The sequence below is a fragment of the Candoia aspera genome, chromosome 3, assembly GCF_035149785.1.
Source record: "Candoia aspera isolate rCanAsp1 chromosome 3, rCanAsp1.hap2, whole genome shotgun sequence".
Lineage (NCBI taxonomy): Eukaryota > Metazoa > Chordata > Lepidosauria > Squamata > Boidae > Candoia > Candoia aspera.
In genome coordinates this window covers 59,619,158-59,722,635 of record NC_086155.1, presented here as the reverse complement: position 1 = coordinate 59,722,635, position 103,478 = coordinate 59,619,158, and the positions used below count along the sequence as shown (strand labels likewise).

At 41.9% G+C, this 103,478-nt stretch overlaps 3 protein-coding genes across 4 annotated transcripts; all 3 read right to left on the bottom strand.

The window, feature by feature from the left end:
• Positions 1-7,173: 7,173 nt before the first annotated feature.
• Positions 7,174-34,203, bottom strand: LOC134493388 (vitamin D3 hydroxylase-associated protein-like). Of its 2 annotated transcripts, none has more exons than XM_063297885.1 (15): positions 33,926-34,203; positions 30,715-30,828; positions 27,275-27,415; positions 26,671-26,804; positions 25,072-25,278; positions 23,858-23,898; positions 23,020-23,144; positions 21,493-21,618; positions 20,792-20,889; positions 20,296-20,395; positions 17,651-17,694; positions 15,094-15,133; positions 11,718-11,826; positions 9,472-9,617; positions 7,174-7,711 (listed from the first exon to the last, which is right to left on the bottom strand). In XM_063297885.1, the coding sequence occupies exons 1-15, from the start codon at positions 34,133-34,135 to the stop codon at positions 7,577-7,579; spliced, it is 1,770 nt and encodes a 589-aa protein (XP_063153955.1). In that variant the 5' UTR covers positions 34,136-34,203; the 3' UTR covers positions 7,174-7,576. The 2 variants fall into 2 exon arrangements, 1 of the variants encoding a protein (XP_063153955.1); XR_010067577.1 differs by lacking the exon at positions 7,174-7,711 and adding an exon at positions 11,272-11,391 and having other exon boundaries at positions 9,533-9,617; positions 11,639-11,826.
• A 7,098-nt stretch (positions 34,204-41,301) lies between these two features.
• LOC134493389 (vitamin D3 hydroxylase-associated protein-like) lies at positions 41,302-63,777 on the bottom strand. Its single transcript, XM_063297887.1, has 15 exons — positions 63,547-63,777; positions 61,693-61,806; positions 56,190-56,333; positions 54,995-55,128; positions 53,840-54,046; positions 53,281-53,321; positions 50,685-50,809; positions 48,240-48,365; positions 46,993-47,090; positions 45,212-45,311; positions 44,941-44,984; positions 43,132-43,171; positions 42,402-42,510; positions 41,621-41,766; positions 41,302-41,514 (listed from the first exon to the last, which is right to left on the bottom strand). The coding sequence occupies exons 1-15, from the start codon at positions 63,754-63,756 to the stop codon at positions 41,386-41,388; spliced, it is 1,767 nt and encodes a 588-aa protein (XP_063153957.1). The 5' UTR covers positions 63,757-63,777; the 3' UTR covers positions 41,302-41,385.
• A 4,587-nt stretch (positions 63,778-68,364) lies between these two features.
• LOC134494591 (fatty-acid amide hydrolase 1-like) lies at positions 68,365-101,543 on the bottom strand. The gene is made up of 15 exons (XM_063299844.1): positions 101,370-101,543; positions 99,082-99,195; positions 97,373-97,516; positions 87,025-87,158; positions 85,649-85,855; positions 85,092-85,132; positions 83,283-83,407; positions 81,191-81,316; positions 77,646-77,743; positions 74,822-74,921; positions 73,085-73,125; positions 71,507-71,546; positions 69,986-70,094; positions 68,794-68,939; positions 68,365-68,706 (listed from the first exon to the last, which is right to left on the bottom strand). The coding sequence occupies exons 1-15, from the start codon at positions 101,541-101,543 to the stop codon at positions 68,578-68,580; spliced, it is 1,728 nt and encodes a 575-aa protein (XP_063155914.1). The 3' UTR covers positions 68,365-68,577.
• Between the last annotated feature and the right edge of the window lie 1,935 nt (positions 101,544-103,478).

Sequence of the window (103,478 nt, the reverse complement as noted above, 5' to 3'; positions counted from 1 at the left end):
TTCTAGTAGTTTAGCCCCCCAAAACTTGTTATTTAAGGAAATTTCAGACTGCAGCCTAAGATGTTTTCTTCCAAGCCACCCCAAATTATTTCTCAAGCCAAAGCCCTGTCTGGATTGCAAAGGTTGGCAATGGGCCTGGGCTGGTGCTGTGTTGGGACTATGGCAACTGCGAGACCTCATGGATTTTCCCCTGCTTTTGCCCTTCCCATCTGCACAGGGAAGGCAAGCCTCAGTGGCTGGCTCCTGTGTGGCTGCTTTACAGTGCCCGCCTTTCCATTTTAGGGATTGTGCCCTCCTCAGAAGTCTCCATGCCTTTCCTTTGTTTTCCCAGGTTTTTGCACACATAGATGCCTTCTCACATCCCCCCCCCCACTTTCCCATATTATCTCCTTTGACATTAATGCAGCCCCTTTCTCTTCTTTTCAGTTCTTTAAAAGAGTATGGCAATACACACACATACATATTAACCACACTATTCCCATATTATGCAAAGCATAGAAAAGAGCAATAAAAAGTAATTAAAGGTATGAGATAAGGGAACAGCGAAATACAGTTTTTTTTTTAAATCCATTCAATCGTGTCTGATTCTCAGAGACTGCCTGGACAAGTCCCTGCAGTTTTCTTGGCAAGGGTTTCTTCTTCCCCCCCTGCCCCAAAGTGGCTTGCCATCACCTCCTTCCTAGGGCTGAGAGAAAGTAACTGGTCCAAGATCACCCAGCTGGCTTTGTGCCCAAGGCAGGACTAGAACTCACGGTCCCCCAGTTTCTAGCCTGATGCCTTAACTACTACACCAAACTGGCTCTAAATAAAGTTTACACTAATACAATTTACTATACGTCTCCATACCTTTCTATTCTTTCAAATCATCCTTGCAATCTGCATATTCATACACTGCTTCACACACTGTCTTTTGTTCTTTACACTTTTACATCTCTTGTTTTGAGGGTTTAATCAGTTTCATCTTTCTCTGTCTTCCCATTCCTTTCAGCCTTTTCATTCATCCTTAACAAATTTGCTTTGTCATTCATTCCTATAAGACCAAACCACCTCAAAGTAATTCTTCATACTAGTCACTTACTTTTGTATTCAATCCTTCATCCTTCATCCATTTGCTGCTATCACACATCCTTGACCTACGCCCTGCTCAACATTGAACCATATTTATTACTCAAATTTATTTATTTATTACTCAAATTTAGCCATCGCCCATCTCCCCCAGAAGAGGGACTCTGGGCGGTTTACAATAAAATCCCACACGAAACATAAACATTAAAATCACATAAAACAATTACGATAAAACACAATAAATAAATAAAATCCAAGAGAGATGTAAAATCCAGGCTGGTGGGAGGGACTCTAGGGTGCGAGCCACCCCCAAGAATGGTTATTCACTTTCCCGCCCCAGGCGAGATGGCAGAACCAGGTCTTCAGGGCCTTCCAGAAGGTCAGGAGTGAGGGGGCCTGCCTCACCTCCGGGGGCAAAATATTCCAGAGAGCAGGGGCCACCACAGAGGAGGTATCCCACCACTTCCTGGACCCCGCCAGATGAAATTCTCTTATGGACGGGGTCCGTAACATGCCCTCTCTGGATGATTGGGTGGGGCAGGCCGATGTAATGGGGATGAGACAGTCTCTCAGGTAACCTGGCCCCATGCCATGTAGGGCTTTAAAGGTAAGAACCAACACCTTGAATTGGACCCAGAAGCAAACTGGCACCCAGTGCAGCTCGCGCAGCAACGGTGTTATATGTGCCCACCTAGGGGCACCAAGAATAGCCCACGTGGCTGCATTTTGGACCAGCTGAAGCTTCTGGATACTCTTCAAGGGTAGCCCCATGTAGAGCGCATTGCAGTAGTCTATATGGGAGATAACCAGGACGTGAGTGACTGTTCGGAGGGCTTCACGATCCAGGAACGGGCGTAACTGGCGCACAACCCGAAGTAGCGCAAAGGCCCTCCTGCCACAACTGCCACCTGCTCTTTGAGCAGGAGTCATGAGTCCAGGAGAACCCCCATATTATGCACTGAGTCTGTCTGGGGCAGTGCCACCCCATCCAGAACAAAAGATGACAGTTTCCCAGAAGATGAAGCCCCATCAATCCACAGCCACTCCATCTTACCAGGGTTCAGTTGAAGCCTGTTGTTCCCCATCCAGACCCCCACAGCCCCCAGGCACCAAGAAAGGGCAGTCAGTGCATCACTTACCTCACCCGGGATAGAGATGTATAATTGGGTATCATCAGCATACTGATGATACCTCAACCCGTGGTGACGGATGATCTCACCCAGTGGTTTCATGTAGATGTTAAACATGAGAAGAGAGAGAACTGAACCCTGCGGCACCCTACAATGAGGGGTCAAGGCTCCTCTCCTATCACCACCGACTGGGACCAGCCCTGGAGGAAGGAGGTGAACCAGCACAGAACTACGCCGCCCACCTCCAACTCCCTGAGCCGTCCCAAAAGGATACCATGGTCGATGGTATTGAAAGCCACTGAGAGGTCAAAGAGAGCAAGGATGGATGCACTGCCTCCATCCCGCTCCCGCCAGAGATCATCCATAAGTGCGACCAATGCAGTTTCTGTCCCATATCCTGGCCTGAAACCTGACTGAAAGGGGTCCAGATAATCCGTTTCCTCCAGGACCCTCTGGAGTTGTAACGCCACCACCTTCTCAACCACCTTCCCTAAAAAGGGGAGGTGGGAGACTGGACAAAAATTGTCCGGCACAGTTGGGTCCAGCAATGGCTTCTTGAGGAGGGGGCACACCAGTGCCTCCTTAAAGGCGACTGGGAACACCCCCTCACTCAAGGATGTATTTACCATCACTTGGACGCAACCACACGTCACCTCCTGAGCTGCCTTCACCAGCCAGAAGGGGCATGGATCTAAATAACAGGTGGGGGCATTCACAATCCGGAGGATCCTGTCCAATTCCTCGAGTCCAACCAGATCAAACTACTCCCAGATAACAAGGCTAAAACATTCCCTCGGTATCTCCACAGACCCTGCTTCATGCATGGAGTCCAACTTAGACCGGATCCAAGTGATTTTATCCTGCAGATGCTCAGAAAACTCTTCTGCACAGCCCTGTAGGGGGGTCATTGGGCCCACCTTCCCCAAAAGGGTATGTGTGATCTTAAACAGGGCCATCGGACGGCAATCTGTGGATGCAATAAGAGCAGAGAAATACTGCCGTTTTGCCAGTCTTACCGCCACAAGGTAGGCCTTAATAGTGGCCCTAGCTTGTGTTCAGTCAGATTCAGTCTTTGTCTTCCTCCAGCAGCGCTCTAGGCTTCTCTTAAGCCTCTTCAAAACTCTCAGCTCCTCCATGAACCACGGGGAGTGTCGGGTTGGATGAGGCAAGAGAGGCTGCACAGGCACGATCCTGTCCAAGGCCCCAGCCACTTCCCTGTTCCAGGCAGCAGCCAGGGCCTCCGCTGGAATGTGCAGCAGATCCCTGGGCACCTCCCCCAGCTCCCTCTGAAACCTCACTGGGTCCATCAGTCGCCAGGGGCGGACCAATTGAATGGGTCCTGCCTCCCTGCAGAGGGGAGCGGCATAGGAGAATCTCAGGGCCACCAGGGTGTGATCTGACCATGACAATGGGGATAGATGCAGCTCTCCCCTCAGATCACGTTGCCACTGCTCCGACAAGAAAACCAAGTCCGGAGTGAGACCACTGTCTCAAGTCGGGTCCCGAATGATCTGGGACAGGCCCATGGCTGCCATGGTAGCCATGAACTCCCGAGCTGCCAGGGAAGGCAGATTGAAGTCCCCCAGAACCATAAGTTTGGGGAACTCCACCACCAAACCCGAGATGGCCTCCAGCAGCTCAGGCAGGGAGGTTGCTACGCAGCAGGGAGCCTGGTACAGTAGCAGTACTCCCAACTGTACTTGGGAACCCAACTTGAAGAACAGGGTCTCACACCCAGCAACTTGTGGGGCAGGGCCCCTGAAGGCCACAAGAGACTCTCGGATGACAACAGCCACCCCTCCTTCCCTACCCTGGTATCTCGGCTGGTGCCACACCCAAAACCCAGCTGGCCACATTTCCGAGAGGGATACCCCCCCTTCTGACCCCAGCCAGGTTTCAGTGATACACGCCAGGTCTGCCCCCTCCTCTGCGATCAAATTGCATATGAGGGGGGCTTTGCTGTTAACTGACCTGGCATTAAGCAGCAGCAGCTGGAGACCAGGGCCCTCAAGGATCTGCTGTCCAGGGCCCAGGTCTGAACTTGGAGGGCCGGAACATGCCACCGGTAACAAACACCGGGGGTGTCTTCCCCGAAGATGGCCCGCCCTCCAGTTCCCGTCATAGCATCCCCGACCTGTCACCACCTTGATGATATACCCTGCTCTATAGGCCCCAGAATTTCCAGGCCCAGTTGCCTCTACTCCCAGACCTCCAGAAACCCCGGGTGGAAATAAGGGTCTCCTCCTCCACTCACACATTCTTCAGAATCAATCAACAACTGGGCAATGGCCAGCCCCACAGCGCAACAGCTCACACTCTCGGCACTGCAGGAGTCTAGTCAGAGCTCCGCACACCTACTCTGTGCCCCCCTCAGCCTCTCTCACTGCTCGATGGGGAGCACCCACCCATTCCTGTCCCCCCGTCTCTCACACAGGGGGTAGACACTCTCTCACACTCTCATGCACAAACACACAACTCTGGACCCCTCCCCCCGAATCTCTCACCCTCGGAGGCGAGTACCACACCCACACAGGAGGGACCCTCTTAACTGCCTGCCGTCTCTGGGCAGGTTAGGGGATGACTCGCACCCACACCCTAGCCGCAGAGTCCACTGGGACCTCCCAACACCCACCGGGGCCCGCCAGGACCTCCCAACGTGGCCCCCTGCTCATCGCCAGTCCAGGTATTGACGTCCAGGCTGGGAAGACTGACGAATCTAAGCCCAGGCTATTTAATTTAAGCCCAGGCGATTCTTGTCCACCTCAGCCCCATCAGCAGCAAGGCGGGGGATTGGCCAAATGGACCAAAAGAGCCGAAAGCCCCCAAAATTCCGCAGCACTAAGAGGGAAGGAGCGGCAGCAGCAGCCTCTCCTCCCGGCCCCTTAATATAACCATATATTAAGCTTTCCATTTATTCTCATGTTCCAACACTTATGTGTTGTTCCATGTTTAGTTCCAACATTCTTATTGCATTCAGCAACCAATTTTCAACCCCATATTTGTGCAAAGCATTCATAACTCATGCCTATCCACTTTATCATTACCCAGGCCTTTGGAGAGGATGACTAACACCCCTTTCTTCCTTTCTGTTCCTCTCTGGGTTTGTTTTCTTTGCCATCATTGTTCTTTTGTCTTTTGCTGTTTTTGTGTTTTTTTCTATTGGTTTTTTTTGTTTTTTTAAAATGTTTTAACAATTGTAAACTTCCCAGAGTTGCTGGGAGTCAGAAAGTCTATAAATTTAATAAATTTATCATCATCATCATCATCATCTGCTTTCTCTAAGTTAACAAAATGTACATTAAACTTTCTCGTTCATACATTTCTCAGTGACTTGCTGAAGAACAAAAATCTGGTCTGCACACTCCCTGACCATCATAAAGCCAAACTGCACTTCCTAAACTTTCTTTATTGTCACTTCTGATCCTCTTTCAATCATGATTCTGCCAAGCATCTATCCAGCCACACTTAAACTAACCTTCCCCCACCCTATAATTTTTGCATTCAGTCTTGTTACAGACTGAATGCAAAAAGAACAATAATGGCATTCTTCCAATTATCAGACACAGATGTAGCCTTCATACACACATTAAACAAGTTGAACAGCCATCAAGGGTTAGGATTAGCAAACCACTTCTATATTTAAGCATATATGGAGTTATACCATCTACACTTGCAGCCTTACTTTTTTAAAAAACATTTTCACAGCATTTATTATTTGCTTTTCATAATATTTTTCTGAATGCTGATACTGATACTATTTGTTTCAGTTCTACTCTTTGACACACTATTTCCAAAATACTCCTTCCAGCATTCCCTTACTTCAGTTTCATCCCAAATCATTTCATCACTTTTAATTCCATTCATTTTTATGTAGGCTTTTTGTTCAGACTGCTTTACCCACTTCCAAAATAATATTTTATTTCCATCTCAATCTGAGAATCAATCTGCATTTTCTCTGCCTCTTTTAATTTTAACCCCTCTTAGTTCTCTTTGATATAGGGACGCGGTGGCGCTGCGGGTTAAACCACTGAGCTGCTGAGCTTGCTGATCGGAAGGTCAGCGGTTCAAATCCGCATGACGGGGTGAGTTCCCATTGCTAGTCCCAGCTCCTGCCAACCTAGCAGTTCAAAAACATGCCAATGTGAGTAGATTAATAGGTACCACTTCAGTGGGCAGATAATGGCGTTCCGTTTAGTCATGCCGGCCACATGACCACGGAAGCGTCTACGGACAAACACCGGCTCTTCGGCTTTGAAACGGAGATGAGCACCGCCCCCTAGAGTCGGACACGACTGGACTTAATGTCAAGGGAAACCTTTACCTTTGCCTTAGTTCTCTTTGACTTATATTCTTTACTATATTTTTCTATATACACATTGAATCTTTTATCCTCATTTTAATTACATTCTCATATTAATTTTTTTCCATCCTTCTACAGCCTCTTCTACTTCATCACTGCACCAAGTATCCTTTTCCAAACTTCCTTCAGCATAACTCCACAACTTTTGGGACATTCTGTAGAATAATTCTCTTCTCTCTGTTTCTGGCAGCTCCCACATCTTCTTTCCTTACGTCTACCTTCCATTCATTATTTTGGGAGATTAATCTATCTTGCAATGTACTTTCATACAGGACTAGTGCTTTCTTTTATTGCAATCATTTTCCTTTCACCCTGATTTTTTCACTTCTTCCATTTCCATTTTTTTCCTCCAAGATCCATTCTTGGCACCACCAGATAAAATCTCTGAAGTATACTGTATATTTTGATGTTTCAGCAATCATTATGTTTCTAGAAAAGGATGCTGAGCCTGTAAATGTCATCCTATTTTTAGGCAATATATGTGTTTCTCATGCTAGCTAATGTGAGGCATGACATTTCAGTTTTGCAAATCATTTTAGATTCAGTGGAACTGGGTAATATCTTTTACTCAGAACACTGGACTGATTTTAAATTTTAAATTTGCCCAGATTCATCTGCTGAGGTTTCCAGAAAAGGCTTTTATTGCACAATCTACTTATCTCATTCACAGAATTTTACAGTACAGAATTTCCAGATATCATCATTTTCCATTTGTAGCTCTCACAAATTTTCCCAATACTTCTTCTATTCATGAAGGAAGGAATGACAGAATAATTGCAAGGTATATTTAAACTGATAGCATTAGTTCAAAGTTGCCTGTCTGTTTTATTTAGCCCTAATTATAGAACACTACCAAAAGTTCTCTACTTTCCAAACCATATCTTGTCCTATTCTCTCCATATCTTGTGTTGTTGAACATTTGTGAAAATATAATTGAGTTACCCCAGCAATAAACCACATAAATCAATAATAAAGTTTATTTAGAAGGGTCAATGTTCCTTGCAGGCTTCTTTCTGAGAGCTCATATTTTTCTCCTTCCCCTTCTCTCGTGGGAAACTCTCTCCACTTCTTTCATGAACCGAAGACACAATTCTTCTTGCCACGGCAAGGCCACACACTGGACTGCTACAGGGAGCCCAACAGCATCTTCCACAGCCTACAGGAGAAATGCAAACAGTAAGACACTACTCAGCATATACAGGAGGCTTTTCAACTGCATGTCAATCCTTGAATTCAATATGACTTGAGGCTTACTGGAAAGTAAGCAGATCTAATCTAACTTCCCCTGTCTAATGGGAAATACAGATCCATCATCCATCCATAACCAGTTGGCATGTGAATACGTGTTTACGAGGGCTGTACTATTAGAGATTTTGAGGTGTACAACACAGGGCTGCTCATAAAATATAGATCTCAATGCTAAAAGTATTCTAATAATCCTGGGTGTTGCAGCAAGATCAAACTATATACACAGCTAAGTAGAAGCTCCTAGCCAATCTTGGCTGACCATGAAAAAACAAAGTGGAAAGTAAAAATAACAACAACAGCCTGGGAGGAGGAAATGGCAGACTGCTTATTGCTGCCAAAGATGGATGGATGGATGGATGGATCTTTATTGCAATAATCAACCAGAAAAATAGAAGACAAAAAATGCCAATATAGAAACAATTCTTCTTTTATTATAAAATAAAGTTGAGCAACTTTTAAATTATTATATCATTTGAAACTGATAATAAATAATTTACAAGTCTGCTAATCCAGGATAGACTTTTATAAAGGGTCAGGTAAAGATAATGAAAATATCTGTAATAATTGCAATATAATCATTATATGGACTGTGGTTTCCAGATACTGGCGCTATCCAGGCAGTAATGCTCTATATACAGAACTTTTATGCATTTTATAGCATTGCCGTGTGTAGGGCATCAAATCAGGCTCTGTTTAACAGTCTGCATTTTGGCATGGTTTTCTTATTTAAATATCCTGCTGGTTTCATGTAGGTTGAGTGCCCAGAAAATATGTACTGGGTACATGATTTCTACTTGTGGGTCCATATCATATATTCTTTCTCTAAGTGCTCTCCTGACCTATTTGTATCACATTTGCTCTAGAAGAGCTAGAGCAGGCCTGTACAACATGGAGCCTGCCAAGCAGCCTTGTGCAACCCACTAGCATTTTAAACAAAGTAGTAAATTCTCCACCACCTCCACATCGAAAGATGTACTGCCGAGCACTTCCAAGCCTCACTGTTGCCACTGCTCCACTTGCTGCCCAGCAGCTGATTGCATGCCAGGTATACCTTTGTGGCCCGTGATGACTGTTAATTTATCAATATGACTCTTTCCCCTCAACAAGTTGTGCAGGCCTGAGCTAGAGATATACCATAAAGGCATAACTTTCTCTCCAGTGAGCATTTCCCACAGCAAGAAATTCTCAAATGCGAATCCAGTCTGGCCATATGACTGCCAAGAAGAAACCATAGTCATGTCAGTGAAGTCACCAGAATTCCCAACTCTACTCAAAGCTGTATATTTGGCAGATTCACATTTTACAGCTCATACTTATAGCTTAAGTTCTCTTAAAGGAGGTAAGCCACACTTAACTCAGTAGGACCTATTTCAAGTAAATAGATTCACAATTAGACTAGAAAACTTACTCCTAAAGCACAGTTTTCTTTAGTAATAACAGGGATCCAATTCAACCCCAGCACAGCCCAAGTATGAAGCAACCTTGATTTTTCTCCAAAAGAGACTAGTCACCAAATTTCTTCAAAGAAGACTAGCCACCAAATGTCACTGATTTCAGAGAAGCAGCAAGGAAGGATCAACTCTGCTACAGTTTTGTACAATAAAGGGAAGATTCCAGTAATATCTTGGCTCCTATACTCAGCAATTGCATTTCTTGCTGTTGACTAACCTCCTTAATTCTCTTATCCCAAAGGTCTCCATAGTGCCCTTTGTAGTGCTTCAGCTCTTCTTCATCTGTTTGTGTAACCATAGTAACTGGCACAACTCCAGCAGGAAAATTCAAGACATTATATAGATGGGTATATGTAGTAGCCACTGAAAAATATACCATATACAAGTTATTTATTTCTTAACAGGATCAGACCATTGTTTTGTGACTGTAACAGAGTAATAGCATAACAGTACAATGTATATAGGAAGCCTGTGTAAGGCCTGAGATGTGCCTTGCAGACTTAAGCACACTTTGGGATTATGTGGAAAGGACCTTTGAGAAGGGGGCAGACAACCCAGTAGCCCAGATCTAAAGAACTATGGAGGGCAGCCACGAGTGACCAGAGTCGAAAATGTTCCCACCACAGTGCACACTAGCCATGTGGAACAAGGGCCTTGCTGAAGTATAATAAAGCACAGCAGATGGACCTTCTGCTGGTAGAAGGTAAAAAAGAGCACTTCTCATGCAGAGCAAGAAAAGATGGGTGGAGAACATCTTCAAACCAGGCTGGGGAAAAGGTTACTATCCTTGAGAAACAGGTTAAAGGCCATCAGCTCACAGGGGCAAGCAGGACATGAGGATGAGCCCCAGAAGTTAGTTTACTCAACTGATGTTCTTACCAAAAGACACCCCTATCAACCAAGGCCATATCTAAGAAGGTAACCTTTAGTGTGTGTGTGTGTGTATGTGTATGTATGTATGTATTTTGTGGTTTGCCTGACAACCTGAAGAACTGTTATGGTCAAAACATGCTGTCTTAGGGGGAAAAAAGCCCTTCCTGTTCTCTTCTGAGAACATGATTATTAAACTATTATGAAAGTGTGATGTCTGCTTGCAGGCAAGTTCTCCAGAGTGTTCATATAATTCAAGAACTGGAGAATTCATCAGGCAAAATATATTCCCTTGAAATATTTAAAGACAGGTTAGACCTAATTTGCATACCTTTGTTTTTTAATGTATTATTATTGTTGTTATGATTTATTATTGATTCATTTATTGTTTTATTGCATTACTGCCATTATTATCTAGAAAGCAGCTGTATTTCCCTTACAGTGTTACCTGCTAGATTCTGCCTCCTCACTTCTATTTTACTCCGATAACTCTAAGCTACATTTTGACTATATCCTTTGATCACCCAACTAATATTCTCTCCTGTGACAGGTTCCTTAATTCATTCTACATGCCTTCCTGCAAGGAAGATTTGAGGACACAGATTGAAACTAGACTAAATGAGCACCTAGTTCACCATATTAGAGCACTCTATAATTAGATAGATATAGTTTTCCACTGTTGGCCTCGCGGGGTAAACCAGATAGTAATCACAACCAGATGAGCTAATTCTACTTTACTGTAAAGCTACATTGACAGAATCTTGCAAGTATAAAAGTACACTTCTCCCCGCATCTCCTTTACAGTCTGAGAAACTAGGGAGAAACTTTTGCCCTGCCCACTATCCAGCTGCGGGCTATGCTGTCTCCTATCTGACCGTTCCCTTGGCAGTGACTCTTCATCCAGTCTCCCAAGGTCCACATACTAACCTTTTATGTTCCCCTACACCCATCTAATGCTCCTACCCCTTCTTTATATACTTTTATATATACTTTCGGTTTTAATATCTTCTAGTTTTTCATTTTTTTTACACTCTGATGTATCTTCTATGCTTTTTAATTGACTGTACCCCACCCTCCTTATGGTGGCCTATGACATAATAAAGATTTGATTTGATTTGATCTCATTCATTGGCATCTGGGGGCTCACCTGACAGTGCCCTCCTCCCAGTCCTGTCAGGAGCTGAAGTGATCAAAAGAATGATGGCAGAGCTTCAGAAAGAAGGAGCAGTGCACACAGTCTACCTTGCAAGACTGTTTTTTCACATCCCTGATGTCCTGACTAAGCAAAGACCATGCCGAGACGAGCAAGTCTCTAGTGTTTTATTAATGCTATAGTAGACAGAAAATCCTACCAAACTGAAGAAGCGTGGGAAAACCCAGACAGGTAAACCCCAAAACTCAAAGCGGGTCTGTTCTGGGTTTCTTTGAATGACAGCTCAAAGTCTCTAAGCTACGCATGAGTTTTCCCCCCTGGATAGGGGCCCCCTCCTGCTCACCACCTGTACTCATGACACCTGGCATCTAACCCATCTTAGAACAAGTAAAAGAACAAAGGTGCAGAGCGAAAGTTAAAATGGGAATATGATTTGATACCAAATAGCTTGCCAGCATATCCTAGATTAAAGGCTGGGCCCAAAGCAGGACAAAGCACAACATCCAGCTTCAACTTTCTCCATTCTGCAATGAATTCATCGCGGTAAGCCTGGGAAGAAAGAAAGTGCAATGGCTGGTGTATAACAGCGTAAAGCTATTAGCAGCACAAAGTGATCAACTTCAGCCTGTTTTATCCCATCTAGGACCCTACAGCTTCCTGACACTGGGTCAAGATTCCATGGCATTGCCAGCAAGGGTAGGGATATACCATTGGATATGATCAACATACTGCTGATACCATATCCCACCCTGATGGATGACCTCTCCCAGTAGCTTCTTGTAGATATTAAACAATAGGGGGAGCAACACATCACTAGGGCACAAATGAGTAGCTGCTGAACCAACCTCTTCTCCCCTCCTACGATAGACTGGAACTGCCCCCTCAGGAAGGAGCAGAACCACTGTAAGATAATGCTTCTAATCCCAACCTTCACAGGCAGTTCAGAAGGGTACCATGGTTGATTGTCTTGAAGTCTGTTGAGAGACTGAATATCCCCAGGAGTGCACTCCCCCCAGCCATTACAGGGCCATCTACCAGCACAACCAATGCAGTTTCCATCCCATGTCCAAGTCTGACTTCTAACAGAAAGGAATCCAGATAATCCACTTCCTTTAGGGCATTCTATGGGCAATTTCCTGTCATCTTCTCAACAACCTCCCCCCAAGGGGAAACTGAAGACAGGGCAATAATTGTTAAGGATGCCTGGATCCAAGTAGGGGAGTAAACCAGATCCTCCTTCACAACTGCAGGCAATTCTATAACTGGATTTGATGATTAGAAATAATACGGGACAATAGAAATAATGAAAGCTATGTTGTAAACTTAGAGTAAGGGTTTAATGTAAATGTATACTTATATCTGTTGCAAAGAAAGTTGGGAGTCATTCTTTTGCTATATTTCCTTTTCTTTCTTTCTTTCCTTTTTTTTCTTTTCCTGAACTTTTGACTTTGTTCTTTCTTTTTTTCCACGCTGTTCTTCTTCTTTACTTTCTATCTTAATCATTACTTTTTGTTTGCTTTTATCTTGAACATTTAATAAAGTTTAATTTAAAAAAAAAAAGATTGCAGGCAATACTCCCTCACACAGAGATAGAAAAACATTGGCATCCTGATAGGGTGCTTGCAAGTTAGAACAGAATGTTTTTTTAAAAAAAAATCTGAAGAAGTTTCTAGTTCTCAAAATTCAGGATAAAAATTTGACGAGGGCGAAAGAAAGCTTCAGGCTTAAGCATAGACCACAACTAGAAACTCCAAGTACAGAGAAACTGAAAAATCCTTGGCACTCTATCTCTTTAGTTTCTTCCTTCTTTACCCACCTCTGATTTATCCAGTCAATCCCTTTCATCCATTCAATCTGTGATAAAATATTTGCCCTCCACAGCAAATCAGGCCTTATATTCTAACCTCTCAAAAACGTAAATTAGAAACATATAGTCCCCTGAGGCTGTTTTCAGGGTCAGTTTAAGATCTCAGATGTGGACTCTGGTTTAACTAGCAAGGGAGAAAAGGCCCTAATTCCAATATAGGCACAAAGTTCATGGCGTAAATATTCTGTTTTCCAATCTGAGATAATAGCTGCTAGCAAATGCCATGAATGTTTAACTTATATTATTTATCCAACTACATGTTATCTGACACTCCCAGTATCTAAAGGCACTGCCAATAGCAATTTTAAAAGAGCTGGAGGTCATACCAAGCCCTGCTCTGAAGAAACAGGAAATCTCAGAAGCTCTGCTAGACCTACACTTTGTGCAGATTAATTCTGCAGTAATGTGCATGCTAAATGCACTGATCTCTCCCCCAATCTTCTCCCCCTTCCAATTGTGTGTAGCACATCTGTTGGCTAGGATTGTGAGCAGTGTGGCCCTGCCCATCGAAAAGAGCCAGAGTCGAGAAGCCAGGGAGATGAAACCCCCAACACTGGAAAAACAGGAACTTGAGATGGAAGTGCTAATAGGTTACTGTGGTGAAGGGCAGGCTATGTATTAATAAATAACAAAAATGGGTAATTAGCTGAATGGTTTGGGCAAACAAATTTTGAGATGCAATAATGCCATAGTAAATGACATGTTTACTTCTGCTTAATTAGTAACTTTGTATACGCTCAGGAAAAAACATAGAATAAGGAAAGCATGGGATTCTGCTGCAAGAAAGCCAATTATGGCTCTGTGGAGTGAATTATCCATGGAAGATGCCTGTATTACAACAAGGGTCAGTCAGTTGGTTGAGTTAGGACCTGTGATTATTGATATGATCGTAACATATAAAAGTTAAATTTCATTGGAACTATCCCTAATGAAGAGGCTATGAAATAGCTTTCCACCTGCAAAATATCAGACTTATTTCAACCAAGTTTATCTCAGAGTTAATCTGGGTACTTGTCCTTAGAGTTGAGATGAACCTGGTCAGGGAAAGAGGGCTCCCCACTACCACAGGAATGTAACTTGACATCCTCGTGTATTCAAATTTAAGCTTTCCACTATCTGGTGAATGATATCAAATAGCTTACTGATAAAGTGTTGATGTATTCTTTATGAAGGTTTTTTCTCCCCAGTTTGGCAGTTTTCCTGTTACAGATACCTGACATACATCATACTGATAAAAAGGTAGAAGTTAGTTAAGTTCTGAGCTTCAGCTGCTGGCATGAAGATTGTGCAACCATGTGGTACCATTGATGTCCCACAGGTTACATGTGGCTACTGCTAATTAAATTGGATCCTGCAATTCCTAGTACATAAGAAGAAATGCAAGACTTTCTTCAGTGCAAGTCTGTAACTTCTCCTTTTTGTTTATTGAGAGTAAAATCCACTTATGCACTAATTCCATTTTCTTTAGCCATGAACCTCAATGAGAAAACCTTTGCTCTGCAAACAAGCTCATGAGTGATTGGAAAAGAAGTTGAGAAATTTCATGGTGTTTCTCCATTTCACTATCCAATCCAATTAGGCCATCATTTCTGGCCACTTTAAAACTATCTGGTGGCATGTGTTACAGGCGACGACCATAGCCTGAGTTGCATACTGATGAGCCATAGAAAAGCCATTAAGACAGTTGCTACAACTACAACTCCAGAATCCATAATGTAAAGTAATTTGGCACACCAGGTGTAATCCTATGGGAAGATTGTGAGATGTAAGGAGCTTCACTGTCTGTTCTTTTCACTTCTCTCTGCTCAATATTGAAAAGTACAAAAATAGACCCAGGACTGTATAAACATTTGTTTTAAAAAAAACAGCACTTCTTTTTGTTCTAGTTAGGAAATAACTGGGAGGAGAACTAGAATCTTTGGCCAATTGGCACAAACAAACTGACTCACCATCCGGTCCACGTTGTTTTTCCAGAGTTTTTTCACTGACCTAGAATTTGCAGAATTCATGAAAATCAACATTAGCATACTAACAAAGAAAAATAAAAAAAATTGTTATGCTGTAGAATCATAGAACTGTGGTGCTGGAAGGGATCATAAAGATAATCTCATCCAACTCTTTGCAGTATGCAGAAAGAACAACTAAATCAGAGTTGTTCAACCGTGGCAACTTTAAGCAGGCTAGCCAAGGAATTCTGGGAGTTGAAGTCCACACATCTTGTTGCCAAGGTTGAGAAACACTGAACTAAACCATCCTGTCCAGCCTAGTCTTTAAAACACAGACTGTTATTATACAACTCTTTTGTTCAGGAAGCCTTTCCTTATTTTTAAATGAAATCTAGGTAGCTGCAACCTATACCCATCATTTCTGGCCCTCATCTCCTTGGCAGTCACTATTTTCCCTATGATACCCTTTCATGTACCTGAGCACCGATATCATGTCTCCCTCCAGTCTTCTCTTCTCCTGACTAAGTTTCTCCATTGTCCTTGTAGATTATGTCCTGAAGTCCCTGCATCATCTTTGTCATCCTCCTCTGAACCTGTTCTAACCTGTCAATATTTTTATGTCCACATTTTACATTACTGTACTCCTTCCCCAACTTGATATTTTGGAACAAGCTACCCCTGGAGGTAAGGCAGACACTCACTCTCCTGGCCTTCCGGAAGGGGGTTAAGACCTGGTTGTGCCACCTTGCTTGGAGTGGGAGGGGGGCTAGCCAATCTTGGGGGTGGTTGGCACTGTGAGGGGGCCAATAATTACATTCTTACTCACCATCTTGAATTTTATATTTTATATTTTTGCACTTATATATTTATATTTATTTATATGTATATTTATATTGTTTTATTTTAATAATATGTTATTCTCTATTTTTAACTGTTGTAAACCACCCAGAGTCGTCGTTACAAGATGGGAGGTAAAAAAAATACAACAAACAAACAAACAAACAAATAAATAAATAAACATTCTCTAGGTTGGTGTTTCTCAACCTTGGCAGCTGAAGATGTGTGGACTTCAACTCCCAGAATTCCCCAGCTGGCTGGGGAATTCTGGGAGTTGAAGTCCACACATCTTCAAGCTGCCAAAGTTGAGAACCACTGCTCTAGTTCCTGTCTAGAAACTCTGGGAGGACTTCCAGATGAAGACATAGACTTGATATTCATGCAAGGTGAGCACCTTGTTGATCCCATGATCTCATAACCAGGGTCTTGCAATTAAGAGCAATTTCAGTATATTCCTGTTCCAATGGCCCTGTATCTGTGAATAGGAAAATACTATTTCAAGACACCAACTGTTCAACATGTTGCTGCTTTGAGCTTGATGGGGTGATCTATACTCTCACTGGAGGGGATTTGAATGGCTTGCCCTGTCCCCAAGACCTTACCATAGCAGCTTGCTGCTACTATAGTTAAATAAAAAAAATCCAAATGCAGATCTGCATTAGAAGTCTGAAGGCAGTGGGAAAATGACAGATGTATGGGGAACTAGCATTTTCATTGTCTTATTGTGCAGAAGGGGAGAGATGTGTGTTTAGGGACAGCTATGAGAAGATGGGAAGTGGGACTCCATTACTGGCTCACAAATGAGCACTAATTGACTGACAGTTCTCTGTGATGTGCAGAATGTAAACATGTCCATTCCAACAGTGTCTCGTAATCTGAAGAAATCTGAAGAAAGTCAGGACAGCTCAGGACAATTTTAACTGGATTTGGAAGAGCTGGGAAAAGATTGATTGCCTGAAGGCTGCAGTCCCAACCCATTCGAAAGGCATTATAAAACATTAAGTAATAATAGTAAATAGTCATTCATAATAATGTTATTACAATCAGGATTTAACTCTATTTCACATCCTTGTTTGCTTCTCCACAATAAACATACAGATGAAATGTAAACTCCTTTAGGCAGCTGATACAAGTACCTGAACCCAGTTCCCTCAGTAACCTGGAATGTCTCTCTTTCCACAACATGTCAGTTAATCTATCTGTAAATCCAAACATCTTGATTGTTCCAGATCATTTAAATTAAAATATTCTCTTATGTCCAACTTCTGATACAAAATGCAGTTTCCTGCCCCACTGTTCATCCACACGGAAAACCAGGGACATAACCACTTGCACTTAGCTGGGGGAGTCATTGCTTTGCCCTTTTCCTTTGTTTGGGGAGACTGGATTGCTAGGCTGCCAAATGAAAAGGGCAAGGGCTGGCCAACCATAAGCCACCGAGATCTACATGGCTCAGGCTGTATGCAGGAAATGATGGTGAGGTAACTTACCATTTCCTCCCTTTTCTCCCAAGCCCCAGGCAGATGTGTTGTGCGTCTTTCCAAAAGATCCTGATTTTGAGATTACAATCTGGTAGGTTGGTATCATGTCATCCTGGAGGAAACCTATCTATGCAGCCACTAAGGGCTGACATCGACTTGATGGCACATGATTAATCAAAGGGCTGATGTTGCAGGGGGAACAAAACCCAGTTAAGGTTGTAAGCATCATAAAATTCTCTTACCCTACTCCAAGGAGGGCACGCAGGTGTCGGGAGATTCGTGGAAACTAAAATGAAACACTGCATTAGAAATCCCTATTTATCAAGAGAACATTATACAGCAGCTAAACTAAACAAAAATACTGGTGTTTGAAGTTTGCTGAGTGTTTAGCAATTCTCTGGTTGCTTATCCTAATCCAGTACCTTCCTGACCTATTCTCTGGTTGCTGGCTTGGAGAGCAGATGCCAGTCTATCTTAGCCAGCCACCTTTGCCCAAAAGATGGGACACACCCAGACAGCCACTGGCCTTAGAACTTCTATCCATCACTGTGTGTTGGTCTCCCATGGAGCCAATTAGCACTCCCTCTAACTGGCTAGAACAGTGTTTCTCAGCCTTGGCAGCTTGACGATTTGTGGTCTTCAACTCACAGAATTCCCCAGCCAGCAATGCTGGCTGGGGAATTCTGGGAGTTGAAGTCCACAAATCATCAAGCTGCCAAGGTTGAGAAACACTGGGCTAGAAGGTGGACACAAAATATGGTAGCAAGCAGATTGCCTGCCCCTGCTCTGATTCCTCCACTGCCATGTTCATATTTCATGTCAAGAAAAAGAAAAGGAACAGCTTTGGATCAGCTAAGGATGATGGAGGCAAGACACCACATCACTCAGGCTGGAGAAGAGTTAAAAATCCCAGGAATTAGAAGTTGAGATAAGGCAGAAGTTTCTGCCAGTAGATGGCCATCTGTTTCCAAGCTCCAGAGGAAATGCCGCCATTGACTGGTAAAATGCTGCACAATTTTGTTAGAAATTACTTACCCCTTTCATCTGATTTGCCCATACCTTGTGAAATTAGGCAGTCACTGAAAACAGCTGGGCTTAACCAAAAGCCAAAAGTGATCTGCTTTTAAGAAGAAAAGAGTACATTCTCCAAGCAAAATCAGTGGGCCTTTAAAAAGTGTTAATTATTGCTGGAGTGTATCTTTTTCACTGATTGTTGAAGATTTTTCTTATAGGGGAGTGTCAGGCTAAAACTAATACTTTCTATGACTGATGAATTGGATAGGGGAGGGGGAATTCAGGAAGAGTTAGGACTACAGAAAACTTTTTCCAGAACGAGATCAAGATTTGTAGGCATCCTATTTTCTCTGTGCTTCACTCTGCTTTCAACACCATCATTTCGCAGGGAATTGAATCATCAAAAAGCAACATATGAAAACCTGAGAGTAGCTGGGTCTTTATTCTTAGATTATGATTTTCCACCTTGGTTATTCCACTTTATGAAGAAGAAATAGCCAGAACTTGATTTCTGTTAACAAGATTGACTGAGGCAACCGAGCTCAAAATAGAAGTCATTTGAGATAGTGTATGAGGGAGACAATCAAATATACATGTTTATATTACAATTTAGCTTTGACTTTAAAAAGAAAAGAAACATTATTTTTTCTAAAGATCCAGCACTTCTTCCTGATTTAAATACAACAATAGCAATCAATGGAAATGAGGAGAAAAAAAAGCTTGTAAAAGCACTACAAGTGAAGGAAGCAATCACATTTTCAGATGTGTATCAAGGGCCCTATTTCCAAGGACTTGAGCAGCCTTGCAGAATTATTCCTGGCAAGCAAAAACATCTAAACCTTAGGTATTTTTGAAACACTGACCAGAATATTAAAACAATCCCCCACCCCTCCTTTTTTTTTTTTGCATCAGCACATACAGAGCCTCATCTAGTACTCTCATCTTCCCCAACTTTCCTACAGGAGAATTCTATTTATTTTACTCATGAATAAGCACCATGGTGTTCAAAAGAATAACTCTCAAGTTCGAAACATTCTCCAAGGGTTGATTCTTCCAGCTGAATTGGAACTGCAATTCCCAGTAAACTTGAGTTCTAATTGTAACCCATTAGGAAGATGAAGAAGGCTGTAGGTAGGTCTCATCTCTAGTGTCAGATATCTCACACCCTCTGCATTTGTCATCCATTTTGATTTAAGTCCAGTAATTACCTTATTCTAGCGAAGAAGATACTAATGTAAGATCCATTGGCTGTTCTATGGGTTTATCTTTCAACCTAGATAAGAGAACCTAGGCTTTGAAGCTACTTTCCCCAATCTTGCTAGAATTCTCTGGGAGTTGAAGTGCAATGCATCTGGAGGGCATCAGTTTGGGAAAAGCTGTTTCAATGTTTGCATTCAGCTCATAAAAGCTATTATTTCCCATCCTCATCTATCTGATAGCATTTGACATTTTCCTTGATCTTACAGGCTAGAAATCACAGCAGCTGATCTATCAATAGCAGCACCAGCAGGAACAATTGAAAAATGTTTCCTGGGACTAGCCTACAAACTTGGGGTGAGGGGTGGAATCCAGTTTTTACTGATCCATTTCAGTAGAAGCTGGCTGGCATTGCTGTAGTGTTTACCTTTAATCTAGATGAGATGATGATGACTCAAAGCAATGAAAAAAGAACTGAAATATAACTCAGGAGTTTTTAGACAAGGAAAAACCCCATTGAAAAGCTAACTCACATGGAAGGACCAGAAATAATCTTATAAACTCTTAATAAGTTATCGTAAACTCCACCTCCCCCATTTTTGGTTATGGATAAAATGAGACTCATACTGAAAATTATTATTGTATGTTTGTGCAGACAGAAAGAGGGAGAGCTCACCACAGGCATTAAAAGGAGAGCCAAGATTCTCTTCAGCAGATCTGGCATTCTATAACAACGAATCTGGTTTGTCCAAGTGGCATCCACAAATTCTCCATCACTACGAAGAGAAAGAAAGCAGATCATTCTACAGAGTATGAGCTGGTAATTGACCCTTTGGTACAGGAATCCAAATTGGAAGATGTGAAGTTGAGAAGAGTAGAACTATTCTTGAGTTCAGGGTCCCTCACAGGTAGATGAGATCCTAGTTTAGGAGAAGTTGTGCTGAGTGACCTTTGCTGCCACCTGTCACATGATTCTATGAAAAGGCAAATAGGAAAAGCAGAGAAACAAAAAATTCAGGCACTGTCTTTCCAGTGTTCAGGCTACCAAATATTCATGGCATTGGAAATCACGAGCTCTATTTACTCTATGCGTTGGCACTTACTTAGAAAAGAAACAATAATAAAAATACAGTCTGACTCTTTCTATGAAATTTTAGTCTTTAATTACTCACAATTTTTCCAGCAATGTGGAACTTCCGTCAGCATAGAGGCCTTTGGTAAAGAGCTCATCCACCAAAAAGTCCATGCGAGGTGGCATGAATGGTATCAGCTGACAAACAGAGGAAAGAAAAGCAAAATCTGTATTTCATGGTACGCAATAAACATATACAAAAAGTTACTCTGCCTTTGAGCAAACTGAACCTGTTTATGGCCTACAATTACTTCTTTCTCCAAATCTGCTAGAAGCCGTGTGTTCAACCAATGAATGAATGAAGTTAATTACAGATAGGAATATAGCACAGATGCTCAGCCCGAGGGCCACTTCCTAAGACTACCAGACCAGGGCTGCAAAAATTTGGATGATTAGGTGGTAGCAAAAAGTTAAAATTTTCTGTATCTCTCCACTGGCATTTAATAGTTATTTGGATTTTTGCAGCTCAAATATAGTGAGCCTCCAAAAGATGCTATCAAATTGTAATTTTTAATATGACTTAAGAGGAAAATGATTAAATACATGGGGAAAAATCATATTACTCATGTTTGCTTCTAAATGAATCTAAGTGCAAATGAAATGAAATCAAACGACACACTTGCTTTCCATCAGCTGCTTTTGGAATGCCACTCACAGCATGCCATTCAAATGCCAAGGTTGGCCCTTGCCACCACTGCCCCCCCTCCAACAAAAAATCCTTAACCCTGGCATAAAGCTTACTGTGTGCCCTGCCTCCTGTAGCAGTTTTCTGGTTTCGTGCACAGCTCGTTTCATGCTGGGAGATGGCTGGAAATAGCCATCTCCATCATAGAATCCAATCCTAAGGGGGCTGGTATTAGAGTAAATCTGAAAAGAGACAATCTTCATTTAGTCCAATCACTAGGTCAAGAAGAGGGCTATACATGCTTTTTAAGATATACACTGTTTCAAAAGTGCTAAATCCAGGTATATGAGGAGCCTGCATAAGATCCAACAAGCGTTCAGAAAGTGCCAAACAGGCATTACAAGTAGTCCTCGGGTTACAATGGCAATTGGGATTAGAATTTCTGTTGCTAAGCAATGCTGTCATGAAGCTTGACATTACATGACTGCATAGCATAATGACAGCAATCCCAGCAATCCCTGTTGCCGTTAAGCGAGGACCACACAGGTCATTAAGCAAAGACCTCATGTGACCTCGATGTGGGAAGAGGTGGGAATCTAGAAGCACTTGTTTACACTGATGAAACTGCTTCCCAGGCAAGGAGGCCAGTGGGCACTATGGAGTACAAACCCCCCATGCCACACAGGGGCTCCTTGGGAGAAAAAACAGTAGGAACGGGAGTGACTTGGTGGAGAGACTTGTGACCTCCTGCCAGCTTCCCCATTGACTTTGCTTGTGGGAAGCCAGCAGGGAAGATTGCAAATGGCGATCACATGACTGCAGGATGCTGCAACTGTCATAATTTCAAGCTGTTTGCCAAGCACCTGAATCACAGTCACATGACTGTAGGAACGCTGCAACAGCCACAACTTTGAGGACCAGTCATAACTTCAGACAGTCACTGAATGAGTGGTCACTAAGCAAAGACTACCTGTACGTAGGCAGAGGCCTACATAGACACCAAGTATCTGGTGTCTCCTGCAACCTGAGCCATGGAGGGGATGGGAGCAGCTGTCCCTGCAGTAGCCTGAAGTGGCCAATAGGGGTTAGTCAGATCCCATCCCCTGACCATGAGATTGATGAAGCACGCTAGATAGTGTTCATGGCAAAAGTAGTGGGGAAAAGAGAGAAAATTCTATTTTAAACTTGGAAAACTACAGACAACCCTAATCTGTCTCAGCTGTGGATTGTGAGAGAGGCAAAGGCATATCATATAACAGGGAATTTTTGTGCTGTGGTTAGGGGGATGTGAGGGTGAATCCTTAGCTTCCAGACCCACAGAACTTCAGCCACCTGCTGCCACCTGCTACTTCTGCAGGTACTTAGTATCAAAGTGAATTAAAAATGCACAGGAGAAGTTGTTAGTATGAGCACCTGTTATGCCTCCATGGGGAGGGTATTCTGTAAGTAGACCTTCACAACTGAAAAGCCTAACTTCTCCTGGTGGGAACACTTAGAGGAGGACCTTCAAAAATTATTGAAGTGCCTAGGCAGGTACACATGGGAGAGGAGTTCCTTGAAAAATCCTGGCCACAACCTATGAAGAACTATAATCAGAATCCCAGACACACAGCCTGATTCATCCCTATATGCAATTTGATTACCTTGTCATTAAAGGGAAGTGGGGGCACAGCTGGATCCAGACAAAACATCTCATCACACAGTAGGGCTTTCATGCACAAAACCAGGCTATCCACATCTCTTGCCATTGGGCCTGTCACAGAGATGACTGGAACAAAAGAGAAAGATCTCTGCTCTTGGTAAAGGAAGACAGAACATGGTTCTGCAATGAAGAAAAGCTAAACAGATTCCCTGAAACATTTGTTTTCTAACACAATAATTAGAGGATTCTGAACTTACACGATAGTTCATTTAGGTGGCTTGATTCATATGGCAGTTTTTGACAAGGAAAAAGTATTGTATTTATTTTTACTCCTTCAGTTTCCTTCTGGTGTCATCCCGTCCAGCTAGGCTTTAAAATTATAAGTTACTGTGTCCTTCTGAAATGTATTTATAAATGTAAATGCATTTATGACCCTGAGATCCCACTGTGCAACAAACAATCCCAATCCAGTAGGGAAGCTAGGAAAAAAAGGCATCTCAGAGTGGTGGAAGAGTGATGGGCTTGCAGTCTCAAACATCTCAAAGGCCACTGGATGAGGATTATGGTAATGCCACCTGACATCTCCCCTGCTCCACTACGACATGCTTTTAAAATATATCTGTTCACCATGAAACAAATTAGAAGTAGCAAAGAAGATTTTGACAGCTAGGCTCTTCATAAAAGGGCATAAAAGATTTTTGAGGAGAAGGAGGAAGAGAGTATCAGTGCAATTTTGGAAGGTTATTGACTAGCAGAAGACCTCCATATTCATCAGAGAGCTTTGGCTTTTTCCCCATGAGTTGAATAACAAATACTTTATCAGCCATAGACTTGCTCACCTGAGTTCATTCCAGCTACAGGAGTGGTAGCACCTTTGACACTGCACAACAGCAAATGAGAAAAGAAAATTAACGATGGGCAAAGCCAAATGAAAAAGAGACCCAGCCATGATATGCAGGGGTTATTGTTAAAGGATGCTAATGATATCTGCAACTATTGAAAAGACACTGAGAATGTTTTCAGGGTTAGGGTTAGGGTAATTGGTACGAGTGAAGGTGAAATATGCCAAGTGAAGAATGTACTCTTGTACATAATTTCTATGGTTACTTTTGTCTTTTCACACATAAATATAAATCTAGTTATTTGGTATACCTATTTTGAGAAAGGGGAGTATAAAACTGCAATATAACTCTAAGTGATTTCTATAAACTTCCTGGCCTGACTGTTCAACTTAGCAGTGGTGAATATCTCTTGAGGTTGAATCAGTTCTCCTGGTGATTTCTTGCTCCAGAGTAAGCAAGTCACTAAAATTATCTGGTTTGGAATATACATTTGTTGAGTTTGTAATACTCAGCTATACCCTAATTGATGTAACGTTGTCCCCCTGTAGTTTTAAAATGGCTCAGAACATAAAAAGAACATTTCTAGAGATTCACTCTATTGCTGTTCTGTGAGTGAGGCAGAGAGGTCATGGCTGGAATACGAATGAGCAGGATGTGTGCTTGGGTGGATGAGATGATGGGAAGTGAAAGAGTAAAAGAGAAAATAAGGGAATAATGAAAGGGAAAGAGCAGGACAGAAGATTGTGTTCTACTTTATTTTTACTTTATTTCGGCTTTAGCCTACTCATTGCTAGACTCATGGCCACTTCACCTAAAGAAACACGACCCTTGGCTTAAAAATGTACCCCACCCTTTCTTTTAGTAACTCTTAAGCCCCAGCAAATGCCTGACCTTCCTAACTAGTGAGGGTTATATTTATAATCCAGATTGCTAATTTTCTACTGGTTTCTGAAATGAAAGCCACAGTAGAAAACATGATATTTTGAATGCATAATATTTACTGGCATACAGTTCCCCTTGACTTGGTTGACAATACATGAAATATCAGTGTTTTTCAACCCTGGCAACTTTAAGACGTGTGGACTTCAACTCCCAGAATTCCCCAGCCAGCATGACTGGCTGGGGAATTCTGGGAGTTGAAGTCTACAAGTCTTAAAGTTGCCAGGGTTGAAAAACACTGTGATATATGATCAGCAATTTGTGAAGCTTACCTCAGCCTATAGCCAGTTGGTTTGAATCCGCAGATCCCACAAAAGCCACAGGGCACCCGAATACTTGCAGCCACATCCGTTCCAATGCCAAGAATGGACCCTCCCCCTCCGACAAGAGCTGCTTCCCCTCCACTGGAGCCTCCAGAAGTTTTCTTGTGGTTGAAGGGGTTCAAGGTTTGTCCAAAGACTGTGTTGCCACAGTCAATACTGCGTAGGAGGGAAAAGGACCAGTGAGCACATCTTGTAGTTTCTCAGGCCTGCAGCAAGGAATTGATTTTGCTTACGGAGGAGCAGACTGAGGCAAGAGATCCGTGTGGCTCCCACCATTCTGGAAGGCATTTAAAACATGGTCCTTTTACCAGGGCTTCGGGTAGGGTGGTGCTAACCAGCTGTAAGATTGGGTTTTCCCTGGCATGGTTTTCCTTTCTCTGGATGCATGTCTCTTCGTTCATTTGTTCCACTGTTCCAGCTTTTTATAGCATAAAGTGCCCAGGAGTCAGGCTTTTTCTTTTTAAAATAAATACATAAATAAATTCAAATGCAGATTTCTACTGCCTATGCTAGTTGAAGATTTATCATCCAAAACAGTTTGAAGCATCAAGTTGAGGAAGGCCTTTCTAACAGCTGAGCCATACTTGTTTTTTTTTAATCCATTCAATCATGTCCAGTTCTCAGAGACTGCCTGGACAAATGGTTTGCCATTGTCTCTTCCCAGGGCTGAGAGTGAGTGACTGGCCCAAGGTCACCCAGCTGGCTTTGTGCCCAAGATGGGACTAGAACTCACAGTCTCCCAGTTTCTAGCCTGGTGTCTTAACCACTACACCAAACTGGCTCCCTATACATCCCTCCCTCTCCCTCTCTCTCTCTCTCTCTCTCTCTCTCTCTCTCTCTCTCTCTCTCTCTCTCTCTCTCTCTCTCTCTCTCTCTCTCTCTCTCTCTCTCTCTCTCTCTCTCTCTCTCTCTCTCCCTCCCTCCCTCCCTCCCTCCCTCCCTCCCTCCCCCCCTCTCTCTCTCCCCCTCCCTCCCTCCCTCTCTCTCTCACCATACATATTTGGAGTGAAACCCAGTGCTTTCTGATAATTAAATGACCAGTTTCACCGATTAACAAAACCTTTGCAGCTATAGTGGATGGATGAAAACAGCTGTACAGGTTGGGCTAGACACTAGAAATGCTAGTTTAGGGAAGCAGTCTAGTCTGCATGGGGTCTTGGAGGGTGATGTTGCTGTCACATCACTCATGCAAGGCTGCTTCCTCTTCATGTCCTTTCATGCTGGGTGGAAATTATGAAAGCTGCTATCTAAAACATTATGGAGGGCAGATTGGAGAAAAATAATTTAAAACATGGCTTTCTCCCTCTTCAGGAAGACCAAAACTGTTTTAATGATGCCCAATGGAATACAGCTAAAATCTAGCAGATTTTTTTTTCCTGGTAAAAAATCAGAATTCAGAAAAGTGCCACTTTTTAAATTTTATTATAAGATATTATTAAAGGGATACAAGAAGAACCACCAAGATGGTGAGCCTATTTTAACATATTAGATTTCAGTTGTTGCATCTAAGAACTACACCCGCCCCCCCAAAAGTGAGCAAACACTTACTTTAATATGGCTTGTGATGTGTTGGTCTTTACAAATGGAATTGCCCCTTGTTTCTTAAGAACTTTGACTATTACAGAGTCATCACACTCAGGAGAGTCCAGAAATTTCACCAATCCAAGTGTATTGGGGTATCCCTTAAAAAAAAGAGAAATAAAGCAAATGAGGAGGATTAGAATGAAAAAGCTGAGCAAGAAAATGTGAAGAATAGCATATTCAAAATCAATAGGAAATGCTATCAAATTTCAGTTTGATAAAATTCTACCATATCTGGGCTGCAGGCATTTGGATGACCTCTAGATGGAAACAGTAAGTTAGAGTTTTATGTTTCTTGTTGCTGTAATCTAGATGTCTTCTGGATTTTTGGAGCCCAGACATGATAGCTCTAGGATTCTTCCTCACTTGTGCCTAAGCACAGCATGAACATGCCCTGATAACTGTTTTTTTGCTGCCATAATCTCATGATACTGCCTTCTTTTCAAATCCAAAGCAGTTTAAAGTCACCCTTAGCTGTTCCAGTTTTTTCTGCCTTCTCCCAGCACAGGCCATAACCTCCTGAGCACAGCCCTCCCCTACCCAATTGCTGAGGAATAATTTCAAAAAGTACCTTGCAAGCAACATTTTCCTTGATGCTGACAGGGACACCATAAAGTAAACCTTTCTCTCTTTTTTTAATTTCCTGGAGCTGCTCTTCACACTCTGGGAGGAAGTCTGTCACACAGTTGATTTCCCGGGTTACTTCTAAAGCCTTTGTGCAAAAAAGAAGAAAACCAGAAGGAAGTGATCCAAGAGTGATCCAAGGTGATAGTAACTTTTTAGCTGTTCAGAAAAGGAATTCTATAGAAAGGGATCCTTTTTCCCTGGCTGCACTTTGGTACAAGACACACAGGTCAAATAAGGAATGGGCAATCCACTTTTGGCAAGCTGTGCAGTATGTAACTCACCTTCGTGATCCATTTTTTGACAGACAGCAAAACCTGAGCGACTTAGTTTGGGTTGTAAATTGTAGAGAATGGTGGCATGAAAACTGTAAAAAAGTGTTGTGTGCATTTTAATTTAGGCTTAATGCAACAACTGCTGCCAAAATGGCTCCCCGGAAGCCTGGCCTCAATTTACTTCATCGACCTTCCCACACTATGACTTTGCCCCAGCCAGCTTTTTGCTGGTGTGGTCCTTCCTGAAAGGAAAAAATAAAGAGGCTCAGCAGGCCAAGAAAAGGATTCAAGACACCCCCCCACCTACAGGCTTTTGGAGGGCAAGGCTTTGATGAAGCAGAAAAGAACAAGACAGGGAAAGACCCAACTCTGTTGGAAAGAAGAATAGACACAGCAACCAGTTACCTGAGGGGCCACTTCATCCCCCTAACATCGACCTGTCCCACCCAGTCATGTAGAGAGGGCATGCTACGAGCCCCGCTGGTAAGGAAATTCCACCTGGTGGGGTCCAGGAGTCGGGCCTTCTCTGCAGTGGCACCCACCCTGTGGAATATTCTGCCCTCGGAGGTGAGACAGGCCCCTTTGCTCCTGGCCTTCCGGAAGAACGTGAAGACCTGGTTCTGCCGCCTTGCTTGGGGTGGGAGGGGCACCAGTTCATCTTGGGGTTGGCTAGCATCATAGATCTCTCAGCAATGAATAAGATCTTCACCGCTTGGATTTTATATCTATTTTATCTTTATTAGTGGTCTATTTATATTGTATGTTTTTAATTCTGATGTTATTGTAAACTGCCCAGAGTCCCCTTTTTGGGAGAGATGGGTGATGATAGAAATTTGAAGAATAAATAAAAAATAAATAAACCAGAATATAGCAATAGCCAGAGCAGTGTTTCTCAGCCTTGGCAGCTTGAAGATGTGTGGACTTCAACTCCCAGAATCCCCCAGCTAGCATATGATATAGAGATACAGAAAGAGAATATAGATACTGCAACTGAAGGTAAACTGAGTGCTAGTTTAGCTAGGAATGAGCTAAACTTCACTAGAATTAAGTTAATGAGACAAACAGTGGTAATGTAAAAGTAGTATTCATGAAGATCTGGAAATAAGATGAGCTATAGGAAATAAGACAGTGATACAGATAGAAACCAAATAACAAACTGTTAACCAATAAAACAAATTGATATATCCATAATTCCTTTTTGTGAAACATTATTTTGCACAATAAAACTCTCCCAGCTACTGAAGGGAGGTAAAAATCAAAAGTTCTAGTTTCCAGAGTTGACTGTGTCTTTGTTGAATCTGGGGTCAATCCAACTAATAGTAGGCCAGAAGCACCTACCCCACAGGGGAAGCTTAATTTGGTTAGGGCAGCATGCTGGCTGAGGGCAGAGCCACAGGCAGAAACAATACTGACCCACACAAACTGCCTGCACCCACAAGAGAATGGGGGTGCAGGCACTACAAGTTGCTGATACCACCTTTCCTTCCTGACACCCCAAAGTGGATTGTGTGCAACTACCACCCACAAAGGAACAGTCTACTGCAAGTGGGCCACCACCACTGCTGCTACTTCTGTAGACCTCTTGGAAGTGTGGTGAGGAAGGGTCATATTGTATGGCGCAAGTAGCTTTCCTGTGCTACTGGCCACTGTCTTCCTTGCTTGGATGATGTGAGCTGTATTCCCAAAAGCTTGTGCCTTTCATAAAATTTGTGAGTCTGAAAAGGTGCCACCAGACTCGTCCTGACTTTTGTCTACCGTAGACTAACATGGCTCTCCTGCAAAGTTTAGTTTTGAGTGCTGCACAATTTTTTTTATATCTTGCTTCTGTTTTTATCTTGGCTTTATTATATGCCATTTTTATCACAGATGTATTACAGTGATAAAAAGTTTATAATATCCTTGTACACTGCCCAGAGTATCCCATACGCTAGGTAATTGAAGTACAATAAATAAATAGCATCCAATACATTAATGTGCCTTTTTGGTGCACTTAAGCCTGTACATTCCACCTGCCAGCAGACACTGCATTCATTCAGTCCTTGATCCTCTCCCTTGAAGTCTCAAAGTCAAACTGTTCCAAAAATGGAATTCCCTTGCAACTTAGCTGTTAGGAGTCATAATAAATCTCTCACAGCTGAAAATAACTCCATGGATCACATAAATCAAAGGCCCAAGGTATTAGATGCAGGGGGCTAGGAAAAAGATGATAGTTCCTCTTAACTCTTTAACTGCTGAGTGCAATTTGCTTAACTGATGCAGGTTGCACAACTGGGGAGGTGTTTGGAGCTGAATTGGAATAAATTTGATTTATAATGTTTGGGTGCAGGTGTGGACAAACAAATGCATGTAGAATATAGGGGAAATTAATAATTTAGTGTTGTAGCCTATTAAGGTATCTGCCAGTTTCCGCCCAGTACATGTAAATCAAATAGACTGGCTTCCACATCATCTCCCTATGATGAGTACCACAATTGTCTGCCAAGTGGTGAGAAGTTTCAGGGGTCCCAATGTTTTTTGAGGATTCCATTTCCATGGAAAGTCATCTCTGGAGATTTATACTGTTTTGGTGACAGAAGGGTTTACAAAATACATAGGTTGAGAGTCAGACAAAAGCCAAGGGCAAGGACCACTTCCTGTTCCCCAACAGTTTTCTTTGGGAACTGATGGTGCCATGTTTTCCTGCAAAGGACAAAGTCAGTTGTCTGTTTCCAGATTAAGTTCCAGCACAGATTGACTAAAAGGATAGCTTGATTAACCTCCTCACTTTCACCTAGTAAGACAAAAGAACAGCCAATCGTTTGTTCATCATTTATGCCTTCTTGGCCCATTAAAGCATCATTAGGGCAATCAACTGCTCTTTGTCAGGTTTTAAGATTGATTGCTTCTAGTTATCACCCACCAGCTCAGACTACAGAATCAAGGAAAGGTACAGGGTCAGAAGGGATTCTAAGATCTTAGCTTATGCCCAAATCAGTAATTATATTTATGGTGTGAAATGTCAGTGGTCTGTATTGTCCAAAGTGTTTTGATGTTTGCAGAATAGAAGTGCAGGATAGAAGAGTACAAACAATGCATATCCACATTGGTATTTAAAATTTGAAGTCAATCTTACCTTTTCCACATAGGTGTATAGAACACTTTCTGGAGACAGGGAGCCATCTTTTAACTTTGCAGTTAGTTCCCCAAGAGAAAGAGATAGGATTGGAGCAGCCTTTATTCCTGGGTTCTACAGCAAAGAACAAACATACTGCTATCATATTACTGCAAAATGGGCATGTGTTAGACCAGTGATTCTCAAACTATGTTCTTTGGATTATTGGTGATCCATAGAGGTTCACCAGCTGGTCCATCACCCACATTCCCCACCCACAATCCCCACATTCACTGCCAATCAGCTGGCCAGAGCTGCTCAGTACATCAGACTCAATTTCCTGTCTTCACTGGCAGTTAGCTGGCCTGCAAAAATGGATCCGTGGCTGAAAACTGGTTTGTTGAAGCATAAAAGTAGCAAAGTAAATATTAAAGTTTTAAAAATGTACAACAGTGAGCAATTGTTATTAGGGCATGGAGTACCTAAAAAACTGAAGCAGAAAATACTTGATTCTGATTTTTTTCTGACATAATTTATTTTAAAAATCTTTTAAAATGGAGGAAACCGGAAGGCATATAAAATTGCAACTATAATGATTACCTTATTTGCTGAAAAATGTGAATTCTCATCCTCTTAAAAATTAAAATGTAGGAGGGGAATGCTTAATTGGGTGGCCCCACATTTCCCAAATGTTTATTTTGTGGTCCTCAGTAGCAGAAAGTTTAAAGAACACTGTGCTAAATCTGTGTTTGCTTGTTTATTCAATCAATCAATTTTGAGGCCAACCACAGCAACAGTGGGCAGCTTCAAATTAAAAATTTAGCTCTCAAACAAGCAGGTTTTAGATCAGGATATTCCACCATGGATTAATGCGCAAGTTTGCACCATTTAGCTGAAAAATACTCTAGCCCTACCAAAGGAGCACTTTATGTTGCTTCTATTGATTTAAGAGCAGCCTTCAATTCAATTCTTAGAGGAATTCATTGAGAGACTATAGAGGAAATTAGCCCCAACATCCATTTATCGGCATCTTCTCAGATTGATAACTCTATTACATCAAAATATTATAATGCAGGTAGAGGCTGTTGTAATGGTGATTTAACCACCCCCATCCCTATCCTCAGAGGAGTCAAACAGAGCTGTATTCTTGCCCCCTTATTGTTCAACTCCTATATAAAGCTGTCTGGTCTGGTGCATCTAACCTTTTTTTGAAAGATAACGTTTCCTTAATGGTGAATAAGATGTCAAGGAAGATAACATCTTCATATTGATATTCCAGTTTATTATTTTTTCCCAAACCTTCAGTTAAGTACTTTAATGGATTACTTACACACACTGTAGTAAACAGGAGTTTTTAAACAGCTTTGTTTCATAACCAGTGATACATCTTGACATAGCAAGGCAAAGAACCAATTTTGCCTCCATCAGATCTCTGGTTCCAGCAGTTGACCTCCCTCCTGCCAAAAAGTGAGGTCAAGGGAAGCTAGGCTGGGGGGGGGGGGCAGGGTTGGTATTTATACATTTCATGGGATTGCCTGTTCCCAGCCTATTTAAAAGGTAGCCCCAATCAGTTTGCCTTTTTTTGTTTCTTGTGCAGCACATGGCTCCCCTACCCATCCATTTCTCTTATTTTATAGAAATGCATTCAACATTGACAGTACTTTTGTCCCAGTTTTGTTATCAGTATTGATTCCCTGGGAAGGAGCCAAGGTAAGGAGGTGGTCTCACAACTCAAGCCAGCCTAGGTTGAAAGTTACTGTTCTCCCACCTAAAGATGGCAGGTAAGCAAATGATTTGTTCACATGGAAAGCATGCTTACAACTTGTTATACCCAGTGGTTCCCCAACTATAATGGTAGGAGGGAATGACCTTGGGAGACAGGAGGAAGAATGGACCTTCCCTAGTTTCTTGGACTGTAAAGGCAAGGGGAGAGAGATGGACTTTCAGGCTTGCAAAATTGTTGTCAGCCTTGCAAGGTAGTCCAGGCATGAAGCACACCCAGAAGTACTAGCTCTAACTTTATTGTAAGATTACATTAACAAAATCTTGCAAGTCTGAAAGTACATATCTCACCCCTCACCTTTACAGTTCAAGAAACTAGGCAGGGTCCCTTCTGAGGCATTTGTCACACTTCCATTCCTTCTGTGGGCTCAGCTGCCTCTTATCTGACCATTGTCTAGTCTGCAGTTCTTTCTCCTGTCTCCCAAGGTAATTCCTGCATACCATTACACCAAATGGGATTCACTGGCAATGCATGGCATAGGGATCCAGGCACGGTGCTGCACGTCTTGTATCTTATTGCTAATCCTTCATGTTCTGTTTTCCCTCCATGCTGCATTTAATCTTATCAGGCAAGTAGAGCCTCCAATTAGGATTTTTTTCCCCAAGACCAGCAATAGCCCTGCATGAGATAAATATCCTGTTACAGAGAATTCTTATTTATACTGAAACACAATGAAGGGAACAAGAGTTCTTTCTGAACTAGGGATAGTTCTTCCTGAATTCTATACAGTATTGTGTTGCACAATGAAGGCTGCACAAAGTGCACTGAAAGTTCTAGCTCAGCATGCCGTACCTGATGACACACATACTTTTGTGCAAGAAGAGAGACAAGAGGCATGCTCTTTGTACCTAGTCATACTGACTTCAGCACAATCCTGGCATGTGTCAACAGTCACGAGGGAAATGTTAAGCTCAAATATCCACTGGTTTTATGGTGGATGATTTGTTACCATCCAGCTAAAAAGTGGGGCAGGGACAGCTGCATTAAGAGGGCAGTTTAAATGCAAGAAGAGAAGGAAAGAGATACTTTATACCTTCCCACCTTCCCCCATGACACCAAGTATGTGTGAACACTTAGAGGTTCCTAAAGTTAAATAGGAAGCACAGAGCCACAGGGACCTTCAAAACTAAGTTTAGCCAAAAGAAATGGAGAAGACGTGAATCATAGCACTGTACAAAATTTGCAGCAAATCAGTGCTTTCAAAGATCAAAATGATTACTTAAAATATGAAATAGATCTTGGCAAGCAAGGTACCATTTCACCACTATAGAGTATAAATTGCACCATATTAGCAATTTCTTCAACAATGCAGAAACCACAGTGCAGAGAAGATAGGTCAGTAAAGTATTTTGCATCTAAAGCTCTGAAATCTGTCCATCTCAGGTATTCTCTAAAATTAGGAAAAAGAAGAACATCTGATTAATTTTTTTAAAATCAAATGCCACGTACCTGCTGTTTAAACTGCCTTGCTGCCTTCTCCATTCGCTGAAACCCAAGTTCTCGCTTGGCCTTGAATTCATCAAGCTTCTTCTGGACCCGTATCTGGTTCACCCATTTGAACATCAGAATAGCAGCAGCCAAGCCACAGAGCAAGCCTGAGACAAGGCGCCTGTCAACCTCAGCCTCCAGAAAGAGCTCCTTAACTTTCTCTAAAACCATAGTGTGAGATTTTCTCACAGTTCAAAACCAGAAAAAGCTGCTAAGACTGTGTTCCCTGGAGCTAATGCAAAAGAGAGAGGAGAAGGGAAGAGGGTGGCGATTCTTAATCCCACCCAGAAGCTGCCAAGTCGAAGCAACTGACAGACAGAAACCTGTCTATCGAGGAATTCAGAGCATTCAGGAGAGTATCTCTGCAGAAGAATCTTTCAAGTGACATTTGTTGACTTAATCGTCACAACATTCCGAAGTGCTATATAACACATCACTTTAGCAATAGAGAATAGAAAGAGAGAAGCCACCCAGATGTCATGAAATCCAGCTTTCTTTTGTGACTCCTGGTCTAGGCATGTTTTCAATGAATAGATACTGCTGATGGTAAAGGATAGACCTATACAACAGCGTCTTTGACCCCACAGTAAAACAGACTATCATGAGCTTGGGGGTCCCTTTTATGTCTAAGACATAGCTGTGCTATTATTTCTCTTTAACAGAATTGCTTCTCTGTGCTCTTTCTGAAGTAACTATTGCACTGCACACACTATCTTATTTTCTATGACAGTGTTTCTCAACCTTGACAACTTTAAGATGTGTGGACTTCAACTCCCAGAATTCCCCAGCCAGCTTTGCTGGCTGGGGAATTCTGGGAGTTGAAGTCCACACATCTTAAAGTTGTCAAGGTTGAGAAACACTGTTCTATGGGATGGCATGCCAATATTTCAAATTTGTGTTTTTTGTTTTTTTTAAAAAAGGTCATGTTGACTGTTTGAGGGGCACACTTTCCCCCACGTGTGAACACCTCTGTAGTTGCCACGATGATCAGCCAACTGGAATATTTTGTAGTCCTTGCTTTGTTGAAAATGCTCATTTTCTTTCTTCAGTTTGCCTGCCTTAGCATCTCAAGCATCTCATCTGCAAGAGTTTGGAAACAGCCAGCATTATTTGTGGCTTTTAATCTTGATCCACCTCATCCACATCTGCTTTAAGTTTCATGTTCACCAGCCCTCACTCCCACTCCAGTCTTCCTTGATGATTTCACCTACCTCTTGTTCTATCACTGAAAGAAGAAAAGGTTTATTTCTTTGATGACCTTCTCCAAGGATTAGTTGCAGTGTCTTTCTTTAAAAAAGGAAGGAATTACTACTTGCTAGAAATAATCCCAATTAAAGTCAGTGGGACTTCTGAATAAGCATATGAAGGACTGCCCTGTCAGTTTCATACTAGCTTAAATTTTTCCTTCTTTTCTTTTTTAAAGAAAGGCAAATGAAGGAGAGAAGCGATGTGACTGGGAAGGCTGGAATAAAGATTCCAAATGTATTTCTTTTCAAGGAGAAATAACAGGAGATGAAGAAAGATGGGTTTATCTTTCTGTTTGTTACATTAAGTCTACTCCGTAGCCATTACAGCAGAAGCACGACAAGAGAGAGTTAAAAAGAAAACTTCAATACGGCAGTCACAGCCATGTGATCAAAGCCCCACTCCTTTCTGTGTGTCATGCATAGGACATGCTAAAAGGGCACATGATTTTTTGACCTCCTCCTGCATGTCCCACATCACAGCAAATGTGCAGACACTTCAAAAGTCAGAAGCAATACATCAAACATAAATCCTCTTGAATATGTACAATGGGGTTTTTTTTAGACATTTTATCCTGCCTTTATTATTTTTTTATAAATAACTCAAGGTGGTGAACACACCTAATACTCCTTCCTCCTCCTATTTTCCCCACAACAACCACCCTGTGAGGTGAGTTGGGCTGAGAGAGAATGACTGGCCCATGGTCACCCAGCCGGCTTTCATGCCTGAGGCAGGACTAGAACTCACAGAGTTCTGGTCTCTAGCCCGTTGCCTTAACCACTAGACCAAACTGGCTTTTTTTTTTCCACAAAAGATCCATAGTTTAGATTTACTTTTTGTCACAGATCTGTAGTATTGTAAATATTTCTTTTTACTAGATGTGCTTTTTTTCTTCTGAAGCTGTGCAAGGCTGTACTTTTCATTTAAAAATATATATATAGATGAATAGTTAGTTATATATGCATTCCAAAAAACTTGAATAGTTGACCTTCCTGCCTGATTACAAAATGTTAAGAAAACCAGAACAAAATTCTTGCCTACAGAGCCACCTCTCCTTTGGTCAAACCAGTTTAACAGGCTACAATGTTACCCACCAATGGAGAAATACTCTATTTCAGTGTTTCTCAACCTTGGCGTCTTGAAGAAGTGTGGACTTCAACTCACAGAATTCCCCAGTCAGCACATCTTCAAGCTGCCAAGGATGAGAAACACTGCTGCATTCCTGTGTTCATCCTGTAAATGCTACCAGAGATACAATGAAACAAATAGGAAAAAAATGTCACAAAACAGGTTTGAAAAATTCTGGAAGGAACAGGCAGAACCTGAGACAGCACTAAGGATAAAAAGTTGACCATGAACTTCAAAAAGCACTTCCATAGTGGGAGAAAAAGGCTAGTGTGAACAAAGAGGGCCAAAATAGCCTTTGGCATGATATGTTTTGAAAAGATTTAAGTAATTTTTCTCTCAGTAAGACTACTCAGTCTTTAGTGTTCTGGCCAATGAATGTAAAATAAATGAAAATACCTAAGAAGCACTTGCTAATTTTTAATACTAATTCTGTAGCATTCAAATTTAAATACAATAAGCTGCCACTATTTTTATTTTTCTATCCATGTGGTTTTAAAAACTGGGTGCCCCCTTGGAAGACCTAAAAGAACAGGTTAGGGACAAATCATTATAGAGAAAATCTATCTATGTGGTTGCTAGGAGTCAACACTGACACTTACTTACTTACTTATTTTTGCTGTTTTTCATGGATTTATGATGGTTTTTCCTGCGGAAAAGTATCTCTATAATGAGGCCCATTATTCCTAGTGGTTCCGCACTATAGTGTTTGCTAGCAATTACACTGAAGATAAAATTTGTCCACTGGCAATTTCTGCTCCCAAGTCAGTATTCAAAAGCCTCCTTCATGCATTTTCTTCTAATCTCAGATTTGAACATTTCAGTTTCAGCTGTTTATTCACAAGAGAAAAAGGGAGGGTGAAAGAATGTTCATTAACTCCAATACCATGAATGAACAAAAGGATCTATTTAGCAAAATAGCTTTATATGGATAAGAAAAGGTTGGAATTGCTGCTCATGTCCCTTGTCAACCATATTTCATCATGTTGGGGATTCATTAATCCCTCAGTGAGGAAGAATACCACCAGTTGCCTACATTCCTTTCCCCACCCTTGGAACTGAGGTCACATTTCATATGCTATTTTCCATCTTTCTGCCCTTGTTGCTTTCAATCTCCCACTCCTAAATTCTTCTCTCTCCATTAGTTAAATTCCATGCCTCTTTTCACCTATTCTCAGCCTCAAGTGAAATTTAATTCACTGCCAACTCTGTATGGTTGAGTGAATACTGCAGTCCTTAGGTTCCAACACAGATAAAACTCTTTCCCATGTTAGAGAAATCCTTGATCAGCCATGCCTTTGGAAAGTACTGTGATCTGTGACCATCAACCAAAGACGCATACATATACAACCAAAGTCTGCCTATAAAAATGATATGAAAAAGCAGAATTTGAACCAGCATTTTCAGAATGTCAAGCAGAAACCGCCAATTGTTTTGAAGGTTTAACAATGCCTCTTACAAACCTATGGTGCATCTTGTGTATTCTGCATGAAATTGCTGTTTAGAGGTTGATATGGAGGAAGCACTCCCTCCCTGGGGAGTTATTTTGGTCATTTTTCATCATGGGCTACTCTTCTGTAGCGGTGAGAAAGCTTGACATTCAAATAGGAATGTACACGTATTTGACTTTGTGCTTCACTTCATGTTCCATGCAAAGCATTCCAGTGCTGTGAAACACTGACATTACTGCATCACTTGGCTGGGGAAGTGGGGCTCTGTACATGTACAGAAACTCATTCCCAGCTAAGGGAACCACCGGAAGAAGTGCTTCATACACTTGCAAAGTCCTCTGAGAAAGAGACATACATCACCTCTGCATCTTAGTGAAGCAGAGTGGGGCAAACCAACTCCAGCAAATGCAATCATCCCATCACACCAACTCTAAAGTCTCCCTTGGTTGTTCTGCTGACCTCTGGCCAGATTTCCATGGATTCTAGTAGGGTTCTTTTAGATGCCTATTTAAACTTGGCAGAAATAATTCCAATGAACTAAATGGAAGAAAGGCAAATCCATTTTTTAAAAAATGTGTAGTTTTGCTCATAACAAAGATTTTCCATAGCCCTGAAGTACAAAGCTTCAGATTTTTCCCCAAGCATTAACTCACAAAAAAGTATGTTAACAACTCCCCTTAGTGTCCATATTCAGTCAACTAAACAATGTTGACAAACATTGCCAGCATCCATCTTGTGGGTTTTTTAAAGTCCTAAATCGTATCACTGTTATTAGCAGTGGATGCAATCCCTCTGTAGATGCAGCCTTCTCCAATTTTGCCACCTCCTAAGCATGTTAGAAGTTCAATTCTCAGAATTCCCAGCTAGTGGGCCCAGTACACCTGGAGGGTGCCAGATTGAGCAAGGTTGTGCATGTTACAAGTGGTACCCATTCTAGTTTGGTATAATTTTGCATCTGATTTACTGACTGGGGTAAAAGCCAGGATCCAAATGCTAAAAAGACAAAAGGAAAAAAGCAGAACTGATACTATAAGGTAGACCTCTGCCTCATTTTTCTAGATCCTGTTACAGGAAGCCACACATGCCAGCTACCAATGCCAATTTTGTTTGGTTTCATTCTTTCCCTCACTTTCACAATGTTCTGGTCTAGCAATTTAAAACCATTCCTTAGAAGTGGGGGTAGGTCAGGAGTACATTTATTTTTTAAAAATGTACAAAGCGTCTGATGGATCTCTCCCAAGCTTGATTAATCTTTTAAAAGCCTTGCACAATTACAGCAGCACTGGGTTTCCTGTAGAGATAGAGAGACATCCTCCCTTCTTCAGAACTTCCTGGAAGGACCATCTGACCACAAAACTTCACATGATCATATCAATCTTATTCCGCTGGTAGATCAGTAGGTAAAATTTGACATAAAAGGAGTGGTGAGCAGTCTGTCCCCTCTCCCCTTCACTTCCATCAGTAATGCTGGTAATTACAGTGAACAGTCAGTTCTCCTACTGTACAGCATAATTGTATTTAGTAGGGAACCTTTGAATACATGACTCCACATGAGCTGGAACCTAGTTACTGGAGAGTTCTACCTTGCATCATGTGAGACACCTCACATAAAAGCATTTACATGTATGCAAATACTCAATACTGTAGACCTTTTAGACTAATTGTGAAGATTGCCTCTCCAGTGACCTCAGCAATATGACTTACACATGGCTTCTCATGATTTCAAGTCTACCTATGAATGTATTGCCAGAGCAGGACTAGGACCAGCTGCCCTAACCGCCCTAACCCATTTGCTCTGAGCATTTCAAAGGCTAATAGATAAGACTGGAGCTCTTCCTGGGTGTATCCATTATCAGCCTGGTGCAAGCAGAGAAAGGCAGTAAGCCCCCAATTCTTCTCCCCAACTGGAGATCAAAGGGAGGAGGAAGTGGTCAGTTGGGCATGCAATGGGAATAGAGAGATAACAACTAGCTCATATTTCTCCCCAGCAACAGTGAAAGTGCCCACCTTGTGGGAGTGTTTTGCTCACCCAAGAGTGTGAATAAGTATTGTTTGCCAATAATCATGTACCTCTTTGTTCTAAACATGTATAAAAGTTGTGTTGATTTGCAAGCTTGGTGTGCCTGTGGAACTAAAGTCATAGGCACCCTTTCTTCTGCAGAATAAAACTATAAAAGAGATTTCCGCCTGGTGTGTTAATTGGCGAAGCATGCCAGATTTTAAAGAACCCAGAGTTCTTGGGACAACAAAGTAATGGAGAAATCTGCTGCAAAGAACCCACTGGACTTTTTAAACAAGGCTGGAAAGTATCCATTCAGTTTTAAACGCCTTCTCTCCCAACCTGGATTTAAAAAAAAAAAATTCGAGGAAAGGATGTCTGTGGCCACCATTGTTCCTGCTAGAGATCCCTGAGGGAGCAACCTCTCCATCCCTAAAATCAGGGCTGGCAACATTTGAGAGGTCAAGATCCTTAACTCAGCCTCAACCTGCCAGCCTTCATGGCAATCAGTGATGTTATATCACCAGAGAAGATGTGGCTTTTTTTTTTTTTTGCTTTTTGCTTTTTGGAGGAATTAAAGGTAGGGATGGGAGCACAAGACCTCCTAGGAAAATTGTTCTTATTTGTCCCTTAAAACAACCCAACCCCCTGGAAAAGAGGCCCAGATCATCTCACTGACATTTGTCCCTTTTGCTGCAGAACTTCAGCAGTGCAATCACAGGAGGTGGGGGCTGCAAGCAGTCTATGAATTGCCCACCTCTGCCTAAACCAGACAAGTCCTCTCTCGGTGTTAATTTGCTATTGTCTCTTCAAAGTCAGCCAATATTATCTGTGACATTTTTGCCTCAGTTTTCACATACAGTGTACAATATGGAGAAGTTGTGCATTTGATGCACCATTTCAAACTAAAGGTGAGGATGCCTGTGTACCAGTGCTTATCCATACCACAAACAAAACAAATCTCCGTGCATAGAAATTTGGTGGCAGGTGAAGAAGTTCTAGCCTAGCCTTCTCTCAGACCTGCTAGTTTTTTCCAGGTGAGGATTAAAAAAATCAAACAAACAAATGAGGGGCATTAAAAAACAAATGAGCACCCAATAATAATTAAAAATAGTATCATTTGGGTACAGACTTCTCACCTAACATGCTGTTTGTGAGAACCAAGTCCTACTCATAAGTAGTTTTCTTTGATATATGCTCCTTTCGGACTCTTCAAATGAGTTATATTTAACAAACAATAGATCAAGTCAAGCTCAGTTCCTGGTGCCTTGTGGATAGATGCATGTAATTTTCTTGGCAACATTATGGAAGTGGTTTGTCATTGCCTTCTTCCAGAAAATAGCTGATTTATAGCCCTAGTATTTCCTGGAGAAGTCTCATCCAAATATCAACCAGGCCTTGCTTTACTCAGCTTCTAAGCCTAAATAAGGTCAACCAAATCCTGCTGTGTGCTGAAGTGAGGTATAAATAGCATTTTACCATACTTTACAAAGAAGTTATAACATGTTCCAATTGTGCCATGTTGAATTGTTTATTATCTCCCATCTTTCTTGTCATGAAGCTATACAGTCTGAAGAGAAACCATGAGTCTGTGCAACAGATCATGCTCTCAGTCTCTTCTTACAGGTGAGAGTCTCCACTTCCTTCATGAACCGAAGGCACAGCTCCTCCTGCCAAGCCAAGGCCACACACTGGACAGCTACAGGTAGACCCACAGCATCCGTGACAGCCTGCAGATAGAGGGACAGTCAGGACAGGAAGAAGCAACTACATCATGAGCTTGGAAAGGGGATTTGTTCAGAAAGGCAGCTTGGTTCTTTCTGCTATGATACAGACCTCTTTCAGCCGTTTATCCCAGGGGTCAGCATAATGACCTTGGTACTGTTTCAGCTCTTCTTCATCAGCCTGGGTGACACTGGTGACTGGCACAATCCCAGCAGGGAAGTTCAGGACATTGTATAAATTGGTATATGAAGTAGCAGCTAAAAAAGAATAGAACTAAAGTAAATCAACATTCTTCAGATCATCCAGGCAAGACTCTTGTGGCTATTTACAAGACCTCGTGGGGTCCCCTTTACCATCCCTATTCTCCATTGATGGGCACCTGAACTAGGAAGAGCAGCTAATGCTAGCCTTTAGTATGGATTTGCGTTTTCCATTTGAAAACTAGATCTTTTTCCACTCCAGCTTGACTAGTCCATGGTGAAGTCACTACACTGTAGGACAGCAGTGCTTTGGGGCAAAATTAATGCAACGCTTGTTGTGTTTCCCAATACTGAGGGGAAAAGTTAACATTAAATCTATTTTTGTTTAATTCTCTTGTAATCCTTTTAGAAATGTTTAAACTTTGAGATTTAAATTTTAATGTTTATACGTTTGCTTACTTAATTCACAAAGGCAATATATATAGTATAAAATGTAATAGAAACAATGACATAGTAATTAGCAACATGAAATATTTCTAAAAATTCATTTGTGCAACCAAGAGTAGCTAAATAATTTTCCAGACCTTTGCAAATGCATGGCAAATAGTTTTTGAAGGTGTGAGAGACAAGCTTTTTAGTGTTCTTTTTTGAAACCATAAATAAAAGCCAACAAATGTAAATGGGTATTATACCAAACAGTTTGCCAGGATAGCCTTCATTAAAAGCTGGTCCGAGGGCTGGACAGAGGATGACATCCAGTTTCAGCTTCCTCCATTCAGCAATGAATTCTTCACGGTAAGCCTGTAGAGAACATTTTGGCAAGGTGGACTAGAACAAAATTTCCTTCAGTCTCTCTTGAATTCCCTTTAATTAGAATGATTATATTGCCACGTAGTGGCCAATTCTGAAGCAAGCTTTCTTTAGACACAGCCTACTTGCCAGAATAATTATTCTGAATATTATTCTGAAATAATAATGCTTGTGCCCAAGTCCATTAATTCCCCCAGGCACTGGGGCCAGACTTTTAGTTTGGGAGCCTTGGCATGCATGTATCTCATAGGTGTTTTGTAGTTTTAATGAGGCGGCCTCCACCTGTTTTGTTGTTGCTTTGTTGCTAATGTTTCATACTGTATATTCGTCACCCAGTTTTATGGTATAGTAGAGTTACTTACTTGGCAGAATGCCCTTCATACTTGGGCAATGCACACATTTCAGTTGTTCTTGCTTACAAAAGCTGCTATACTGAGATACGTTTAGATCTGCTTAGCACATTGTTCCTATGTTAAAATCCATTTTGGTGCTGAGAACATACTTCAAGCATCAACCTTCTCTGGTGATCATTAATTAGAACGTTAGATGACAGCTCAGTCATTATGTGAAGCATTATGGCTCATGGGCAGGACACCAAGACTGCAAACTCACCGCCACTGCTGCATGCTGCTTCCAAAGGTTTTTGGCTGACCTGCAAACATTGGAATAATCAATTGATGACTGATCTAAGAAAAGAATCCTAGTTAAAAGTGCTGATTAAAATATGTCTGCATGAGAGGAAATTTATGGGCTAGTTAAATGGCGATTCTGTATTCAAGTGCAATCTAGTTATGTATTTAGCACCATATGGGTGAATTGAGCTAGTCCTTGGATAATCCAGACCACTGACACCACTGGTGCCATGCTCCCAGTGACCACTTTTGTAGTTTGGCCAAGTTGCATAAAGCTTATACAGTATTGCAAAATCTAACAGTATAACCAGGCATATTGCTTGCATTGTAGATTAACAGATCGTTAATAATTATCCAGATTATCTGATGTCCTTTCAGGTTATGCTAATGCATGGTTTTACTACTGTTAACTACTTTGACCAAGTGTGTTTGAATTATTGAAATGAAAGGTACCATTCCTTATTGAGATATTTTGTTTTATCTTTATAACAGTCTCTTTTCTCATAATATAGGAAGGGTATTTATTTTAAAATATAATAATGTTATGTAATATAAATACATTCAACTGTTAAACTTGTCATGTTAAAGTTTGACCTGGCTTTAAATGATTTATACTGTTCACAGTGTTTAAGAATGTTATCAGAAGTAAAGCTATGCATGCTTCCACCATCATTCAGAAGAGGTGCTTCAGAATGTGTGGGAACTTAAGTGCTGTACCTATTTTTTTTTAATCCCACCTTTATTATTTTTATAAATAACTGAAGGTGGCAAACATACCTAATACTCCTTCCTCCTCCTATTTTCCCCACATCAACCCTGTGAGGTAAGTTGGGCTGAGAGACAGTGACTGGCCCAAAGTCACCCAGCTGGCTTTCATGCCTAAAATAGGACTAGAACTCACAGTCTCCTGCTTTCTAGCCTGGTGCCTTAACCACTAGACCAAACTGGCTCTCTCTCTTTAAAGCAGTCATATCGTTTTTCAGGTTTCCCTGTGAGCCTGAGAAAAAAGAACAAAATGCTTTAAAGAGTGCTGTGCTCATGCTCCTGTGCATTCTGAAAAGCCTCTTCTAGATTATTTTCAAAGCATAAATATGCCTAATTCATGGTGCTTGATATTGCTGCCTCAAAGTCAAGCCATGGTTTATTTTGTTCTTTTTATTTTAAAAAATGATATTAAGCTGCAACTGGGGGGAGCACATGGGATCATGGGATTACACCTTCTGCATTTCTGCTGCAAGATGATGAATATGTATATTGTAGATCAGCTTTTCTCAACCTGGTGCCTCCAGATGTGTTGGACCACAATGTCTAGAAATCCAATCAGCAGGCTAGAAATGAAGGGGGTGTTCTGTAGAGAGTAAGGAAGATTACCTTGATGGAGATACGAATACCAAGGCAATAGGGGCTAAAGCATTTTTAAGTCCAGAACATCCAGATAATGTTCAGAAGCGGCTCAGACAGAGACTTTAAGAAAGAGGAGGGGGTACAGCAAAATCAGACTTCCAAGACTGATGTCAACCCCACTAGGTAGATCAGATCATGAAATCAACTCAATAGGTTGTCTGCAACTATTTTTATTGAGATTGGCTACAATCTTGCAAAATGCTTAAAAATGCTTTAGCTTAGCAGTAGAGTCTGCATATCTCTGCAAAGGGCATCTTCCTTACTCTCTACAGTTTTTATTCTTAATTCTAGCAGTTGTAGTCCAACCAATCTGGAAGACACCAGAATGGGGAATGGTACTGTATGCAGTTGATGCTGAAAATTATTTTAAGCACTCATTCCTTACCCAACTCCACATAAAGCATTGAGATCTCTGGCAATCCGAGGGTACTAGGGGAGAAACACAGGTTTATTGGTCTTTATTGTACATAGAGCAATCCTGTAATTTATTCTTTAGGGTTGAGTGAAATCAACAACAAGCTCGCCCCCAACACACACCCTCTGCCTTGGATTAACACATTGGGATACACTTCCTTTATCTGAGCAAACCTCTAATTTACTTGTCAGAAGTTTCACCTTTTTGTCATTACAGTGCAACAAGCAAGCCAAACACTCACCACCGGTTTTAAGATGAATGCTAAAATCCTTTTCAGTGCAGTAGGAATACTGTAGCAGTTAATCTGGGGTTTCAAATTTGGATCAACGATGTCCCCTTTGCTGGGAGATGAAAGGAAAAGGAAACCAAGTGTCAGCCCTTCCAGGTAAACCAGACAGGAAACACGGCTAGATGAACTAATTCTACTTTATTGTAAGGCTACATTAACAGAATCTTTGTGATGGAATGTGTCTGCGAAGGGGGAGGTGATGTGATGAACTACAGTAATGCAGCAGGTTCTCAGGAAAGAGGGAGCACATCCCAAGGAGGGAGGCAGGACAAGAGACAACACAGTCCCAAGCTGGATCATGGGAAGAGGAGGTGCGTTAGAATAGCCACTACCTAGAATCTCCCAGGGTTTATTCATTAGGTTAGGGTAATACAGGTTTAGTCTGACAAGATTTTGTTGTACAGTGTAAGCAGATAAAGAACTGTACTTTGGCTGGATTGCATCTATGTCATTCTTGGTCTGGGCCTGACAGTCTTGCAAGTCTCGAAGTACAAATCTCCCACCTTCCCTGTTTACTGCTTGAGTGGCCAGGGCAGGTCTTTCCTAAGTTTCTTCATAGACCTTTACCCTCTCTAGGACTTCCTCTTATCTGATCGCTCCCTAGGCAGCCTCTCTTCCCTCTGTCCTCCAAGGATGCCCTCACATTCCATCACATCAAGTCCTTTTTCATAGTGAATAAGGCAGTGCTCTCAATAACCAGTATTACTCAGATGGGAGCTGTTTTGACTAAATTCATAGAAATAAAGAAGTAGTAATTGTGAGCAAGTAACTCACAACTAGTATACAGAATCAGGCACTTTCTCTGATTTTACACTATTCAGTCCATGAATTTAGGTTCCTGAGAATTATATACTTCACGTACAAGCATCCAAATGAAAATACAGCAAAGGTGTAGCCCATGTGTTCCTTAGATGTCCTTTCTATATCAACTTGCACCCTACCCACATAGCTCCACTTACTGACTGAAGTTCATCTGTTCTGAGGATGATTTTATTTGATTTACATTATCATACTGGAATCTTAACATCACTGGGAGTATCATAAAATGTCTTACAGCTGTTTTATGTCTTTTTATCATGCATGGTAGGTCTCTAACTACAATAAAGGTCTACAGAACACAGTAAAGATAATATGGCTCTAATTTCCTAGTCTACATGTTAAGATAGGTAAAATAAGCTTGGTGGAAAAGCACATGTTTTGTCTGCAAAGTGCAAAACCAAAGTGTAAAACCTGACATTGAAAAAAGTGCCAAGGTATACAGTAGTAGCAAGAATGTGGAAAGATCTCTACCAGACACTTTAAAAGGCTTTTGTCAGTCACTGTTGAGTGAGATTATCTAATTTATGGTTAGAAAACTAGAAGACCTTAAAAGCTTTAATTTCATATGTTACAACTTTTGAAGCACGGTTGTTGTAATCCTATTGTGGTTTTTATTACAACACGGTAACTACCAAGAGTTGCAGGATTGTGGCTGGGTAAAAATATAATAAATAAATAAATAAATTCTCAGTTAAATACATTCGTTTCAAAATAATTTTAGGTTTTAAAAAACGATGATATTTTATTAAACAATTACTTTTCATGCAGGTTTTTTCACATTCAAATTAAAGGTTCTCATAAAAATCCACTATTCCTTAGCATACTGAATATTACATTGACTATTCTGGGCACCACTATGCTAAAACAGAACTATTCAGCTCAAGTTATATTCATATCCCAAGAAGTCTACTTACAATTTATCCAATAAATTTGCAGCTCCATCAGAAAAGAGGCCTCTAGTGAAAAGCTCATCTACTACATAGTTAAGTCGAGGGGGGACAAAGGGGATGAGCTGCATAAAAGAAGATAAATTATAATAGATAGTTCTGGTTTGACAACAGACAGAATGATACCAGTTCCATATATAGATGATCTAATCCAACTTCACGCTCCAGTAGTTTTGGAAACTATCCAAAAGCTTTTTGGTAAAATGAGTCTTTCTTTGGGAAGATTTGATAAACAGAAGCAGATACTTCCTATGTTTTCTCCTTACTTACAAGCTTGCTTGCATCAAAATGTGTAGACTAGCCTTTTGCATCATGAAGCCTCCCAGACTGGTTGTGAACTACAGTTCCTAGAATTTCTAGCCAGTATGGCTTTTTAGTCATGGTTTACTATGGGCTATGGGCCTATTCATATGTTATGTTAATTTAGCGTATCTCCCAGATTTTAAATATAAATTTGGAAGAAAAAAATTGAACACCAGAAATTAATTAAACATATCATCCAGGTATGGTGGGAATTAGTACTTTTATCAAGTGAATAATGCAACAGATGTGCACAGTTGTTGTTCACCAAATAAAGCAAAATTCCAATTTGGTTTATATTAAAACCACAACACATTTCTATATGGGAAGCTGTGCATACTCTTTAAGACCCTAATATATATGTTGTGATAGAACTTTGGGTTTATGCCTTAACATACATGATAGCATATATGTATTTTCCTGCTAGGAAGTGATAGTGTGTAGAAAAATGCCATGTTTAAAGGTGACTGAATGGCATTTCCTAATAACTGAACTTTGTGCACTACTAAAACCAATACATCATGCATACATACAGACATATGCAAGTTTATAAATATCGTCTAGTTTATACTTTCAGCAGGCTTGCAAGAATGCATAGTCAGGGAAGGAAGCAAACTGTTCATGTGCAAGAACAGTAGGTTAGACTACTTTACCAGACTGAATAGATCCATTGATATAAATATGACAATTAAATACAATTAACTTAAGTCAGATTGAGTTCAGTGGTCAACTTTAAGCACAAATAAACCTGTATCTAAAGCAATGTACTGGGAGAACAGGCATTTAGGCTTCCCATTTTACAGAAAATTGTGAGTAATGTGAGTCCAAATGTTTTTCTGACATATACATGAGGCACAAATGCCAGAAATGTTTTAAGCTAGAGCACAAGTGAAGAAATTAACAAATGTATATACTGTGTGTCCTGCAGCCTGAAGAAGATTTTTCGTTTCCTGAACAGCCCTCTTCATGCTTGGAGAGGGCTGGAAATATCCATCACCTTCGTAGTATCCAATCCGGAGGAGATTTGAACTAGTGTAAATCTGGAGGGAAGGAGAAGAGAACGAGTAAAGAGTTTGAACAAGCAATTGAATTTCACTGTCCCTAGGCTTGACTTGGCTGAAGATTCTCAGATATGATCTAGCTAGATTGGAAGCTTTACTGCAGAGAAGAATGAAGCCTTAAATTTGACAGTAGATTTACCCACAGCAGTACGAAGAAGTCAGAACTTTTGTTTTGTATAGATCTTTGCTTTAGAGTTTAAACTCTACACTTTTTCCTCCTGCCTTTCTGAATTAAGGGATACTTGGCTGGTCTCTTGATGGATTTGGGAGACACCTGATAGATGCTTATGTAATGATTCTGTCTCATCAGGGGAACCACTGGTTCCTGCCTCATTTATCTTAGTCTTTAGAAAAGGTTCATGTCTAGGAAGTGTGGTGGTATATTGATAAATGTCTTTGGTTGCCAATTCATTCTTTGTTTTGATACGTATTGTTTTTAATTTGTTTGTGTGCTACCCAGAGTCATTCTGACTTGGGGGCCATGCAAGTTTAAGGAACAAATAAACAAACAAATTCCAGATTGGTTTCAGTTAACGTCAGTGCAATTATTTCATCTTAAATTCATGAGAACTTAACAAAAAGTTACCAGCTTTTGAAAAACAGTATGTAACCACATCCTTTAAAATCAAAGGACTTTCTTCAATGTTAGATAGAACTTTTTGTAGCAGTGACAACAAGGGCTCTTGAATGACTTACAAGACTATGGGAAAAGAGCTTCAGATCTGAACTTTATAAGTCATCTTGGTACTCTTATATGGCACAACGTTCCTTTCAGATCTATTCAAATCATCAGGAATTGAATAGAAACATATTCTGTAGGTGATATTGCACTCCTTTCATTATATTAATGGAATCATTCTAGATTGTGTAGGAAGAATTATAATGAATTTGGTGTATATTACACTCTCTAGGAACTATGCACATTTAGCTACTTGTTTTGTTGAAAAAAAATTGATGAAATTGAAAAGAATTACTCAGATACTTTCAGTAATTACTGGGGTTTTTATAGCCAGTTTTCCCAAGATGTGTAAAACAGTGAAGAGTAAGAAGCTAACTACATTTTCCTGATGATGTAACATACTATGTTTTACATTATAGCAAAGACCTGGAAAACTGAAACACATTTTTCTTTTGGTATTATAAAAAGGGAATTAGCCTTGGCTGAAACATTAACACAAGGTGAAGTACCTTTATTTATTTATTTATTATTCGAATTTTGCTACCGCCCATCTCCCCCAAAAGAGGGACTCTGGGCGGGTTACAATAAAATTAAAACTATAATAATAAACAATTAAAATCCTATAAAAATAAAACAATTTACAAATATAAAATGCAAGTGTATTAACAAGTGTAAAATCCAAGAGGCTAGAAAATTCTAATCAGGTGGAGGGGCTCTAAGGCACGAGCCACCCTCATGAATGGCTGCCCACCTTCCCACCCCATGCGAGACAGCAGAACCAAGTCTTCAGGGCCGTCCTGAAGGTCAGAAGTGAAGGGGCCTGCCTCACCTCTGGGGGCAAGGTTTTCCAAAGGGCGGGGCCTACTGCAGACAAGGCCTGCTTCCTGGACCCTGCCAGATGAAGTTCTCTTACAGACGGGGTCCATAACATGCCCTCTCTGCCTGATCGGGTGGGGCGGGTCAATGTTGTGGGGATGAGACGGTCCCCCAGATAGCCTGGCCCCATGCCATGTAGGACTTTAAGAATGCTTCTAATACATTTGGTTTATATTTTTAAATTATGTTTTTAAAGGTGTTCCTAATATATTGTCTTCATTTACACAAATGTCTTTTTGGACAGCAACATCAAATATGGATCTTTGAATGTTGTATTACTTCACAAAATTACCAATTAATTTATATATATATTCCTACATCATGCTTTTTATTTTGTTTGGTTTAACTTTTTCAAAACAAAAATGGGTGTTTCTTTTTACTTTGCTGGCTCTGTTTGTTTTTATGCTTTAATTTCTTTTTTTAAAAAAATATTGTTGGTTCACCATTATTTAAATTTAAAACTTATAATTTATATAGATTGATCTGTGATCATTAAATGATCTTTCTGGAATATCTGAAAGAGGCAACTAAAGATTGGCATCAAAAGTACTTTAGATTTAAAATTCTATGTAATCACATGTTCTTAATGGGAAACCATTTGCAAAAAGGGAACATCATTTATTGTTGGCTGAAATGGCACTGTCCGTGGTGCTCAACCTCTCTGATGTTCCCTCCTTGTTTGTCCCTACTTAACTATTTAATTATTTTTCACATTTGTATAGCTGCCCATCTCACTCAATTACCTCCTCTCTGAATGGCAAGGGTGGTACTGAAGGATCCAGGTGGAATAACTCATCACATAAGAGAGCCTTCATGCACAGAGCCAGGCTATCTACATCTCTTGCCATTGGGCCAATTGTTGCAGTCACTGTAAAGGAAACAGGATTTCCAATGAAATGGATTGCAAGTACTGCAGAAAATCAAGTAAAATGTTCCTGCTGGTAACTAGACAGCTGTTAGCAATCAATAATAGGCTTGAATGGATAAATCACTTGACCAGTTATAATTCCCAAGGTTAACTTAACAGAGTCATAAGTGCCACTAATAGAAAGATATATTGGATTTCAGATTATTTATATACTATATTTCTATACTTCCTATAGAATTGTATCCCAAAGCAGTTTACAATTTTTAAAATAAAAAAATAAATAAAAGTAATACATTAAAATAATATTCCATAAAAATATGAGTGACCACCCAGATCAGTAATAGTGAAGGTGATCTGTCAAGTATCCTGGTCCCAAGTTATTTGGAGACTTGTATGTTATAAACAAAGTTTTGAACCTGACTTGATAATCAGTTGGCAGCCAATGCAGTTGCTTCAACAGAGATAAAACCAATAATCTTCCCACTGCATTCTGCACCAGCTTCAGCCTCCAGACCAAGTGCAAGGTAGTCTCACATAAACACACTAAAGTAATCTAAGTATAAGGTTATAAATGCACGAATAACAACAGCTGATTTGTTCCTATCCAGAAAGAGATGTAATTGGCACACCAACTAAAGGTAGTAAGAAGTACTCCTGGCCACAGAAATCACAAACTTCCAGTGACCATGATTACACTAGGAGTGCCCCCAAACTCCATCCTTGTTCTTTCTGAAGAAGAAAATTCCTCTTTAGAACAAAATTCCCAGATACCATACCTGGGAACAACCCAAAACAAGGTTATGTTTCAGTCTTAACTTATTGGCCCTCATAAATTGATTGGAGCAATGCTGCTACAACATTTATCTTTAATAGCAGAAAACCAGCCATTCCATCCGTTTTATCACCCAGAGATGCTACCAGGGTTTGATGGGACCCCAGATAAGTTGACTTCAAAGGCTTCCCTTATGGGGTGCTTCTCCCTGTGCATGGTCTGTTCATGACAGCTTTGTTTTGCTTTGCTTTTTACCTAGAATGTAACTAACAACACATGCTTTTCCCCTCCTTACTTGCTCATGACTGTCGCAACAAGTCAAGATTGTAGCTGTGCATGCTTCTAAATCATAGTGCTTCCACAACCATCAACATGTCTGTGAACTGAATTAGTCAAACATTGCTTTGGGGAGTATAATGATAGGGTTATAACTAAATATTCTGGAGCTTTGGATTGTGGATTGTCTAAAATCCAGAAAGCTGTTGAAAAACTTTCCAGAGGTAGTTCTGAATGGATGAAAACAAAAAAGGCTTGATTCAGAAAAAACAGAAGGGCAGCGTTTGTCAAACTTGGCAACTTTAAGATGTGTGGACTTCAACTCCCAGAATTCCCCAGCCAGCGTTCCCCAGTCCACACATCTTAAAGTTGCCAAATTTGACAAACACCGATTTAGACTGTATATCAGCACAATCTTATCTAGTCTCAAATGTTTATGTACTAGCAGCAGGAGCAAGAGCACCTGGATTGTGATCACGTGACCGCGAGGATGCTGCAACAGCGAGAACTTCAAGGACCAGTTGTAAGTCCCCCTCATTCAGTGCCATCATAACTTTGAACAGTCGCTGAATGAGTGGTTGTAACCTGAGGACTTCAACAGTAATATGTTGTATATGAAGCTATTTTAAAGAAAACACAGAAACCTCTGATGGTGCAGATTGTAGCCACTGAGTGTTTGTGCAAAACTGTAACACTTTCTGTCCGTTCTGTGCCAGCTGCCCTGATTATCAGTGTCTGTCTGGACATAATTCAGAGTGTTGATTTTGGCCATTGATGTCCTAAAAGTTTACGAAAAGGTTATTTGTAGGATCACCTGTTTCCCTTATAAACTTATCCAATAATTTATAATCAGTATTGTTTGCTCACTTTGTAAACATGGTAGGTTAACTCCAATAAGGAGTTAACTTCCTAGCTAGTATTTAATTAACCATCCACTTGCAATATTTAACAGGCCTTTGAAAACTCACCTCTTTTACATGGCATTTAATTAATAAATGCTTACACAGAGAGAGAGAAAGAGAGAAAGAGAGAGAGAGGGTAATATTACAACATTTTATAAGAATGTCACATGTGAAGATATTTGTACATGCATCATCTTGGTAGATTTTTGAATTAGAAAGGTCATTCATACATATTTAAATAACTCAATTTTTGGATGGCTGCTGATTACTTGAGAGCAAGTTGTGTTGTGGTTAAAGGCATCAGGCTAGAAACAAGGAAAGTTCTAGTCCTGCTTTCGGTACAGACATCAGTTGAGTGACTTTGGGCTTGTCACTCTCTCTGGGAAGAAGCCAATGGCAAACAAATTCTGAAAATTTGGCCAAGAAAACTGCATGGACTTGTCTAGGCAATTGCTAGGAGTCAAGACTGACTCAAAGGCACCAAAATGAAAAGAAAACCAAAATCCACCCTTATTACTCACCTGACTTCATGCCTGCTATTGGACTAGCAAGACCCAGAATGCTGGGAAATACATAAACAAGACAAAAAATAAAGTGTTAGCTATCAACACAGTTGAAAAGAAACAGAAATGCAGTTGTATATCCCACACATGTATTCAAAAAGAAGTCTCAGGAAAGGAGCTGAACTTCAGATAACAATTAAAGCTAAAATAATAAAAAGTACAAATGTGTTCATAATGAGAATGATAATCAAGGCATCCCCTACTATAGAAAGTGTACATCGGAATATTTATAAAAGAAAATCGATTTGTGAATGCAACCAGCATATTTTCATTTCTGCTGAAATGAAACACTTCCTATGAGTGCTTTTACACAGGTAACCCAATCAGCATTAGCATTCAGAAATGTACTTATTTATTATTTTAATTCATATCACTGCCCATCTCCCCCAACAGGGGAAATTTGGATATTTATCATTCCAAAGAAGAATTTAGAACAGGGTTTCTCAACCTTGGCAGCTTGAAGATGGGTGGACTTCAACTCCCAGAATTCCCCAGCCAGCCATGACTTAGAACCTACCTTAACCGAGAGCCTGTTGGTTTGAGTCCGCAAAGCCCACAGAAGCTGGAGGGCAGGCGAATGCTTCCAGCCACATCTGTCCCAAAGCCCAAGATGGATCCACCTCCTGCAATAAGTGCCCCTTCCCCTCCAGAGGAGCCACCAGGACTTTTCTTGTGGTTCAAAGGGTTTACCGTTTGACCAAAAATTAAGTTACTGCAGTCATAGCTGAGCAAAACAGAAAGTGGATTGGCAATTAACATTTTGTATCAGCCTTGGGCTTTAGTCCAAAAGAAAGAGAAGTGGGTGGGTGGGGAAAATATACTATAATTAATCAAGCAATAACTTGCAACTGGCACTGGAAAACAGTGAGTGAGGAAAAATACCAAAATATGGTGCAAAGATTGGAATCTGGTGCCATTCAAATGTTTTGAGACTGCAAATCCCAGAATTATCAAGAATAGTGATTGGGGATTATGGAATTTACAACCCCGGTTGTGGAGGGGAAGGCTAATATACAGTACCATATTCTCCCAACTGCCTTGGTGAAAGAGGTGAAACAGCATAGTTCAACAACCTCTGTAGTCATGGCCATTCAAATGCCCTGGAGACTTTTTCAAGAATGGTGTGACAAGGAGAACCATATTGCATTTGTTCCCAGCATCCAATACTTAAATTATTATTTCTGACCATGGAAATTGCTTTTAGCCATTATAGACAATATCCAGGCCTGATCTACATGCTGAAAATTAAGGTGGTAGAATCATAAGTTATAAAATTTCAAGCTGCAAGTAGGGGGTGCTATTTTGAATGCTCCCTCAAACTAATAATAGCAACATAATGCAGCACTGCCAACTTGCAGCCTCCTTGATTCTGGTGCAAATGTAAAGTAGACTCCTGTAAATTTATCTGCCTTTTTTTTTTTCACAGCATCAAAGCTAGTGCCCGCTATTAGGAAAAGTCTTATTTGCCATTACACCTTCTAGCAGTAACTTCCTTATGTTAATTAAGCAAGCAGAAATATTTTCTTACTTGTTTTAAACTTTCTGCCAATCAATCTTTCATGCTCCCTTAGTCATTCTTCCATTAACCCACCGCCCCAGATTCTCAAGTTATTATTAGTCAAGAAAGCAAGAAATAGCAATTTCTAAAACAGAGATAGAGAAAAAAAAATACTTTATCATGCTCTGAGGAACATTAGTTTTCACAAATGGAATTGCTCCCTGTTTCTTCAGAACTTTGACTATCACGCTGTCTTCAGCCTCTACTTTGCCAAGACACTGCACCAAGCCACATGTAGAGATGTATCCCTTTGGGAGAGAAAATACAACTTGCTTGACATAACATTACAGAGTCTCAAGTTATGAGGACTTGTCCAGGAACAAGCCTTGTTGATCAAATGCCACAAAAACCCACCACCACCTATTTCAAAAACCTACCAGTACCTATTTCTTCCTAATGAAAAGACAGGTAAGCTGAAGAGAAAGAACTGTGCAAAAGCACCACACATGGAAAGACTGGTCTCTTCTAAAGGCCCTTGCTAAGGAGTCAGTTTTCATCAAATAACCAGGTTCAGATACTACATGACATCTCTGCTGTGTGCAAAACGTTACACTGTGAAGAGAGTTATGCTTCCATAAAGTGACAAATGACTTGTCACTAGTCATAAATTACTCACAAAAATAGCCTATTTCAGAATAGGTATGTCTATCAGAACCCAGATCCCAGAGGCTTCTGTCAGGATCTATGACCAGCTGCTGTTCCTTGCCTATTTAGAGGGTGAGTGGCAGGGGGCATATATGTGCATGTGGATATTTAAAGAAGGATCCCGTGTATACACAGGAGCACAAACAGCATGCTAACCATTGTTCCAACACACCTACAATGCCCCCTGTTCAGTTCAGGCTGGTGAGGCAGGAAAGGTGGGAGAAAGAACTGTGGAACTCAAATCCTAGAAAATATATGTCTCTGACATCTTTGCACTGCCATAATAGGCAATCAAATATTGTGTATGTGCCACTTCATTCTTATCTGCAATGAAAATTAATCTGATGAAGTGGTTTAACATCAGTTGAAGCTTTTATCATAATAAATATGTTTGCTTTTAGAGTACTACAAAACTCTTTGCTGTTTTTCCTGTAAAAGAATAACATGGCTGCTGTCTAGGTATAGTTGCATAGGAATTGAAACAGAAAACTCAGTTTCAGCCTTCGACATCTTTTAACTTCTGCAGCAACTGGACTGAAGCTAGAAATGTCCTGTATTTTAGCTGAAGATGCTGAAATAGCTTAAATAACATCCCCTTCTTGATACTTCTGACACACATTCCTTCTTCAGTAGCAAGTATTTCAAAAGATAAAGAAAGGTGCACCTTGTATCCAATGTGGTCCTTAATGCTGACAGGAATTCCATACAGCAAGCCTTTCTCTTTTTGCTTCTTCAGATCCTGGAGCTGTTCCTCACAACCATGAAGAAAATCTGTCACACAGTTCACCTCCCGGGTTACTTCAAGAGCCTGGCCCATAGAAAAGTCAGTGTCGGGGGGGTGGGGGGGAGAAGGGGCGAGAGGGGAGCATGATTTGTTAAATAAACCAAAGTAAGCTAGAGTCAAACATTGTATTCGGGAAGATCCATGTGTTGACCCAATCAAAAAGAGGATGGATGGGTGTTTGTGTGTGGGGGTGGTGGTGGTGGGAAGCATAAGATAAAAACCATTATAAAAAGGTAAAGGTAAAGGTTTCCCTTGATGTAAAGTCCAGTCGTGTCCGACTCTAGGGGGCGGTGCTCATCTCCGTTTCTAAGCCTTGGAGCCGGCGTTGTCCGTAGACACTTTCCGGGTCATGTGGCCAGCATGACGACACGGAACGCCGTTACCTTCCCGCCGAAGCGGTACCTATTGATCTACTCACATTTGCATGTTTTCGAACTGCTACGTGAGCAGGAGCTGGGACTAGCAACGGGAGCTCACCCCGCCGTGTGGTTTCGATCGGCAGCTCAGCGGTTTAACCCGCAGCGCCACCGCGTCCCTCTGCAAAAACCATTATACCTGCTGTGAATTGTATGTACCTTCTCAATTTAGTTAAAAATTGACTGTAGAGGGCATAGGGAATGGCCTTGAAGGACAGGAGGAAGAGCCGCTACCAAGGCAACAGTCAGATAAGAGGGACTTGAGTCCCGACCAAGAAAATAACTTGAGAAAACATCTCAGACAAGCCCTTCCCTAGGTTCACATGAAGATAAAGTGAAGGAAGAAGAAACACATTCAGACTCACAAGATTCTGTTATTCTAGCTAGAATAAAAGTAGTCCTGAGCTATATGGCAATGGTTTAGTAGTCTGGTCTACCTTGTTCGGCTGACACTGACTATTTATGAAAATTGGAATGGATTATTGTCTCTCTTCTTCAGCAAAGGATCGTTACCTTGTCGTGGCGCTGGAGCTTGAGCACCTCAATGATGCCATGAGCTAAACCGTGAAGGGCCACCCAAGACGGGAAGGTCATGACAGAGAGGTCAGACTAAATGCGATCCCTGGGGAAGATAATGGCAACCCACCCCAGTATTCTTGCCGTGAAAACTAAATGGATCAGTACAACCAGAGATATGTCGGTATACCATCGGAAGATGAGACTCCCAGGTCGGAAGATGGTCAAAATGCTACTGGGGAGGAACAGAGTATGAGCTCAACGAGCCCCAGACGTGATGACGCAGCTAGCTCAAAGCCGAAAGGATGGCTAGCGGCCGACGGTGCTGGTGGTGAATGGCGAATCTGATGTTCTAAGGATCAACACACCATTGGAACCTGGAATGTAAGATCTATGAGCCAGGGCAAATTGGATGTGCTTATTGGCGAGATGGCAAAATTAAAGATAGACATTTTGGGCGTCAGTGAACTGAAATGGACTGGAATGGGCCACTTCACATCAGATGACCACTAGATCTACTACTGTGGACAAGAGGACCACAGAAGAAATGGAGTAGCCTTCATAATTAATCATAAAGTGGCTAAAGCAGTGCTTGGATACAACCCCAAAAACGACAGAATGATCTCAATTCGAATTCAGGGCAAGCCATCTAACATCACAGTGATCCAAATATACACCCCAACCACAGATGCTGAAGAAGCTGAAGTAGAGCAGTTCTATGAGGATTTGCAGCACCTACTGGACAACACGCCTAAAAGAGACATTATTTTCATCACAGGAGACTTGAATGCTAAGATGGGCAGTCAAATGACACCTAGAATTACAGGTAAGCATGGCCTGGGAGAACAAAACAAAGCAGGACATAGGCTGATAGAATTTTGCCAAGACAACTCACTCTGCATAACAAACACTCTCTTCCAACAACCTAAGAGACGGCTTTATACATGGACTTCACCAGATGGACAACACCGAAATCAGATTGACTACATCCTTTGCAGCCAAAGGTGGCGGACATCTATACAGTTGGTAAAAACAAGACCTGGAGCTGACTGTAGTTCCGATCACGAACTTCTTCTTGCACAATTTAGGATCAGACTAAAGAGATTAGGGAAGACCCACAGATCAGCTAGATATGAGCTCACTAATATTCCTAAGGAATATGCAGCGGAGGTGAAGAATAGATTTAAGGGACTGGACTTAGTAGATAGGGTCCCGGAAGAACTATGGACAGAAGCTCGCAGCATTGTTCAGGAGGCGGCAACAAAATACATCCCAAAGAAAGAGAAAACCAAGAAGGCAAAGTGGCTGTCTGCTGAGACACTAGAAGTAGCCCAAGAAAGAAGGAAAGCAAAAGGCAACAGTGATAGGGGGAGATATGCCCAATTAAATGCAAAATTCCAGAGGTTAGCCAGAAGAGATAAGGAATTATTTTTAAACAAGCAATGTGCGGAAGTGGAAGAAGACAATAGAATAGGAAGGACAAGAGACCTCTTCCAGAAAATTAGAAACATTGGAGGCAAATTCCAGGCCAAAATGGGTATGATCAAAAACAAAGATGGCAAGGACCTAACAGAAGAAGAGATCAAGAAAAGGTGGCAAGAATATATGGAAGACCTGTATAGGAAGGATAACAATATCAGGGATAGCTTTGATGGTGTGGTCAGTGAGCTAGAGCCAGACATCCTGGAGGGTGAGGTTGAATGGGCCTTAAGAAGCATTGCTAATAACAAGGCAGCAGGAGACGAAGGTATCCCAGCTGAACTGTTCAAAATCTTGCAAGATGATGCTGTCAAGGTAATGCCTGCTATATGCCAGCAAATTTGGAAAACACAAGGATGGCCATCAGATTGGAAAAAATCAACTTATATCCCCATACCAAAAAAGGGAAACACTAAAGAATATTCAAACTATCGAACAGTAGCACTCATTTCACATGCCAGTAAGGTAATGCTCAAGATCCTGCAAGGTAGACTTCAGCAATTCTTGGAGCGAGAATTGCCAGATGCACAAGCTGGGTTTAGAAAAGGCAGAGGAACTAGGGACCAAATTGCCAATATCCACTGGATAATGGAAAAAGCCAGGGAGTTTCAGAAAAACATCTATTTCTGTTTTATTGACTATTCTAAAGCCTTTGACTGTGTGGACCATAAGAAATTGTGGCAAGTTCTTAGTGGTATGGGGATACCAAGTCATCTTGTCTGCCTCCTGAAGAATCTGTATAACGACCAAGTAGCAACAGTAAGAACAGACCACGGAACAACGGACTGGTTTAAGATTGGGAAAGGAGTACGGCAGGGCTGTATACTCTCACCCTACCTATTCAACTTGTACGCAGAACACATCATGCGACGTCCTGGGCTTGAGGAATCCAAGGCTGGAGTTAAAGTCGCTGGAAGAGATATTAACAATCTCAGATATACAGATGATACCACTTTGATGGCTGAAAGCGAAGAGGAACTGAGGAGCCTTATGATGAAGGTGAAAGAAGAAAGTGCAAAAGCTGGTTTGCAGCTAAACCTCAAAATAACCAAGATTATGGCAACCAGCTTGATTGATAACTGGCAAATAGAGGGAGAAAATGTAGAAGCAGTGAAAGACTTTGTATTTCTAGGTGCAAAGATTACTGCAGATGCTGACTGCAATCAGGAAATCAGAAGACGCTTAATCCTTGGAAGAAGAGCAATGACAAATCTCGATAAAATAGTTAAGAGCAGAGACATCACACTGACAACAAAGATCCGCATAGTTAAAGCAATGGTATTCCCCATAGTAACATATGGCTGCAAGAGCTGGACCATAAGGAAGGCTGAGAGAAGGAAGATAGATGCTTTTGACCTGTGGTGTTGGAGGAAAATTCTGAGAGTGCCTTGGACTGCAAGAAGATCAAACCAGTCCATTCTCCAGGAAATAAAGCCAGACTGCTCACTTGAGGGAATGATATTAAAGGCAAAACTGAAATACTTTGGCCACATAATGAGAAGACAGGACACCCTGGAGAAGATGCTGATGCTGGGGAAGGTGGAAGGCAAAAGGAAGAGGGGCCGACCAAGGGCAAGGTGGATAGATGATATTCTAGAGGTGATGGACTCATCCCTGGGGGAGCTGGGGGTGACCAACAGGAAGCTCTGGCATGGGCTGGTCCATGAAGTCACGAAGAGTCGGAAGCGACTGAATGAATAAACAACAAATTGTCTCTCTTGGATCAGCCAAAGTAAGCTAGGTTGCTATCACATGCTTAGGTCCTTATCTTGTTTCCAGTCTGTTAAGCAGACATTAATATAGAGGCAAATAATTTACTTATGGCTGATGGAAGTCATTGATTGTTTGATGAATTGGTTTCCTAGGGTCCCCAGTTTGATCTCCCCTTAAAACCCACCAGTGGGAAAAATCAGTCAAAGTTGAGAAGGGGGATGTTGGTTTTTTAAAAGTGAACCACTTTTCTTACATTTCTGGCTTGAGGCACCAACGTCAACCTTCAAAATCTCTCCAAGCCTCAAACATTGCAAAAACATCTCCAAATTCCCAAATGCAGGATATCCTGGGGACTGTAAAAAGGTGCTGGGAAGGTTGTCTACTCCTGTCTTTTTTTTTTAAATAAAGCTTTATTAATTTTCAAAATATGATTAAAACACAAAATACAGAATATAGGACAGCGTAAAAAGACACAAGAAAAACTAAAACAGTACAAGAATAGATAGGAAAACATAAAACATAAAAGACAGGTGACTTCCGACCATCTCCAACACAGATATAAAAGCACATAAAAGTTAATCTCTTGCTATTAGTTAAACATTTAGTAACATTATTTCTCTAAAATCAAACCATTTAACCATCAAAACCCAAACTCGGAAGTTCATTTTTTTCTGTTACAAGCAAATAGTCCAAAAGCAGCTTCCAAATAGAAACAAATCCAGTTACAGTATTTTCTCTTGTCAATGCTGTCAGTTTAGCCATTTGTGCCAGTTCCATTAATGTAACCATCCAATCCTCAACTGAGGGAATTGGTGCATCTTTCCATCTTTGAGCATGTAAGAGTCTTGCTGCTGTTACCATATATAGGAACAGAGCACCCCTGACTTACCAACGTTATCTATAACAAGGTTCTGTAACGACTAGTGAAAACTATTGCCCTGAATAATTCAAAAACGGGGAAATGGAGTTCAGATTTTTTCTCCGTTGTCCATTAACTTATTCTCTTTTGGGTTCACTACACTTCATTTCACACTTCTATATTTTAGAAGTATGTTACTTGAGAGTCATGTTGTGACCTTAGAGTAAAAGGTAAATGTATAATTGTGCTTATAACTGCTGTAAAGAAGATCAGAAACTACTTCCTCTTTCTTTACTATTTTCCTTTACTTTTTTTCTTGCACTTTTAGCTTTCTTTCTGATTTCTTTTTCTTTTCTTCTTATTTTATATTAGTGTGTGTGTGTATTCCAATTGCACTCACCTTTTTTATATAGCTATACAGGACACTCTCTGGAGAAAGTACCTCCTCCCTGAGTTTTTCTGCCAGTTCTGTTAGTGTCAGAGAGAGGATAAATTCAGACTGGATTCCAGGATTCTGCAAGTAGAGATAGCCATGTCATGAGGGAAAGGCATGGGAGCAGCCCTAAATTTATGTCACAAGCCAGGACAAAAGATCTGCTGCTGTAATTCTTCATGACAAATCAGGAACACAAACTCAAAGAAGATAATTAAAACACAGATTATATACAATAAGATTGAATACAGTTTAGAAGAGAATTCTTAGGATGTCAATTGAAAACTTCTTTCCTTAATCCACTCTTCAGCCTCAACCTTCCCCTTTCCCCAAGTCTGAATAGCATTGCAAAGCTCCATGCTCTTTAACAAGAGCATTCCTTTAAAATGTGAGATATTTTGACTACTTCTAGATACTCTTTTGGATTTGGGTTTGAAAGACCAAGGAACTATAATCTGTGCTTTGTACCATGCTGTTGCTGATCATGGGGGATGCCTGTTGAAGCATTGGCTTTAGCTGCCATGATGACTCAACAGAGAGCCACTTATAGATTCTGGTGTTCACATGCTTTGACTACAAGCACAATTGCTCCTGTTTGTTTAATCTAACTAGAGATCAGCAAACATAATAGCTTCCTTAGCCTGGCTTATCTGAAGTCTTTGTCTGGGACAATATAGGAATTGTTACTCCTTTGGAAGAATATAAATATGAAACCTTGGTTAAGAGTCAATTTATTCTGAACTCCCCAATGAGCAAAATTATTCAAGCCTGGAAGACATTTACTAGCCTCTTGGAAATAACCAAATTATTTGTTTCTTAGATTCGTATCTCACCTTTCGTCTAGGAGCTCAAGGTACATAGCACTCCCATATCCAATTTTCCCCACAACAAGAATTCTGTGAAATAGGCTGCACTGAGACAAAATAACTGGCCCAAAGTCACCCAATGTTCTTTTGTTTCTGACAGTGGACTTGGCCCTGGATGTCTCCAGTCATAGCCCACTATGTCACACTGGCTCTTATCCTTGGTTAGTCTCCAGAAAAGATACAAGAACTATCTAGTGAGTGATGTCCAAGTGGTAGAATAAAAAGCTGATCTAACATAGGTTACTGTGTTCTTTGAAGCAAAATAGTAAGTGGCAGACAGTGCTCCACTCCAATATATATATATGCGTGCGTGCGTGCGTGCGTGCGTGTGATTAAAGTGACAAAATTAATCTGTTCTAACTTGAATGCTTTTGAGATGCTGGTTCCTCTTTGTCTGAAATGCTCGCATGATGATCTGAACAGCCCATCTATCCCATATGCTCCCTATGCAAAAAAGCTGTAAATACTCAGTGACACACAGAAAGACTCAAGTATAGGATTCAGATACTCAGATATAGATTACTGTACTTCGTACTTATTACAGGTGCAAGAACTGAAGTTAAAAATAGCTTCCATGCTAAGTTCTGGAGGTTGCTACTTGAAAGCCAACTGAAGAGGAGTGCGCAATGGGTACATCAGGGTTTGCCCATGGGGATAGTAGTGGATAGGTCTCTTTTAAAAAGATCTCACATCCAATCTGTACATAGAGCTTCACTGATACCCATTTCCCTTAAAAGCACAGAAAGTAAGACATGACAAAATTCAAGAAAAGAGGCAATATAACATAGATATTGAACCACACTTTGTAAAAGCAAGTCCATAAATTAGCAAAGCTGACCTAAGTTTCATCATTCCAACTTAAGAACAATTTAAAAGCCTTATTGAAAGCAGCAAAGTTCACATTCAGAAAAGCCCCCCATAAAACACAAACACCCCCACCCCCAGAAGAAGCCACCTTCTGTTTGAACTTCCAAGCAACTTTTTCCATTTGCTCCAGGCTGTGTTTTCGCCATTGTCGGGCTTCTTCCATTTTCCTCTGAATCTCTCTATGTATTACCCATTTCCATAGCACAACCACTGTGACTGAGCAACAGGCAAGAGCAAGTACGACAGGAGGATTGATTCCATCTTTGAGCAGGATGTCTCGTAGCTTCCCCTGGACCATGGTGAATGCTTCTCCCTGCCTCTGCGGTATCCTCTCTTTGTTACTGACAGGAGGTGGTATTGTTAAAGCATTAGCTATTACGCTATTTCAAGTTACTGGAGGCCTTCACAGTTCTACCTTGGATGCCACCCAAGGTGTATTTAAAGGATGATTTATCTAATGTATTAGATAATCTTGATAGGGGCTTCAGGTGATGTCTTCAGAACAGCCTATTCAGCTTCCAAACTCAGCAGCTAGAGCAGTGGTCTTTTTTCTTTCTTTAGTAACAAATTGTTTTAGTGGCAGCTTGGGAGCTGCAGTTCACGTGGTTATGATTTGTATGTACGTCCTGTGCATGCATGCAGTGTGTGTCCACTATGTCTCCCATAGGCTTTCTTTTGTGGGAGTTGTGGGCTGAGGTAACCAGTTACTTGGATTACGCTGGGCTTGGTGGTTGCCAAGAGCAATGCTGAAAATGTTGTTCTGCCTTTACTGGCATGCCCAGAGGACCGGTAGGACATTAGCATTTCAAAGGTTTATATAGAACAGAACCCTGATATTCAATAATCAAACTGAGAAGGAGGAGAAGACTAATCAAGGAGGTTGTTATATATTCACACTCTCGTCTTCATGAGAAGGAGGTACGACTAACTGTATGGGATAATAGCCATTTCAGCCCTTTCCTTATTATCGTTTACTCACCCCATTGTATGGGTTTGGGACTATAACAGTTGAGAGCAGGGTTTCTCAACCTTGGCAACTTTAAGACATGTGGACTTCAACTTCCAGAATTCCCCAGCCACCATATGTTGAAGCTGAAGTCCACACATCTTAAAGTTGCCAAGGTTGAGAAACCCTGGTAGAGTTGACCACTGCTGTCAAGACTTCAAAGAGACCCCTGGGGCCATTTTCACCCTTTCCTCTCTCCAAACAGACTTCACCAATTTCATTTGTTTTTGTGAATCTACTCTGCTGAGACTATAGTTTTAGCTGCAGCATGCTCACCCAGTAAGTATAAATGTTTGTCCTCTCTTAAAGTGCTTTAAAAGCAGCTACAAACAAGGCAGCTCAGAAGGTATAATGAAGGAGAAAAGTGGTGACCGAGAATATGGTGTTTACTAGAAAAACTGATAAAGATCTTGGGAATGTTCCTAATTCAGAGGATAGTTTTTCAACCACATGGAAAACATACATTAAAATTACTCAGTATCTGATGCCAAGTGAAAAGGAGGAGAGTGAAACTGGGTCATGCCAGCTGTACAAATAAGAGATTTTTAATTCACTAGATTGCCATATGAACAGTCTTAGGCAGTCCAAAATGTTCCGGTAAAACTTAAAACATATTGAAAAATGATCAGCAATATTTTAGCTGGTCTAAAGTATTAATTTTTTTTGCTAATGAACTCTGGACACAATCTTAAGGGTTAGATCATTGTTTCTCAACCTTACCAACTTTGAGCTGTGTGGATTTCAACTCCAAGAATTCCCCAGCCAGCGTGGCTGGGAGTTGAAGTCCACACAGCTCAAAGTTGCTAAGATTGAGGAACACTGGATTAGATTATTTCATAATGCCAATATCTCAACCTGCTATTTTGATGGATCTTCCATTATGAAAGGAATAATGTGTGCCATCTGAGCTACTTGACAATATATTCTTAAGCAAGGTATGACCCATCCTCCTATATTTTGAGGCAAATATAAAATATTTCTTATTTATTTTATTGTATGTTGATTTAAAGCAAAATAATGAAACTTGGTTTTGCCAGTTGGTAAGAATTGACAAATGTACCATCAGGTTAAAAGAAGCTTGAGATCTAAGTTTAGGGAAAAAAATAGATAATAATGGTAGTCTCTATGACAGCATTGGGGATTCTTACCAGGATCTATACAGAAGAATATCTTAATCTCTTACATCACTAGCATCGTAACTCTGGCGAGTCCCATATATCTTGTAAATACTCAGTGAATTTTTAGGGAGGCTGTAAACTGAAGGGAACATTCTTTCATCTTTAGTGTGAATGTGATCAAGTTTCAGATTGTTGGAAGAATGTTTTTAACAAGATGCCATACATAACTAAACAGAAGATTGAGTTTTCTCCGAAGTTAGGTTTACTACATGTTTGATGGTCAGAACAAAAAATTGCAAAGTAAAAAAAAATCATCAAATGTCTACGTCTAGCAGCCGAATTATTGTCAGACATTGGAAATATCTAGATAATATCTCAGTGAATAGATGGTATGGTAAAATTTGTTTTATAGCAGTGCTTAAGAGATATTGCAGTATCTATTGCTTGACAATGCGAAGTGGCAAATCACCATTCTAAGAATGATAGGATTTTAATGTTTATACAAAAGAATCCTTATAATAGTCTGTATGTACCACACACACACACACACACACACACACACACTGAAGTACTGTATATATATATATAGAGAGAGAGAGGGAGGGAGGGAGGGAGGGAGGGAGGGAGGGGGGCTAGGCACATTTCTCTTTTGTCATCTGCATGTCTAGGACACAAATGTTGCCACATTTAGCTGCCTTTCCATTTTGACACCGCTCAAAAACTTAACGAGAATTCCTAACAGTTGTTCTTGTTGACAAAAATTACTGACAGCGGTAGCCTGTGCCCAGGTGATGGGATTCTTACGGCTTGCATTCTCGCAACTGAAGATTAGTCTTCTGCGATGTACTGTAGATGTCGACCAGATTTGCCTGAATTTATTTCCCTTTCAGTTCAGCATTACCTTGTATTTCTTCAGTTTGTATTTGAATTTTGTGGTAACAACTCATTCAGCCTTGGATTTCAGGTATCAAAAGCATGCTACAAACCTCTCCAGCATGTTTTAATAGTGACTACATTGGCTGCACCCTCAGTATCAATTGGGCAGTGATTCGAGCTGATATAGTTCTGTTGCCCTTGCCAGATTGGTAACCTTCAGAGGCAGGCAAATGTAAATGCAAGTTGCTAAGAAGCTATTTTGGGCCTTACAAGTAATTTCAGGGGGGCAATGCCAGCCACACATGCCATTTTGGATTGCTGAGCTTGGTCACTAGCTTGCCCTTGTTCTCCATGCAAGTCGCACTAAGGTAATAGAAACTTGAGAGCTTCGGCCTTCAGCTCAACCAGTGTACCTCACAGTAGTCTAACACATCTGCATATGCCATGTCCAGTTTTTCTAGTTAGATCCTAAATTGCTAATAATACAGTGTTTACTTTTTATAACTGTTTCCACAGTACTGTATCTAACCCTCCCGAGAAGTAGGGAATTCACATGAAGACTTCTTAGTATTATACAATGGCACGCTATCAACTGAGAAGGATCAGTGACAAGATGTGGCTTTTTTTCCCCCCACTAGTGCTACAAATCCTTTTGGGACTGATTTTGGCAGAAGTGCCATCTGTTTTAACAGTTTGTCCAGTGATGATGTCTAGCATCATGGGGAAATGTAAAGTCCTGCATATGAGAGGGGAAAGAATGAAAGGCTTATGTATTGGATTGGAGTGACCTGGCTTGGCAGTGGTACATGTAATAAGGATCTGGGTGTTCTAGTGGGTTACAAAGACAAGGACCAGGTTGAAGTCCACAGGAAACTGAAAAATGGGCAGAAAGATGGTCAGGTAGGGGTTGAAGAAGAGATGAAGTGGTTGCTGCAGGTATGTAAAACTGGAAGGAAACATTTTTGTGGTATAAACATTGGACATGTTCTTTCTCTATATAGGAATAAATGAAGGAACTAGAGACTTAAAGCTAAGCAAATATAGAGAGACAGACCACAAATATTTGTAATCACAATAAAAGCCATGCCATTGTTTTACAAAAAGTTGTAATTCCAGAAGAGAGAGTTGTATTAGCAGCAAACTTATCAAACAGAGCAAATACACTTAGATCTATTGTAGTGAGCTTTACAAAGCTGAAAATCTGGCCCAGGAAAAAGGGTGATGGACTTTAGCCTGTCTTAATTGATGCCAACATCTTGAAAATTAATGTATTTCTAAGTTGCTGAATAACTGAAAACATACTCTCATCTCTGCTCAGAGAAGATTACGGAAATCACTTTTATTAATACATTTACATTGGAATAATACCAAATGATGTCTTATATATAATCGCCAAGGAGAACGAATTCCTCAAATGTTTCCTATTGGTTCCATCCTCCATCCAAAGATACTCTGATTCCAAGAAGCACATTAAAACCTTCCCTTTCATTATTTTAGACCTGCTATGTTGTTAATCCATAGTGCTGGTGCAATGGTTGCCTATCCTAAAACACACTCAGACTCACAAGCAAGGGCTTGAATCAAATCTGGTTTATTTAAGAATAGTGTGCGAGTACAAAGAAAGCTGAGAATGAGCAGAAGCGTGCCAAATACAAACTAAAAACCCTTGGTGCAAATGTAAGCCCTCCCCCCGTACAACCATTTCAAGTTCCCCATCCCAGGTGCCCCTAACGAGTTCTGCTAATCAAGGGGTAAAAAGACCTTGAACACCAGCGATAACCCAAACACATTCCATCCCCAAGAAAACAGATAGACAGCCTGATACAAGGCCTCCCAGCAGCTCCCTCCCAACTGGAATGCGCGTCAGCACCATGGCATGCGAAATGTTACGATGTAAATCAAACACTGCAACGGCAAACATGACAGCTGGAACGGCACTGAATCTTCCAATGGAAATTATTTACAGGAGTGAAGCTCAACCCCTATATTCTTCTTCCCCTATATTTTCTCAACAAATTCATCAATAGTGACCCCCGTCTCAGTTTTTTTAATCTAAGTCAGTCCCCAAAGTCCATGGTTATTATGGTGGAACTTCATTCTGCTTCCGGTGATATCACATTCAATGTTTCCTTGATTTTTCCTTGGTTAGCATCTCCACTTCTTTCATGAACCGGAGACAGAGCTCTTCTTGCCACGGCAAAGCCACACACTGGACAGCCACAGGGAGTCCCACAGATTCTTTCACTGCCTACAAGGACAGAATAAGGAAAGGAGTTTTTTACAGCAAGTGTCAAATAAATGCTGCTGGCCACTGTCATGATGCAATTCCAAGTACCTTTGCAAATAATTTGTCCCCAGAATCATTATAGTGTCCTTTGAAACTCTTTAGCTCCTCCTCATCTTCCTTCGTCACAGTTGTAACTGGTACCACCCCGGCAGGGAAGTCCAAATAGTTATATAAGATGGTATAACTAATTAACTCTGTACAGACAAAACACACAAGATACATAAAGTGGCTACTCAGCTCTCTTGAGCAACTTGCAATGATTAACAGCACAGGGAAGACAGTACTTCGTAATTCTAATCACAAGTATCCCCTCTCCACCCTACAGATGAGAAAATTATTTGGAAAAACTGAAGTTGATCTCAAGCAACTAATAATGTAGAAGTTCAGACACAGAAGGTCCCATGTTTACAGCCCTATGTGCTGTCCCTAACTTTCTGGTCTTTAAGAAGACACTCAAAACAGTTTATTCTGCAGGCTGTGCAGATAATGATGACCATCTGACTGCCTTAGAGACTGTATTCTTAAATTAAATTCCCAAAGTCTTCAGTCTCTCTATTTAAGAGGAACTTAGAAATACTGTCTGGACTGTCACAAAAATTGTAGTTACGTATTCTTGGAAGGATGAATGTGTACCAGATTCTAAAGGTTGGCTGAATTAAAACTGTCATCTCTCAGCCTTTAAAATGGCTCTTCAGGCAAGATCAAACACGATTCAGCCAACCCCACGTGAAGGTCTCTGCCTCATTGTACAGTGCACTTACTAGACAGACATGTTCAGTAGCAGCTATTTGTCTCTTATAAACTGTAACTGAGGTAAGATGTTCAACATCAACATGAAACATGCTATGTGAACTCTTTCACTTATAATCCAGGATGGAGCCATGCCTACTAGGCCCTGCCTTTCCTGCGCAGTGTGGCAAGATCCAAAATGGGGATTTATTAGGGTTGTGCAGTGCTTCAGATTCAAAAGTGAAAACTCCTTGAAGCAGACATCCCTTTTCTTTGGGACAGTACAGCCACCTGATCCTCAGAAAAGATCTGTTTGGTTTAAAGAGCTGCAAACAAGCACTATATTTGCACCCCCATGTGTCACCCCATGAATTTTTTGCCCCAACATCAAAGCACACCACAGCCCTAGGATTTACTCACATTTGGTTGAATAGGAGTGGGACACTCTGTGCCATTCTAAAGGATATCAACATGCTTCTAAGACTTGGTTTTCCAAGTCACAAAAACATACCTGGTAGTATTCCCGAAAGCCCCATTTTAAAAGCAGGACCTATTGCAGGACAAAGCAGCACATCCAGTTCCAGTCTTTTCCATTCTGCAGTGAATTCTCTGCACCATTCCTAATGATAAGAGATCAATTTACGTATCAGGGCTACCTTTTATTTCTCAGTGAATAAACCTGGCATCCAGAAATACAATGGCATCTGGTAGGGGCAGAAGGACAGATAGCATAGCAAAGGTGGGCTTCTGAGTTGCTGTTCCTTGAACAACCGCCTTCTAGACACCCAACATTAACTCTCTCTCCTAGGGCAGTGCAGTGCCACTGTATAGAGAAGCCCCTCCCCCTGTGAAACCTTGGAGAGTTGGTGCTACTAGATGAACCAATGGCTTGATTTGGAATAAAATGCTCTTTTTCTAGAGCAAAGAATATTTTCCTGATTTAATGTTGAACGAGGAAACACATGGTGTTGCCAAATAATGTATTTATCCTGTACATTCTTCAAAATGCTAAACTGTACAGACAGTCCTTGTTTAACAACTGCCCTGTTTAGCAACCGTTTGAAGTTACAATGGCACTGAAAACGTAAATTTACAACTGGTCCTTGTACTTATAGCTGTCACAGCATCCTCGCAGTCACGTTCGCAACCTGCAGGTGTTTATGACAGTCGCAGTGTCCTGCAGTCACGCAATTGCCATTAATGCACTTCATAGCTGGCTTCCCGCAAGCAGTCAATGGGGAAGCCGGTAGTGAAATTGCAAGTCGCAGTCATGTAATGTCTCGCTTAATGACCTGCAGTGACTCGCTTAATGACCGCAGCCAGAATGACATTGTTAAGTCCAGCGTGGTCACGTGATGTTTCGCTTAATGATTGCACCACTTAGTGATGGAGTTTCCTATCCCAACTGTGGTCATTAAGCAAGGACTACCTGTATTTCTGTCACGGAAAATGTCACTGAATAACAGAGCATAAATACAAGAAAAATAGACAGGTCTGTGGTAGGCATAGCAGGACATGAGAAATGCACAAGTAACAATTTCATCCTACATTTCAGTTCTGCTCCTCCCCTGCAAAAAAATTCTGCAGACACCACAAATCTTTGTACATAAGCAGCTGATATTCAACTTAAAACAGTCATTTAAAGGAAAGAACAGCTTCCCACACAGGTATGTCAGAGCTGGTCTTCATTATGAAATATCCACAGAGACAGCATTCGCAACAAGGCCATCTTTACTGATTTGGCATCCTCCAAATATGTTAGATTTTAGTTACCAATACCCCCACTCAGCATGGCCAATAGTTGGAGATCATGGGAGGTACAGAAGACCAACACAAATGGAAAGCATCAGACTACAGAAGAATGATCTCAAAACTTATTGGGTTTTCCTGTTATACAACAGTTTTAAATAAACGCTTTAAATCTGTGGTCTGAGGCTGAAAAAGACCATGCTATTTTCTCTACATGCCTCAGAAAATATCTACACAGGCAAGATTTTTATGGAGCTTGGGAAGATTCCAAAAGAAAATTTACCTCAACTTCCAAGTGGTATTTCCAAAGCTCTTTTATAGACCTAAAGATTCAAAGAAAACAGATGAACAACAGATGCATGGAACTGGCTTTCTAGGTTCATGACACATAATAGTTTTCCCCAACCTGGTGCTATACAGCTATGCTGACTTCAATTCCTCTGGATGAATGGAGCTGAAAGTCTAATGCATTCAGTGGGCACAAGACTGGAGAAAGGTATTATACAGTAATGGCAGTAAAGTTATCACATTAACTTTGGCAAAATAAACTAAATGTTGCTGAGATCATCAATATGGAGATCAAGAAGTATTTGTAAGAAGCATCAGTGGGAAGGAAATGTAGTTTTTAAAAATCCCTTCTGATATATACCAACCTATTTTCTTCTTATCCCAAATTACTTCCCTCTGCAAGTTAGGATGAGAAGGGGAATGACTGAACATAGTTCATACCAAGGAAGGATTAAGCAGTATTTCCCAACCCATAGTGCTCTCCTCCAGCAAATGCCACCTCATATTTTTCCTATAAAGTCAACACAAGGAATGGTATTTTGTTCCCATGTTATTTAGATTTGCCTTTACCTTGAAAGGGACAATATATGGACAATATATGAAGGCACAACGTATCTTTTAGCAAATGTCAAAGGAACCATGCATCCAAAAACAGCTGCTTGCTAGAATTGTTGGCTTCAAAAGTTATATTATGGAGTCTTCATAATTTTAAGAACACATGTCTAGCATTCACTATAGCAGAGAACAATTAAAACAAGTGCATAGAAAACTACTGAAAAAGCAGGGGTTGGCAAAATGTTCACAAAAAGGGTACTACTGCATGATTTTTCATGTTAAAGGTGCTAAATGATAGTTTCAAAATAATGTTAAGTTATTCTGTGAAAACCCAGAGCTTTCACAAGATTTAAGAAATAAAATTTAGTGTTAATTTTGAGGTAGATGGGAGCAATTTCATTCTAGTTAGTTCTGCATATAGGTAAAGGTAAAGGTTTCCCTTGACATTAAGTCCAGTCGTGTCTGACTCTAGGGGGTGGTGCTCATCTCCGTTTCAAAGCCGAAGAGCCGGCGTTTGTCCGTAGACACTTCCGTGGTCATGTGGCCGGCATGACTACACGGAACACTGTTACCTGCCCGCTGAAGCGGTACCTGTTAATCTACTCACATTTGCATGTTTTCGAACTGCTAGGTTGGCAGGAGCTGGGACTAGCAACGGGAGCTCACCCCATCACGTGGATTTGAACCGCTGACCTTCCGATCGGCAAGCTCAGCAGCTCAGCGGTTTAACCCGCAGCGCCACCGTGTCCCTAGTTCTGCATATACATAGCCTCTTATACGGGTACTCTACAGCTGTAGTTCTTTGGAATCACATATGAAACTCATCCCACAGGTCCTTGTTTTATGCTAAACTACTGCTGGAAAACCTTACTGCAGATGCAATAATGTCTGCTTGGTTAAAAGCATATTCACCACAAATTCCATCCAAACAGGAACCATAACATCAGGAAGCAAAAAACCACCAACTTACTACAGAGACAACATTGAGAGAGATGTTAATTAATCCACCAATATTTACCTTTTACGCACATTCCTCAAATTTCTTGACATACGAATATTCTAAGGAAAGAAAAAAAAAAGAAAAAAGAAAAGTGCCATACCTGAGGTTGATTTAAAAATAAATGGTAAAGACTCTTAAATATTATATTTTAGTAAAATCTTAGAATGAAACACAACTAGCCCAAGAAGTAGCCAACCCATTTCTCTAACCTTTCCTGGCTGGGAACAGTAGTCCCAACCCATTTGGAAGGCTGAAGGTTAAGGAAGTTCAGTTGTTTCAGTGCAGCCTGATTTTTCTACATCAAATTCATGTATAGACATTATATTAACTATGAGCATGTCAAAGCTAGATTGTTCACAGTTGGTGTAGGGTAGTTGCTAAAATCACAGACTAGACTGTGGAAACCCAGTTTCCAGTCCACCATCAGCCATGGAAACTCACCGGGTGACTTTGAACTAGTCATTTTCTCTGCTCAACCTACCTCGCAAAGTTTTTGTTGGGGGGATAAACTGAAGGGAGATCCTGACATAAGCTGCCTTGTGTTCCTGAGGTAAAGGCAGCATATAAATCTAACTTCATTACCGTCACCATTATCACCACCACCACCTAACTGTGCAACCCTCCTCTGCCCCCCCACATCACGCTGTTCTCTATTCCAAAATGATACACATTTCTGAATTGGGGAAAATGCATGCCCTGAAATTTAGCTGTGATTTTTTAAAAGCAATTTAGTATCAATCTGCTCACTGTGTGTCATTTCTTCTGAACTTTATAGGAACCTTGAGTATCCCATGGTGAGCCTGCAAGGTGGCTCTATGTCGTCAAATGACTCTTCTTTTTCTGCAGTCTTAGGTTTTTATGTTTCCTTTTTATTTAAGTTTGAGAATTCTATGGTTTTTATTGTTATTATGTTTGTATACCACCCAGAATCACACTTAATGAGATGGGCGGCTATATAAATTTGCCTAAATAAATAAATACATCTTTCTTTCTTATTGGGAAGAGAAGGGAGAAAGGTACTTTAAGGGAAAGTGGAACTGCTTAGATAGGGGACATCTATCTCAAGAGCATGGATTAGGTTTCCCTCTCATGTCCAGAAGGGTACACTGTGATATCAATTACATGTTTTTAAGTATATAATATCGAAGTCCAGAATCCTCTATTTTAAAAAAGGCCCAAAATTGTCAAGACTTCATCTGTATCTCCATACACAACTAGAAAGAGACAATGTGTGTGTTAATAGATTTCACATCTTAGGTTTTGATTTATACTTTCCCCCATCTTTTGAATGGATAAACCTGTTGTTGCTGCTACAAAATTACGCAAGATGCAGTATCTGAAAAACAACTTTGATTAGAGAATGAATGCTCAAAGTTCCAAGGGACAAGCAAATGTCAGGAGAATGTGAAGATTAAGCTAGCTTTCTGATACACCGTGAAAGATACATATCAATGCAAATATAAATAGTTACAAGTACTGACATATCCTATAGCTATCAAAAGAACCAGATTTGCACTGTTACCTATTTATTATGATAATGTAATCGCATAACTCAGCCATACTGGCTTTCACATGTTTTTTGGCAACATTGCCTTAATATTATTCAATATATTTTTACTGATTAAGCAAAATTTTTTTGCAATGAAGAATAACGAGTCCCAGCAATAATATGTGAACTCTTCTCACCTAAGGTACTCCAATCTTAATGATCTGTGTGTCCTCTGTGCAAACTGAATAGCAAGAGACAAGGCTTACTATTGGTCTGATGATCCAGGATAGGACTCTTCGTATCCAATAAGGCAATCTTAGCAGCAGCAGGACAGCCTTTAGGTTTGGATCTTCAGGCTCACCTTCGCTGAAAGGCAACCAAGACAACCCAAGTACGTAAGTAAGATGCTAAGATAATTTTCACAATGGATGTTACCTTCCAATTCCAGGGCACCAGCTATCACTATTAGCATCCAGGAATGTCTATCATGTAAATTAGCAATTCCGATTAATCCGTAAACCAAAGGAAAAATCCTACTAAATCAGACACAGAGGCCATCTAGTCAAACATCCTATTTAAAACAGTGGCCCTACAGACACCCCCCCCCATTATTTTTAATGCCCCCGCATAACTTTGCATTCCACTGAAAATTTAGTTCTTTCTCTATTCATCCCATCTGTTAAAAGGAAAAAAAAGTGGGCTTAATGCAGAATCTTACTTCTCTCCATTGCAAAAGCTATCCATTTATTCTAATCTTTGTTCTAATCTTCTTTAACCTGTTACTGATTTACAGAAGGACCTCTTCTCTTATCTCATTACTCCTAAATTTCCTCAAGGGTTTCCAATGAAGGACTTTTATCAAGAGCTGTTTGGGAAATTCAACTATGCTATGACTGAGCGGTCCTAGTATGCTGCCAATACAAGGTTTGTTATAATAAGCTACAGCAGCCGAGTTCATCTATCACACTAATCTAAAATCAAGCAAACTATATTATGGCTTAAAACGATGTGCAAATCCAGCCAATGTCTATTATTTACCCAATCAACATGTTTGGCAATGCTCTCCGAATCATTTTAGAAGGCTAACAAGGCAGTGCTTCTCTTTGAAAAACGTATCCAATTCTTCTTCAACAACACTTTCCTGCCTATACATTTAATTGTTTTAATTGTATTTACATTTATCTATGCAACATAGACACCAAGATTAACTCACTGTAATTTCTTGCTGGATCCCTGGATCCATTTTTTTCAAACAGTTATTGTAATTATCTTCCAACCCCAACTAAGAAGATTGACTTCAATTGCAAGTTACATAAAGTTGCAAGATAATCAACTGTCACACAATGAAACTCATTAAGGTCTCTTATTTCTTGCTGATTCCATTTCATTCCCACTTTTCAAAAGCACACTCTAAAAACTCCCATAAAATGGTTTGTGCTTTTAAACATGTCCAGTTCATCTGTAGTAAAAACTGATTCAAATAAATTAAGTATCTCCTGGGCTGATTCCTTGGTTCTGCTATATTGGAAGCTTTTTATTTGAATTCATTTTAGCAGGTTACTTCTCAAATTCATTTTTTGCTTTTTTTTAAAGAAATTATCTGTATCCATCCATCCAATGTACTTTTTAAAAAGGTGAACATTTGTCTGTGTGTATGTGTGTCTTCCTCATTTCCTTACTAAGCAGGTCCTCTCTAAAATGAGTGTTAATGTGATGTAGCAGTTAAGGTGCCAGACTGGCATGGAGAAAGACACAGGTCCTAGTCCACTTTAGGCCACAGAAGCTCATTGGGTCAAACAGGGGCCATTCACTCTTGCTCAGCCCAATTTACCCCACAGGATTGTAGTTGTGCAGCAGAATGGGGGAAGAGTGCTATGTATGTCACCTTGGATACCTGAAGGAGAGGTAGTATGTATGTATGTATGTCTAATAAATAAATAAAATGTTACCAAGACTTCCATTTTCTAAAAAAACTGTGTTCTTTTCTCTTATGATTTCCTTGATGTTCTCTATAGCCATTCTGGCATCCATTCAGATTGATGTACACATTTCCTCTACACGGTGAGTGATATGCTATTTGACATTGTATTACACAATTTAATTCTCTCAACTATATTGATTTGTTGCATTGATACACTACTTTGAATTCTTGTATATTTGTGTATCTTGTTCCCAGATTTTAATTTTAACCTGACAGTGATCCTGGAATATTAGGCCGAGAGACAGTAAATATTTAAAGTGAGCTTTATGATTAAATGGAGATTTGAAGCTGAATTTTGTCCATTTAAACATCAAGCAGGATACTATACTGCCTGTATTACTGTAGGAGGCTGTTTTATATGGTATTACATTCCGCCACATACCTACAGGTAGTCCTCGTTTACTGACTGCCTCATTTAGCGACTGTTTGAAGTTACAACAGTGTAAAAAATGCAGCTTTGCAACCAATCCTTGCATTTATGACTGTTGCAGCATCCCATGGTCACATGATTGCCATTTGGGCATTTTGCAACTGGAGCGCATTTATGACCATCGCAGCATCACAATCACGTGATCACCATTCACGTGCTCCACAATTGGCTTCTGACAAGCAGAGTTAATGGAGAACATGAAAATCACAAGTCATGGTCACGTGCTGTCTCGCTTAACAACCACGGTGATTCACTTAATGATCAAATGGGAATTGACATTGTAAGCCCATCACGGTCATGTGATTTTCTGCTTAGTGACCACGCCTCTTAGCAAGCGAGTTGTCAGTTCTAATTGTGGTCACTAAGTGAGGACTACCTGTAGTATTTTTGATCCGTAATAAAAATAAGGCTTCCAGCAGAGTTACGGATGTTGTAGTTTGAAGCAAGGGAAAAAAAGATTCATACAACTGAAGTTCACTGACAACAGCACAGGTCCCAAATGTTTCATTCACAGCAGCTTTTAGCATCAGAAAACTTAAAACCCTGTCTCTCAGCCTACTGAAAATCATTGGAAACTCAGGATAAGAAAAGGGGGAAAAATCATTTCCACAAAATAAGCCTTCTACTCCTCTTGTTCCCTCAGATGCACATCTCAGACTAGAGAAAACACAATACTTACAAAGACTGTAAGAAAGTGGCACCACCATCAACAAAAAAACTTGCAGTATTTAAGTTGCTCATAAAATAGCTCATGTCACATGCCTCAAAGGGGACCAACTAAAGAGAAATGAGAGAACATTTTAAAAGTTTTTTTTAATTGCTTTATATGCAGGAGGAAATACTACAATCATATATTCATGTCTTAAACACAGACTACAAGGAATCACAGAGATCAGACTTTCTACCATGTCACTAGAAACTCAATTCATAAGCAGAAAGTGACTCAGAAAAAGACATTTCTCTAAATCAGTGCTTTTCAAATTTGGCGACTTTACGATGTGTGGAATTCCCCAGCATCCCGACTCAGAAATGCTGGGAGTTGAAGTCTTAAAGTTGCTAAGTTTGAGAAACACTGCTCTAAATCAACAAAAGGATAAACATTTATTCAGTTGCACGTGATTCAATTTTCCACTTTGGAAAGGCTTGTACAACTCTACTAAAAGTTAACAGATGTTCCATAAAACGGCAGTCCTGTGTAACGACCACTTGGAAACAACCTGAAGGCCTTCTTGTATATAAAGATTTTTCTACATTCATCAAATAAAGTCAAATTCTTTAAATGTTGTATGGTGGGACACCAAAAATGGTGTAAGAATAAGCAAATTACACAAAGGTGAAGGCAAAGTGAACCAGAATACAGTATTCAAATACTTAAAAGCAAAGTCAGCCTGGTTTCTCTTCAGCTCATATGAAACTCCAACCTTTATTAATAACAGGCAGTGCAGTGGAGATACAGTAGTAGAGAGGGAAGGAGGGAAAGCCCAGATGACACTTATTTGAAGTTTTGCCCTCTCCTTCTTGACTGTAGCCCTAACAAAAATCTCTCGTGCCTCCTGATGTTCCCCTCAGAAACAGACCTCCCCTAAAATACTGATGAATTCTATTTTGTTAGTTTCTGCAATGCCAGATTCATGGAAAGAAGCTAACACTGCACTCTTACCAAAGGAAGGGCAAGACCCTTCTTTAATTAAGAATTATAGACCAATTTCACTGCTGAACAGTGACTATAAAATATTTGCTTCTGTACTGGCTGAAAGAATGAAGAAAATTCTACAGGAATTCATTCACCATGACCAATGTGGGTTCTTACCCAGAAGACAGTTAAAAGACAATGTAAGAGTTGTTTTGGACATTATAGAATATCTACAATATCATGATGATTGTCAGGTGGCTCTTATCTTCTTAAATGCAGAGAAAGCCTTTGATACTTGGAACTGGAATTTTATGATTAAAATCTTGGAAATTATGGACTTTGGGGGACATCTTATCAGGGAAATAAGTCAATTTATACATCTCAAAAGGCAAATATCATAGTGAATGATGAGTTAACTGAACGTCATATACAAAAAGGAACAAGACAAGGATGCCCTTTGTCACCTTTGCTCTTTATTTTAGTGCTGGAAGTTTTTAATAGAGACATTAGAAGAGATGAACAAATAAAGGGCTTAAAGGTTTAAAAAGATGATTTTAAACTGAGGGCTTTTGCTGATGATTTAGTTTTGACATTACAGCATCCTTTGGATACTGCAGAACAGCTGATGAAGAAACTGAAATTGGCAGATCTTAAGCTGCTCAGAGTCACTTGCTGAGATGGGCAGCTATAGAAATAGAATAAATAAATAAATAAAGTAAATAAAGTAAATAAACAAAAAACAAAAATGTTAACCAAAAACATGACCTTGTCCAATCAAGAATTGTTGATGGGTAAGCCCAGTTTCAAGGTTGAAAAAAAGGTGAGATACCTGGGGGTGATTTTATCAACTAGGAATAGTATGTTGTGTCAGAATAATTATGTTAAAATTTGGAATGATGTGAAAAAGGACTTGCTGAGATGGGAAAAATTATAACTGTTTCTTATGGGGAAAATTTCTGTGATTAAGATGAATGTTTTGCCTAGGATGTTGTTTCTTTTTCAGACTCTACCAATTTTGATGATAGATTTACAATTTAAACAATGGCAGAGAGATATTTTGAAGTCCATTCGGCAAGGCAAGAAACCAAGAATTAAATACAAATTGTTACAAGATGCCGAAGAACTAGGAGGTTTGGGTTTGCCTGCTTTTAAATTGTATTTTGATGCTTGTTTGCTTTGGATGAAGGAATGGTTAACTTTGAAGAACAGGAAATTATTGTATCTTGAAGGACATGAACTGAGATTTGGGTGGCATGCTTATTTGTGGTATGATAAAGTTAAAGTTAATAAGGATTTTAAAAATCATTTTGTTAAGAGTGCCATACTGAGAGTTTGGAACAAATATAAAGCAAGATTGTCTCCTAATGTATCACTGTGGTTGTCACCTCATGAAGCATTTGTCAGAAGAGAACATGCGGGAGGAACAAGTTGGTTAACTTATAAAGATTTGTTAAACTTTGAGGAGGGTGAGCCGAAGCTTAAAACAAGGGAAATGTTAAGAGTTGGAAGGTTTTACACGTCATTGGTTTACTTTATGTGCAGTTCTCAGAATGTTTTAAAGCCGATAAAAAGAACTTTAAATTTGTTAATAAAACAACTCCATTTGAAATGGAACCTTGTATAAATGATGAACATGTTATTACTAAGATATATAAAATGTTGTTACGAATGAATCTAGAAGATGAACATGTTAAAAGAATGTATGATTAAATGGGCCAAGAACTTTGGATATGGTATTATGTTGGAGCAATGGGAAAGTATGTGGAATAAAGGTTTGAAAATTACTTTGAATTATAATTTAAAGGAGAATTTTTATAAAATTATGTATCATTGATATTTAACTTAAATAATGGAGTAACAAATGTTTGTTGGAAATATTCTCTTGGCGAAGGGACTTTTTATCATCTTTGGTGGACTTGTGAAAAAGCTAAAAAAATTGGGATCAAATATGTGTTAATATTCAAAAGATTCTCGAAGTGGACTTTAAAAAAAAAACCCAGGACTGTTTCTTTTCAGTCTGACGGAGAAGCAGCTTGAGAAACAACATGGGACTTTGCTTTTATGCATGATTACAGCAGCAAGATTATTGTTGTATGCACAACAATAAAAAGATCCAGAGATACCTACAGTGGAAGACTGGATTATTAAACTGGTGGAGCTGGCCCAAATGGCTAAGTTGACAGCGTTAATAAGAGAAAATACTGCTTCTGGATTTATTTGTAGTTGGCAACTTTTAGATTGCTTGCTTGTGTCAGAAAAAAATGAAGCTTTGATTTTGGGTTTTAGTGATTAAATGGTTTGCTTTGATAGAAATAATATTACTAAGGTAATGTTACTAAGGTTTAACCAATATTAAGAGGTTATATTTGCAAATTTACTTATATCCGTATTGGAGAAAGCCGAAGTCACTTTCCGTTTCCACTTTCTATCTCCTTGTACTTTTACAGTTTTATCTTTTTCCTTTAGTTCTACACTCTAGCTTTTCTATACTCTATATTTTGTATTTTAATTATACTTTGAAACAGCTAGTAAAATTCTTACATATATAAAAAAAGAAACAGACCTCCCTTCTTCCCAGTAAGTATACATACCACATGGCCATTTATTTCCAGAAGCTCCTTAGTTTCCAGCACAGCCCGTCTCATGGAAGGGCTTGGCATGCTATAGGAATTAGTGACATAATAACCTATTCTGAGGGGAGCAGAGCTGGTATACACCTGGAGCAAAAGAAGAACAAAAAAAAATTCCAGAACAATTGATCATGGTAGATGCTTTAGAGTAGGACACCACACGGGGTAAATCAGCACTAGATTAGCTATGGGAACATCCATTTCTCAGTCACTTCAGCAGTTCTTTATCACAATGTTAAGTCTGCTTGTGTGAATATCAGCCCACTGATTTAACTCCAGAGGCACCAGCAAAGGGTGCTTAGGTTAATTATGAAAGTTCCCTAGCCAACAGCTCTGGAGCACAGCACCAAATCATGAAATGATTTCCCAGTGTGAAGAAAACTCTCCATGATGGAAATTTAAAAGACAGGGATGCCTCAACAGAAAAAGGCCAGTCTTCAGAAGACAGTGAGATCTGAAGCAGGTCCTCAGCATCTGAGCACAACACTAACACAGGTTCAAGGGGAAAAAAGAAGATGGTCCTTTCAATATCCCTTTCCCTGTGGGCAAACACGCAACACATTTTCACAGCCGAGAGCTGACTTGATTTACCATTATATTTCTGAAGCTGAGAGACAAAAGGGGCAGGGTGATTATGTAGTGCATGTGGACAGGCCGTAACTCTGGGTTTTATTTTCTAAAGTTTGAGTGGGGTGGTAGGATTGCATTTTGAGACACACTAAGCCTGTAAGGCTACTGGGAGTATCTTATTACTTGGTTTCTTCCCAAGCATTACTAATGCATATTTACTTTAAAACTATCACTTCTCTCAGTGAAATGCAAAAAAGCAGAGGGGCACTCCTCAGCTTTTATGTATTTCTGTTACCTGTTAGAGGTAAAATGGTGTATATTCATTTTCTGGAGATCTGCCTATACAGGCAGTCTCCACTTAATGACCATTCGTTCAATGACTGTTCAAAATTACGACGGCAGTGAAAAAATGGACTTATGAACTGTGCCCGAAATCATGACTGTTGCAGTGCCCCTGCAGTCACATGATCAAAATTTGGGTGCTGGGCAGCCCACCCGCATTTACAACTGCAAGGGTGCTTCAATTCCTCCCACCCACATGTCTCCCCCCCCATCTCTGCCCTTTTGGAAGCCCTGCTCCCTGCCTTGTGGGGTGGCAAGCAGACTGGAACTGCGCAGCTCTGGTATTGCAGGAAGCCCTGAGCCACAGCATTGGAAGAAACTGCAAAAGCATTCCATAGGCTCTGATAGCGTAAGCTTCTGAAAACAGTGTTCTGAAGGGAGCCACGTGGACAAATGATCGCCGGAGAAGCTGGTCCAAAAAGGAGTCAGCAAGGCGCTTCTGCTTAGCCCACAGCAGATGGGTGAAAGAGATGAAACGTCGGTGCAAGGAAGGCTGGGCTGGGACAGTTGCAGTTTAGTCCTGTGCTGTGGCTCTGGGGCTTCTTGCAGCCCCAAAGCTGCACAGTTCCAGTCTGCTTGCTGCCCCGCCAGGCAGGGTGTAGGGCTTCCAAAAAGGCAGAGTTGGGGGGGAGACAGGCGGGTGGGGGAGCCGACGGCAGTGTTTGGGGCTGGGAGGGACGAAGCCTGGAACGGCTTGGACTGGAGTCAGTGCTCGGGCTAATGACCAGTAAAATTCACTTAATGATGGCAAGGGGAATTGCCAGGATTGCTGTCGCTAAGCGATGCCATCTTGTCTTACAACCACACTGCTTAGTGACAGAAATTCCGGGCCCAATTACCATTGTTAAATGAGGACTACCTATATGTAGAAACAACCCATATTGATAGTAGCTTCTTAAAGGCAAGATGATGATATTTTATTGATAATCCCCCTTTTTCATCATGCTACTCAGGGAACTCTCTGGCCAGCTCCTTAACTCTATTTCCCCCCCCCCTTTTCTGGGGTGATGCAACTACCGCACAATCCCAGGCAAAGGCATAGCTTCTTTAAGGGAGTGGTAATGGCTGCAGCAAGCACACCCACTCCTAATGGCTGCAAGCACACCATCAGGGCACTTTGCTAGCAGGATCGTTACCTTACCTGCTCATCAAAAGGAAGAGGTGGCACTGTGGGATCCAACTGGAACATTTTTTTGCACAAGAGAGCTCTTAGGCAAAGGGCAAGGCTGTCAACATCCCGTGACATTGGTCCCATGCCAGCAAAAACTGGAAGGAAGAAACAGGCAAACAGAAGGCAGGTAGCCTTTTAGGACTCAGGAAATTCTGAGAGGAAAGTTTCAACTACTGAAGCTCACAAAAAGTGGTAACTCCTAAAGAGACATATCATTCCCTACTTTTCAGAATGAATGACCTCTCTTCCCCATCTGAACTGTTGGTAAGAATGTAAAAAAAGCAACTTTTTAATACAGTGGGATATCAGAAAAGAGTTAAAGAATATTGCAAACATAAAGTCATTTGTCTTCTCTTTTATTTTCATCCTGTCTCCAACCTTCTTTTTGGGGGGGAACGTTGTTGAGAAGGTGGTTGGTTTGCAGCTCCAGAAAGCCCTGGATGAAATTTCTTATTTTTACCCTTTTCAATCAAGTTTCAGATCAGGTGTCAGTCCTTTGAGGTTGTTCAGACAAGAAGCACCAGCCATGAGTACTAACACTACCTTTATTGTAAGGTTACAGTTAACAGAAAATTGCAAGTCTGAAAGTATCTCTCCCCTCCCTTACATTTACTCTGCTGAAAACTAAGGAGGGTCCCTTCTAAGACACTTTCTCCACCCAACTCCTTCAGACTCAGATTTCATTTATCAAACCATTGTCTAGGCTTCGACTCTTCCTCCCAAGGTCATTCCCACATACCATTACACCAGTGTAGAATACTGAGATGCCACTGATCACAGTTGTGGATTATCTCTGGGGAAGATTGGGAAGGGGTGGTATATCAATCCTGGCTGTCCCTGATCTCTCAGTAGCCTTTGATCATGGTTCATGATCAAAGCCTTTGATCATTCTAGAACAACTTTGGGGGCTGGGATTGGGTACCCAGCCTTGCAGTGGTTCTTCTCCTTCCTCCAGAGCCAATTCCAGGTGGTGTTGGGAGAGATCTAGCCTTAGATCCCAACTTCTTCCAGGTGCAATTCAAAATGCTAGTTATCATGTCACATCTCACATGTCACAACTTGTGAGACTGCCTATCTCCAACTGATTCTGTCACACGAGGTCCAGCAAGGTGGGCATGCTCCAGGTCCACCCTATAAAACAGTATCATCTGGCAGGACCTAGGAGGCATCCCTTCTCTGTCATGGCAGCTTCCCTGTGGAAGAACATCCCCATTGGATGGCCCTGACCCTGCTGGTTTCCTGTAAGGCCTTGAAGACATGGCTTTTCCCTCAGACATTGGGACAGGGTGCTGGAGGAGCCCTGCTGTAACAGTTGGAGTATTGAATGACTGTGGGTTGGCCGTGGTTGTGCTATGTGTTTTTGTGCTGTTCTTTATGTTTTGGGTTTTAATCCTTTGTTATCCATGCAGAGTTACAATTTGCAAGTTGGGAAGCCGTATAAATCAAATAATAAATAAATAACCTAGGAAACAGCAAGCAACATGCTTGAAGCTTTTTCTGGCAGGTTCCTGTTAGAATTCTCCACATCCACTGCTAATTTCAAAAACTTTCTCTTTTAAAAGAGAAGATGACAATAAAATATTCAGATAACAGAGCATGATTGTCACTAGCATTATGTTATTAGATCTGAGTTCACACTTTTTGAAAGGCTGTCAGCATTTTTAAAATGTACTTTGTAGAAATTGGTGAAATTGTTATTTGCAGAACAAGAATGTCAAAGTGTTACTTATTTACTTGAGTCAGACTTCCCATTTATATAATCAAATGATAGTATTTTACCTGATCTCTGACCAGGGATACTCGGAACAATTCCTTTTTTGCTACGAAAACATCAAAACAGTAGTTTTAGCAAAGCTATCAAGACTCCCCATTTTCAATATCAACTCCACTTTATGTTCTAAAGGGGAACTCCTTCAGGACCTAGCACAGATGAAATGTTGAGAACATTTCCAGCTCACACTAACTAAAATAGCCAAGATTCTAGCCAAGCCTATTAGACTAGATAAACAAATATAATCCATAAACACTGGAAGTTCACAACATTTTGACTAGGGTACAGTAGGGAAAAACAGGACAGCCTATTCAGATGTTAAACAGAGCTTACTTGAGATAAGTGGACATAAAGTTGTAGCTGTCCAAAGCAATTCAACAAAGGTTGAATGACACAAGATTTTACTATGCAATGATCTGACTTAATTTTCACTATTTGAGTTATTAGTTTCCCCCATTCTTGACAATTCCTACCTACATAGTTACAATAGATCAGGAAACTGAGAGGAATAATCCACATATTTTAAATAAACCGTATATTTTAAGGGGCAACCATTGTGTACAACCTAATTCTGTTGCTAGTGGTTTTCAAACCACAAATTCCACAAAAGCCACTTGGGATACGAATGCTGCCTCCAACATCTGTGCCAATGCCCAGAATGGATCCTCCACTTTTAATAAGAGCTCCTTCTCCTCCTGATGAACCACCAGGGCTTTTAGTGTGATCCATAGGATGCACTGTTTGTCCAAAGATCGGGTTACTGCAGGCATAGCTGAAAAGAGAAAAAATACTGTCAGCAATTGGTCTTGGAATAGTTCCAAATTCTTTCCTAATAGTCCTTCCAGGTAGAGATCTAAGAGTATGATCCAATTGGCCTTTTGAAGAAATTATAGTATAGCCCTTGCTTAGTCTTGCCCTGTAATCTGAAACAATGCTATTTACACTTTGTCTCTTAATAAGGATTTTTTTTTCCCTTTTCAAGTAGCTACCACTATATATAAAGGCCAAAGAAAATCTTGCAAACAGAAGCTGGCAACCTTTTCTGATACCATCACTGGGCCAAATATATAAGTACACCTATGTAATATCTTAAAGATGGTCAACATTTTGTAAGATTTCCAAATTATAAGATTTCAATAGTTTCATTTTCAAATTTCACAAAATTCTGGTGGTCTTATTCCAAATCTCACAAGATTTCAAGTGAGCAGTGTTAAGTGCATCTTTCTCTCAACCATAAAAAAAGTAACAAGTCTTCACATTTTTTGAATTGTGAAGTGGAAATGATGATTATAATAAAGTATTACCTCAAATAGCATTTTCCAAAATGATAGTTGCCCAAGAGCCAAAAAATTAAATATTTTATCTTTAAGCACTGTTCGCTGGGTAAAGAATTGGTCAAACTGAGTTCAACTCTTCTACTTCTTCAGAAATTATGCTTCCTTAAGCTTTAACAATTATCATTTACAGTGCTGCCCAAGGGACTGGTGGTGGAGAGAGAGAGAAGGGGTATGTATAGTTACCCAGGTGAAAATACTGGTTACCTTTGGCCAGTTTGAATCATCCACTCCAGTGTCATACAGTCTAGTCAGCTGATGACAGACAACAGATTTGTTCACTTCACCTCTTTGTTACCATTTCAATGCTCTTCCACACTCCAAGAACTTACTCTAGAAGTCTGACTGACCAACCCAAAATAGTTTGGCATGTTTGACTGACACCCGTTTTCCCTCTCCAAGGACAACTGGAGTATTCTATTAGACAAAATCTGTTGGCTCATCTATTTATCCACAAACAAATATTTTCAGACAAATATTTATTAATAAAAGATCTTCAATTATCAAAAGAAGAGCAGAATTTACTCAGGCTTGTAATGTCTGAAAACAGCTAAGGCCTATATAAAAATCAACACATAAACTATGGCAGAATAAATACATGATTTACCTCAACAAAGATTGGGGAACATTTGTTTTTACAAATGGAATTGCTCCTTGATGTTTCAACACCTGGACTACAACAGCATCTTCTTCTGCTGGCTGGAAGAGACGCTTTGTGAAGCCCAAAGTGGAGTCACAGCCCTGTGATGTGAAAAAAGATATAAAATGAGAAGGTAATGCAGGTTCCCCATAGAAACATCAGATATCATTCAGTGAGGCTGGGCTTAGGATGTTTAAAAAACAGCAATAAATTGGTAATGGATTGACTAGTTGTATTCCTGAACATTAGGAATATTAGCCTTCCTAAAAGGGAATTAAGCTTATCTGGCATAGCTAAGCTGCACCCCCATGCCAATACTGTAAGTACTTCTGTTCCATGATAAAACAGGATTTCACATACCCCTGTTTAGAGCACAACGCTTTGTATGCAGAAGGTGCACCGATCAATCCTTGGTAGAGTAGAAAATTCCTGTCTGAAATTCTGAACAGCAGCTGCCCAGAGTAAGCTAGATTAATTTATGATGTAACTCAATTTACTATCACACTAAGCCAGTTTGGTTTTTACTTCGTAGGCTGTATGATCCCAGCCACTGTGGCTTTTAAACCATGGCTTCTGACTTAAGTTATATGAATCCACCCATTTCAACAAATCATAATTAAGCAAACCATGATGTAATGCAATGTGGAAACCCAGTTAGTATCAGAGAGCTCCATATGTTTTAGCAGACAGCAATCAATGTTAAGACTAATGTGAAACATGCCTTAGCATAAGGCAAGATTTATTTTGGTTACCACAGATCTAAACACATTTTCTAGCACGTTTGAAGACATGAATGTGGCTGATCTCCCACAAAACATCCTCAATGCAATGTGGATTTTTGCTTATTTATTTGATTTATAAGGTGCCTAACTGCAAAACCATTCAAGGCAACACACACAAATTTAAAAGCACACCATAAAGCCATACTGTCATGAGTGCCGTTGAGCTGAAGACATCAGCGCAATGGCACACATGACAATAGAAAAGAAACAGGGGAAGGGGCTCAAGATAAGTAGCCATCAACTCACAAAGACTGAAGGTCAAGAAACAATGGCTAAACGGATCGCGAGGCACACCCAAGCTGTTAGCGCTAACGCAACGGAGATCGCCCAGCTGACAGCAATCACCGGAGGAATAGAGAAACCGATGATGGGCGATCCCGGAACGCCAGCGGGGCTTCGCAACCCCTCACCTACCGGCAGGACAACGTGTTGGACAAAGGGGGGTGACGTAACCGCGAGTGAGGGGGCGCTGACCGGCGCGGGGTATTTAAACCCTGCACCGGCGCGCTCCTGTCACTCTCAGCTTTTTTCCCAAACTGTATCTACGCTGTGAATAAATCAGAGCCTGTTCCACAGAACCAGTGTCTGAGCATTATTCAGAGGTAGGCAGCGCATGACATAAAGCTGAGAGTCATAAACTCAGCCTCGCCGAGCCCCACCGGACGACAACGAGCCGCGGGAGGAGTAGACGGCGAGAAGACCAGGAAGATGAGGCCGGCACGACGCGGACAAGGAGGGCGAGCCGCACGGCAAGAAGCGGAGGAGGACCGACCGAGGCCAGAGGCACCGCGGACTCCCGGAGCCATGGACGCCCACCCGACCCAACCCGAGCCTCAGCTCCAACCCCAAGGGGAGATGGCGACGGAGGCAACCCGACCACGGGAGGGAGCAACATACCTCCCGAAACCAGCGGAGAACCCCGCGCCCCACATCGCACCCCAGCAACGGGCGTGGAGCGACAGCCCAACGGCGGAAAGCACGGAGGACGACGATGGAGACACCCAGCAGACGGCGGAGGAAGCGGACCAACGGCCGAGAGAGACTGAACCCCACCGGCAACCCACCCCCGCCGACACACCGACAGAACCGACCCCAGCGGCGGCGCGGATCGTGGACGAGGAAGCACGAGCGGGTCTCGCGGCCATGCAGACCCAACTGGAGGAACTCCGGACCATGCTTCAGTCGCTCATGCCCCCCGCGCCGCCCGACGACGTCCCCGCACAGGTCCGCACCCCGAGCGAAGCGCCGAACCCCCACGGGCCAAATGAAGGTCAACAGACGGCCCAGGCGGACGACACCACAGGCCGGGAAGCGAGAGGAAGGGCCGCACAAAGCGCCCGGGCCCCATCTTCTTTGATGGGAACCCCGCGAAACTGTCGTTCTTTATTACGAACGCCAGGAAGTTCATGGGGAGGCACGGACACTCCTACGACTCCGAAGCGGACAAAATCGCTGCCGTGGCGATCAAATTACAAGACCGGGCGGCGGACTGGTACGTCCAACTGTACGAGTCCAGCTCCCCCGCCCTCGCCAACTTCCCCGCCTTCATCAAGGAGATGAGAAGCTACTTCGAAGACCCACTAGCCAAAGTGAGGGCGAAGAGCGCACTCCAAAGACTTAAACAGGGCACACGCACTGTCCCAGACTACACCCTCGAGTTCAAAGCCCTCGCGGGGAAGGTCAGCGACTGGTCCGAGACCACCCTGCTGGAAATGTTCAAAAGGGGGCTCAACCGCGACGTACTGCAATGGGCCCTCTACCGCGACGACCCAGAAACTCTACACGGGTGGATCCACCTCGCGGGGAAAGCCGAACACGCGCACCGCACCTTCCTCATGACAACTACGGAAGACGCGAACTACAGCTGCAAAAAGGTACCCGCACCACACGTGGGGACAGCCGGCCCCACATACCCAAAGAAGAAATTTAATCGGGAGCCCTGCGGGAGGTGTGGAAAACTTGGGCACAAGACGGCGGATTGCTTCGCCAACCGACTGCCGACCAGTGCGCCTAAACCCACCCCGAAAGCTAGCCCCAAACCACCTAACCTGGTGCCGCCCCCTCACCGCTGAATGACCGTAGCCACAGCGACACCAGAGGAAGGCTGGGACGCCTACTGGGGGGAAGAAGACAACGTAGACCCAGACCAGCCGGCGGGAAAAGCTCCCCGCCTGCCCTGAGACGCGTTGCGAGGCAGGCGGTGGGACAGCAGCGCGGACCACCTCGACGGAACGACGAAAGCTCCGTGATAATGGCGGCAATTAAACTCTCTGCCGGCAACGGAGCCACCACGGCCGCGGCACTAGTGGACTCGGGGTGCTCAAAAAACCTCATCCACCCCGACTTAGTTGCCAAACTCGACCTCCGCTGCTTCCCCCTCCCCACGCCGCTGGCATTCCACCAGCGGGACGGCTCTACAGCGGGAGGGAAACCAGCTACGATGCAAACCGAGCCGGTCACCCTGCAAATGGGCACTCACACCGAACGCACATCGTTCGTCGTCACCCACATCGGGCGGCCCATTGCAGTCCTGGGAATGCCATGGATCGCGACAAACAACCTGCGCATCAACTGGGAGACCCGCACCTTCACATTTGGCGACGGCAAGTATCGGGCACCAGTTCCAGCGGGCAGAACCAACCCCACTGTGGGACGAGCAGAGGCGACTACACAGGACAACGCCGCTACCACAGCAGACCTACCGGAACAATACGCCGACTTCTCCGAGGTCTTCGGAGAGGCAGAAGCTGACCAACTACCCCCCCACTGCAAGACGGATTGCCGGATCGACCTGCTGCCCGACGTCCCCTTACCTAGACCAAAGATCTACTCGATGACCCCGAAGGAGATGGCAACCCTCCGGGAGTTCATTGATAAAAACCTAGAGAGGGGATTCATAGAGCCAGCATGCTCACCGGTCGGAGCCCCCGTCTTATTCCGGGAGAAGAAAGACGGCACCCTACGGCTCTGCACTGACTACCGGGGCCTAAACGCGGCTTCCCTGTCCAACAAATACCCCTTACCCCTGGTGAAAGACATGCTCGCCCACCTGTCCACGGGCAAAGTCTTTTCCAAATTGGACCTTCGCGAGGCGTACTACCGCATCCGAATCAGGGAGGGGGACGAATGGAAGACTGCGTTCAACTGCCCCCTAGGCGCCTTCCAGTACAAAGTGCTGCCGTTCGGACTCGCGGGGGCCCCCGGGTTGTTTATGCAGCTCATCAATGAGGTACTGCATGAACACCTGTTCAAAGGGGTCCTTGTCTACATAGACGACGTCCTTATCTACACTAAAACGCACAAAGAACATGTGACCCTAGTCAGGCAAGTCCTCGACAAGCTCAGAAGGGCACAGCTCTACGCCAAACCTACAAAGTGCGAATTTCATAAAGCGCGCCTAGACTACCTGGGGTACCGAATCTCCGGAGACGGCATAGAAATGGACCCCGCAAAAGTCGAGGCGGTGCTGAACTGGGAACGCCCCCGCAACAGACGCCAACTCCAGAGCTTCCTCGGCTTCGCGAATTTTTACAGGTCATTCGCCCGGGGGTTCGCAGAGATAGCCCTCCCCCTAACGGACCTCCTCAAAACCAAAGGGGTGGGGGACACCCGACGCGCCAAGAACCCGGGCACAGTATTGAATTGGACTCCCGCGTGCCAGACCGCATTCAACAAGCTGAAAGCGCTGTTCACCACGGAGCCAATCCTCGCGCACCCGGACCCAGAACAGCTGTTCGTGGTCCAAGCCGACGCCTCAGACTTCTCCCTGGGGGCCATCCTACTCCAAAAGGACCCCACGGGACTCCTGAAACCATGCGCCTACCTGTCGAGGAAATTTTCCGAGACAGAAAGGCGATGGCACGTCTGGGAGAAAGAAGCCTTCGCGGTAAAATCAGCGCTAGAAACATGGCGACACCTACTTGAGGGAGCCACCCAACCATTCGAGGTCTGGACCGACCACCGGAACCTCGAGGCCCTCCGAACGCCCAGACGCCTTAGCCCAAAACAGGTCCGATGGGCCCAATTATTCAGCCGCTTTAATTTCCAGCTGAAGTTCATGCCGGGCAAAAAGAACTTCCTGGCCGACGCCCTCTCCCGACTGCCCCAGAACGAAGAACCCGCCCCAGACACCATTGGGACGGTCCTATCCGCCTCGCAACTGGGGATGGCCGTGACCACCCGAAGCGGCGCTCGGAGGCAGCTCGACTCTACGGCGCAGCCGACGGCGGGACAACCTGCGACCAGACGAAGCCAACCGCAACTACCAGGGGGAATACGCACGGACCTCGCCGCCGCCCTCAAAACCGACCCCTGGTTCCTGGCAAACCCCGACAAGGTAACGATGGCACAGGACCTGGCATGGGGGGAAGGCAGAATCTATGTCCCGGACTCGCAACGCCAAGCGATCTTGCATAGGGCACACGACGCCAAGCAAGCGGGACACTTTGGGTTCCTCAAGACCCTACACCTAACAAGGCGTCAATTCTGGTGGCCCGCGCTCAGACGAGACGTGAAAGCATACGTAGCGTCCTGCCCAACGTGTGCTAGGGCCAAACGGGCACCAGGCAAACCCGCGGGGCTATTACAACAGGTGGCAGAACCCTCCCGCCCATGGGAGGAAATCTCTATGGATTTTATAGTGGACCTCCCACCCAGCCAGAAGAAAACGGCCATTTGGGTGGTGAAGGATTACTTCTCGAAACAGGCCCACTTCATCCCCTGCACGTCGGTCCCGTCCGCACAACAACTAGCCAAACTCTTCCTCATCCACGTGTACAGGTTACACGGATGTCCCGCACGTGTGGTGACCGACAGGGGTACACAGTTCACCTCTAAATTCTGGCGGGCCTTCCTAAAGCTGACAGGGACCCAACAGGCCCTATCCACTGCTTGGCACCCCCAGACGGACGGAGCCACAGAGGTCCTTAATGCCACCCTAGAGCAATTCATACGCTCATACACCAACTATCATCAAGACGACTGGGCCGAACTGCTCCCGTTTGCCGAAGTCGCATACAACAACGCCGTCCACACGAGCACGGGGAAAACTCCGTTCGAGGTAGTCTCGGGGCGCGACTTCGTCCCCATACCGGAGCTACCACAACCCCCGGAACCCCAGGTGGACGCTAGCGACTGGGGGCGGAAGATTGCGGAATCGTGGCCAATAATCACGGCAGCGCTAAAGGATGCACAGGCGGCCTACAAAGAGCAGGCCGACAAGCACCGGCGCCAACAACCGACGTTCCAGGCGGGGGATATGGTCTACCTATCCACCAAATTTCTAAAGTCACCCCAACCCTCGAAAAAACTGGGGCCTAAGTACATCGGGCCGTTCCGAGTCACGCAAATAGTGAACCCGGTGGCAATACGCTTGGACCTGCCACACAACCTACGGAGACTCCACCCGGTGTTCCACACCAGCCTCCTGAAACCGGCAACCACCTCACGATGGCACCCAAGCACGCCACAGCCCTCACCGGTGATGATCGACGGGCAACATCACTTTGACGTAAGGGACATACTCGACTCTCGCAGGCAACGGGGAACTTTACACTATTTGGTCAGGTGGAAACACTTCCCCCACCCAGAATGGGTGGCGGCGCACAACGTTAACGCGCCTGACCTGACCCGGGCATTTCACCGGGCATACCCCGACAAGCCAAAACCAAGGCCAGCAAGCCGTCACCTGCAAAACCCCTCCCCCGTGGGCCCCCCCGCCTCCCGTGCCCCAAGGGAAAGGGCCCCCCCAAGCCCGCGACTTGGGTGGACCTCCCCCCCCCGGGACTCACTCCCCCCGCCACGGGCCCACGAGGCAGTAACAAGCGTTCGCCAGCACCCTCCCCCCGCCCCGGGCCCACGGGGGAGTGGCAAGCAAGTCAACGGGGCATCCTGGGGCAACGCCCAGGAGCACACATAACAAAGGCGACGCACTTTGAATAAAAAAGAAGGGCCCTACCTGGAGCCGATAAGCACCCGACCAGCCACGCCTCTCTCCTCGCCGAACTGAGCCAAACTAGCAGGGTGTGGCCGGAGCATGCGCACGCCAGGGGGTGACCTGGGCATGCGCACTAAGGACACACCCTAGGAAGGCACGTGGTAGAGGGCGGAACAAAGGGAGGGGCGAAAAATACTCCGGCGGAAATTTCAAAAGTTTCTTTTGACAGCTCTCCTGAGGAAAAAAAAAAAAAAAAAAAAACCAGAAAACCGGGGGGGGCACTATTCGGACAGGGGGCAGTATGTCATGAGTGCCGTTGAGCTGAAGACATCAGCGCAATGGCACACATGACAATAGAAAGGAAACAGGGGAAGGGGCTCAAGATAAGTAGCCATCAACTCACAAAGACTGAAGGTCAAGAAACAATGGCTAAACGGATCGCGAGGCACACCCAAGCTGTTAGCGCTAACGCAACGGAGATCGCCCAGCTGACAGCAATCACCGGAGGAATAGAGAAACCGATGATGGGCGATCCCGGAACGCCAGCGGGGCCTCGCAACCCCTCACCTACCGGCAGGACAACGTGTTGGACAAAGGGGGGTGACGTAACCGTGAGTGAGGGGGCGCTGACCGGCGCGGGGTATTTAAACCCCGCACCGGCACGCTCCTGTCACTCTCAGCTTTTTTCCCAAACTGTATCTACGCTGTGAATAAATCAGAGCCTGTTCCACAGAACCAGTGTCTGAGAATTATTCAGAGGTAGGCAGCGCATGACACATACAAGAAACCAATAATAAGTTTTTTTTTAAAAAAAAAAAAAGCAGTGCGCCACAATGTGGAAATTCAAAAAGAATTAAAATACCACATCTCTGATGCAGGCTCACAAATCACCCTGCCCAGGCCCTGTTGGAAGGCAAGTGTTTCAAAGCTTCTGCAAAAGACAGCAGGGTTCACTATTAAGTGACTTGAGCTATTAAATACTGGAAGATGAAAAGATAATCTCATTTAACTAGTGTATGTAGGCATCTGTCAGAAGCCAGCTGAGACCTAAGACACTCCTTATTACATAACAGCAAAGAGTCATCTCACAGGAGACTGGAATGCTAAGGTGGGCAGTCAAATGACACCTCGAATTACAGGTAAGTATGGCATGGGAGAACAAAACGAAGCAGGACACAGGCTGATAGAATTTTGCCAAGACAATTCACTCTGCATAACAAACACTCTCTTCCAACAACCTAAGAGACGGCTTTATACATGGACTTCACCAGATGGACAACACCGAAATCAGATTGATTACATCCTTTGCAGCCAAAGGTGGCGGACATCTGTACAGTCGGTAAAAACAAGGCCTGGAGCTGACTGTAGTTCAGATCACGAACTTCTTCTTGCACAATTTAGGATCAGACTAAAGAGATTAGGGAAGACCCACAGATCAGCTAGATATGAGCTCACTAATATTCCTAAGGAATATGCAGTGGAGGTGAAGAATAGATTTAAGGGACTGGACTTAGTAGATAGGATCCCGGAAGAACCCTGGACAGAAGTTCGCAGCATTGTTCAGGAGGCGGCAACAAAATACATCCCAAAGAAAGAGAAAACCAAGAAGGCAAAATGGCTGTCTGCTGAGACACTAGAAGTAGCCCAAGAAAGAAGGAAAGCAAAAGGCAACAGTGATAGGGGGAGATATGCCCAATTAAATGCAAAATTCCAGAGGTTAGCCAGAAGAGATAAGGAATTATTTTTAAACAAGCAATGCGCGGAAGTGGAAGAAGACAATAGAATAGGAAGGACAAGAGACCTCTTCCAGAAAATTAGAAACATTGGAGGTAAATTCCAGGCAAAAATGGGTATGATCAAAAACAAAGATGGCAAGGACCTAACAGAAGAAGAAGAGATCAAGAAAAGATGGCAAGAATATACAGAAAACCTATATAGGAAGGATAACAATATCGGGGATAGCTTTGACAGTGTGGTCGGTGAGCTAGAGCCAGACATCCTGAAGAGTGAGGTTGAGTGGGCCTTAAGAAGCATTGCTAATAACAAGGCAACAGGAGACGACGGCATCCCAGCTGAACTGTTCAAAATCTTGCAAGATGATGCTGTCAAGGTAATGCATGCTATATGCCAGCAAATTTGGAAAACACAAGAATGGCCATCAGACTGGAAAAAATCAACTTATATCCCCATACCAAAAAAGGGAAACACTAAAGAATGTTCAAACTATCGAACAGTGGCACTCATTTCACATGCCAGTAAGGTAATGCTCAAGATCCTGCAAGGTAGACTTCAGCAGTTCATGGAGCGAGAATTGCCAGACGTACAAGCTGGGTTTAGAAAAGGCAGAGGAACTAGAGACCAAATTGCCAATATCCGCTGGATAATGGAAAAAGCCAGGGAGTTTCAGAAAAACATCTATTTCTGTTTTATTGACTATTCTAAAGCCTTTGACTGTGTGGACCATAACAAATTGTGGCAAGTTCTTAGTGGTATGGGGATACCAAGTCATCTTGTCTGGCTCCTGAAGAATCTGTATAACGACCAAGTAGCAACAGTAAGAACAGACCACGGAACAACAGACTGGTTTAAGATTGGGAAAGGAGTACGGCAGGGCTGTATACTCACCCCCTACCTATTCAACTTGTATGCAGAACACATCATGCGACAAGCTGGCCTTGAGGAATCCAAGGCTGGAGTTAAAATCTCTGGAAGAAACATTAACAATCTCAGATATGCAGATGATACCACTTTGATGGCTGAAAGTGAAGAGGAACTGAGGAGCCTTATGATGAAGGTGACAGAGGAAAGTGCAAAAGCTGGCTTGCAGCTAAACCTCAAAAAAACCAAGATTATGGCAACCAGCTTGATTGATAACTGGCAAATAGAGGGAGAAAATGTAGAAGCAGTGAAAGACTTTGTATTCCTAGGTGCAAAGATTACTGCAGATGCTGACTGCAGTCAGGAAATCAGAAGACGCTTAATCCTTGGGAGAAGAGCAATGACAAATCTCGATAAAATAGTTAAGAGCAGAGACATCACACTGACAACAAAGGTCTGCATAGTTAAAGCAATGGTGTTCCCCGTAGTAACATATGGCTGCGAGAGCTGGACCATAAGGAAGGCTGAGCGAAGGAAGATCGATGCTTTTGAACTGTGGTGTTGGAGGAAAATTCTGAGAGTGCCTTGGACTGCAAGAAGATCAAACCAGTCCATCCTCCAGGAAATAAAGCCAGACTGCTCACTTGAGGGAATGATATTAAAGGCAAAACTGAAATACTTTGGCCACATCATGAGAAGACAGGACACCCTGGAGAAGATGCTGATGCTAGGGAGAGTGGAGGGCAAAAGGAAGAGGGGCCGACCAAGGGCAAGATGGATGGATGATATTCTAGAGGTGACGGACTCGTCCCTGGGGGAGCTGGGGGTGTTGACGACCGACAGGAAGCTCTGGTGTGGGCTGGTCCATGAAGTCACGAAGAGTCGGAAGCGACTAAATGAATAAGCAACAACAACACAAAGAGTCATACCAGTTGCTTATCCACCTGCTGTTTAGCAACAAGAGAGCTCCACATCCCACCCAAGGCCAACACAGCCGTACCTTGCAGTTAATGGAATCCTTTATGCTGACAGGAATTCCGTAGAGCAAGCCCTTCCCCACTTCATTGTTTCCACACAGGAGCCGGGATTCGTTCTCTGCTATGTAATCCGTTATGCAGTTGACATCTGCAGTCACTTTCACGGCCTACGAAAAGCAGGGAAAGACAGTCTCTTTATTTCCCTGGGAAATGAAACTGTACTTGGAACCTACTTTAAAGGTAAAGGTAAAGGTAAAGGTTTCCCTTGACGTAAAGTCCAGTCGTGTCCGACTCTAGGGGGCGGTGCTCATCTCCGTTTCTAAGCCTTAGAGCCGGCGTTGTCCCTAGGGACACTTCCGGGTCATGTGGCCAGCATGACGACTCGGAACGCCGTTACCTTCCCGCTGAAGCGGTACCTATTGATCTACTCACATTTGCATGTTTTCGAACTGCTAGGTAAGCAGGAGCTGGGACGGGAGCTCACCCCGCCGCGTGGTTTCGAACCGCCGACCTTCCGATCAGCAGCTCAGCGGTTTAACCCGCAGCGCCACCGTGTCCCTACTTTACAAGAGAAAAAAACAGAATTTCAAGAAAGGCACGTCCAAGTACCTCATGTCTAGAGAGATTTGCTTCCTCTACCCTTCCACTTTCTCTCATGAGTTGTATTACCGTTTTCTTTCTCTCAAAGAGGTAATTCTTTTTTACAAAGGCATTATTGTTCAATGGTAAGGATTCTTATACCTATAGATTGGAACTCCCCAATGTAGAAGCTAACTAGATTCTGAATATTCCTGGGTAAAAATTTTCACCCAACAGGTATACCAGTCTCAGAGTGTAAAAAATAAAGAATATGATTCTTTCTTCACACTTAACACATTTCTTTTTCTTATGGATAAGAGGCTGAGAAAAATAGCTTGTCTGCTATAAAAATAGTCTGGCAATGAAACATCTGAAAGAAAACAACAAGGCTCAGAGAGCACCAAGGACTCCACAAAATAGCTTGAATGAGTCTCTGGATCAAGATCAGCTCTTGGTGTCTTTGTGGACACATCGTATAGCTAATATGGAATGCTTTGCTGCTGTCTTCTTCCAGGATATTTTTTTCAATTTGCCAAGCTAGCCTACAGCCCTAAGTTTTCTTGTTGGTTTCCCATCCAAATACTAACCAGGTTTCACTCTGCTGAGCTTTCCAAGGTCAGATAGGTGCTGCTACTCTGGATCTATTTCTAGTATCTAGCTGAAGGCCAACTTGTTCTTCCTTACTAGAGGCTTCACTCCTAAGTGTTTATCATCAATGCAAATTATGACTTGATTAATTGATTTAAGATTTGAATGCAAGATTATCTCATGGGGGGGGGAAACAGAGCAGAAGTCAAACTATATATACACCTACCTTGGAGTAATAACCACTGAACTCAATGGGAGTTACTTCTGAATAATTAGCGAGAAATTCTGTTTATGAAGTTTACTGCTACAATTGACAAAATGCTTTCTATGCAAGAGAGAGAAATTTGCTTCGACTACTGGGCCCCTTATGTTTATACCATAAGGGGCTCAGTAATAGAAGCAAATTTCTCTCTCTTGATGCAGATTCCTCAATTTTCAAATTTACTTTCCTTTGGGGTTTTTTTTAAAACGTTTATGGATCCTTGGGAAAGGTTTGGCTTGAATCATAATAAAGCTACCCTACACATATTTCTCATTTTTGTTAGTTTAGGAAACGATGCCTCACCTTGTCCACATAGGTGTAGAAAACTCTCTCAGGTGTGAGTGAACCATCCTCAAGCTTCTGACGGAGTTCAGGCAAAGACAGTGATAAAATAGGTGCTGGTTGGTGATCGGGATTCTGAAAGAGAAAAAAATCCACATGTGTAATTTCAATCATAATAAAACACCGCTACTTCTTTTAGATACATATATAATCCATTTGCAGAAGAAACAAATATTTAGGATTTTTCCAACATAGCTGAAGGGGAATCCTGCATAAACTACTCAGTCAGGTAACTGATGCTCTGACCCATATTAAAAACAATGTTAAGCAGATTCAACCTTAAACATGTAAAATGTGTGTTGTCAGATAGAAATGTTAAACTGGCTCTTGCTATAGCCACATTTTTGGCAGTGCTTATCAACCACAGGTTGTGATTTCATTAGGAAAGTATTAATACATTACCATTAGTTTATTATTTCTGAATATTTTATGGATCTATACCTTTTAATGTAACCAAGCCTGCAATAGTTATCTTTTGCTTGGTTTTATATGTGAGTCTTTTGACTGTAATAAACTGGTTACTGATGCTGTCGAAGGGATAAAGCCTAAGACATGGCTCCCAACTTGATTACACACTCATTAGGTAGCCTTTAGCAATCCTCAGATTTAACTTTCTTCACAAAATGGAAACAAGAAAGTAGTTTACTTTGGAGATGAGTACACATTGCATATTGACTCTCTGCAGAGAGTCTGCCTAACAAGTAAAACTTGTTCTGCAACTCGGAGCTGGATGATTCATATATCCCTCTGTTCTCTCCAACTCTGACCGGAGTAAAAACCTCTATATTATCAACAATCCCAATAACTCAGAATTGTAGGGAAATTTTAAAATTGCAGACAACTGCTTCAGGAAGCCTCCGCCCAATATCCCAGATCATTAGCATGGTGTGCATGTGGATGCTGAAATAAGTTTAGTGTATACACCTCCACACCTCTTATAAAACTTATGCCTTTATGTGCTATATTGAATACTTGTAGATTGTACTTATCATCTAGGATCCATGTATCTCAGGTCCTTCTGCAGTTAAGCTTTCAACCAAACAGCATGAAATTGTATAAATCACACTTCCTTCCTTTTTTAGGGTTTTATCATAAAAAACATTTTATTTATATTAACATCTAATGGGTTTAATATCGTTATTTTACACGATTCAATAAATATTCTACAAATGTGTCACTTTTAATTTTTAATATGGTAAATATTAAAGGTGTTGGTTATCACCTTTAAAGCCCTACATGGCACAGGTCCAGGTTACCTAAGGGACCGTCTCCTCCCCATCACATCAACCTGTCCCACCCGGTTGTGCAGAGAGGGCATGCTACGGACCCCGTCTGCAAGAGAATTCCATCTGGCGGGGCCCAGGAGGCAGGCCTTCTCTGCAACAGCCCCTGCCCTTTGGAATATCCTTCCCCCGGAAGTGAGATTGGCTTCCTCCCTCCTGGACTTTAGGAAACAGCTAAAGACCTGGTTCTGTTATCATGCCTGGGGCGGGAGAGAGTAGCCATTCCTGGGGATGGTTAGTTTCTTAGCAGGACCCAGCTCTGCCTGCAAATCATAAAGAACTTCCAGCCATCGAGGTTTTTATTATATTTATTGTATTATGTATTATAGTGTTTTACAGTTTTATATTTTTAATTTATGTTTTTTTGCAAACTGCCCAGAGTCCCTTTTGGGAGATGGGCGGTGATAAATTTGATTAATAAATAAATAAATAAAATAAATTAATATTGATCAATATAACCCATTCAAACAAAAGCTCTTTTGGGGTCCTCCATAATTTTTAGAAGTGTGAAGGGGTTCCAAGAGCAAAAAGCTTAAGAACCACTACATTAAGATGTTTAGATTTTTTATTATACTGGTGATTTGTTCCTAATGCTATATATATATAGGTTGTTATTATTGATTCCTGTGGCACACCTCAGTTTGGCGCTAAAACTATTCGCCACAGTGAACCTTCTCGTGCAAACAAGAAGTCTGGATTTGGTCGAATCTCATCTATTCAAGTCTGCATCTGTTGCACCAGCCAAGGTAACGACAGAGCTTTCTCCCTTAGGTGTGCAATAAAAAGCGAAACTAGGAGCTTCGCTCCTTTTGAAAAGACTGCAAGCCTCAGAAGGAAGTAAATCACACAGACCAAGTCCTTTCCCATTTCGAAGCTTACCCTTCTTGCCTCTCCCTATGTCTGCTTCCTGCGCGGCAGACCTTCTCGGACTAGCAAAACTGGAAAAAGCCGCGGGCTTCCCCTGACCTGCTCTTTGAAGCGTCGAGCCCTTCTTTCCATTTGCTCCAACGCGCGCTCCCGCCGGCTCCTCGCTTTTTCGATCTTGTTCTGCACCCGGCGCCTCCTCCGCCATTTCAGCAGGAGGACGGTCACCAGCGAACAACTTAGAAGACCGGAAACCAAAGCAATACTCACCCCCATCGCTAAGCAGAAGCCGCCGGCACTTCGCTCCCTTTTATACTCAGACTCTACCCATTCCGCCCCCTGCGTAGGGGCAAACCGTAGGGAACGTGGACTTGGCCTTCCGCTCGACGTGGCTTGTACCGGAAGCTTTTTCCTTTGATGTTTGCAAGTCGACAATCAAGCTCAGCAGCGAGGACTCGACGCTTTTTCATTTAGTCCTGACTCCTTTCCCTGGGAAATTAGGATATTAGCCACGCCTGCTCTTGGTTCTACACTGTTTCAGAAAGTTTCGCTAAGACCCTAACAATCCGACCCCTAGTTTACAAAGGACCCACTTTTTAGAGCATCCAAAAAATTGTAGGCGGGAACCTTCAGCCTCCTCCTAATGCATCTGAATTCCAATTACTAATTGACCACAGCTCTAGCAACAGGAGGATCCGTGAGGATTAATTCAACGGGAGGTGGGAGGAAGATTTCTGATAGGGATGCTGATGTGCTCACATCTTTCCTAAGGTATTTATGCTGGCTCCCAACACATCCGCAACATTCTGAATAGAAAGATAAATGTCCCGAGTTTTTTTTCCATTTATAACCATTTCCAGGTCTTTAAAAAAAAAAAAAAAAACTGCTACGCTTATTAACGTTGGAGTGCGATCAGTTTATCGGGGCTGAAATCTGGGCTGCAAAAATAGAGACAATCACCAGATGGCGGCAGAGTTAGTCGTTTCTGTATGTCTTTGCGGTCTTTTAATGGGCCTATGGAATTTGCCTACTTGGGACACATTATGCGAAGACCCAGGTCTCTGGAAAAGGCTCTAATAATGAGAAAGGTGGAAGGAAAGAGAAGAGGAGGACGACCAGCAGCAAGGTGGATGGTCACAGTTACAGTGGCGGTGAGTGCACCACTGAGAGACTTGAAAGACCAAATTAAGGATAGATCGTCATGGATAAAATCTATTTATGTGGTCACTAGGAGTGGAGAATGACTTGATGGCACATAAGCAATCACTAATTTTCAGCCCAGTGCCTACTTTTAATATTCTTGTATCAGTACTTGTCCTTGTTGAAGCATTTAGCATAATAAATGAGTGAATATATTAATCACATTAAAAAAAAGGAAAAGCATCTTATTTTGCATTCTTAATTTTACCTTTTTAGAATTCCATATACAATTATAGGTCTGGAAGGGACCATTTAGGCCATTAAATCTTAACCCCTTGCTCAGTACCGATGCAAGTATTATTTCAGACACGTTTGACTGCTGGTCACTTTGGAGATATCTGTGTAGGGTTTTGTTTTGTTTTTGCAATAATACCAATTGTTTTACCACTACCTTTTTCAAGGATATTTTTTTAACTTCCCAGCGTTAAGCCTAAAGCTTTGGGCTTTCCTAGTGGTCTCCCATCCAAGTCACTCTAATTAGCTTTTCAAGATCAGTGATTTTTGTCAAGATATTGCCACCTAATATGGAATTATCAGTCTGGTGGCAACTTTATTATGGGCTATTTGATTCTTGTAAGAAATTTGGCAGCAATTTTATGGTCAAACAGCTCTAGGGTACATTGCGCTTAACATCGGATGGTGGATCAAGCAGCCATTTCTGAAGTTCTTTCAGTTCAGTTATGAGAAAGTCGTCTTTCTTGCAGTGGCCTGATCAGTTTCCTAAGCTGACAAATATAGCTACAGAGCCAGAAAGAGAAAAAGCATGACATTTGTATTTAACCACAGAATTTAAGCTGCACAGCACAGAGCAGACAGGCTTTCAGAAAAGTTCAATGAGCCCTTAGAAAAGGATTGACTCTTCACAACATGTGCATGGGACTCTCAAGGCACCCGTGTGGAGACTGTGATTCAGCAAATAGTTATATGGGCAAGAAAGCAGTTGGAAAGGAGTACATACAATGTATAAACAATAGGGCTGTGCAGGTCTTCTGATTCAAAGGCATAAAGGTA

What these genes read in the sequence shown, in the direction of transcription:
- LOC134493388 (XM_063297885.1), bottom strand. Translation starts at nt 34,135, where the DNA reads ATGGTTTTAGAGAAAGTTAAGGAGCTCTTTCTGGAGGCTGAGGTTGAC. An exon ending in TACAGGAGGCAGGGCACACA is followed by an intron (nt 20,890 to 21,492) that starts GTAAGCTTTATG and finishes TCTGTTTGTCAG; the next exon opens with CTGATACCATTCATGCCACC. An exon ending in AAAACAACGTGGACCGGATG is followed by an intron (nt 11,827 to 15,093) that starts GTGAGTCAGTTT and finishes CTTTCTTCCCAG; the next exon opens with GCTTACCGCGATGAATTCAT.
- LOC134493389 (XM_063297887.1), bottom strand. Translation starts at nt 63,756, where the DNA reads ATGGTCCAGGGGAAGCTACGAGACATCCTGCTCAAAGATGGAATCAAT. An exon ending in TGTATAGCTATATAAAAAAG is followed by an intron (nt 56,334 to 61,692) that starts GTGAGTGCAATT and finishes TCTATGGGCCAG; the next exon opens with GCTCTTGAAGTAACCCGGGA. An exon ending in AGGACCACATTGGATACAAG is followed by an intron (nt 55,129 to 56,189) that starts GTGCACCTTTCT and finishes TCTCTCCCAAAG; the next exon opens with GGATACATCTCTACATGTGG.
- LOC134494591 (XM_063299844.1), bottom strand. Translation starts at nt 101,543, where the DNA reads ATGGGGGTGAGTATTGCTTTGGTTTCCGGTCTTCTAAGTTGTTCGCTG. An exon ending in AGGATTCCATTAACTGCAAG is followed by an intron (nt 87,159 to 97,372) that starts GTACGGCTGTGT and finishes TTCACATCACAG; the next exon opens with GGCTGTGACTCCACTTTGGG. An exon ending in CTCTTCCTTTTGATGAGCAG is followed by an intron (nt 81,317 to 83,282) that starts GTAAGGTAACGA and finishes CTTTTGCTCCAG; the next exon opens with GTGTATACCAGCTCTGCTCC.